Source organism: Trachurus trachurus (assembly GCF_905171665.1).
Source record: "Trachurus trachurus genome assembly, chromosome: 10".
NCBI classification, from domain to species: Eukaryota; Metazoa; Chordata; class Actinopteri; order Carangiformes; family Carangidae; genus Trachurus; species Trachurus trachurus.
This window is the reverse complement of record NC_139894.1, coordinates 36,409,610-36,553,788: the sequence shown is the minus strand read 5'-3', so window position 1 is coordinate 36,553,788 and position 144,179 is coordinate 36,409,610. Positions and strand designations below refer to the sequence as shown.

The 144,179-nt window shown below is 42.4% G+C and overlaps 7 protein-coding genes across 9 annotated transcripts; 4 read left to right on the top strand and 3 right to left on the bottom strand.

Annotated features, from left to right (window-relative positions):
• Nucleotides 1-49,419: 49,419 nt before the first annotated feature.
• setd7 (SET domain containing 7, histone lysine methyltransferase) lies at nt 49,420-62,222 on the top strand. The gene is made up of 8 exons (XM_083980145.1): nt 49,420-49,506; nt 52,257-52,386; nt 53,395-53,596; nt 56,620-56,809; nt 57,906-57,987; nt 58,096-58,213; nt 58,943-59,100; nt 60,996-62,222. The coding sequence occupies exons 1-8, from the start codon at nt 49,467-49,469 to the stop codon at nt 61,192-61,194; spliced, it is 1,119 nt and encodes a 372-aa protein (XP_083836271.1). The 5' UTR covers nt 49,420-49,466; the 3' UTR covers nt 61,195-62,222.
• Nucleotides 62,223-71,117: 8,895 nt separating this feature from the next.
• On the top strand, nt 71,118-79,221 carry LOC310992140 (uncharacterized protein). 2 transcript variants are annotated; one of them, XM_083980151.1, is made up of 6 exons: nt 71,118-71,439; nt 72,091-72,150; nt 73,335-73,466; nt 74,609-74,755; nt 77,260-77,317; nt 78,889-79,221. In XM_083980151.1, the coding sequence occupies exons 1-6, from the start codon at nt 71,275-71,277 to the stop codon at nt 79,014-79,016; spliced, it is 690 nt and encodes a 229-aa protein (XP_083836277.1). In that variant the 5' UTR covers nt 71,118-71,274; the 3' UTR covers nt 79,017-79,221. The 2 variants fall into 2 exon arrangements, with proteins under 2 accessions (XP_083836277.1, XP_083836276.1); XM_083980150.1 differs by having other exon boundaries at nt 78,886-79,221.
• A 3,719-nt stretch (nt 79,222-82,940) lies between these two features.
• rab33ba (RAB33B, member RAS oncogene family a) lies at nt 82,941-86,513 on the bottom strand. The gene is made up of 2 exons (XM_083981328.1): nt 86,123-86,513; nt 82,941-83,902 (listed from the first exon to the last, which is right to left on the bottom strand). Exons 1-2 carry the CDS (start codon nt 86,351-86,353, stop codon nt 83,405-83,407), a joined length of 729 nt encoding a protein of 242 aa, XP_083837454.1. The 5' UTR covers nt 86,354-86,513; the 3' UTR covers nt 82,941-83,404.
• A 12,574-nt stretch (nt 86,514-99,087) lies between these two features.
• On the top strand, nt 99,088-103,515 carry LOC310992301 (fibroblast growth factor 4-like; the record flags this gene model as incomplete). Its single annotated transcript, XM_083980315.1, has 3 exons — nt 99,088-99,394; nt 100,895-100,998; nt 103,339-103,515. The coding sequence occupies 3 exons, from the start codon at nt 99,088-99,090 to the stop codon at nt 103,513-103,515; spliced, it is 588 nt and encodes a 195-aa protein (XP_083836441.1).
• A 3,994-nt stretch (nt 103,516-107,509) lies between these two features.
• Nucleotides 107,510-130,162, bottom strand: immt (inner membrane protein, mitochondrial (mitofilin)). Its single transcript, XM_083981268.1, has 14 exons — nt 130,016-130,162; nt 128,388-128,458; nt 128,098-128,287; nt 124,257-124,389; nt 119,973-120,065; nt 117,608-117,766; nt 117,350-117,483; nt 115,987-116,090; nt 114,403-114,538; nt 113,613-113,742; nt 113,037-113,260; nt 112,343-112,474; nt 111,072-111,201; nt 107,510-109,060 (listed from the first exon to the last, which is right to left on the bottom strand). Exons 1-14 carry the CDS (start codon nt 130,055-130,057, stop codon nt 108,453-108,455), a joined length of 2,286 nt encoding a protein of 761 aa, XP_083837394.1. The 5' UTR covers nt 130,058-130,162; the 3' UTR covers nt 107,510-108,452.
• A 1,390-nt stretch (nt 130,163-131,552) lies between these two features.
• Nucleotides 131,553-138,908, bottom strand: slbp (stem-loop histone mRNA binding protein). Of its 2 annotated transcripts, none has more exons than XM_083980648.1 (8): nt 138,743-138,908; nt 137,380-137,511; nt 136,922-137,035; nt 136,753-136,824; nt 136,456-136,578; nt 134,786-134,941; nt 134,502-134,610; nt 131,553-132,171 (listed from the first exon to the last, which is right to left on the bottom strand). In XM_083980648.1, the coding sequence occupies exons 1-8, from the start codon at nt 138,799-138,801 to the stop codon at nt 132,109-132,111; spliced, it is 828 nt and encodes a 275-aa protein (XP_083836774.1). In that variant the 5' UTR covers nt 138,802-138,908; the 3' UTR covers nt 131,553-132,108. The 2 variants fall into 2 exon arrangements, with proteins under 2 accessions (XP_083836774.1, XP_083836775.1); XM_083980649.1 differs by having other exon boundaries at nt 137,380-137,508.
• Nucleotides 138,909-139,098: 190 nt separating this feature from the next.
• LOC310992733 (THAP domain-containing protein 2-like) lies at nt 139,099-141,682 on the top strand. The gene is made up of 4 exons (XM_083980890.1): nt 139,099-139,459; nt 140,748-140,940; nt 141,054-141,161; nt 141,435-141,682. The coding sequence occupies exons 1-4, from the start codon at nt 139,380-139,382 to the stop codon at nt 141,615-141,617; spliced, it is 564 nt and encodes a 187-aa protein (XP_083837016.1). The 5' UTR covers nt 139,099-139,379; the 3' UTR covers nt 141,618-141,682.
• The last annotated feature ends 2,497 nt before the right edge of the window (nt 141,683-144,179 follow it).

Here is a 144,179-nt window from a genome sequence, read left to right as displayed (position 1 = left end):
GTTCGCTACCTCTGGAGAGTTAATGCTCCACCAGCGCATCCACACCGGAGAGAAGCCGTACAGCTGTGAGCAGTGCGGGAAGCGGTTTACTAACTCCGGAAATTTAACGGCCCATCGGCGCGTCCACACCGGAGAGAAGCCGTACATGTGTGGGCAGTGTGGGAAGCGGTTTATTAACTCCGGAAATTTAACGGCCCATCGGCGCGTCCACACCGGAGAGAAGCCGTACATGTGTGGGCAGTGTGGGAAGGCCTTCAACAGGTCCCAAAACCTGAAGCAACACCAGCAGCTCCACTTCAGAGGACGGGACGCTCCGGTCCTACACCTGAGCAACTAACGATTATTTTATTTATTGATTGATTGATCTGTTCATATGTAAATGATTAATCGATTAGTTCTTTGGTCAATAAAATGTTGAAAAATATCAATCAGTGTGTTTCTCTAACCACCAGAATGATGTCCTCAAATATCTTGTTTTGTCCACAAACCAAAGAGAGACTCATTTCCTGTACACATTATTAATAATTATTAGCTGAATTTATTATTAACATATTCAATTAGATATAATAATAATAAGTAGAGGGATGTATTTAACATTATTCGTAGCGATTATTATCAGTATAGTTTATTAGTCATAAAAATCAGGGCAAAGTCATTAACATCACTAGTTGTAATTATTAACATGGCTCCTAGTAGATCTAACAATTATCAGGATGATAAAACTTTTTAATTGGTACTATCACCATGCTTTTGTAATTATTATAGCCTACTAGAATGTACAGGCGATAAGTCTACTTGCCAACAATGAGTACCCGGAAATGTTGAGCACCCCAAAGTTTTATGTTAGAAATAGATAGTATGGGTCCCCAGTATTCAGAAACTGCCGGATGCTAACTTATATATATTGGGCAATTAGCATAATTGACATAAATAGCATAAATTAGCATAATTGCCTATATGGGCAATGTTTCAACAAAATTGACTTGGCTGATCTGGGCAATATTGGAGTGGTTTTAGGGGTTATTGATGATGCTGAATCCATTTCTGACATTTTCAAAATTCAAAATGGCTGTCTAAACCGGAAGTGACCATATTTTAACTGCCAGTGGGCCGATTTTGATGGATTTTAAGCCAAATCTTAAGTTTTGGAGGATGCTGGTTAGACATATAACTCAAGTATTTGAAGTAATATATAGTATGGGTCCCCAGCATTCAGAAACTGCCGGATGCTAACTTGTATATAGTGAACAATTAGCATAATTGACATAATTAGCATACATTAGCATAATTGCTATGGGCAATATTTCAAAATTCAAAATGGCTGTCTAAACCGGAAGTGACCAGATTTTGAAATCCATCAAAATCGGCCCACTGGCGGTTAAAATCTGGTCACTTCCGGTTTAGACAGTCATTTTGAATTTTGAAAATGTCAGAAATGGATTCAGCATCATCAATAACCCCTAAAACCACTCCAATATTGCCCAGATCAGCCAAGTCAATTTTGTTGAAATATTGCCCATATATAGGCAATTATGCTAATTTATGCTAATTGTGTATGTTGTGCTAATTGCCCAATATATATATGTTAGCATCCGGCTGTTTCTGAATACTGGGGACCCACACTATATATTTCTAACATAAAACTTTGGGGTACTCACCATTTCTGGGTTCACAATGGGGCCCTATGGGCTGGCAAGTAGACTAAATACCGTATTTTCCGGACTATAAGTCGCGGTTTTTTTCTAGTTTGGCTGGCCATGCGACCTATATTCAGAAGCGACTTATATATTTAAAAAAAACCTACGCTATGACCACAAGTGGGAAGCAAGGCTTTTATTTCTAAATCCCTCCTCATTCAGTAGCTCATCTTCATCTTCCTCACGTGCTGTTCTCCTCGCTGCGCTGTCTGACCTGTCTCCGTTGCGCTGTAGCGCTTCACTCCCAGTCAATTCAGAGTATTTTCACAGCGTATTCTGCTGTCCGTCTTCGGTCTCTGCTCCGGTCCCGACTGTGCTCCGGACACGGAGCAGAGAGCCAGGTCCGACAGTGCAAGGCTGTCCCTCTCTGAAGCAGAGGAGAGGTCGGCTTCACTCCCGTCCGTCTTCACAGACAGTCCACAAAGGGTTTCTGATCACAGGGTTTCCCGCAGCGCTTTCCTAAGAAAGAAAGAGCTGCCGCTAATGAAGCAAATAAGTTTATATCTTTTGGGCCTTAAACTTACTTGGCATCACTCTATTGTAATAGGTTTGAAGACTCGAATAAAACGCTGGAAAGGGATGGATCTGAAGCAGGGTTGTCTTTTATTCTTTCTCAGACAAAGTAGATACAAGTTAACGCCCCGAGTCACTCTACAAGATACAAAGTATATGAAAAAGAAAAAGTGTCGACAGGAGCGTAGAAGTGACTGGTTTTCATATCATCTGAATGTGGCTTATATACTGGTGTGTGTGAGTGTGTGTCGGGTACTTTCCCATGGCTCGACCTTATCTTCAGCTAAATCCGTGATTTTTGCTAACATCCTTTCCAAATGAAGCCCTTCTCCCAATGCATTCGGAGAGGCTTCCCATACACATACATGGGATTTTGCAATCCCGTTTAGCATGGTTAGCCTTGCCACGTTAGCATTAGCATAACAACTTTCAGCAAAACACCAGATGGTAGGGTCATACATAGTTCACTCTTGTCTCATGACTTTGCACTTTTGACTTTCACTCCAAAAGGGCATGGTATGATTTTTGTAAGCCAATCGGTGAAGGTAAAGCCATGGTGGGGTGATTTTAGGCCCATCAGTGATGATAAAGCTATGGTGGAGTGAAACAGCATAAAACACAATAAATAAGTATATTCTAACTATTTAAATCAACACATAGTAACATTAAATGGTGATTATTAATGACATGATAACACAGTTCACATTCAGTCTTTAAAGGTGGCATAACTTTCTTTTCATTGGTCTAGTTGTTGTCAGGCTTATATGTCATTTCTCATAAAAAATGCCACCACATTCCCTCCTTTGTGACTGGATAAGTCACATCTAATAATACATGATTGACCAGAGTTGAGTCAGACATGTCAGTCTAAGTGTAGACATGGATTCTTCCCTAAATCAGTAAAATGTAACCATAGCTACTCCTGCTACACATAATCACACAGGTAATACTAAAAGTGCACACTAAAAATTGAAACATAAGGGTGAAATTCTAACACGTCAAACATGCAAAAAATACAAGACTCATCAAAACATGATGCATGATGTCATTTCCATGTTTCTCCTCAGGGCTCTCAAAATTTAGTTACAAGATTATAATCCTTCAATAAAAGCAAGCACAATATAGTAGTTGAAATCTGTATAGAAAAGTATAGAAAAAATAAAAGCATGAGCAACATTACAAAACACGTCTCTAAACATGCCTTGCATTCAATTTTGAGAATATCAACCCTCACTGAAGAACTCTATTGCTTCTTTGGAGCCTGTCGGCCCTCCTTTTTGGTGATGTTAATTTGCTTCTTGATTCTCACTCTCTCAACGATTTGCCTTCTCACAAGCAGTCATCTTCTGAGTTGTAAATTCAGCGACTTCCTCATGAATTGATAGAGTTGATGGGCATGGCCCTTCAGATCCCACACTGCTGTTGTTATCAAACAGTGTGGATGATGTCTCTCCGTAGGCTGCTTCATCCAGTAACCTTTTTCCGTGCATATTTTGGTCCAGCGTTCCCCTGGCATACGTGGTTCTCCTCGGCATGGGAGATTGAAGGTCTCGCTTGATCCCAGCCAGTTGAAGACTCCGGTTGGTCATATGCAGGTGGACCCTTATTGTACATGCATCCGTCTGATGGTAGTTGGCTTGGCCACTCTCATGCATTTGATGGACTGCATCGCACTGGATACTCTATCAGCCACGTCAATCTATATGGATGACACAAAAAGATTGCTTAAGACATCACTCCACCCTCTAGGATTATTTGCATAATCCTCCTTTTTGTACGACATACTTTTTTCCTTCTTGTGTGACATACTTTTTTCCTTCTTATAGAGTCTGATCTTTCTTTATATTCGTCAATATCTTTTAAATGCTTCTGTTCCATGTTTAGACACAACTTTGTGAGTGCTAAATATTGGTGCTTCTTTATAGCGTATTCATATTATTTCTACTTTACCTCTAGTGAACAAAGTCATGCAACGTTTTTTCTCTAGGTTCACAAGATTATATCTAGGCTATATGTCATAACAAGCTGATTATAATGTACAGTAAAGACTTCATTTATTTTATGAATGTTAGTACTCCAATTTTCACATTTCATATCTTTCAGGTAAATTTCATACGACTGTAATATGAAAGGATAGCCTTCAAAATGTACTGATCTACGACTACACTGTATGAGGATTTTTATTCGTTTGTTTACTAGAATCGGTCCTATAGGGGCAATTGATTCAAGATGGGCTACAAATTGTATTATGTTTCTTTTCTGATTTTGTTTTATTTCTTCATCTGGTTCGTTTCATATTTATACATTTTGCAGATTCACTTCCATGTCTTCATAATCTTGATTAACAATTCTTATTAGAAATTTTCTCGTACTTGCCTTAGTTTTCTTATTTACCGTAATGTTGACTATTGGAAGTGCACAACACAGTACAATGGCAGTTATCAACATCAAAATTCCATTTATTATTCCTGATATCTACAAGATCTTTTTCAGGACAATTTGTCTAACAAATCTTCTTCTATAGTGACAGGTTTTGTGTTCCAATTAGAATTTACAACATGTTCGTCTCTAAGTCTTTTCATTATTTTCAATATTCGGGTCAAATTACCATTCTCGCCCAGTGAGTTTTTTCTGTGCCAATCTCTGGGAACTTTCTTTCTGTAGTTTTTCGGGCTGTTTGATGTCCTGCAGGGAGGCGTGGCCTTCCCTTCGATTCCTTTGTGATTGGTTCTGTCCCTGCTGTTTAACAGCAGTTATTAAGGTGGTACCAGACGGTCTTACCTTTCACTTTCAAAGCAGTAGATGTAAATATGGTAACTTTGTAAGGACCCTCCTTTTTTGGCTGATTCCATTTGTGTTTGAAAATTTTCAAATACACCCAGTCTCCTGGTTCAGTGTTTCAAAGCAGTTCTGGAATGACTGCTTCTCTGTTTTCCACTGCGCCTTTGACCTGTTGAGATATAACTTCATAGGTTCGAATTAGTTGTTGTAAGTAACATGTCAATTCTTTTTCACATTGTTCAAATGGGGCGAAGAAGGGGACCGGCATCGGTCTCCCTATGAGCATTCCATGCGGTGTTAAATGCGTTAGTCTGTTAGTCTGCATTCACATAAACATTAGTGCTAGAGACAAAGAGTCCATCCAAGTTAGTTTGTACTGACTGTTTGCTATGATTTTTGCTAATTTTGCTATTTATCCTCTCCCTCCTTGCGCAATGGTCAATCACCATGCGCATCTTGAAATAGCAATTTTCAACAGTGCACTCGGTAACACAAAATGTCTATGAACACTTCTCCACAAACCTTTATCGGGACCGTTATGAGTAATATTAATTGCTCCACGATTAATCTAAATAGACAGTTCATATGGTTCAGCCTTATCCTGTCTGTGAGTTGGTATGTTGATGCTCATACCCATGTGGTTGTCAGAGCTTTAAATTCTGCCAGCTGTGCTGAACAAGGCTGATAATAATAATCATAATAATAATAATAATAATAATAATAATACATTTTATTTGTAATGCATATGCTGCGGTACTTTAACTGAGTATAAAATTTGAGTTCATATCCCGCATAATTTCCCATTGCATCTCTATGACAGAATCCATCCACAAACAGAGCGAGGTCAGCAACAATTAGTTCGTTATATGGGTCATCACGTAGTTTCAAAAATGTGTTACAACGTTGGATTGAAAATTCAGGTGCAAACAAGATAACTTCATATCCTGTCTTTCTAGTTCTGTGTCAAAACAAATCTTGGATTTGTAAGCAGAGCATGTAATTGGTGTGATGTATACAGTGTGACTGGATGATCCAGATCTCTTTGCAACATATGAAATGGTTTTAGAATAGTTTGGGTTTTCCTAATGCTGGAACAGTCTGCAGATCCCTTTTTCAAGGCCTCAAATGCCGCCTCAGCGTCTTCAGTCCATTGTGATTGAGCAGAGCGATCTTTTTTCCCTGCAGCACGAATGAGTGCTTGTAATGGAGCTGCTTTAAGAGCATATTCAAAGATCCAAGGTCTGCCATACCCGTCGTGCCCAGGAATGACAACATTTGCCCCACCGTTTGCGGTTTGGGCGATTTAACTATCACTTGTAATCGGGAAGGAGTAATAAGTCTTTTATTTCCACACAATCTCCTGCCAAGATACTCAACCTCCTCTTTGCAAATTGTAGTTTCTCTTTGCTGACCTTATGACCTCCCTTTGCAAGGGCAGTCAGTACTGCTCTGGAATATTGTATCAAAGTGCTATCAAGATCCAGATGATTTAGATAATTAAACAACACCCTATTAAAATTGTGGGACTATCCACAAACCCTTGGGGTAGTCGTGTGTAGGTGTACTGTTGTCCTTCATACAGTAAGTGAAGGCAAATAGAAACTGAAAGTCAGAATATACTGGAACACTGAAAAATGCAGAACATAAATCAATGACAGTATACCTAGAATCAGCAGGTATGTTAGAGAGTAATATATGTGGGTCAGGAACAACAGGTGTCTCGGCGTTCACAATGGCATTAATTGCTAATCATTTAGAATGTGGCTTTTTGATAAGGAAGATTGGAGTAGTACAGGGACTCTTAGTTATTAGTTATTAATACTCCAGTTTCCATCAGACCTGTAATTGTGGGTCGGATGCCTTCCACTGCCTGGTGCTTAAGAGGATATTGTCGTTTGTATGGCAATACAACATTTTCCTGAGTGTTACATGCGTTGGTTCTGCTGACTTCACTAAACCTACATCAGTTTTGTGTTTTGACTACAATGTTTGTGGAACCTGTGTTAATATTCTTTGTGCTCTGTTGTGAGTATCATTTGTTTAATTGTGTTGTTATGTATCCATATTCTGCGTAAAACTCACATCACAAGAATCTATAGTTATTTTTAGATATTGTTTATTAGGTGTAACATGCATATTTCCTTCCCCAGTCGGCTCGCATTCAGTTAACTGTGATGTGACCTTCACCATCTCTCCCAGCTGATAAGATTCATGGTTTTCTCCCACTAATAGAAATATGTGAGGTGGTGCGTTTGTAACCTGAAACCACTGCAAAAGGTCTGCTGGAAGTTTCACGGCTGCTACTCCCTCCTTTCCCACATGAATAACATGGCTAATGAGACAAAATGTTCTGTTATTAATAATATAATAAAATATTTCCCTTTTTTTTTCTAGATTTGAATCAGAGTCTAATTGCAGCCAATACACAGCAGATGGTTTGTGCAGGGTTTGCAAAGGATTATGTGTTTGTTGAAGTTGCGCAATAATTTTACATGTCATAGTGTCATTTGGAAAGTCCATTCTCAACCCATCAGGGGTTTTTAGACAACATAATATGTCTCTTTCTAATAAATTGATTGGAGTTTGTTTTGATGTTTTTATACAATAATGGTACAAATACTGTTTTTCCTTCTATTGTCATTGGAACTGGCTGAGTTAATGGTATTATCTGATTTTTCCCAGAGAAACCTATAGTTTTAACCGATGAATCCGAGAGAGGAAAGTCTATGCCGGTTTTTCCCACGCACGAAAATCCCGCACCCGTGTCTATCATAAAGGTGTGATCTTCGCCAAATATTTTTACTGTTATGATTGGTTCATCTTGGGATCTTTTTGAAATAATTGGTGTCATTAAGTTCCTCTCTGGTTTCTCTGGGCCCCCCTATTGGTGAATGTCCACAGGCCATGGCTTTATCGGGCAGTTTCTTCTCATATGTTCATTTGAACCACAGCCCCAGCACCTGAAGGAGATTGCTCCTTCATTTTGGCGGGGTTGGTATCGCTGTATTGGGGCCATTTGCCTTCTTCCACGAGAAGGTGGCCCTGTTCTCCGAGCGGGCTGTCTTCTGAGACTATTGTCTTCAGGACAACTCTGTGCTGTGGCTTCCAGTATCTTTGGGCTGTTGGTTCCGTATAATTCTTTACTGGTGGTGTCAGGGTAGTCTTGAGGTGCAGCTGCTTGCAGTTGTTCACAATCCATATCCAAGCATTCTTGTTCAGCGTCGATACAAGTCTGTGGCTCGGCTGTCCAAGGTCGCAGACTGCCGTATCTTAGGGCATTGAGAGTCTCTTGTAATTCATCCATTTGAAGGCTTCTCAAACGTTGAATTTCATTTAATTTAGTTTGTTGAGTTTCTCTCATGATGTTATCTTCTTCTTCTATTCTTTTCCATTGTTCATCAGTTGATCTTATTATTCCATTCAATTGATCAATGTTGTCAACAGCAGCTTCATATGTTTGTAATCTTTGAAGATAATTTCTTTGTTGTGTCACAGGTGACCATTTGACTTCTCTTGCTGCTTGTTTTTGTTCTTGTGGTGTCTTTGCTTGGTGATACATTTTAATGTCCTTTTGAATTTCATCTTCTGAACTTGTATTGAATGCTTGTTGCTTAGGCTTGTCACCTTTCTTCTTCCGTACAGCTGCTTGTGTGGAGAGGCGGTGTTGTTGCATGATGCTTTCGTCATCTGACTCAGTGGCATCCGCCTTTCCTTCGTCAGAGAGTAGCTCCACCCATGACACTGTAAATTTTCCATTACGTCCACTCCTCTCATCTTCCCTTGCTCTTGTTACTGGTAGTTGTCCAGTGGGTGTTTCCTTTGGACTGGTCAGGTAGGGTGGGGGCTCTGAACACAGAGGAGGAGTCGATGGAGCAGAAAGTTCTCCTCTGCATTTCTCATTTTTCCTGTTGGCATCTTTTGTGATAACAGGTAGTTGTGTAGTGTTCAAAACATGTTGTCTGCCCGCTTGTCTAAACCATCGCAAAACCTCTCTTTCTTTCTCCCACTCGCTTTCCCTCTTTTTAATATCGACTTCTACCTCATTGCAACAGGCAGCGTTAAAGGTCCCTTCTTTTGGCCACGGTAATGTCCCGTTAACATGTTTGTGCCATTTTTTCATACAGAGACGTATCTGACCTGCATGATCTGGCTGTTGATTTATTACCAACTGTAGCGGCGTTAACACCTTATCTTCCTTTGCCACTTCATCACCCATGATAACCTGTGATTTAGTTTTTAAATTCAAATCAAGATGCTATGTGTTTTTTAGGTTTTTTATTAAAACAATAATCTTTCCAGCTGTAATGCCGTGTTTTATTCTTTTATCGTCTGTAAATTCAAAATTTAATTCATTTATTTGTTTATCATTGATGGTTGTAGAATCTTTATTAAGAACTCCGAACTGCCCCGTTTCCCACTGAACTTTTCTAGGAACAACAGCTATGTTCAATCTCGGATTTATAGCTCCAATCCTTCTTTATGCCACTATCTGTTAACTCCTCCGGAATACCCAAGCGAGGAGTCAAACACACACATACGCCTTAGATTTAGGATTTCTGCAGAGTTGGTCCAACAAGTAAGAAAAATTCTTACAAGTCCAGATAATAATGTAAGTTTTTAAATGCTGTTAGTTGCCACAGCTTCTGATTTATTGCTTGCTGCTCAGTCTGTCCGTGTATGATCCCGTCTTTATCTTTATAGGTCTCTAGAACAAAAATGAGTTCTTATCCCTCGAGTTTCTATATCATCGCCTCAAATATTTAACGTTTCATTACTGGATTTTTGTTTATTAATCATGGAAACTTTGACTATTTATTATTCACTTCTTCAAAATCAAACCATTAAATACATTACACTTTTTATCTTAATAATCCATATGAATGCCACTAATCAAAATTCAACAAATGCAAATAATTAGTTTACTTTAATTTTGTTATGACTGAGTTTAATCTATTGTTTTTGCATCTCGACTCAACTATTGTGAGTTTTGCCACTTATTTTTCAACAATGACCTTTAAGTAGCCACTACTGGCAGACGGCAGACAGCCTTATCCGCTCAGCAGCCTGTGTACTTTTCTTCACAAAAAACCCAAAAACACCATCCAATCCCCGCCAACAATATCTGAGCTGATGTATCCTCAAAAAAGGAAGTAACAAATTCCCAGAGATTCTCTTTTCATTTATCTTTTCTAAGCCTTTTGAGACAATACACCCATTCATGACACACAGATATCCATGCACTCGCAAGTTCCACACAGCTTCTCGCAGATCCTATAATTATATAATACACCAATTATGCCACATCCAAAGTTATTTATCACATTTGATGTTGCTATTATTTTTCTCAATCGAATTTATACCATAGTCTTATGCTTTATCCTTATCATCCGTCATTCAACTCCTTTCACTCCTCTGTCATCCTCCCAGGTTTCATACACCACACACACTCATGTCGACCATTCGTTCTCACCCAGTAGCGCACACACATTTGCCACACTATATACAGAGATTATTTGAATTCACACAATATACAGTTAACTAATTCTCTACTTTTACATGTATGTACAGTATGGCCACAATTATCACTTGTCATCAACTCAACAAGGATTAGTTTGTTATGTTACTTGTCATCTACTCGACAAAGGCTGCAAATGCATATAGATTTTCACCCATCAACTCAAGTGAAATTTGTATTTAATCGTCTTCTACTCAACGAAGGCTACAAAATGCCTATAGATTTTCACCCATCAATTCAAGTGAAATTTGTATTTAATCGTCTTCTACTCAACGAAGGCTACAAAATGCCTATAGATTTTCACCCATCAACTCAAGTGAAAATTTGTACCAGTTTAATTTACTTGCAAGACTAGTACTTAATAGATTAGAAATAAGAGATTAGTAGGAAAAGAGAGGCGTTAACAAGACACTACATCAGATCCACCTTAACAGCTTCACATCAATCATTTCTAGGTACTTTTGGAAGTGAGGTATAGAGAATTACCTGAGAGCAGGCACGCATTTCTCATGTTTTCAAATATCAATCAAATAAAACAGCCGGCCGGGCTTACCTTTTTGTGTAATTTTGGAGAAAGCGTGGTCCCACTCCCAGTTGTCCTCGTCTCAGATTCCTCCTGGCTGGATTCTCGCCAAATAATGAAGCAAATAAGTTTATATCTTTTGGGCCTTAAACTTACTTGGCATCACTCTATTGTAATAGGTTTGAAGACTCGAATAAAACGCTGGAAAGGGATGGATCTGAAGCAGGGTTGTCTTTTATTCTTTCTCAGACAAAGTAGATACAAGTTAACGCCCCGAGTCACTCTACAAGATACAAAGTATATGAAAAAGAAAAAGTGTCGACAGGAGCGTAGAAGTGACTGGTTTTCATATCATCTGAATGTGGCTTATATACTGGTGTGTGTGAGTGTGTGTCGGGTACTTTCCCATGGCTCGACCTTATCTTCAGCTAAATCCGTGATTTTTGCTAACATCCTTTCCAAATGAAGCCCTTCTCCCAATGCATTCGGAGAGGCTTCCCATACACATACATGGGATTTTGCAATCCCGTTTAGCATGGTTAGCCTTGCCACGTTAGCATTAGCATAACAACTTTCAGCAAAACACCAGATGGTAGGGTCATACATAGTTCACTCTTGTCTCATGACTTTGCACTTTTGACTTTCACTCCAAAAGGGCATGGTATGATTTTTGTAAGCCAATCGGTGAAGGTAAAGCCATGGTGGGGTGATTTTAGGCCCATCAGTGATGATAAAGCTATGGTGGAGTGAAACAGCATAAAACACAATAAATAAGTATATTCTAACTATTTAAATCAACACATAGTAACATTAAATGGTGATTATTAATGACATGATAACACAGTTCACATTCAGTCTTTAAAGGTGGCATAACTTTCTTTTCATTGGTCTAGTTGTTGTCAGGCTTATATGTCATTTCTCATAAAAAATGCCACCACACCGCCTAAACTAACGGGTAAAAAAAAAAAAAAGTAGCGATATTCGCCGCCGCCGCCCCCCGTCGTACGATCGCCTTCATTCATCTCCGCATCCTGTCCGCATCCTCACACACACATAGTACACACCACAGAGAAGCGCGCATGCACGGACGTAATTTTAGGGGGGGACGCAGGGGACATGTCCCCCCCACTTTTTCAAAACGCGGTTTTTGTCCCCCGCTGTTTTTACCGTCCACAAACAATGTTACACTGTATTAACACTAGCACCGCCATTGCACACTATATACCTATAACCGCCATGAGTCGTTCATTGGACGAACTGTAATAAAGCGTTAATTAGAGCTGTATAGGTGTTACATTTGTCGTAGTCTTTTAACAGCTACTCTGGGCCATGAAGTAGGCTGCACCCCGCAGCCTCCGCGAGGCAGGGGGGGCGGGGGGGGGGCATACCGTAGGAACCCCGCCCCCGCCTGTAAAGCCAGGTTTCCACCGTATAAACGACCTTTTTTTTCTCTCTCTCTCTTTTACGGCAACATCCATAGTCCTTAGTGATCTTTGTTTGATATGTCAGGTGGAGCTGCCCATCATACCGACGCAGGATTGCCCCCCCCCCCTCCCGCGTGCGCTCACGTCGGCGCTTTACATGAAGAGCACAGCGACTCTGTTTTTACACTAGTTTGCTCCTAAATACTGGCTTTATAAAACGAATTTCGTTTTCTTTTGATATCATATTGATATTTCCCCCCTGAATGTAGGCTACACCTCTTCTAGCCTACAACCACTCTGTCCAGTCTGGAAAATAATTTCTGCACCGTGCGTGTGTGAAGTGTGGACGTGAGTGTGCATCTGCGCAGCCTGCGCACGTGTACACACAGAGATACACATTAACACGCACGCACGCACGCACACACACACACAATCACACACACAGAGAGAGAGAGGGGGAGAGAGAGCGCATAAGCCCAATAATGCCGGCGCAAATCGGTGAATTCTCTGGTCGTCCAATGAACGAACGTGGCGGTTATAGGTAAAAATGAGAAAACATGATCGATATTTTTTTGTGTGAGTAATATTGATTGTATTTAACAAAACGGGGTGCTGCCCAACATCATTTTAGGAAAAGTCACAGACTGGTGGACTTCAATGTATTTTTTAAATAAAGTTATGCACAAATGAAAATCAAAGTCGTCCAATGAACGGCAGTTGGCGGTTCTAGTGTTCATAGTCACAGCCATAGTCATTGTTCAGTCATTGTTTTATGGTATCTGTGCATCCCTAGTAGAAAACTAAAAGAACTGCTAGAAAACTGTAAGAAACTGAAAGAGTTTGGGTTTTATTAAAAATATGTCCCCCCCACTTCTAAAATCAAAATTTCGTCCATGCGCGCATGCATAACAGCAGCGCGCTATAGGTGCCGGCCTTTCGTGTAAACAAAGCCCCGGCCATTATATGAGACCCAGCTATTAATTAAATGTTTGAAAAATAAATGCGACTTATAGTCTGGTGCGACTTATATATGTTTTTTTCCTCTTCATGACGTATTTTTTGACTGATGCGACTAATACTCAGGTGCGACATATAGTCCGGAAAATACGGTAGGTACTTTAGGCTGTGTGTGTGTTTGTGAAGTTTTTAACACTGCACAATGCAGGCATGATAGACTGGGCTGTAACTTCAGAATCGTGTGACCCTGTAGGCATTTTTGAGGAAAAGTGGGCAACCAGCATTTTTTGAAAGTTCAAGGTGTCCCAAATAAGAATCCACCGGTTGCCCTTCAAATAAGGCCCCTGCTTTTCTATATTTCCTCCTCAAAGTTAACCCCCCTTCCATGGTAAATTGGATGTTAGACGCGGTTGCCTATCCTGGTTTAGGCTCATAGTTAGGGCACTTCTCAATGTTCAATAATATTGTGTTTGGTATCATTTTAAAGGGGACATATGTAGCTTTCATTCAAATCCAATTATGGACCTTTCTGACATACATGGAGGTCACTAGAGCTCCTCAAACCACAAAGAACATATTGTTTTTCACTATTTCCGCCTAAGTTCTTTTTCTTTATTTTAACCCTGTAGTACACAGGAACACCAGGGATACAAATAACAGATACTGAAATACTTACTTGCCAATGGAGTTTCAGAAAATGTATAATATCACCATATTATTACAATCTGGGGGATTACTGTGAGCCTAGAACCTGACTAGGGGAGTTACTGCGGGCAAGAAGCTGTTGTGATATTTACCCCAAAATCGTATATTGCTATGTTTGGGATATTGACATTTGCCTTAGACATATGATAAGGTCGTGACAATCAGATTAATAATGAAGCTTGTAACCAACTTTTCTATAATTGGTGTAATTACTGTGTTTGCTCTTACAGCCCAGAGAATGACATACACATGCCAGGGGAAGTAGCAGATACACACAGGGACTGAGTGTACTGGTTGTTTGATAAACAATTCACTTTATGCACAGCTACACTACTTCCTGAAATAAGCCAGCTCATTTAATTCCTGTCTTACATTATTGGACCAACTGATTAATCCAGGTGTGTCTGACCACTGTGACTACTCAGACACACCTGGATTAATCAGTTGGTCCAATAATGTAAGACAGGAATTAAACGAGCTGGCTTATTTCAGGAAGTAGTGTAGCTGTGCATAAAGTGAATTGGGATATCTGGTCTTCCTACGTAACTGTGATAGTCAGCTGACGCAGGGAAAAGCTGACGAATGCGGGGGGCTGTATTTCTTGTCCTTTTCTCTTTCTCTTGTCCCTTGTTTAATAGGAGCTATCAACAGCTGATTAGCACCAAGCATGAGATTGGGGTCAGACACGAGGTCATGGCGTACGGACTCCAGCCAATGAGGATGCACATTACATCAATTACATCATATCTTGCATTTGTGTAATCAGTAACTATAAAACCGGACAGGGACAGGAGACAGCATCAGACTTGGTGAACTGATGCTGCTGCGGCATGTTGGTCAGGGAAACTTAGTCTGGTCCGGAGCTCTGTACACCATCTCTTTTCCTAGGTGATTCTTTTATAAATACATTTTGGAAAATTTTGTAACTGAACGTCTCCTGCGTACTTCATCAAACGAACACGCGAGTTCAAGTTTTAGAACTCTTCAAATGGTGACCTCGACGTGATGAAGGCAGGACTTTAACAAAAACGGAGAAATTGGACTTATCTCAGCTTTGAGTTCTTTGACTCAGACAACCCAGGCACAAGGACAACTGCGAGGCCTCGACTAAACAAAGGGGAAGCAGATCCCTGTTTGAACAAACATCTGCACATTAGGTTTAAGACAAAATTGACAGTTGGCTTTTGTGTCTGGATCATTGTCTGTAGAGCAAAGGAGAATCTGGGAAAAGAGATCGTGGTGAACCATGGTGGAGGCTAGAATCAGTCTCCGGGAAGGGTCTGGGACCTCCCTGGGTAAGTTTGACATCAATTTCTCACTGTGCAAACGCTCGGGACAGTCGAGGACCATCCGAGGTGATTTTGCTCTCTTATTTGTTTTCTTTTGTTTTATCTCAGTGACGGTCGGGGACCTCCTGAGTTCTTTTGTTTTATCTCAGTGACGGTCGGGGACCTCCTGAGTTCTTTTGTTTTATCTCAGTGACGGTCGGGGACCTCCTGAGTTCTTTTGTTTTATCTCAGTGACGGTCAGGGACCTCCTGAGTTCTCTGGACTGAGCCCGGGACTCTAGGCCTGTCAAGGACGCTCACACGACGTGACACTGTAACTGGTGATCGCAGACCCGTGCGTGAGGAAAGTCCGGGGTTCAGGGAGTCTGGCTGGGTCGTCCGAGAGGGGATCGAGGATCCCAACAAGGGTTGGATACCCAGGGTTTGTAACCCTAAATCTCCCGGGTGTTTGCTATTGACAGAGAGTAGTGGAGCACAGTAGGTCATTTAAAGGATCAGAGGAGCAAGCGGGAAGCGGTAGTCTAGGGCGATTGCTGCAGAGTGTGTTAATTTTTTTTCTCCGTAATGGAAGCTAAGCTTGTGATTCTCAACTCATTGTAAGAAATTCCATATTGGAGGTATCCAGTGAGGATCCGAGAGACTGAAATTGGGTTAGAGTCCCATTGGCCGGGGGCCTAAAATCCCTGGGGAAGGTACACCTCGGTAATGTGAATATGTGGTAATATAATTGTGTGTCAGTAGGAGTGTGTTAATGTGTATATGTGGTAATATAATTGTGTGTCAGTAATACCCCTTTCCCACTGGCCAAAAAACCTGTTTAAACCCGCTAACAATCGGCTTTTGGTGGCAGTGGGAAAGGCGCACCGAGCCGCGTCGACGCAAACGACTCGGCAAGCGACGCGGGTTAAAATCGCCTTTAATCGGCTCGGCTCTGCTCGGCTTGCAGTGGGAACGCCAGACCCGCATCAACCCGCTAATTTACGTGATGACACTGAACGTTACGTGACGCTACGTCATCGCGCCGGTCGCGTCTCATATCACGTACCAAAACAAAGCTCTGCTCTCATCCGAGACTGGGATCAAAAGATCACTGACCAAAAACGATAGAAAAAAAGAAAAGAAAAGACGCGACAGTCTGTTTAACTGACGTGTTGTGCCGCGGACGTCCGTCATCCGGCCGCAGCAGACTCTCTGTCCTCCGCGGTCCTGGTGCTCCAGATCAGCCAGCCAGAGAGTCTGCCTCGGCGGACGGACACTCCGCGGCGGGCGGCTGTGGCATGACTGTGTGTGTCTCTTGCACCGCGGATGAGAGCGGGGCGACTGGTTTGTGCTCTGTCCCTCAGCGGGGGGGTCAGACTCGGCTCATTTTGGTCAATGGGAAAGGGGCCAAATGCCGATTGTTAGCGTTTGAATGTGTTAGAATTATTGGGTGTTAGTAAGAATGGATCAAGTGTTGGAGCGGGTAAAGTACGGCTGCTGAGCCGTCATATCCCAGCTTGCACATATGAATGTGTGTCTGTAACAGTATTTTAGTAATTCCATAGTACGAGTGAAGGTAGTGAAAAAGAAACAAACGAACAAGCAAGGTGTTGGGGAGAATATTGTAATTTTGTACTTTGACAATAATTACAATACCACACCTGTGAAATGAGAAGCCAGAGCAGTTACATACACACACACAGAAACACACACACAGACAGCGCAGAGACACGCACACACACACACAGATTCACTGAAGACAAAACAGTGACACACACACAGAGAGAGACAGAGCAAGGACACACACACACACACAGATTCATTGAAGCCACAACAGTGAGACACACACGCGCATACACAGAGAAACGAAACACAGATGGAAGGGAGGACCCTGTCCTTAAAAGAACAGTGGAGGTTAGTTAAACAACAGGTAGTCAGTGGACATACAAAAAAAAAAAAATTTAAATAAAGAAGCGAACAGTGCGACCTATTGTGGACCGAATTACTGGAAGGAAATTGTGAAGAGAAGACAGGTGGTTTACTTGGTCTGTTTGCTCAGCTCAAGGCAGCAGCAAAGCAGAAGTTAGATGAACACGAGAAGAAGCGGCCGAACATATTTTAAAGGGGACCTATTATGCTCCTTTTTGCACAAACTAAAATAGTTCCTGGGTGTCTTAAAGACATGTCTGTGACGTGCTTCGGTCAAAATACCCCAAAGATCAAACATCACAGCATTCTCAAAAACAGGGCTGTGCAAAAGGGTCTGTTTCAGTGGCCCCTCCCTTTAAATGCAAATGAACCACTCCCTCAGCATTGCGTTACCATGACGATGTCTACTACTAGTAGCCTACCTATACTGATTTGGCCAAAATGTAGTATGCAAACAAAAGCTAAATCTGCAGTGGGCAAATTGCCAGATCTCCAGTCTGCATCTGACCAGTCTACATTGTGTAATGAAATGTGCCCATGACCTAGTCTCACCCTAACCAAAGATGGTATGGAGTAGTCTTTGCCATGTAGGCTACTGTAACCATGTAACATGTAATATAAAAATGCAAAAATAAATATATAAAATAAATTAAAAATATACGCAGACTGGTCAGTTCATTGTAAAACAGTTATTTATTGATGTAAATGTGGTGATTTGTGCACATAGACTACAGCAGCACTGCTCCTCTCTATCCTCCTCCTTCTCACAGCTTCACTTTTCATTCAAACTAATTCAACTGCCACAAGATTTCATCAATGAGACCAACATTCTGCTAAATAGACTAACCACACGGCGGTAAACGTCTAAAAAACCTGCGGGTATGTTTATTAGCGATGGTTTTCTCTACCGCGATGAGCACGGACGTCTGCCCGGCCAAGGAGGCCTGCAGACGGGCTCTGCCTGTGTGAGGAGCCGCTGCAGCTCCAGCGTTACGTCGGTCCGGCGAACAACGTCGCCCCGGCGGTACGTCGCTCCTCACACAGGTACAGCTTCACTTACATGAAACGTCGGCGTAAACTTCTAAATAAAACTCAGTAAAGTGACGCTACAGCGCTAAAACAGGCAGGGAAGAAGCAGGAAGTAGTCCGCTCCGCTCTCCGCTGTGACACCAGGCTCAACAGAGCAGCATGGGAGGAGGCGGGGCCGGCTGGAGCAGATACCTCGGCATGACCATGTAGGGGAGTCCGGCACGCCATGACGTAGACGCGAGCTCATGTAAAAAAAAACTCAGCGCAACCGAGTGTTAACAGGTGTGCAGAGAAATCCCAATTATCTAGCAGGGTTTACCTCCAAATGCATTAACCTCAGGATATGACACTTCCACGGCCTCTAGAACCATTATCCAACATTTTAAACATATATAAAAGTCTGAAAAGCTGGAAAAGCATAATAGGTCCCCTTTAAGGAAGGTGGTCACCTGCAGTTTGGGGGCCTGCTGGGATGGCTGCCACCAGCTGATGTGATACAATACAGAGATATCGTTCCTACCTTATTTTGATTGACAGGATGAAATCATGTCAAAAGGGGGAATTGATAGAATTGGCTGTGTTCTGAGATATTATGTACTGTGTTTGTATACGTGAAGGCACATAGTTTGCTGTATGGTTTAAGATATCATGTGTTCTGTACTTGAACGTACATAACCTAATTCGGTACACACAAAGTCAGATAAGATAGTGTGACTCTAACTTGATAAACAAGAACAAGATGTAACTGCAGAGTCCTTTAATTTGTCACTTACAGATGTTACTGGTTCAAATTTGCGGGGTTTGTCCTGCACTGCAGGATCGCGTGATCGCGTGACTTTTCACCACAACTGTTTTCCTCTAGGTGGCAGCACCGTACTAAATACTGCTCAGACGTTTTGGGGACAATGCTGACAGCCTGATAGCCGCGATTAGGAGTGGCGCTGTTCATGATACAGAATACAAGAGGATGAAAGGAGAACTAGCTGCAGACAGTAAATAATATAGTAGCCTAGTTTTTCAATGACAAAATGTAACGACGGCAGCTACAGTAGACTATAGCCCACGTCTCACTCTCTTTTTTCGGTCATCTGTCTCGTCATCTCCAAAATGTGTTTTTAAAATGAGCCAACTACAGTACTGTGCAGTAGTGCCGCAGATTTCTCACTCCGCACCTTGTTTGAGAGTGCAGCTGGATGATTTCTTGTGAATGAACGGGTCTGTGTCACTTTGGGGCTGGGCGATAAAACATAGGATAAATAACTTTCCCTCGATAGAAGACGCGGCCGATACAAAGTGACACCGTCAGCCATGCAGCCGGCCTGGACTTTTTATTTTTAATTATGAAGGATCATCTGCGCAAGGCAAAGATGATAGCATCAACAAAACACGGCGTAACACACGCGGCTGTATGGGACAGGCTTTTATTTAATTCAGAACAAACCGCTTAGCAAAAATGGAAAATATAGTCTATAATAATTAATTGATCTGTTGTTTGGCCACTGTTTGAAAATAACCCGAATTATGAGCAAATAATCTGATCCAGAACAGCAGTCATAATCAGACTTCTTCTAAATAAACCTAAACATTAAATAACTGGGTCAGGTCGGACCATGGGGTTATTTTTTCTCTTCTTCTTCACAGGAGAAGAGGAGGCTATGTGCAAAGTACCACATTAACATCTCTATTCATATAACGCCCATCGAAACAGCTGATTTACATGTCGGCCGTTAAGGCAAGGCAAGGCAAGGCAATTTTATTTGTATAGCCCGTTTTTACAAACAGTTTGTCTCAAAGGGCTTCACATGGCATCGTAGCAACATCCTCTGTCCTTAGACCCTCACATCGACTGAGGAAAAACTCCATGGAAACCCTTTTAACAGGGAAAAACAGGAGAAACCTCAGGGTGAGCAACAGAGGAGGGATCCCTCACCCAGGACGGACAGACGTGCAATAGATGTTGTTACAGACAAGAAAACAGTTTACAGTTTGTCACAGAATGTGCGGAATATGGAAATGTTAACACATGGCGATTGGCCATTCACGCGGCTTTGTTCTTGGTTTCGGCCAATCAGCTTATAAGCACATGGCTAATTATCAGCTTTCAACCAATCGCACTGTTTTAATGTGTGTGTGTGAAAGTTATTTTCTTTAGTTCATTTTCGTTTCTTTTGGATTTTTTTTACAACAATGTATCAATATAATATTGTTTTCGTTTCATTTCGTTATAAAAATCAATCCCTTTTCTTTGAAACAATGAGATTGAGCAGCTAAAACTCAATAAACTCAACCATGGCTTGTCTTATTGTTAATCTGAACGCACATGTATAAAGGGCAGAGTCAAGGCAGCAGATAAATCACAAAACATCAACGCGTCCGTGAGCGCAGCGCACCTCCTCTTCTCCTGTGAAGAAGAAGAGAAAAAATAACCCCATGGTCCGACCTGACCCAGTTATTTAATGTTTAGGTTTATTTAGAAGAAGTCTGATTATGACTGCTGTTCTGGATCAGATTATTTGCTCATAATTCGGGTTATTTTCAAACAGTGGCCAAACAACAGATCAATTAATTATTATAGACTATATTTTCCATTTTTGCTAAGCGGTTTGTTCTGAATTAAATAAAAGCCTGTCCCATACAGCCGCGTGTGTTACGCCGTGTTTTGTTGATGCTATCATCTTTGCCTTGCGCAGATGATCCTTCATAATTAAAAATAAAAAGTCCAGGCCGGCTGCATGGCTGACGGTGTCACTTTGTATCGGCCGCGTCTTCTATCGAGGGAAAGTTATTTATCCTATGTTTTATCGCCCAGCCCCAAAGTGACACAGACCCGTTCATTCACAAGAAATCATCCAGCTGCACTCTCAAACAAGGTGCGGAGTGAGAAATCTGCGGCACTACTGCACAGTACTGTAGTTGGCTCATTTTAAAAACACATTTTGGAGATGACGAGACAGATGACCGAAAAAAGAGAGTGAGACGTGGGCTATAGTCTACTGTAGCTGCCGTCGTTACATTTTGTCATTGAAAAACTAGGCTACTATATTATTTACTGTCTGCAGCTAGTTCTCCTTTCATCCTCTTGTATTCTGTATCATGAACAGCGCCACTCCTAATCGCGGCGATATGTGATACATAATCATCAAGTCATAAAGCAAGACAGGCTTTATCATATTACAATAGTTTCTGTGATTTAGGCAGTGTATACAGTAGTTAGTTCTAGTTTAATAGCCTAGAGTTTAAGCTGTGGATTACTGCACAGATCACTGAGTCATCCGCCTGTCGTCCTCCGTTCTCACAGATGCCACCTGGCGGTTGTTTTGGCACATTGAGGCTTTTCATTAAAACCTCTTGTCTCGCCAAAGAAAAAAAATGCATGAGTCTTGTGCCGTCTCGCGTGGACCACGCGTGAAGTCCGCAAATTTGAACCAGTAACATCTGTAGGTCTGTTGCATTAGATACACGCCTGACCAATACACACAAACACACATGTGGCTTATCGCAGGTCAGAAAATGGTGATTGATTACACTGACATGGTAGAAAGAGGGAAAGGATATAGGTATCTGTGGGTCGCTGTAGATGCATACACAGGATGGCCTGAAGCCGTACCTATAAGAAACAATGAGGATGCAAAGTCTGGGGTAAAGTTTCTGATCAATTAATATATGTCGTACCATGAATTTCCAACAAAAATCAGATCAACGCCACACACATATTGTGATTAGGAGAGTACTGCGAACAAAATAATGCAGAACAGGAATGGTTTACATGTAGTTTGGCTATATTGGAATGATGTTAAATGTGCTGCCTCACTGACAGTGCCTGCTGAAGCGGCCAATTGAAAAAGAAAAAAAAGAATCTGATCCACAGAGTGTTAAATTGTGATGTTGAATTTTCCCATGCAACAATTTATTTTGAAGAGATCCCGGCATTAAAAGATATCCCCAGTCATCTCTGGGCAAAAGGTAAACAGGATGTAGGCCTGATAAAAACTGTGAGCCCGTCATCATAACACCAAAATCTGACTACAGGCCCTGTCATAACCAAGATCCTCTCAGACATGAAGCTATTGAAGCAATAGGCCGGAGTTTGACACTTTGCTGAAAGCCGGCGTAATTGTACCATGTGCTGGTTCTCCATTGAGAACCCCTGTTTTTCCAGTACAAAAGATTTGACCTGAGGGCGAGCCTGCAGAGTGGAGATTTGTGCAAGACCTGCAAGCTGTAAATGCTGCTGTGCAGGCCAGGGCACCGATGGTACCGAATCCACACACATTCAAACAATCAATTTTGGTTTGCATTTTGTTTTTATGGTTGCATTTTGTTTTGATGATTGTTTTGACCCACCTGGCTGAACAGGGCCACAAAGCCAGCTTGTCCAAATTACAAGTTTGTTACCAAAGAGGTCACGTTTCTGGGCCATGTGATCTCAACAGAGGGCAAAATCCCTCTCAACCAGAAGAATTGAAGCGATACAGAAACCTAAACCAGTGACAAAGAAACAGGTAATGTCATGTTTGGGCATGACAAGCTATTGCAGACAATGGGTTGCTCATTATGCTGAAATAGAGGCACCATCAGCAGCAATTGCTCATGGAGAAGGCCTAGAAACTATCAAAATCTGTCACTTGGACCGCTACAAGATCACGGGGAAAACAACAACCTGTGGCTTATTTTTCATCTGAACTTGATGCTGTGGATGCAGGTCTGCCTCATTGCCTCAGGGTAGTAGCTGCTGCAGAGAAAGCAGTTATGGCATCACGTGACATTGTGGGATACACCGATTTGACCTTGCTAGTCCCACATGCAGTATCTCTGATCCACTCGAGCAGAAAGCTTACACATCTGTCTGCTGCGAGGTGGCTTCATTATAATGCTGTTCTGTTGGAATTGCTTATCGTGAAGGTAAAGTGTTGTACTGTTTTAAACCATGCTACTCTTTTGCCAACAGCTGAGGACGGAGAGCCACGCGACTGCGTGGTGGTTATAACTTCTGTTTGTTCCCCCAGGCTGAATTTGAGAGATGTGCCTATTGAAAATGCTGTTTTGATCTTTTGTTAATGATTCAGCTTCTAGGGATCCAGAGGTGTGTAAACTGGCTGAGGGCAAATCTGTTAAATATTTGCACAGACAGCAGATATGCTTGGGGTGTGGTTCCTGATGTCCACCGTCATGTGCTGGTTGCTGCTCTCTTGGACGCCATGTTGTTACCTAAACAAATTGCTGGGGGTAAATGTGAAGCTCACACTAACAACACTGATCCTATCTCTCTAGGGAATGCTGCAAAAAACAGCCTCACGGCTGCCATTGTCTCATGAGATGTTTGGTGCCCCACTAACCCATGATTCTACTCCCCCAGTTTTGACTACAGAAGAGATAGCAGAGCTGCAGATTAGGGCCTTTCAGGCGGAGAAGGTCACTCGAAGAAAAGCAGGCTGCACTGTAGCCCTGATGGCCTGCCATGTCTCCCCAGGTATTTTTTCACCCCACTTTGCTAAATTGACACATGGGTTGGACCATGTGTCAAGGGGGGGAATGGTGAATGAGATGCTGAGTCACTGGTTCACAAGAGGTTTCACAAATTAGGCCACTGAGTTTTGCAAAAGAGGTGTGATTTGTTCCACAGCAGCCACTCACAATGTTTTTGAACCATAAGGTTTGAGTAATATAGTAGAATGCCTCACATAATTTTGTTGTGTTTACTAAATTGCCAAGAACATTATTATTAGTGTGGACGATCTTCCCTAGATTTTATATAGAGCTTGTGTTTTATAATTGTTGCAATATTACAGAATGTTCCTAACACTTCATTTTCACCCTCAAAGGCCTCCTACAACATCTGAGTGGTTGAAAAAGTTTTGTTTTGTTTTCTTCCTTTTTTCTCTAGGTTTTACTATATTTGGGTTTCACGGGGTTAAATATATCATTACAAGATGGGGACAGAGAAGTGGGATATGTTTTGGGTTTTACATGCATTGCTATTTAATAATTGTACCTTTTTTGTTATGGGAGACGGCGGGACGAAAAGGGGGTGATCACGGAGACCAGGTACAGGTTCGACCAGAACAAGAATTCACCCATCAGAAGGGTAAGAATCTACAGGACACCGGCTTACACTAGTATGGGGGCATCGAACTAAACTACTGACTCACTGTGGGCACGCGGACAAAAATTGGGTGTATTTAGCACTGGGGGTGGATCAATCCGGCACCGACACAGTGGGACTGATCAAAGTTAATATACTGACACCAGAACCAATTGAAATCACAACCACACCTGCACCTCAGTCACCCGGGGCAGAAATAGAAACACACAAGGTTATTGAAATTGACTTGGCCAAATTAACAGGTAAGGATATTGGCTACTGGTTATCCTGAAAAAAAAAAAACACGTGGTTGGATTGGCTAACAACCACGGCCAGGCATTAACAATCCATTCACTGACATAATTTGATAACTGGTTCGGGAAATTATGAAACTTGGTGATCTCCGTTATCCCCTCCCTGATTGCTGTCACAGGTATGTTGATTTTGGGTATTGTTGTGTCCCCGGTATTCGTTTTCTCTGTGTCCGCCTCATCACTGCCACCATGGAGGGGAAACACGTCCCTCCTCCTCCCTACCAGATGCCGCTTCTGGGGGAGGGGGAACGAGAGGAGGAGGATGAGATGGTGATGGTGTTTACAGAGTGACAGGGGATGTTGGTTGATCTCAGAAAAGTCTGAGATCAAAAGGGGGATTGTTGTGATATTTACCCCAAAATCGTATATTGCTATGTTTGGGATATTGACATTTGCCTTAGACATATGATAAGCTCGTGACAATCAGATTAATAATGAAGCATGTAATCAACTTTTCTATAATTGGTGTAATTACTGTGTTTGCTCTTACAGCCCAGAGAATGACATACACATGACAGGGGAAGTAGCAGATACACACAGGGACTGAGTGTAGGCTACTGGTTGTTTGATAAACAATTGGGATATCTGGTCTTCCTACCTAACTGTGATAGTCAGCTGACGCAGGGGAAAGCTGAAGAATGCGGGGGGTTGTGTGTCTTGTCCTTTTCTCTTTCTCTTGTCCCTTGTTTAATAGGAGCTATCAACAGCTGATTAGCACCAAGCATGAGATTGGGGTCAGACACGAGGTCATGGCGTATGGACTCCAGCCAATGAGGATGCACATTACATCAATTACGTCATATCTTGCATTTGTGTAATCAGTAACTATAAAACCGGACAGGGACAGGAGACAGCATCAGACTTGGTGAACTGATGCTGCTGCGGCATGTTGGTCAGGGGAACTTAGTCTGGTCCGGAGCTCTGTACACCATCTCTTTTCCTAGGTGATTCTTTTATAAATACATTTTGGAAAATTCTGTAACTGAACGTCTCCTGCGTACTTCATCAAACGAACATGCGAGTTCAAGTTTTAGAACTCTTCAGAACATAGGCTATTATTTAAGTTCTGACAACAGCACAAATGAGTTCAGTGTTTAAATGAATGGAAGACCTGTAAACACTAATGACAACTATTTTTAGTATTTAGTAGGCCTATTTATAAAATATGACTGAGTTAACTTGGAGGAGGAAATATAGAACACCAGGGGCCTAATTTGGAGGGAAACCGGTGGATACTTGTTTGGGACACCTTGAACTTAAAAAAAAATGCTGGTTTCCCACTCTTCCTCAGACATTTCTACAGAATTCTGAAGTTACAGCCCAGTTCTTCATAGTTGCTCCTCAGCGGGGGCAGGGTCGTCATATCACATCGTCTCTCTCTTGTTTCTCTCCTCTCGTCAGCTCCAGACTCACTCGTCTTCCAGTGACGACGCTCTGGCCAATCAGGGGAAGGCAGGAGAAGTAGGAGGTACCAGGTAGGAGGGGCTGGAGGAAAAGAGGATAAAACCGAGTAGAGCCGTGCTGTACCGTACTGAGCTAGTGGAAAAGCACCATGAGGAGGTCCCGTCTGACCAGGACTAGGATGAAGGAGGAAAACCTGGACCGGGAAATTAGCGACCTGGATCAGAACACGACCGGAATTAAAGAGGAGGACCAGGAACAGGACTACAACATGATTAAGGAGGAGAACCAGGACCAGGACTACAAAATGATAAAGGAGGAGAAGCAGGATCCGGATTTGTTTGGGCAGACTGGGACTACGGGGGAAGAGCAGGACAAGGAGCACTCCGGTCCGTCCGGTTCTGGTCCACAGGTCTGTGTTTCTGTTTTCAGTGGGAGCGAGACAAGAGATAAAGTTAACTGTTAGCTGCTAACTCTATGTTGTGGTTCACTAAAAAGTCTAAACCCTAACCAGCCTACTTTATTTCCTGCTGTAGCGCTGTTATGTCACTTTATTAAAGGTCATATACACGTGTATATAAAAATATTTTTTCATGGGAGAAAGTTTGGATCCCCAATATGCGGTTAGTTTATCCAAACACTGTTTAGAAGTTTGCTCCAACGTTTCAGAGAAGAGAGGCTTCACACTGTGAGCAGCGGCTCTTCTGCAGAGCTGGTCGGTCGGCCAACCTCTGTTGTCATCCCGGGGGAGAAAACGATCGCTAATTAACTTACCCACAGGCTTTTAGAGGGTTTTTAGAGCCGGCTGGTTAAATTCTTTTTGGGAGATAAATGCTGGTCTCATTGATGAAGTCTAACAATTGTGGCCGCCGCATTGTTTGAAGGAAAGGTGAAGCATCATGTGTGTATTGGACAGAAGAGCAGCGTTGCCTCGGGGCTCTGTAGCCTACATACAATAAATACATTTTCCAACTGTAGTTGCATCAACTCCTGAATGAAACTGCGACAGTCCACTGTGAAAATGAAAACTATAATTGCATAGCCAGGGGTGTCAAATTTAAAAACACTGTGGGCCAAAATTAAAAAATTGTTACAAGTCGAGGGCCGGATTGGTTGTTTATTTAGAACTTATTGAAATTAGCTTTTTGAGCATATTGAACCTAAAACTAACATAGCCTGTAAATAATTGAATATTGAACAACATTAATCATTAAATTTGCATTAATTTCGAGTGGCTCTCAAGTAATGGAGCGTTTTATTGTCAGTAAAAATTAAAAAAAATAAAATGAAAAAAGTAACGGTAAAGGGCCTTTCACACCGAACGCGGTATGCGCTGCGCCCACCGCGAGGTACAGCGCAGACAGGCGCAGAGCAGGGCGGCAGCGCGTACACATGTGGCGCGAGTTGCTGAGCAACCGAACAAACAAGACAGGATTTGGGGGGTATATGCAAAGATATGTTCGCCAGGAGCTACAAAACGACCGCTTCCAGGTGAACTTTAGCGTCAGGCTGAGCAGGGAGCAGTTTAACAGCCTGTTAGAGAGAGTTGGTCTGATCCTCAGGAGGATGACAACTCACTTCATGCATCCGTCACTTTAACTGAACGTCTGGCCGTTTGTTTTCTCTCTGCAAGCGGCTGATTTTTTTTCAGACTCCACTACATCCTCTCCTATTGGACGCGCCGAGATGTCGTCACAGCGCGCTGCGCCCAGATTAAACATTTTTTAATTCGGGCGCAGCGTGCCGCCGCGGCATGCGTCCACCTTGCGTGCCGCTCAGCTCAGCGCAGAGCCGTTCGCCCGTGCGCCGCAGTAGCACGTACACAATGAATGGGTTTGCTGCCGCCTTCCGCCGCCTGCCGTGTTCGGTGTGAAAGGCCCTTAACAGAGTTATAACGGGGAAAACAGTAACTTTTTGAGCTGTTACTTCACTGGTTGCCAAATCAACTCAAACGATGACATGTTTTGCTTAGTTAAAGTATAATTTGAACTGGAAATAATAAGATTTATATTAATTAAGAATTTAAAAAGGAAAACAAATGTCCATCCATCATCCATCATTGATTGATTCTCTCTTCCTGTCTGTTGCCATAGAAACAGGACCACACCATGGTGAAACCACACAGCTGTAATGGGTGTGGTAACACGTTCAGGACCTCAGGTCTTCTGAGCGCTCACCGCCGCCGGCGCCAATGTGGACAGACGGTGTACAGGTGTGAGCTGTGCGGCACATCGTGCACCAACTTGTCCAAACTGAAAATTCACCAGCGGATCCACACCGGAGAGAAGCCGTACAGCTGTGAGCAGTGTGGGAAGGGGTTCGCTAGCTCCTCAAAGTTAACAATCCACCGGCGCGTCCACACCAGAGAGAAACCGTACAGCTGTGAGCAGTGTGGGAAGGGGTTCGCTAGCTCCTCAGAGTTAACGGTCCACCGGCGCATCCACACCGGAGAGAAGCCGTACAGCTGTGAGCAGTGTGGGAAGGCGTTCGCTTCCTCCGGAAATTTAACAGTCCACCAACGCGTCCACACCGGAGAGAGGCCGTACAGCTGTGAGCAGTGTGGGAAGGTGTTCGCTAGCTCCTCAGAGTTAACGGTCCACCGGCGCATCCACACCAGAGAGAAGCCGTACAGCTGTGAGCAGTGTGGGAAGGGGTTCACTACCTCCTCAAACTTAACAGTCCACTGGCGCATCCACACTGGAGAGAGGCCGTACAGCTGTGAGCAGTGTGGGAAGACATTCACTACCTCTGGAGAGTTAACGGTCCACTGGCGCATCCACACCGGAGAGAAGCTGTACAGCTGTGAGCAGTGTGGGAAGGCGTTCGCTGCCTCCGGACTGTTAACGGTCCACCAGCGCATCCACACTGGAGAGAGGCCGTACAGCTGTGAGCAGTGTGGGAAGGCGTTTGGTACCTCCGGTGGGTTAACGGTCCACCAGCGCATCCACACCAGAGAGAGGCCGTACAGCTGTGAGCAGTGTGGGAAGGTGTTCGCTACCTCTGGAGAGTTAACGGTCCACCAGCGCATCCACACCGGAGAGAAGCCGTACAGCTGTGAGCAGTGCGGGAAGCGGTTTACTAGCTCCGGAAATTTAACGGTCCACCGGCGCGTCCACACCGGAGAGAAGCCGTACAGCTGTGAGCGGTGCGGGAAGGCGTTCACTACCCCTAGTGGGTTAGCAGTCTACCAGCGCGTCCACACTGGAGAGAGGCCGTACAGCTGCGAGCAGTGTGGGAAGACATTTGTTACCTCCTCAGAGTTAACGGCCCACCAGCGCGTCCACACCGGAGAGAAGCCGTACATGTGTGGGCAGTGTGGGAAGGCTTTCAACAGGTCCCAAAACCTGAAGAAACACCAGCAGCTGCACTGCAGAGGACGAGACGCTCCGGTCCTACACCTGAGCAACTAACGATTATTTTCATCATTGATTGATCTGTTCATATGTAAATGATTAATCGATTAGTTCTTTGGTCAATAAAATCTTGAAAAATATCAGTGTGTTTCTCTAACCACCAGATGACGTCCTCAAATATCTTGTTTTGTCCACAAACCAAAGAGAGACTCATTTCCTGTACACATTATTAATAATTATTAGCTGAATTTATTATTAACATATCCAATTAGATATAATAATAATAAGTAGAGGGGTGTATTTAACATTATTCGTAGCGATTATTATCAGTATAGTTTATTAGTCATAAAAATCAGGGCAAAGTCATTAACATCACTAGTTGTAGTTATCAACATAGCTCCTAGTAGATCTAACAATTATCAGGATGATCAAACTTTTTAATTGGTACTATCACCATGCTTTTGTAATTATTATAGCCTACTAGAATGTACAGGCAATTAGTCTACTTGCCAACAATGAGTACCCGGAAATGTTGAGTACCCCAAAGTTTTATGCTAGAAATAGATAGTATGGGTCTCCAGTATTCAGAAACTGCCGGATGCTAACTTATATTGGGCAATTAGCATAATTGACATAAATAGCATAAATTAGCATAATTGCCTATATGGGCAATGTTTCAACAAAATTGACTTGGCTGATCTGGGCAATATTGGAGTGGTTTTAGGGGTTATTGATGATGCTGAATCCATTTCTGACATTTTCAAAATTCAAAATGGCTGTCTAAACCGGAAGTGACCATATTTTAACTGCCAGTGGGCCGATTTTGATGGATTTTAAGCCAAATCTTAAGTTTTGGAGGATGCTGGTTAGACATATAACTCAAGTATTTGAAGTAATATATAGTATAGACCATTTCTATGTTTATAAACATTGATGACGTATGTTGTGGGCGGGGCTTCACTGGTGGCAGAACGTGACAGCTGATCTGGTGTCAACAGTGGAAAGCCTGCATCAAGAGCGATCAAATCAGAGGAAGATGGATCATACAGAGGCCTTCTCTGATTATTTTAATGCTTTGTCAACAGAAAACAGGTTGTCATACCTGAGTAGGCTAAGTTAACGATTAGCAACGGAGTGTGTTGTGTGTTACGGACCGACGTAGGCTACTGCCTAGGGACACAAAATGCTGCGTGGGCGATCATCAACAAGTCCATCAACTACGGTATGACAGCAAACTGTAGCCTACTTGTATGGCTGTATATTACAGTTTATTTAACGGATCCATGTCTGTTATTTCTGTATTAGTCAGACCGTTGTTAGGCGATATATCACAGACCGTTGCTAGGGACACCGCTCATGACCCGATGTGTGTAAAAATGAATGAATGAATGTCAAAATAAATGAATAAGAGGGTGAACGTGTACACGTGTTAACGTTTACACTGAATGAAACAGTAAATGTTTAATAAAAATCCCTAAATGATGCACGCAATATCTACATATATTTTATACACTGACCCGAATATAAGAGTATTTTTTACGTCGAAAAAAGTTGGAAAGGACGGGTCGTCTTATATTCGGGGTCTAGATATTGTAGCCTACATGTGCAAATCAGCGGGTGACACCAAACAACGTCTGCCCAAGCAAGTCAGAGCTTTTATTTCTCTCACACTCACACACCAGTGACCTAGAGATGCAGCCGCATCTGAGGGGACGCGCGTGTGTTGCCGCTTCTCCACTACACAGTTACAGCTCGGCTCTACTCGACTCGGTTTAGGTCCTAGTTTAAATCACAGCTGAGTTCTTTATAGTTCCTCCTCAGCAGTCGTTGTATCACCCCAATTTCCACCGGGTCCGTCAGCGCGGCGGTCACCGCTGATCGCTCCCTCTCTAATCAGCATTTCATCGGTCTCGCCGCGGCACGACTCTCTTTTTTCTCTCCTTTCGTCAGCTCCAAACTCACTGTTCTGCACCGCGATTACGAAAATTAAATAAAATTCACCCTCTAATGTGGGCTCATCATCACAGCTTAGGGTCGTGCTGCAGCCAAGCAGCTGCGCTGCTTTTTAAAGTTGAGCTGTAGCCTATGTCAGGACCTATGGTCAGGACGTGTATTTGTTGCTTACTTCCGGTATTTTCCTGCCACCAGTACGTCACTGTGACGTCGACGCCGAAGTGGTCTATGGGTCCCCAGCATTCAGAAACTGCCGGATGCTAACTTGTATATAGTGAACAATTAGCATAATTGACATAATTAGCATACATTAGCATAATTGCTATGGGCAATATTTCAACAACTGCTTGGCTGATCTGGGCAATATTAGTGTGGTTTTAGGGGTTATTGATAATGCTGAATCCATTTCTGACATTTTCAAAATTCAAAATGGCTGTCTAAACCGGAAGTGACCAGATTTTGAAATCCATCAAAATCGGCCCACTGGCGGTTAAAATCTGGTCACTTCCGGTTTAGACAGCCATTTTGAATTTTGAAAATGTCAGAAATGGATTCAGCATCATCAATAACCCCTAAAACCACTCCAATATTGCCCAGATCAGCCAAGTCAATTTTGTTTAAATATTGCCCATATAGGCAATTATGCTAATTTATGCTAATTATGTCTGTTGTGCTAATTGCCCAATATATATAAGTTAGCATCCGGCAGTTTCTGAATACTGGGGACCCATACTATATATTTCTAACATAAAACTTTGGGGTACTCAACATTTCCGGGTTCACAATGGGGCCCTATGGGCTGGCAAGTAGACTAAATAGGTACTTTAGGCTGTGTGTGTGTTTGTGAAGTTTTTAACACTGCACAATGCAGGCATGATAGACTGGGCTGTAACTTCAGAATCGTGTGACCCTGTAGGCATTTTTGAGGAAAAGTGGGCAACCAGCATTTTTTGAAAGTTCAAGGTGTCCCAAATAAGAATCCACCGGTTGCCCTTCAAATAAGGCCCCTGGTTTTCTATATTTCCTCCTCAAAGTTAACCCCCCTTCCATGGTAAATTGGATGTTAGACGCGGTTGCCTATCCTGGTTTAGGCTCATAGTTAGGGCACTTCTCAATGTTCAATAATATTGTGTTTGGTATCATTTTAAAGGGGGTATCATTTTAAAGGGGACATGTAGCTTTCATTCAAATCCAATTATGGACCTTTCTGTCATACATGGAGGTCACTAGAGCTCCTCAAACCACAAAGAACATATTGTTTTTCACTATTTCCGCCTAAGTTCTTTTTCTTTATTTTAACCCTGTAGTACATAGGAACACCAGGGATACAAAAAACAGATACTGAAATACTTACTTGCCAATGGAGTTTCAGAAAATGTATAATATCACCATATTATTACAATCTGGGGGATTACTGTGAGCCTAGAACCTGACCAGGGAGTTACTGCGGGCAAGAAAGCCAACACGCATGCTGACAGCTTTCAAAATGTTGTTGGTATCCATCTACTCTAAAGGCAACTAACACTCATTTTGATTTAATTAATGTGTTCATATAAGTCAATGAAGTTATTTGAATCAATTAATTCCATAGATTAAAGATAGCTAGCTAGATTATCCATAGATTTGAGCTATTTTCTACCTACTAGCTAGCTAACGTTAATTTGTGGAATTCATTGATTTCATTACCAGGCTATACTTTACCTATAGGCCTAACCCAAGTTCATTCAACTTTGTTCTCTATGTAACTAATATTGGTAACACTTTACTTGACATGTCACAGTCATGACCATGTCATAAATATTATGTCAATGTCATAACGTTGTTATTAAGTGTCATTCTGTTAACCCTAACCCTACAAACCCGGGTGTTATGACATTGACATAATGTTTATGACATGTTCATGACTGTGACATGTCACTCTTATGACGACCTTTGTGTTTATTGTTGAAAATATAAGTCAATGAGGTAATACTGAAAAGTCCCCCCAAAAAAGGTGGCAGTGGTAGTTATTAATAGGTAGTAATAATAACTATGAACTAGAAAATTTCCTCTCGGGAAATTTTGAATGGGCCACGGCTACTGCCGATTTTGCCATCTCTGTCAACATGGGAATCAAACCCACGATCTTAAGGTCAAGACAGAGCTGATCAGACAGACACATGATCATCTTTCTATAAGCACTGATATGGAGGAGCTGTAACCACCCCACTGAGCATTAGACGTCTATTAGACGTCTAGTCTAAGTTTAGACCAACATTCGCCCGTCTATAATCGGTCTATATTTTAGCCCAAACCTAGACGATAGAATTTAATCCACTAATCATTAAATATTAAATAAAAAAACAACTGTAAGTTGTATAAATGATGGCCAAATGTTGGATTAATACATTTTTAACAGTCATTTATCAATGTACAGTGTAGTTTAGATTTAGACTCGATTTAGACGTCTAAATCAGGACCTCATATCAACGTCTATTTATAGACCAAATCTAGATGATTGCACTAAATGATGAATACCGTCCAAAAAGTAACTGTAAATTGTATTAATGATGGCCAAATGTTGGATTAAAACATTTATAACAGTCATTGATCAAAGTGCAGTGTAGTTTAGATTTAGACTCGATTTAGACGTCTAAATCAAGACCTCATTTAAACGTCTATTTTTAGACCAAATCTAGACAATTGAATTGTATAATGAATACTGACCAAAGAAAACAACTGTAAATTGTATAAATGATGGCCAAATGCTGGATTAAAACATTTTTAACAGTCATTGATCAATGTACAGTGTAGTTTAGATTTAGACTCTATTTAGACGTCTAAATCAAGACCTCATATCAACGTCTATTTTTAGACCAAATCTAGATGATTGCACTAAATGATGAATACCGTCCAAAAAGTAACTGTAACTTGTATAAATGATGGCCAAATGTTGGATTAAAACATTTACAGCAGTCATTGATCAATGTACAGTGTAGTTTAGATTTAGACTCGATTTAGACGTCTAAATCAAGACCTCATATCAACGTCTATTTTTAGACCAAATCTAGACGATTGAATTAAATACATTAAATAATGAATACTGACCAAAGAAATAACTGTAAGTTGCACAATGGTGTCCAGATATTGTACTAAAATCATCTGAATGACCATTGATCAATATACAGTGAAGTTTAGATTTAGCCTTGATTTAGACGTTTAATCAGCATCTAGATTTAGACCAGGTTTAAACTATTAAGTTATCTTTATTTTTTTTATGTTGTTTATGTTATGTTTACATCTTATGCTTTCTTTTTTAAGCATAAGATTATGCCAACCATGTTTAGAAATATTTAGATATCACTATTAACCTATATAGATATAGGCAGTTTGCAATTAAGTTTATTGAGCATTAATGCAAATAATTCCTTTGAAAAAATAATTATTGGTGAACAGTAAAATAAAATGGCAATTTGCACTATAGGCGATCAGGACAGTAGGATATGGATATGGAGATACTGTCAGCAGATCCCTCTATGATCCCTCCCCTCCCCACTAGGAGGCAGCAACACGCTGGAAGTTGTCTTGTGGACCGGAAATCAGTTTCGGGAAGTTCAAAAACGACTTCTGGCCGTCTGTGCTTCTAGCACTACACCACATCCATGCACGACACCGGTCGGGAGCGGAGAAGAGTGTGCGAAAAGAAGAAGAGCTTCCTATAGGTGAGTGGTCAAGGTTGCGTTATTGAAATGCTGTTTTTTCCTGCAATGTTTGTTCATTTAATTGTCATCAATCCGTTTGCAAAATGCCGACGATATGCTTGATATGCTAGCTATGGCTGGCCTGCCCTGCTAGCTCGCTAGCTATGGCTTGCCTGCTAGTACAAGCATCATTGCAAAAACGATTTGTTTGTTTGTGAAATATGGCATGCTCAGCCAAAAGTAAGGTTTAAATGAGACTTTACACAGTAGCACATTAGTAGCACATGCAATAGCAGATTTTCTTGAGTCATATGATGCATAATACTTACTACCTGAAAATATAAGCCCAAAATTGATTAAAATATAGCTAGCAGCACTATTTCCAGTGTCTATTTGATTTCATAAACTCCCAGTTACAGACTTGTAAGGGTCACATTTTCCTTACCTAAAGGAACAGAGTCCCTGAATTCAACTTTGAAAAGCGTTTCCTTAAGTAATTCCATGTGTTTCACAATGTTGATCATTTGTAATATCATACAGATTGCAAAACTGTCTCATATTGGAGGAAAGGATTTGAAGACCTGCATGAACAAAATCATGGACAGGTATGATTACACATAGAAGTTTAATATCTGTAGAACAGACAACATAATAGTGGGTGGTTACAAGTTACAAGTTATATAAGTTTACTGTTAACAATTGTCTTCATTTTTTATCTGTTGCAGACTCTTCATGAACAGCATCATGACACAATTTAATATGTTGGAGGTGGGAAGCAAAAGAAGAGGGCCTTCACACAGACTGCCTTCTACTCTGTGGTCACAGGTAAATAGAAAAACTGTCTGCTAGTTATTTGGAAATTGCTTCATGTTAAACATGTGTGACTGACATGACATTAACAAACAACAATGTGTCTGGACTGTACTAGGTAATCTCTGTAATACTGACAATTATGAAACTTAATTGGTGTTGTTTCATGAAAGGGAACCATAATACAGTTATAGTCAGGCTTTATTTATTAATTTATTAATCTTCACAGACTTACTGCGCAGTGCAAGTTTTGTCCAGCGCAGTGCAGCACGCGCTTAGTTTGCAGTTTGGTAGACAGAGGTGTGCAGAGATGGGTGTGGCGGTGCAGCAGGGGGAGGAGTCACATTCAGCTTGGCGCAGTGACAGTTTCGTGCCAAAGAGCAGCGCCGACGGTGCGCTGAATGTTTGCCAACTAAAACCAGGTCTACTCTCGGCGCAAGGCAGTGCAGTGGTAGTTTGGCTGACAGGCGCAGAGTGCACACGTCACCAAGACCTCACAGGCAGGTTTCCACAGATTCAGGCACATTTTAATGCAATTGCAATTGTCACTATTCAATGCAATCATCTTAATCAGCACATACATCTATATCTATATAGATTGTCCCGTCACATCTGATGTCAGATCAAAGGCAGTTGGCATGTGTAATGGAACTCAACCTGCCTGATTTAACACAGATTAAAACGTGATGCAAAATAACAAGTTAACATCTCTCTCAGCCAACCACAAACAGCATCAGAGAGTGAATATATATTCGGCATTGCTCATCTCCAGAAAAAAAGAGAGAGAGACGCTCTGCGATGCGTCCTTTACGCACAGCTACTTCTGGTTTCATCCCCATTACTATTTTTTTATGTTGATGTGATCTGTGCACAGTGGTTACAGGGGTTTAAAGGAGCATTATCGCAAATACAGCAGTAATAGCATAAAATAAGCTGAAATATGCAAAAGATTGGTCGGGGGAGCCATAAATAAATTTACAAAGAAAATAGCAAACAGTGTAGTGTCCGTGGGGCAAATGCAGAATTTGTCTATGTTATGATCCAAGCCGGCCCGGCGCTTGCTGCGTTTAATTGCACTCGGAACGCGGAAAACCAAACTCCGAATCGCAAAAATTCAATAGAAAATTGTAATGTAGCAGTGTTAGGCTGCTTACAGTCACTGAATCGCTCGGTAGAACACTTCTCTCCACGCCCCTGTGTCTTTCTTCAGCTGTCCTCTCAGCGTTATTAACGTGTTGACACAAAAATGATTTTAACGGCACATTAACGCGGGCCACTCTGTAGTTTTGGAAAACAGAGAGGCTGCTCCTCTCCAGACATGTGTATGCGTCTGTGTGTGTGAGTTACTACAGTTACGGCGACGCTCCCGTCCCCCGGATATTTCTGCAGTTGGATTTACATGATCTGGTCTGAGACATGAAACTCATGGACTGAGGAGTCGTCCACTGCGGTCTGCACGTACTCCGTCGTGCATTTGTAGGAGGAAGTTGTAGCTGTTGTTGTGGTTGTGCGCGACGTAGAGCTGCCGTGTCGACTAGGGAGTTTTTTTTTTCCTTTCCCCAATCGCACGGTGAGGGAAGGGGGGGGGGGGGCATATTTTTTCTCCTCATGTCCTACACTAGAGAACTTGTTCTTCTTATCACCAAACGAGGCTGCTCTCTCTCTGACAACTGATTGCACTTGTTTATATCTGATATGCTCCGCCACTGAAACCATAACCATGTACCTTTTGTTATTGGATAGTATCTCTGTGACATCACGTAAAACAATGGGCAACCACACTTGCAATTTCTCTTCATTTATTTTATTGCTTTGTTTGCAGAAGCTGTACGAAAGTCCTTTAAGGATGCCACAGATGACCTCATTGCCTCAGCAACGGGGCTACATTTTAAGCAGGCCCCAGCTCGCAGCGGTGGACGGGGCTACAAGAGTGTGTAGTTGTTTGTCTTTTTGTTCACAGTTGAAGGGTGTTCTTTTCAAATTTCTAATGTTTTTAACCCTCCATCCTTGGTTCTTTCCTTCCTTCCCTTCATCCTTCCTTCTTCCTTCTTCTTGATCCACTTGTTCCCTCCCTCCATGTTTTGTATTTTCTGTTTTGTAAAGGAATTAAAAATATTTATATTGCACTTTCATATGTTTGTGATGGTTGGAATTTGTTTTAAAAATGTAGGTTGATTGAGATTACAGTAGGATAGTTTGGTTAATATTCCCATCAAGAGATATATTTATATCCAGTGGTAAAATAAGCATGACATTAGTGTTACTGAAACCTATTTAAAAGACCAAAAAAACACATAATGTGAATAGATTGTCATAACATACTGCAACTACATCAAGGTAAGGATCACAGGTTAAATTTGGTCATGATGCATTTTGACAACTTTAATGTCCTTTTTAATATAGGGTTCTTGTTAATAATTTGATAGATTGTAATTACATGACTTAAATATCTAGATTTATTAGAATATCCATATAATAGTATGTTTAATTGATGTCTAGATTTTGTAATGGGCTTTAAATATGGTATAAAAGTAAACGTCTAAAATTAGTCTATAAATAGACGTTCATTAGCAGTTATTTAAACGTCTAAGGTTAGACAAGACGTACACATTTGGTATAAAAATAGACGTCTGGCAAACGTCTAAATTTAGACGTCTAAAAATAGACGTATATTAGCGGTTATTTAAACGTCTAAGATTAGACGAGACGTATACATGTGGTATAAAAATAGACGTCTGGCAAACGTCTAAATTTAGACGTCTATAAATAGACGTCTATTAGCGGTTATTTAAACGTCTATGATTAGACCAGATGTCTAGACGTAGTCGTCTTTTAGACGTCTATTAGACGTCTATTAGACGGCTAGTATAAACTTAGACGTCTAAAAAACTTTCACTTTTATACCAGTGGTAGACCGATTTTAGCCTAGACGTCTAGGGACCATTTAGACGTCTATTAGACGTCTTTTAGACCGGAAAATGCTCGGTGGGACATTAGGTTAACTGTGTGTGTGTGTGTGTGTGTGTGTGTGTGTGTGTGTGTGTGTTTATCTTGTGTAATAGGGCCAGGACTCAATTAAAACAATTAATCTTATTAATTAGAGGCTTTGTAATTAATTAATCGCAATTAATTGCATTTTAATCGCATATAAATATTTGACCTGAGAACAGTGAGAAGCATTTTTTTCACATGGATTTTAGTATACCATTGAATGACTGAATAGCTTAAGCAACAAAACATTGTTTTTTTTTTCAAGGTGGTAACCAAGACCAACATGCAAATTATCGATTAATTCATTAATCGATATTTGATACAGATTTAAATGGTCTTTCCTGCCCATACACTATGATGATTACTGTAGTATTTAACTAGGCTACATAAATCACAGTAGCATAAACTGATTTGTTGAACGGACCTGGGGCCTCATTTATCATACACCTTTTTTTACGCCATTTTCCCCTCGTTTTGTGCGTACGCACTTTTCTCCGCCAAATTTGGGATCTATCAAGCCAAAACCTGACGGGGAAAAGTGCGGACATTTACACCCATTTTGACCCTGGCGTACGCCTTTTTTGAGGAACAGGAGGAATTGGCGACACCGTTGCTGAGTCAGAGAACTGCAGTGTGAGAGGGAGAGAGGAGCGGAGTACATTTAGAAGAGCACAGAGGATTTTTTAAAGTAATTGTGGTAGTGGTGGACCGTTGATGCTGGCAATCCAACCCGCTCTATAATAACACTAGGCTTTATGTTAATTGATAAACAGAGCGGATTGTGGATTTTGCTTTTTTGATTAGGCTATGTGTGACGTCCGACAAGGATCAAACCCTCCAAGTTTAAAAACACATCGGCAGCAGCCCACACTGATCTACAGCCTAGACTGTTATTAATCTGTCACCTGAGTTAACGAGGTGCACGTGTGTTTGGAGCTGACGAGAGGAGAGAATAAAGAGTGAGACAACGCGGCTCTGAGGAGGAACTGTGAAGGACTCAGCTCAGCTGACCTAAACCGAGTCCAGTAGAGCTGTAACTGTGTAGTGGGAAGGCCTGCAAAGTAATGGTAACTATCGTCCTGCTTCCTACATTGTTTTAACATCTAGGTTAAAAAAATAAATAAATAAATAAAAAATATTTTCTGGGATAAACGGGCAGATTACATAAGATTCTTCTTCTTTCTGCTCCCTTTTGTTGAGATTTGGGAGTTTTTTGTTTTTATTGTAGCTTATTAAAATGCAAGATCATTTATTGCCCGTGTATCTGCTTTCGGAGAAGCGGAGAAGTTCCGCTTCTTTCCCCCGTCCTCCGCCGGTTGTCTCCGTTGTCACTTTGTTGTCACAAAAGTTGCTGCGCCACAGAGAGCACATGGCTAATTAAATATGCACGTGCTGACCATATATAGTTGTATATAGGCGTTCCGGGGGTGGAGTAAGAGGTGTGTTCACGTGTGCACCATTCTTGGCTCCGGTGTGATTTATTGCGGAGAGTTGTGCGTACGCACAGTTTGATTGATCTGAAAAAGGTGTAAATATTTAGGGTGTACGCCATTTTCGTCTTTTCGCCGTACGCAAATATTTAGTAGCAGTTTTACACCCTCTTTGATAAATGAGGCCCCTGGTGATGGGCTGACTGGTCCTGTCTAACTTCTGTGTACTGGGTGCCATTGTGCAGGGTGTTAAGGCAGCCTTCCTCCACTGCAGTCCCTATGGTCCTGGACCCTCTGGCTGGTGGGGTGGGCTGCTTTCAGCTGGGGCTGACTCTATCAGCTGCTCCCACGAGAGGCATTTGACGCATTTGACACCAACAAGGTTTAACTTTAAAACCAGATTAAATCATGGTTTAAGTTTAAATTCTGTTGCATGTTAACTGTGTTTTAATCACATGAAGGTGTGTGTGTTTGTGTGTGTGTGTGTGTGACTGTAATCACATGAAGCTGGCTCTAGAGTCTGTGTGTGTGTGTGTGACTGACTTGACACATAGTTAGTTAGTAGCTGCATCCTGTGTCAGTCTGATTTAGCTGTGTCGGTGTTTATAAACATTTAAACGAGCGCCAGGTGGATTGTTTATGAAGTTAACGAGCTCTGGCCTGAGGATCAAAGAGGTTACCACGGCGATAGGGGCCCCCGCAGGCTGAGACAGACAGAAACGTGGAGAAAAAGAGCCATTTTCTGCCTCTGCACCGGCCTCACATTTAGGCTTAGCATTACAAAACGGTAACTCCTATCAGAACAAAACACAGATCAACGTTGCTCTAAGGACTTACTGAAACTTTTGGTACGATTTGGTGTTTCTACAGTAAATATTTTGGCGACGCTGGCAGTTTTAAAACATCAGGCCGTTCTGCTTCTCTCAGAAAATATTTGTATTGGACTCAATGAGGAGCAGAGACAGACGTGGCCGCACTTAGAGGCTCAGAGTTTAAATTCTGTAAGTCTCTCTGATATTTTGAGCAGATGATAAGAGAGATAACAAGTTTGTCTTACAAATTCTGAAAAAATTATGTGTGTAGAGTGTAAATTGTGGCCGGGCCGAGTTTGGAAAGAGAAAATAGAGTTTTTCTGGCATCTCTCCCACTCTAACCGATGATGTCACGCACTCTGACACGAACATTCCGTCCAATACACACCCATTATAATCTCATAATTTCTCCAAAAATGATCATGGTCATTGAACAGGGATTGATCAAAAACTATATGACCTATCAAAACGTGGAGTAATACACCAATACACAAGACTTGTGCCTACTATTTAAAGTTTAAATGGAGTCTCTAGGTGAAAGTATGCCTGAGCAGTAGACGTTTGTTAAACTCCAATGATTGGTCTTTTTCGCTCTTTTTTTTCCGCCCGTCCCATTGACTTACATGCAAAAATTTTGCGCAGTTTTTCGCGAAAAATTCGTAAACTGTTGAGAAAAGTAATACCCCCCGATCCCGATCAAGCCGCACGTTTTGATATATAATATGTCCGACTAGTTGCGAATCGAAAGTCAACCCCAGTGCTGAGAGGTTCAACTCCAACTGTGAAATGGGAGCTTTGCATCTTCTGTCACGATACGAGTCTCTAAGGCTCTAAGGATGATAATATTAAAGCTATGGTCTACGATTTGGAGCATTGGTAATTATTATTAACATCGTTTATACAGCGATTATGGTCCTGTGGTCCGATATACACAATATAAATAGCAAAAAGAACCAAAAAAATCCATTCAGTCTATCAGCCGTGGGCCTGCATAGAAATTGACCAATGGGCACTGTCCGGCTCCCACTGGCTCGTATCCTCCATCCAATCCCCTCGTCTCGCCTGCTCCTCCTCGACCTGCCTCGTCCCCACCCCCTCCGCTTAGAAACTACAAGTGGTTTGTAACCGCTCTGAGCTGCTCAGCCACAGACACATGAACCCACCAACTCAGCGCCTGCTGCCCCCCACCCCCGGTCGGTCTGCCGGAAAAAAAGCCCCACTAGGATTCAGAGAAGCACAGTACAGAAGCACAGAATGTTTTGCTGCCGTTATTACCGGTACCGGTGCCGCGCCGAGTCTCCCTGATCCTCTCCCCGACACACAGCTGCTTCCAGCTGCAGCTGACCGGGGTGCTCTGCACCCTGCACACCGCGGCCCTGCTAAGCTCCTGGTCTTCCTCCTCTCCCCGACACACAGCCGCCGGCGCCGCGGAGCTCCAGGCCCCGGTCTTCCTGCTCCACTCCCCCAGACACAGCACCATGTGGCCGGTCACCCAGCGCGAGGAGTCTCCCTGTAGCATGAGGCTGTGCTAATGGCTGCTAATGGCGGCGCTGCTCGTACCAGCGGTCGCCGCGGTCCCGTTGCCGGGGACGGCGACGACGCTACTGGCACACCGCCTCATCACCGGCAGCTGGTGCACAGCGGCGGCATCGGGTCTGGCGCCGCCGCCATTAGTAGGCTGGCGCCGAGCACAGCCTCATGCTACAGGGAGACTCTTGGCGTTGGGTGACCCAGGACAGGGTCCTGTGTCTGGGGGAGAGGAGCAGGAAGAGTCGGGGCCTGGAGCTCCGCGGTGCAGAGAGACCCGGTCAGGCTGCTGCAGCGGCGGTGCTGAGTTTATGTTGAACAGGTAATCTTTGGTTTTATTGTGGAAGTTGTGACTGTGAATATGACATTTTACTCTGCATTCAAAGCCGCGTTTGGTTTCTGCAGGCAGCAGGCTTGTTGCTTGCTCCGCAGCCTCCGCTCTGCTCTGTGAGGGGGGGGGGGGGGGGGGCGTGTCGCGAGGAGGCTCCGAGGGGCGGGCCATACGAGCTCAGAGGGGAGGGGCGGGGTGTGTGAGAGGTGCTTTTTTCAAATTTTTCTCATCCTCTTTCAAAACGTAGACCATAGCTTTAACCCTTAGATGCATAAGTGGGGTCAAAAATGACCCCATGGCTTGTTATTCTTCAATATCTTTGAAATTAAAAGTAATTATAATTTCATATTCCAGGTATTCCTCATAAAACATGTTTGTGACATGAGGCCATTTGTATTTTAAAAAAATATTTCATTAATTTTAAGAAATTGCAGTTTTTGTATCACTACCCCACTCTTCCATAAGCGGGGTCAAAAATGACCCCAAGCATTTCCTATGGAATTTCCAAGGAACCTTTGATTCTTATCAAAACTTACTGGCAGTATACTGTTACTGTCCTATTTACACATCTGATGTCCGTAGTCTCACCACCCAGGAGGTCATTTTTACACAGCAACATACATGTAAGTATTATCTTCATTCATGAACTTATTTTCCACATCCATTACTTTTCTGTGATAGAGTATAACGTTAGTATTATTGTCATCAAATTAGCCTACTTTGTTGTTACAAAGTAGTTGTTGTTACAAAGTAGGCATTATTTAGCTTAAATGCAAAGTAATGTTAGTACTTTGATGTTAGCTAGTATAGTAAGGTAGCTAACATTACTGCTTTTGTTGTGTAGAGAGTGAGACTCATAATATATCTATAACTTCCCTGTAATAAAAGCTAACCTGTTATAGGGGCCTACGATTATTGACTATTGATGTGATGTATGTATATGGTGTGTGCACGTGCGTGTGCGCATGCATGTCTGTGTATTTACATACATATTACATATTATATTTTACATACTGTATTTATATAAATGCACAGACATTTACTTACATAGCTACATATTATTGGTTTATACAGTAGTTTTGTGTGCCATTCAAACATTGTCCTTTTTATGTTTTCTCATCTAAAGTATCATGGCTGCTATAGGAGGCCAGCTAGGATTACTGAGGACCTTGCCCAACAAATGATCCTACTGCACACAGTGAGAAGAGAGAAGATGTTTGTGTGTTTACATATGTGTGGACAGTGTTATGGTCCCCGGACCTACTGAATGTTCTCTGTTTATCCTCCATAGTCAAACAGACAGACAGACACACAAACAATGGATTTTGACATTTTTGATACCTGATTGATTGTTTTGTGATCAAATGTGAATAAAAAGTGATACATGAACATGTCAAAAATGAAATCACTCTTTTGTTGACCAAAATATAATGAAAACCATCATCTTTAACCAAAATTAAAGACATTCATTGCAAAAACGCATTGATTCTAATTGGGGTCATTTTTGACCCCACTCATGGAAGAGTGTAGGTATTGGTAGCTCATGCATCCAAGGGTTAATTCCCTGTGTGCCCGCACATTTGGCTGAACCTCTGTAGCCACGTGGGACTGACCTGGACTACCATGGCCAGCTGTGGTCACTGTCACAGGAGTTATTACAGTGTTTCATTTTCGTGGTGTCCGCACATCTGTTTTTTTTCTCACTAGTTCTTGTTTTCATGTAACATTCATTTCTATGCGGGCCTTGATGCTCAATTCCGATTTGATGCCTATATCCGATTTTTTTGACTGTCTATATTGTTCAGATCAGAAGTGACCCATATCTGATATCTGCATTTACACCTGCTTTGCTTGTGTTAAACATCCCACTGAAGAGGAAATAAGCCAGTGAACTTTTGTGGTGGCAAAAAATGTTGTTCCTTCTATAAAGTATTTAAAAAAGGATGACCGAACACGTCCGCTGTCTTTCTTGAGTTTTAATAAAAGGCATTCATGAATGGAGTCACACACACAACCAAACAGGAGTACAGTCAGTGAGTGAGTGCCTGAAGACGTTCTCAGGGCGCTATCTTTATAGTTCCCAAAACACATTGAACAGCAGACAAAATATATGGCACTGATAGCTGTGCCTGGCTTCACCGCCAGGACACAACTCCCCTTGTAAATGAACACAGAGCACCGGTCTGACCTTTAACCTGCTCTGTGTGGATGCAGTGATTTGTGTCTGGTGTATGTCATACAGGTATCAGGAAAGTATTAGCTGAATACCACTTTCCACAAGGTGAAAGGAACACATTTGATTAACATGGTTATACAACCCTTGTAAGGCATACAATGGGTTACACCAAAATTTCCCATTACACTTTTTTAAAGATGGGAGATTTATTAGGTCACGTTATAATTCCATAATAATTATAAACGAAGGTGAGTCTGGTGCTCAGAGTTTATATCCAACACATCACTGTGAACATCTACTGTAGTCTGTCCTTACAAAATAAAGTTGAAGTGCCTGAGTGGAGTGGACCTGTTGTGAGATGAGCAGCCCTACCCTAGAGATGAATGTTATATGAAAACAAGAACTAGTGAGGGAAAAAAAACAGATGCGTAGACACTACGAAAATGAAACACTGTAAAAACTCCTGTGACAGTGACCACAGCTGGCCACAGCTGGCCATGGTAGTCCAGGTCAGTCCCACGTGTCAATCACCGGCTACAGAGGTTCAGTGAAACGTGTGGGCACACAAATTAATATTATCATTGATGATGATTGCACATTGCCAGGAAAGATCCGATCTGTCTGTTTAGACTACAGACATATTGGCAGATATTGGGCCTCTTGAACCATGCAGTGTAAAGACAGCCTAAGAGTCTGTGTCATCTGCAGATCCTGGATTTATCCAGGTATGATCAGGAGGTCCATGTGCGCCTGGCACGTGTTAGTGACCTCATAGCAGCAGAAGGAAAGTACCATCCAAACTGCTTCAAAAAGTTCTTAAAACCGTTCTTAAGAGCAAATTTGTTCTTAAGTCCTACTTACGAAGTTTTTACGAAGATTGTGGCATTCATGAATGTTTTCTTATCCAGAATTTGTTCTTAACTAAGAACAAAACCTACGAACAGTCAGGAGTATACTTACGCACTTTTAAGTGCTGAGACTTCTGCAAAAATAACCGATTATAGCGTTTTCTTTTGTTCTGCAGTTTGTATGATATTATATGATTTGAATAAGAATAATTTTCTTATCTTTTATGATGTTTTTAATAATCATATATATTAATAATAATAATTGACAAATCATTGCAGTCTCTTAAAAAACATTATAGACACTTAATTCAAGTGTTCACACTACACACAACTGTTTTTTTTTTTCATATGTGATAATATGATGATATTTATGATGGCACACGTGAGAGTGTGGTCTCTCTGATAACAACCCTGCTGCATCCACTGCTCACGCTACTAAATATAGCCTAAATATAAATACAAAAATATAAACTAAATATAAGCCTTTTGTTTGTTTCTTTGTTTCATTCCTGCCGCAGTAGCGCCACTTCACTACTTAAGTTATTTTTACGTTTGGAGTCTGGTGCTCCCTCCCAGATTTTCATTTGAGCATTTCAACTTTCTTTCTCACTTCACCTTCTCTGCTCAGTGCCTGTGGGTTCTGTGTGCACACGGCCCTGCAGTCTCATGCCCTTTTACGGGCATTGATGGGGCTGTTACCTATGCTAATCCTATGTTAATTAGACTCACCTGGCACACGCCCTCAACTTACGAGGAGATGGCATAAGAACACAGCTGCCAACAATTCTGAGGCTTACGAACGTGTTGATGAATCTGACGTAGGGTTTTCTTAAGGAACCTCTTAAGAACAACTTAAGAAAGAATCTAAGAAGATTCTTAAGAAGATATTGGTGAATGAGGCCCATTGTCTTGCTATGGAGTGGCTTGTCAGTGAAATGAAAGAGTCTAATGCTGACCTGTGGCTGCACAACTGGATGCAAGACAGCCCAATGCGGCTGCAAGCCATATCCATGCACTGCATCTTGTCAGTGCCGAAAGTCAAGTGACCTTTGCATGAATATGTAATGCACTGAAGAAAATAAAAAAAATTTGATCACAAAGAAATTGTAATGCTGTTTTGTTACTCCATATTTGTAATCAGTGGCCCTGTTCGGTGAATTTTACTGATTAATTAAATGGATGAAAAATGTCTTCCTGGCCTTTGATTATTATTGCATTAGTATTAGTAATAATATCCTTATATCTAAACAATTGGTGTGGTAATTATTTTTTTTAATGCTGGTCCAAAGAATGAATGGAGGTGAATGGGCCTGAGCTGATTTCCTGAATCCTCAAAGTCCGTTAAGTATTGGGGTTGGTGGCTTTTGGGTCCTTGATACCCCTTGATCCCACAGGGATATAAGAAACTATCAAATTTAGGCGAAAATTGTGGGAAAATGAGTGTAATGTATGGTATAAATAGGTCATGTGACCTCTGTGTTTGTCAGAAAGATACAAATATGGGCTTAAATGAAAGCCTAGAAGGCCCCCTTTACAATGAGACCAAACAATCATATATAAAATATTAACAAATAGGAAATTGATAGCCATTTCTAATTAATCAATAATTATGTTAATTAATCAATAATTATGAATAAACGGTAACTTTTACAGCTGGGCAACCGGCAATGGATTCAGCACTAAAAAATCATACAGAAACAATGCTTACAGTGCTTTTCCTCAATGCCTACCATGTTGTTTTCCAAGGGGCTTTTCAAATTTTCGGTCCTGACTATGATGTGTCAGCACTTTACGAGACGTTCCTTTGTTTTAAGAATGTGATTACCTGTTTTTATTTGTGTCTCTATTTTACCCAGGGAACATATGGTGAGCTGCACAGTGGAAACTGGTGGCTTGCCTGGTCCTGGCTCAGCTTATGGTTCACGGTTCAGAACCCTAAAATGGTCTAACCCTGACCTCTTGTGGCCAGAAAAACATTGTACAATTGTATTTTTCTATGTAGAGAAGTGTGTTACTGTAGTGCGTTACAGTTAATTGTCAACAGTGATTTGTTAACTGTAGGTACATGATCTCTGTGGTGTGTATGAATGAAAGACATGTTGTGGATGCAGGCAGTATTTGGGAGACAATCAGTCTATTATATTGTGAGCCATTAAGACAAAAAAAAACCAATATCTCCCGTTTAGTTTAACTTTGAGATTGTTCCTATGCTACTGCCAGATCAAATTCTCAGTATGAACACAAGGAATAGACACATCCGCAAAGCACACTGATAAGAGAAGATCAGGATCAGATGGCACAAGTCGATCTACAGAAAGTCAGCTAGTACAACTTCTAAAGAAATTAAAAATATCAATAGCTATTTAAAGCTGAATGAACATAATTTCACAAAGTGTGAACATAAACCTGCTGTGAAGGCACTATGTTTGTCCCCTGGATCTGTTCTCCTACATGGCTGCAGTTATCAGCAGAGCTCTGCAGCTGTGTCTGGACCAAAAACTGGTATTTAGGACAACAAGGGACTGGAGGCATCGTGGCCTTGGTTTGTGCCTCAGGGGAGTGCAGGAGCAGATAGCTGTCTTCTGACCAGATATACATGCGGTTGAACTTTTGACTTCACTTTGCTAAATAAGAAAATGTATAGGCTATGGTTCATTTTCTTGCATATTTTTTTTATTATGCCACATCCTGGGGAAATGGCCCTCATCCTTTTTAAATAAGCACTTTTATGTAAACAGACATAGGCCTACATACTAGCACTTATTATTGGAGAATGTCATTTGTCATCAATGTCAGCAAGTGTTGAACAAAAAGAAAATGTCACAAGGTCATATTTATGTATGGTTATTTACTTACTTTATTATTTGTTGCTCTGTTTCTGTCTTCTGTCTTTGTATGCCTATACATGAGATAAAGATTATTGATAGTATATTAGAATAAATCCAGCTAAATGAACTTATTATAATGACAAGGAATCTTGATAGTTGATTTATGAATAGGGAGTGGGAGTAATTAAGTTTCCCTTCTTCCCACTCCTTTTTGGATTTTCATTGTTCATGTTGTCTTTATGTCTGTCCATTACTGTACTATTTTCTTATTTCTTTTCACATGTCTGAAATAAACTGAAACTAAACTAAACTAAACTAAACCCTATCATATGAACCCTTACCTAAACAGTTGTATTTTGTATGTTTTTACTTTAATGTTTCACATGTCAGTTCAGTGTGTTGTGTGGGTCTGTGCTGCACACATCAGAGCTGTGTGTGTGTGTGTGTGTGTGTGTGTGTGTGTGTGTGTGTGTGTGTGTGTGTGTGTGTGTGTGTGTGTGTGTGTGTGTGTGTGTGTGTGTGTGTGTGTGTGTGTGTGTGTGTCACATGCCGTCAGGCCGCGTGGAGGGGCAGCAGTGTGCTCCAGCAGCATGGACAGCGATGATGAGAACATAGAGGAGGTGGTGGAAGGTGAGCGACGTCTCATTCTGCTTTACATTTAGATTTCTATACAGGCTCGATGTGGTCCGGCTGAGACCAGCGAGACCGTGCTGTTTTAGATCCGGATCACGTCTCTGCATGCAGACCTGCTGTAGTCAGTGTTACTGTGTAGGCCTGCTGGCTGCTGGCTGCTGGCTGGGCTGGGGAGGAGAGCCGAGCCGCGGTCTGGATTTGAGGAGGAAACGCGCCTGACGGTGCGGCAGATCGGGGCGCGGATCATGTCCGAGTCCCGCTGCACAGAGCCGTCAGGACTAAACCAGCAGCACCGGGTCTACTGTTTCCACAGCCCCGCCACGCATGCTGCTTTATGGTAGCAGCAGCAGCAGTGTGATCTGATCAGACAGGGTGTAGGTGTAGGTGTAGGTGTGGTAGTGGAGCTGGTGGAGCTGGTGGAGCGCTGCCGCTGCGTGCTGTGGACGGAGCAGAGCAGCTGCTGCTTCACGTCAAGTCAAACTGTTGAACATGACGCAGCCAGCCGCTCTGTGGAACAAAGCTGAGCAACAGTGGGCCCAGTCACACTGTCCTGGAAGGAACAGTCCACATCCAAATGTCTAATAACAGCCAGTGTTGAGGAGACTTAAACTACATAGTTGAACTTAACTACAATTTGCTGTAACTTGCTGGTAGTTAAACGACATTATTTCATATTTTGTGCTGCATCAAGTAAGGGGAGACCGGGGACAGTTGTAACACTTTTTGCATTTGGCTCTGTTATCCAGAGACGGTTTGGAATAGACAAACCAAATTTGTATACAATAAACTTACATTTGTCTGTTAATAGTCAACACAATTTAAAGATGATTACAGAATCCACATTCTTCACAATTTGCATTTGAGTGTAAGGAGTCAGATGTTGCAACTGGGGGACAGGGGACAGTTGCAACATTGTTTGGGGATGGTTGCAACATGTTACAAATACAATATATTTTATGTCTAGTCAGAGAAGAAATGTAAGTTTTAATAATATTACAGTGTTATTTATTCATCAGCTTTGATCAGATGGCAATTACAGTATAGATTTGTCTAGATGAGGAGGAATTACTGCATGTGCAGATGTCAAATATTCAAATTGGAAGAAAAAAAAAAGACTTTCAGTGACATAGGATGAATGGAACAATTTGTGAGGGAATAACTTTTATTTTGCCATTGTCATTTATTCTCTCATCATTTTTAACATTAGCAATACAACGGTAAAAAAAAAAAAAAAAAGTAATGTCAAAATACTGTTGTGTGGTCTGCTTTTATATTCATATATTGCACGGTCCGTCCCGTCAGCCAGGATTAAACTCCATGTGCTAGCTAAACAAAGTGCTCTTGATACATGCCAATCATATCAGCTTAAAGTTAACATATCACTCCTTTAAACCATATAAGTTTGAGCAGAATCCCAAAAAGAGTGACAACAGTTTTAACAAAAACAAAGCTCAAGAAAAAAAATACCTTCATACCTCAAAAACAGTTTTTTTGCAATAAATCCTGGAGCATCTTTTGAATTCAACTGATTTTTCTCTGCAAGGGCGGGAATCTAACTAAGCATGTGCAGTGTGAGTGTCATCACTCTAGCTTGTTCCTGATTGGAGAAAAATGACATGTTGCAACCATCCCCTGTTGCTACTGTCCCCGGTCTCCCCTACTCAACCTACAGTTTTGAATATTTCCTCTTTGTGTGTTTTATTACATTTTTTGTTGGCTGATTTACATCTCTGATTTACCAGTGGGTATTGGTGTAGGATTTTCATTTTCTCTTTAGGCTATATTAGACTTGTAGTCAAGACCAAGTCAAGACTAAGACCAGTTGAGCTCAAGACCAAGAACGAGACCAAAAAAAACCAACTAGTTACACCATATTTTGCTATTCCACATGAGTTGTGGAACGCGAGAGGACGAGTGCCAACGCGTCTGTGTCACAAAATGCATGTGATTGGTCCCACTTGAAGGGGGCGTATAAATAATGATATCCAAATAAAAAGCATGCCTGCCTGGATATTGTATAGGCTATAAATCCCTTTGAGACCGTTCTGCCAGTCCGAGACATTGTGAGACCGAGAGAAACGAGACCGAGACAAGGCCGAGACCAAACACTGTCGAGACCGTGACAAGACCAAGACCACAGGACACATCACTGCTAGAAGGAGAAGTTTACCAAATAAAGTCAACTGGAGAGGAATAAGACGCAAAGAATGCTGAACCTCAGCAATATTTTTCCAGTACCTGGATATTAAGTGTCACTGTCAAATACAGTGATGTTAGACCCCTACTTATTTTTTACACTTCACATAGGTAAGCTGCACTTGAAAATAAGAATTTTGTTCTTAATTTGCTGGCCTGGGTAAATAAAGGTAAAAAAAAAAAAAAATCTGGGGATTCATTTAATTTAGAAAGTGGGGTGTGCTGCAGTCGGTGTAATATCCTGTACCGTCTATTACATTCAAACAATACACAATGGACTCTTTAATCCTCTCTTCATCTGTTTGTCCTGGAGAGGGAGGGGGGGGGGGGGGCATCTCTGTCAAACACTGACTTCACATGTGAATCTGCTTTATTCAGTGTTTTAATCCTGATTCAGTCAGCTGGTGTGTGTTTTGATGAGGAGAGACAACAGCTCCCATGATGCCTCACTGTTTCATGATGTCCTGAGTTCTGTGGAGTCAGCTGTGAATGCATTCACTGATCTTAACCCTGCAGCTCTTCTCTGTGTGTGTGTGTGTGTGTGTGTCCAGGTCCACTGGATGACGATGAGCAGCCTCATGGTTTCTGCACAGTCACCTACTCCTCCAGTGATCGCTTTGAAGGACACTTCACCCATGGAGAGAAGAACGGGAAGGGCAAGTTCTTCTTCTTTGATGGGAGGTAGGCTGCTAGAATGGAAAAAAGAAAAAGAAAAAGATAAACAGCACGCACATCCAAACCCCCATGTAGGGTGGCTGCTGGACAGACGCCATATTTAAAAGTCACGTCATACTCACACACCTGCTACTGTATGTATCAGCCCCAATCAGTAAACAATCATCCATTAGCACTGATTGTGCAGCAATTACTCATACACATATTAAACATAATACACAAAGTGGTATATACACAAAAATATCATTAAAGGGATAGTTCACCCAAAATTGAAATTTCACTCATTATCTCCTCCCCCTCATGTGGACTAAGGGCTGGGAGAAGTTTCAGAGTCCTCCGTGGCTTCTCTGAGTTACAGGGGGTCTCAGTGTAGCAGTGCATGTCCATATAACGGTTGCAAATGGATACCAACTGTCTTCGTAACAAAAAGACACACCAAAAAACATCCAAATACCTCCATGCTGCTCGTATGTAATGTCCGTCTTGTATTGAAGCCCCGAAATGCAAAATTGTCCTGAAAAAATTAAATAAGTCTATATTTCAAGCTTGTTTGTAGTGGAAGCTCCTCTTCCTGGTTCGTCAAATTTGACGAACCGGGAAGAGGAGCTTCGAGAAGCTTCCGCTACAAAACAATGAGGGTGAGTAGATAATGAGTGAAATTTCAATTTTGGGTGAACTATCCCTTTAATATGAGTGTTATGTTATGAGTTTATGTAGGAGTTCAGGCTGTACAGTATAGGCCGTCATAGCACATAGAACAACAAATTAGAGGCGCTTGTCTTTGATTGATACACATAACATGATCATCAGCAATGGAAAAAAACACCAATATGCTGAGGTCCTGAGACACATCTCAGTCAGTACACACATCATAGGACAACTGGTCCGAGGAGAACACAGCAACAAGACAGACAGACACTCCATAGACATATCTGAAAACATTTCTCACAGAAAAACATATCTGCCATGCTCTCCATGGTTCCTGCAGCTGTCTTCTCTCTCCCCCCTCCACAGCACGCTGGAGGGTTTCTACACAGACGACGCTCTGCAGGGCCAGGGGGTGTACACGTACGAGGAAGGCGGCGTCCTCCACGGCACGTATGTGGACGGAGAGCTGAATGGACACGCTCAGGAGTTTGATGGAGAGGGCCGCCTGGTGTTCAAGGGCCAGTACAAGGACAACAGCCGCTGTGGGGAGTGCTGGGTGTACTACCCTGTGAGTCAGCTCACTGCCAACGGTCACATGTACACACTTCACTCACTCAGACCCCTTTCCCACTGGTCAAAAAACCCGTTTAAACCCGCTAACAATCGGCTTTTGGTGGCAGTGGCAGTGGCAGAGTCGCACCGAGCCGCGTTAAACAACTCGGCAAGCGACGCGGGTTAAAGGACAATTCCGGGCAATACAACTCGAGTTTATTTACTTCAAGCAAGCCGACATGTTTGTAAAACTAGATTTAATTCAAAGTCTCCCGGAGTCTCGTGAGACCCAAGTTGCCGTGCTCGGTGTATTCAGGTGCAGAGTTCCCGTTTGTGTCATAAACACAGGAATATCAACTCTTGACTTGCTTCAAGTGTACATTACAGCGTCAGGTGGCGACTCAAACATGCGGCGAGAAGTTTTTTTTACTTGAAGCAAGTCCGGAGTTGATATTCCTGTGTTTATGACACAAACGGGAGCTTTCCCACTGCACCTGAACACACCGAGCACGGCAACTTGGGTCTCGCGAGACTCTGGGAGACTTTGAATTAGATCTAGTTTTACAAACATGTAGGCTTGCTTGAAGTAAATAAACTTCTGGGTGCATGTTTGAGTCTCCATCTGACGCTGTCTGTGGCTTTGAGGGATGTAAACAGCCTAAGCAGCGGAACTTGCATCCGCTCCCATTCATTGCTGCCGTGGCGATGCGGGGACAGACACAACTACCGCAAAACAGGAGTAATTAAACTGAAAATCTTCAGATTCCTTCTTTTAGACCTAAAATGTTGGGAACATACACCCAGGAGTTGAATTTGCCCGGAATTGTCCTTTAAAATCGGCTTTAATCGGCTCGGCTCTGCTCGGCTTGCAGTGGGAACGCCAGACCCGGGTCAACCCGCTAATTTACGTGATGATGCTGAGCGTTACGTGACGCCACGTCATCGCGCCGGTCGTGTCTCATATCACGTACCAAAACAAAGCTCTGCTCTCATCCGAGACTGGGATCAAAAAATCAAACAACACTGAACAAAAACGATTGAAAAAAAGAAAAGAAGCGACAGTGTGTTTAACTGACGTGTTGTGCCGTCAGCGGTGGGTCAGACTTGACTCATTTTGGTCAATGGGAAAGGGGCCAAATGCCGATTGTTAGTGGGTCGACCCGCGTTTAAAAAACCCGCGTCGACCCACTAATTTTAGTGGGAAAACGGCTTTAGACTTCAAGCACAGATTTAGGAAATGTTCTTTAAGACATGTTACAGTTTTTTACCACCGCTATGACCCGTTTGTCAATACTTTCAACACTTTTTCAAAACTGTTAACGCACATCACACCTAAAACACACAATTCCCCAAACAGTTAATTTCATGCTCAAAATCACACAGTGTAACTAAACACAGACACACATTTCTAAAATACAGTAATACACTAACACAACTCACCAAATCTACCAGAACACTGACACAAGTTTTCTTCAACAGAAACATGTAGTCAGTCACAGCACAGTGTCATAAAAAACACTGACAACTGATGGAACAACACAAACTCAATCACTTTACATGTGTCAGCTCTACTGTTTTACAATAGACAGATTATTGTATTGATCATAAACTGACTTTTGTAGTTTCTTTTGAGCCTCTCTTCGTTTTTCTTTTCTCGAGTTTAGTAGCCTAAATGTGGGAACCCATCTCAGAGCAGCTTTGCAGAATGAACACTTTACTAAAAAAGGAGAATAATTGACTTTCTACAGTAAAGCAACTGAAAATTACTGCAGAAAAAGAAAAATCTGCACCGTAGCTGCTGTTCATTCATAGATGTATGAAAATGCCAATCTGCCAGGTCTTCTGTTTTCCTCTCCCTCATCTTTCTATCTTCTTTTCTCTATTCAAGATCAGCCCAAACAGCTCATGTGACTGACAGAACCTCAACACATGAGTGTGGTTCCTAGATGTTACAGTATATCTGGATGGGAATCAGCTGTGATGATGTATTTACATGAGCTCAATCAACTGTTTTTCAAAAGCAATGAAACAAAATACAGGTCATGAATTAGTTTCAGTCTACAATGTGAACTGCTGTTCACTTCAGCCTTTAGGTTTGGCTTTAGTTTAGTTTAGTTTAAGTTTATTTCGGACATGTTAAAAGAAATAAAACATAATACAGAAATTGACAGACATAACAAATAAAAACTTTGCAAAGACAACATATGAACAAAAAAATAAAATAAATTGAAAATAAAGATAATTTGATTTTTTTTTTTTTCATATCCGAAAAGGAGTGGGAAGAAGTAAACCTTATTTACTCCGACCCCTTATTCATAAATTATCTATCAAGTTATCTAGTCATAAATTACTTTATGAGTTATTTAACTGGATTTATTCTTATATACATATTTATTCTAACATATGATTACTAATCTTTATCTCTCTCATATACATATAAAAACATACAAACACATTCATACATACAAAGACAAACAGAAAGTAACACGAACCGAGCAACAAATAAACAAAAAACAAACTAAATCGGTAAATAATACCCAAATAAATAATAATAATAAGCACCTTGTGGTTGTCAGACACCCTCATTTCTGTACATACTGAAAATCATATCTTTGTATTTCTTTTTGAACTGGATTATGTTTGGACATTCTTTTAACCCCACATTCAAACTGTTCCATAGTTTAGTTCCACAGATAGGAACACATGAGGTTTTCTGATTTGACAAACTGTGTGAAAGAAATTGAAAATGTAGAAGTTAACATCCTCTGTTTCGATCTTAGTTGAGCTTGTGTGTAAGAAGTTAAAACTAATTTTAAATGTGTTAAATGTAGTATGTATTTGTGTCAAATGTACAAGAAATGTGCTAACTGTGTGAAGAGTTTTGAAAAAGTGTTAAAAGTGTTGAAAAACGGCTCATAGCGATTATAAAAAGCTTTACATAAAAGCATACATACATACACAACATAGATGTAAAGTAAGTGAATGACCTTTGTTGACTGTGGTCATTGTGCGTGTTGGTGTGTACTGTGGTGCATCTAGGACGGGGGCTGTGTGTTTGGGGAGGTGAATGAGGATGGAGAGATGACGGGCGACTCTGTGACGTACGTCTACCCAGGCGGACACACGGCTCTGTGTGGAAGCTTTGTGGACGGAGAGCTGATCCAGGCCCAGCTGGCCTCGCTGGTCTGCAACGAGAACGGAAGGCCCCGCTTCCAGCTTACACCGAGCAGTGAGTTCACATGTCGAGTGTCTGTTTTAGCAGAATTGAACCACATACTTTTGGTTTTCTGATGGAGGCTGAATATTCCATCTAAATATTAAAATCACATGAACTTCCTGCTGAACAGTTAAAGCAGAAGTAAGCGTTATTTTTGTGTTAATATAAGTCTTAAATAGTTCTATCTTCCGACAGCAATCACTTACATAGAGTGTTTGGTCTGAAACACGGGTCTGTCAGTCACTCTGCTCTGCTCTGAGCCCAGGAGAAAACTTTTCTTGTATCCTACAACCTTTATCCAATGAGGAGAGAGAACGGCATGAAGGGCTGTGTGTGCAGCCAAGGGATGCGCCTGAATGTGGTGACGTAGGGACGAGGACCAATAGATCCATGACGAGGGCGGGGGCTGCTAACTCGGCTGACAAGAAGTTATGGTGCGTTCAAGGCAACTCGTAACTCGTGTTTTTCCGACCTGTGAAGTCGTACCAGTTCGATCTGGTACGAGTTCACGGGTCGGAAAAACACGAGTGGCCGTTATAGTGACTTTCACAGGTAAAACAGGTCGGAGAAACACGAGTTGCGGGTTGCCTGGAACGCTACAAAGTCGTAAGTCGTGACTTGAAGCTGTAATTTACGGTTTCAAAAGCCTGCCTGGAACGCAGCATTAGCCAAAACGACCGGATCGCTTACTTCTGCTTTAATATCTCTCAGGACAGTGTGTGGTCAACATTCAATGTTCAATATAAAATACATGGAGAACATGATAATTATATGAATTGACACCTCATGCTGATGGTCCTTTTAAAGGGATAGTTCACCGGGAGAAGTTTCAGAGTCCTCCGTGGCTTCTCTGAGTTACAGGGGGTCTCGGCGTAGCAGTGCATGTCCATGTAACGGTTGCAAATGGATACCAACTGTCTTCGTAACAAAAAGACACACCAAAAAACATCCAAATACCTCCATGCTGCTCGTATGTAATGTCCGTCTTGTATTGAAGCCCCGAAATAAGAAATCGCCCTGAAAAAAATTAAATAAGTCTATATTTCAAGCTTGTTTTTTTATGGACTTGTACATTCCCTACTCATTCTAAACTCATTGTGTTTTTAAGGTCCTGTTTACTCCTATGACAAGTCTACATCCACATGTCTGGCCACCCATACCTTGCTTCCTGACCCCTATGAGAGCCAAAGGTGGGTCAACTGTACACATGAGTCCTCTGCTCCTCTGCTCCGTGCTGCTGGAGCCGCTGCAGAGCTGCTCATCACTCTGTCTCTGTCTGCTTTCTGTCTGTTTGTCAGGGTGTTGGTGGCCGACTCTACCATTCAAGGGGCAGGACAGGGCTTGTTCGCCAAGACAGATGCTGAAATCAACACTGTGATGGCTTTTTACAACGGAGTACGCATCACACACTCTGAGGTACGACACGTTTGATCATCTACCTGCAGTTGGCTGGAGGGATGTGGAAACACTGAAGAGTAGCTGAACTAATTACAAAAAAAGGAAATGACAATTTTTATATCTGAATTATAAGGCAAGGCAAGGCTCTGCTTTGCTCAGCACTTATTTTATAAGAGCCTTCTAAATTATATGTACTGATGACTGATCACTTATCAGATGATAATTACAAGCATTGTGTACATCTAACATCATAACAAAAATGACATTAAAATATTATGGAAGAGACATCCAACACATGAGCGTAAAAAAGCAAAAGCAGGTAAAGTGAAGGTCATTTCTTGTATGAAAGGAGTTATACAAATACATTTTATTATTGTTATTATTGATAGCAATAATAAAAATATCCTCACATGATTGGCCTGGAACACCACCTGTTGTAAATGTGCATAACCCAGTTAGAGAGACAGAGAAGGTTAAAGGGATAGTTCACTCAAAATTGAAATTTTACCCATTATCTACTTACCCTCATGTGGACTAAGGGCTGGGAGAAGTGGCAGAGACCCCCTGTAACTCAGAGAAGCCACGGAGGACTCTGAAACTTCTCCCAGCCCTTAGTCCACATGAGGGGGAGTAGATAATGATAATGAGATAATGAAATTTCAATTTTGGATGAACTATCCCTTTAAACAGCAGCTAAATAAATTTGTTCTAAAAAAAATGGTGTGTGTGTCATGGCTCCATCCTCAGGTGGACAGCAGAGACTGGGCCTTGAATGGAAACACAATCTCACTGGACGAGGACACTGTGATTGACGTCCCTCAGCCTTTTGACCAGACTGAGAGATACTGTGCTTCTCTGGCCCACAAGGCCAACCACTCCTTCATCCCCAACTGCAAATACGACCCGTGAGTACAGAGGGAGCAGAGTCCGACAGTTCACAGTGAGAGTCAGAAGTTTCAGATTGACAGTGACAAACGTGATGTAGCTACTGTATTGGACAGACGTCAGTAAACAGGGTACTGATGATGGGACCAGACCAGAATTGTTTTCTAGGTAAATACAGAGTCTGTTTGCTGAAAAATGTCCCTGAAGGCAACGCGCATCAGCTGTTTTGCATGAATTTCCCTCTAAAACAACTCTGTCTGGTAACGTTGTGTTATTATCTCATAGCGTGGTGAATGTGCAGCTCACAACTTGTCCACCAGAGCGTTGTGGAGTTGTTGGATTGTGTACTTGATGAGTTTGATGAGGGAAACCAAGAAATCCCATTAGCCTCCATAGCGTAGCTCTGAGCAGCTCGCCGCTCTGCTCCACCGCTCTAAAAATAGCTTGCACCGACAAATAAAGGTAACGAACCTACTGCTATGACTATAGGGATTTGCGCTTTGGGCCAATCTGCCAAAATGTTTAACTATCCCTTTAAATTAATATGTAGGCTATCATTTCTAATGGATAGTGCGAGGTCTTTTATGCTTAGTCATGTTTCTCTGAATATAAACCCAACAGAGAGAGTTTAGGGTCCAGTAAAATGATTTCTAAATTGTGTTCTTGATTGTAACTCTCACCTCTGCCCCCACCCTTTGCATCTTTCTTTACTACCAAATATAGTAAATACCCAGGGGGCAAAGCAAAAAAACAGACACGGAGCGTTGTAAAAGGTTTGACAGCAGAAATGATATCTAGGAACTTCAAGGATTAAAACCTGGGTGGACAACCCGGTCAACTAGCTGCTGGAAAGCTACAGGGGACAAAACCCCTTTCTTGGGTCATTTGGCTGGCGAAATTATGTAAATGCAAATATTTAGGTACTACAATGGTATAAATAGTCATACAACTATAACATTTGGCAGAGAGTATCTTGACACATAGGGGGAGGCATGAAAAAAAGATTCTGGGGTTTGTTGCAACTCAATTTTAAGATATCACCCTCAACATCCCAAAAAAGACAACAACAAAAAAGTAGGCTACTGTTCGCCTGACAAATTCTCATGAAAATTATTATTTCTCAGCACTTTATGGAGAATATCTATGCCTAACATGTATATAGAAAACGTCCTTAATTCATAAGCTTCCATTTGAGTCCTAGATAGCCTTTCTACTAGCTACTGGAAAGCTACAGGCTGTCTCCAAACAATGCAACACCTATTGTGAAAAACTACATGTTAACTGACATGATCAGAAAACATTCTATTTCTGGTCTCCCCTAAGTGAACAGATAGATAGAGAAGACCGTTGGCCACAGCAAGTGGGGCTTTTGAGATAGAAAAGCTATCTTGGACTCAAATGGAAGCTTATGAATTAAGGAAGTTTTCTATATACATGTTAAGCATAGATATTCTCCATAAAGTGCTGAAAAATAATAATTTTCATGAGAATTTGTCAGGCGAACAGTACTTTTTTGGTCTTTTTTGGGATGTTGAGGGTGATATCTTAAAATCGAGTTGCAACAAACCCCAGAATCTTTTTTTCATGCCTCCCCCTATGTGTCAAGATACTCTCTGCCAAATGTTATAGTTGTATGACTATTTATGCCATTGTAGTACCTAAATATTTGCATTTACATAATTTCACCAGCAAAATGACCCAAGAAAGGGGTTTTGGCCCCTGTAGCTTTCCAGCAGCTAGTTGACCAGGTTGTCCACCCAGGTTTTAATCCTTGAAGGTCCTAGATATCATTTCTGCTGTCAAACCTTTTACAACGCTCCGTGTCTGTTTTCCAAAAAACTGGGATTTTGCCCCCTGGGTAGAAACAATGATCCCTTAGTTCCTTGTATCAGTGTAAATGACTTGTCTTGTGCAGGTATGTCCATCCTCGTTTTGGGCCAATCAAGTGCATCCGGACACTGAGGGCTGTGAAGACGGGGGAGGAGCTCACGGTTGCGTACGGCTACGATCACGGGCTGACGGGGAAGAACGGCCCCGAGGCTCCTGACTGGTACAAGCAGGAGCTGGAGGTGTTCCGGCAGACACAGGAGGCTGAGGCTCCCACCGGCCAATGAGCGTGCAGATGATGAATACCTCTGGACAATGACATAACCCTCTACCTGTGCTACCACCTTACATGACTCCTGGAGCATTGTGGCACTTGATATCCCCTGCAGCTGCAGTCCACTCTAGATATTTCAGAGGTTAACTATGCTTCATCAAGCAGCATAGTTAGTGCTTGAGCAGTTCAGTCAGATTGCAGTCTTTTGGGAGATCCAGGGCCAAAGCAACACAAGAACTATGCAAGAAACCAAACCATCTGAAAGGACATCATGTCCGCAGCTGGAGGAGCTGTCCTCTTCAACACATACTACTCATAGAAACATGATTTACATGCTGATAGATGGTGCTTAGAAATGTAGGAAATTCTTTCTTTCTCTCAGTTTTCATTCTCCACATCTTGACTTGATGCTAACGTCAGTAGGTTCATGCAGCAGCTGCAGCTTCCAGGTGTCTGGTTTAACAGCACTATTTGTATGACGGTGTTTATTTAGTGTAGCTCACACTTACTCTGCCAGCCCCATTCATACAATACTGTGCAAAAGATTTAGGCACTTCAGATGTTCAGACTCCTCTCCATCATCTTCAGGAGGCCTCTGATTGGTCCAGACTTATCCTACAAGTTCCAACAACCACAGTCAGTAGGAGCTGTGGAGAAGCAGCTCCTCCAATCAACATTTGGTGCTGTTTTAATCAAATCATTGATTTGATTCAGGTTTTCATCTGTAGTGCACTTTGTATGAAATGCGTTGATAAGTAGCGTTTCATGGCATCATCTGTACGAAGCATCCACATCATACAGCATCTTTTCACAAGTGCCTGAAACTTTTGCACAGCACTGTACAATTACGGCGTGTAACTTTACAAGCCCTTCTCAGGCTTGCAAATAGCTTACAGTATACACTAATTTATTTATAATATCTGAAATTAGTTAAACACTGCAGTTACTGAGATTTGTAATTGGAGGGGGAAATCATGGATGGTGCTGAGCATGTTGCACTTTTCTAACCTGATGATCTTCAGACACCACATTAAAGTCCACAATGAACAGTCTGTCTGTCTGTCTCATTTATCATATTTCACTGTTTTAAAAGCTGGGGTTTTAAAATGTTGCTGCCAGTATTCAGATATGTAGGACACTATGATTAACAAAAGATCAAAGATAATGAGTTGATTACACCTGAGAAATGATATAAGGGAACACTATCAAATACCCTACTGTTAATGTTAATAAATATTGGGATGCTGAAAAATAATATTGAAATAAAATTTCCTATCTAATATGTGTGTTTAAAACACCAAGTGATGCAGCTTGAATGTAACTACTTAGTATAAATTAAGTCTATGAACTTGTTTCTTTTTTATCCATTATGTAGTTATCAGAGGTAAATAGTTAAATGTCTGGGGTGTGCATCTCTGAGGAAGGCCTAGCTCATGCAATTATTGTAAGATATTTTTTATATAGTATAGTTTAATTCACATTAAAGTAACAATAAGTAAAAGTTAATCTATTCTATATTTATTAGGGGAGACCGGGGACAGTAGCAACAGGGGATGGTTGCAACATGTCATTTTTCTCCAATCATGAACAAGCTAGAGTGATGATACTCACACTGCACGTGCTTAGTTGGATTCCCGCCCTTGCAGAGAAAAATCAGTTGAATTCAAAAGATGCTCCAGGTTTTATTGCAAAAAAACTGTTTTTGAGGTATGAAAGTATTTTTTTCTTGAGCTTTGTTTTTGTTAAAACTGTTGTCACTCTTTTTGTGATTCTGCTCAAACTTATATGGTTTAAAGGAGTGACATGTTAACTTTAAGGTGATATGATTAGCATGTATCAAGAGCACTTTGTTTAGCTAGCACATGGAGTTTAATCCTGGCTGACCGGACGGGCAATATATGAATATAAAAACAGACCAGAAAACAGTATTTTGACATTAATTTTTTTTTTACTGTTGGATTGCTAATATTAAAATGATGAGAGAATAAATGACAATGGCAATATAAAAGTTATTCCCTTACAAATTATTCCATTCATCCTATATACTGAAAGTCTTTTTTTTTCAATTTGAATATTTGACATCTGCACATGCAGTAATTCCTCCTCATCTAGACAAATCTATACTGTAATTGCCATCTGATCAAAGCTGATGAATAAATAACACTATAGAACTTACATTTTTGATAATAATCCCTTTACTAGACATGAAATATATTGTATTTGTAACATGTTGCAACCATCCCCGGGCCCGGGGTCAATTGCAACATCTGACTCCTTACACTCAAATGCAAATTGTGAAGAATGTGGATTCTGTAATCATCTATTAATTGTGTTGACTATTAACAGACAAATGTAAGTTTATTGTATAAACATTTGGTTTGTCTAATCCAAACCGTCTCTGAGTAAGAGAGCCAAATGCAAAAAGTGTTGCAACTGTCCCCGGTCTCCCCTACTTTAAATATTTTAAGCCTTTTTGGAGCTTACAGCTCATGGAAATCAAATAAAAAACAGCTCCTCAAAATATTAGAATATTCCCTAAAATCAAACTCAGAATTCAATATTCTGAGTTTGATTATAGGTTTTTGTGATCATTAATATTACATTTAAAAAAGGCTTAAAATATTTAACTTATGTGAGTCTCTCTTCATGAACTAAATAACCATCTTATGAGAAGATATTCATATGCCTCATACCAAACCTTCCAAAAAAATATTGTAGCTTGATTCCGCCAGTGACAGAAATGAATTATCCCCAATGTAAGACATAATTACATTGGGGAACTTCATTAAACTCAACTGGCAACTTCTGGTCAGCAGTGAGTGAAAATGTTGGTTAAATGCAACTGTGACTGACAGAGAAGGTTTGAGAGAAAAACCATGAGAAAGCTCAGGGTGAGAGACAGAGGAGGGACCCTCACCCAGGACGGACAGATGGACATAGATGTTGTATACAGACAAGGAAATAGTTTTCAACGCAGAATATGGAAAAACATGGGAAAGGTAAAGAGCTGATGAAGGCAGCCTCTGGTGGGCAGGCTGGGCCATATACAGGAACAGCAGAGTGAGCAGGCCAGCTTACACTAATGGGAGGACTGGATGACAGACTGGTTCATAGGAAGGGAGGGCAGGCCGGTTTAACAGCAGGGGAAAGGGGGGGGTAGGGGGGCGATGCAGGTGGCAGCTGGTGCAAAGAGATGGAGCTCTGGTGGATCTGTGGAAACACAGAGAGAGTGAGAGACACCAAGGCCAAACTAAAGGGGGGCAACAGATAATGATAATGACAATTCAAAATGTGCGAGAGGAGAGGAGGGGAGGGGATTTTTATTTTTTTATTTGTATAGCCCCGTTTTTACAAACAGTTTGTCTCAAAGGGCTTTACATGTCATCATAACAACATCCTCTGTCCTTAGACCCTCCACTGAGGAAAAACTCCATGGAAAACCCTTTTACAGTTTTTCTCAATTGCTAAAGCACTAAACCCTGTTGTCTGAACCAAATTCTCAGTTTCCTGAACCACTGATTGAACCAGTCTCTCTTTTGGCAAAACCATCAGCACTTTTCACCTGTTTAGACACAACTTACCAACACATTTTCATTGTGATGCACCTGTGTTGCATAATGCTGAGCACAGGTGGCAAAAGTCAAACACAACTAAAGCACAAGTTTCACCGGTTGAACACAACAACTCAAAATTGATCACACTTGTGTCTAATGAAGTGAGGGAACATATACTGTAAACTAGTTCAGGATGAAGTCCTGTGGCCTGACCAGTACGGAGAAATGATGCTGTGGCTGAGATATGCACTTCTCATTTCTATATTTTTGTACTTTATTTTTACGTAGGCTTACTGCATACAAGTGCTAAATGCACAAGATTTCTGTTTGTTTTTGTACTGTACAAGTGCTACGTGTAAATGTAAATGCACAAGATTTCTGGTTTTTGTACTTCTTTTTTTGTACTATGTACAAGTGCTAAATGCACAGGTTTTTTGTTTTGCAAGAGGAGAAGATGAGAGACGACAGGGTGAAGGAAGAGAGGATGAGGGAGGGAGGGAGGGAGGGAGGGAGGGATGAACTGGGAAGAAAAAAGAAGAAGGAAGGAAAAGGGGATGAAATGGATGTGGGGAGGGAAGGAGGAGGGTGAAAGAAAGGGAAGGAGAGAAGTGCTACAGTGTAAATGCACAGGTTTTTGGTTTTCAACAAGCATTTAGCTACAGTGAACGATAAACATTTATTTCTACAGCTTCATGTGCTGAGCGTTGTGTTTTCTATTTTTCTATGTAGTGTTTAGTGACTGCTCAGTAGTGTTTTTAATTTTGATTGACTTGGGGCACGATTTGACAACATAGTTCAGTTTTGAGCACAGATTGAACTGTTTTGAGGTGAAAGTTTGGTTTTGCAAGAAGAGTCTGAGGTTTTGTGAATGTAGCTTGAAAATTGGGGTTTGTGTTCACAGTTTAGAGAAAATAAGAGAAGCTTTCGAGAAATGTGTCTTAGCAATCAAGAAAAACTGTAACAGGGAAAACCAGGAGAAAGCTCAGGGTGAGCAACAGAGGAGGACGGACAGATGTGCAATAGATGTTGTTACAGACAAGAAAACAGTTGATAGTTTATGACACAGAATGTGGGAAACATGGAAATGTTAACAGGAGTTGATGAAGGCAGCTTCTGGTAGGGGGGGGAGGGGGGGGGCAGGGAGAGCAGGCCAGCTCAATGGGGAGGACTGGATGGCAGACTGGTTCATAGGAAGGGAGGGCAGGCCGGTTTAACAGCAGGGGAAAGGGGAGGGGAGGGGAGGAGAGGAGAGACATTGTCTGTGAAATGGAGACAGTGCTGTCAGAAAGAATTTCCCCAAGGGGACAGATAATCCGAAGTCTAAAATGCTCAGAGCACCAGTGACATGAGTCATAACATCTTGCATGAATTCAACATGATGCACAATCTCATTTCCTAGTGCAACCTCAACTCTCATTCTCTCATGCTTCAGTTCACACTGTAATCTATCTTCCATTTTAGCGCTTTTCCTTTCTAGCTGCATGTATTGATCAAAAAGACAAAGTCCCATCACTCATTTGTGGAGCCACTGGAACCTGACCAGTTGAGGTGTTTAGTAGACACAGCCAGCTCCTTAACAGTGCCCCTGTCAGCCAATCAGAATCACATCGGAGTGTGGCCCAGCCAGATGTGCCTGACTCCAACCTGACCCACTGCAGTCCAGGCTTCATGTGTGTTCTTATCTGGCAGTATCCTGGGTATCCTGCATCTTCAAACTGTCTGTATTGGCAAGGCAAGGCAGTTTTATTTGTATAGCCCATTTTTACAGTTTGTCTCAAAGGTCTTTACATGGCATCACAACAACATCCTCTGTCCTTAGACCCTCACATCCACTGAGGAAAAACTCCATGGAAAACCCTTTTAACAGGGAAAACCAGGAGAAAGCTCAGGGTGAGCAACAGAGGAGGGATCCCTCACCCAGGACGGTCAGATGTGACATAGATATTGCATACAGACAAGAAAACAGTTTATAACATGGAATATGGGAAAACATGGAAATGGAATCAGTCAGTTAACAAAAGCTGATGAAGGCAGCTTCTGGTGGACAGGCTGGGCCAGGTTGGCAGACTGGTTCATGAGCAGGGAGTGCAGGCTGGCAGGCGGTGGTTGATGCTACTAACTGTATAGCTACCGACAACACACAAAAACAACAAACAGCCCAGAAAAACCCCAAAATCAGCCGCCTGTCACTGGGAGGTGAGGGATAGACCACATGGCACTGTTACCGTCAACCCCATCGCAAGCTCAACATTCAGCTTTGGAGGGGTCATTCCTATGTTCCCACAGCCCTATGTTCCCACATTTCTAACATTTTTTTTTCAATGAAAATTAGGCCCTGTGTTCCCACAGCCCTATGTTCCCACAGTATATGTTCCCACATTTTTAACTTTTTTTTTTTTTTCACTGAAAATTAGGCCCTGTGTTCCCAGAGGGGGGCAACCGCCATTCTGGCATCCCACCAGTCCGACATAGGCCTCTAATTGTCTAAATGGCAACACTTAATTCTATCTATCTATCTATCAAACGTCCCATCATTCCAACAATTCCTGCCTCCTATGGTCAGAATGACAGTATTTTTCTCTTTTTTTTTTAAACATCCTGCCTTTCCAACAATTCCTTTAATAGCATATTTTTTCCCCAAAAGATTTTGCGCTGGTTGGGTTTAGGCAATGATGAAAGGAGATGGTTAAGTTTAGTAAAAAGACCAGGTATAGGCTCGACAGGCCAGATAGATAAGAGAGAGTCCAGAGAAGTTGGAGGGAGTCACCTGAGTACAGAATTTCCTTATATAAAGCCTTGTCGGAATGGTGGGATGTCGGAGTGGTGGAATGTCGGAATGACAGCATATAACTGTTGCCACAGCCCTATGTTCCCACATTTCTAACTTTTTTTCCCCACTGAAAATTAGGCCCTATGTTCCCATAACATCACACCCATAGACATCTTTCCACATGTAGCAGAGCATGTGATAAATCTCAAATGTGGGAACAAAGGGCTGTGGGAACATAGGCATGGACCCAGCTTGGACCCACTCATATAGAGACAGAAACAAACCATACTACAACCCCATCTGCTTCAGTTAAAGCACACACACACACACACACACACACACACACACACACACACACACACACACACACACACACACACACACACACACACACACACACATAAGGTCAGTATTCAAACTCAGCCAAAATGTTTGCATGTTCAGAATTGGACGAGCTCTTATTTGTTTAGGAGAAAGAAAACTAAAATGTATTCAGGGTTCACTAAACACCCTGTGACACCATGTGACATCTCTTATTGGTTGTTATATAGAATCATTAGAGAGGTAACTTGGTCTTTACGTAATACAGTTTCCCACTGTGATAGCTAAAGGCATAAACCAGGGACAGCTAAAGCATGTTGTGGAAAGTCAGTTAGATCAATGTCAGAATCATAAATGCTGCAACTTTCCTCCTGTCAAAAACAACAGTCAAGTTTTCTTTGTTACACATCCAGTCTCAATTTTCTCTCATCTTGAGCGTTGTTTGTAGGAGTTTGATGCTCTGTCTCAGACACATGATTCCTCTTTATGTCTGTCATAAATCTTAGACCTGCAACTGTTGGGTTCTTCCTCTTCTTGCCTTCCATCTGCAGTATCCAGACTGTGGATGTGGTTGTTGTCATGTAGTGTTTCTGAGGTGCTGGCTGCTGCTGGCTGTCGCTGGTGGGACATGTCTGGACTTTGAACAGCTTCGTCTTGCTTTTGACACCGAGGTGCTCAAACCAGGAAACAGTGTCAGAGTGAGTTCCAGTCAGTGATTGGTCCACTGTGTGTAATATAGTGCACTGGCTCACATCACACTGCCTCAGTGTGCGCAGCAGGAAAAGCCTTCTGCTGTGCTTATCTTAAGGTGAAGTCAGGTCATATGGGACACTTTTACCACCAGCAAAAGGTGGTTAGCCTACTTCAGATCTCTTCAATATTTCTGTTGTTAAATAATATTGTAAAGTAGCCTATATTTGTTTAGAAACTATAAACTCACCCTTCTGCAAGTTTCAGGTAATATGGTACAGCTTTTACAGTAATATGGGACATTTATTTTTAGCCAAATTTTCTTTTATTTATTTATTTTATAGAAGATGATAATAATTGATAATACAATAGCAGAAATCAATGATCAATCCTCTCAAAAGTTGATTTTGGCACATTCCTGCCCAGGATCCTCAGCCTTGGTTTCTGACCTGCTGCAGTTAGCCATTTAACCTTGGCTAGGCTATATTATTAGCCTAGAGATTATTGTAACTGTGTGAGGCAGAATGTGTACAAGGTTAAACAGAAAAAAACAACAACAACATGCAGGACTGTTCATCATAGCTGCTTAAATCATGATTTTATTGCAACTATTAACAGTTTATAAAGTGTCCCGATACAGCTGAAATCTTTGTCCCATATAACACGTTTTGGTAACGGGAATGGGACAGTGCTAAAAATGCTCATTACCAGTGTGTATTTGACAAATACTTTTATCAAAATACATCATAAAAATACAATTTGCAGATACTTAACCCTCCCGTTGTCCTCCTGGGTCAAGGAAGGAAGGAAGGACGAAGGGAACGAAGAAAGGAGGGAAACGAATGGGAAAGGGAAAGATGAGAGGAAAGAAGGAAGGGAAAAGGGAAGGAAAGATAGAAGGAGGGGGGGAACAGATTGGGTCAAGAAGGAAGGAAGGAAGGAAGGAAGGAAGGAAGGAAGGAAGGAAGGAAGGAAGGAAATGAGGGAAAAAGGATTGTGGAAAGAAGGAAGGGAAAAAGGAAGGAAAGAAAGATGGATGGAGGGAACAGATTCGTTCAAGGAAGGAAGAAGGGAGGAAAGAAGGAAGGGAAAAAGTGTCGAGCCGGATATCTTTGTTTCAGGGGAGAGGTTACAGGTCGTATCTGAATACAAGTATCTTGGTGTTTTGGTTGACTCTAAACTTTCTTTCAAGGCTCAGGTGAAAAAGGTCTGTAACCGGGTCAAATTCAATCTCTCAAACTTTAGGTTCATTCGAGATTATATGTCAACAGAGGCGGCTAAGATGTATATGCATTCCATGGTTTTTTCCCATATCATCTACTGTTTAACTACCTGGTCACTAACACTTCTCTAAAACCAATAGAATCTTTGTATAAACGAACAGTTAAAATCCTTGACAAGAAACCGGTACATTCTCATCATTGTCCAATATTAAGAAAATATAATCTGTTGAGTTGGGACAATTTGATTAAATATGTAAATGCCTGTCTTATGCACAAGATTATATATGGTTCCACCACGCCTCCGCTTAGACAGTTCGTCAACATAAGAACAACTGCATATGGGTTCACAAGAGGTGCAGCAAGAGGAGACTGTATTATTCCATTTAGGAAAAGTTTGTTTAGTCAGTCTGCATTCTCTGTTAGAGCTGCACTAGAGTGGAATTCCATCCCAGCTACTATTAGAGACCTGAATACCTACAGTTTATTCAGAGCTCATTTGAAGAGATGGTTGATTGGTGCTCAGATCTGTCAGCACTAGTTTTTTTTTTACACCTTCCTTCCTCTCTCCGGTCCGTCTGTGCTGAACCTGTAGCCATCTTGTTGTTGTCTGTCTGCCTGTGTCGGCATGCATGTCTTTTTGTGGTGTCGTTATATTGTGTATGCATGCAGTTTGTGTCTGTGCTTCTGCTTTGCATGCTGTGGTGTGATGTGTCTTGCGTCATGTGTCTTTGCTGCATGGGGATGTATTGATTATGTTTTCTGATTGATGTTATATAGCCTACTGTATGTTCTTTTGTCATGTCATGTTGTATGTTCTTTTGTCAAGTTGTTAATTGCTGTGCATGTTTGTAGATTGCCTTGGCTAATAACTTTGTAATTTTAATCATATTCATATTCTGTTTTTAGGGTGACTTTTTAACATCCGTCTGGGGACTACAGATGAAAAATAGCCTCTTGGCTAATTCTGGCGCATTTACAGTGATGTTATTAATGTGCACTGTCCCTGTTTTCAAATAAACTTATAAACTAAAACTAAACTAAAAGGGAAGGAAAGAAAGATGGGGGTATAGGGAACAGATCAGGTCATTTGGATCAAAAGAGGAACGAAGAAGAAAGGATGAAGGGAAGGAAGGAAGGAAAGAAGGAAGGATGGAGGATGGAGGAAGGAAACAGATTGAATTGCAAAATGCCTCAGACTTTATGTCCCATAGCCTATGACCTGACTTCACCTACAGCTCACACACCCAGCAGCAACAGTTAGGGGCTCTCTGTGGCGGGGTGGAGGGGGAGGGGCCATCAGCATGACGTAATCCCAGCGGGCGGGGCCTTCCCGCCCCCTCGGCACCTGCTGCTGGACAGCCAGGTTAATGGATAAGCGGCTACCTGCGGAAGCGGAACACACACACACACACCGCTCTCTGAGATGAGAAGCAGCTCGGTGTGTTGACAGACTCGATCACACTCCAGCTGTGGCCGACCGGGGACGGGACTGTGGATCCTGGACTTAGTGGCCGCTGGAGTCTGGACACGCGGACATGGACCGCTACAGGTACCTGATCCTGAACCAGAGGAGCGTGCTGGTCCTCGGGGTGCTCCAGATCGCCTGTGCCGGTCTCTGTGTGGTCTGTGGCTTCATGGACGCGGTTTTCCGTAAGAACACCCCGCTGAGCGCCAGCAGGACGCCGCTGTGGGGAGGACTGGTGAGACATGAACTCTGGTCCACACACACACACACACACTTCCGGTCTGTCTGACCATGACGTCACGGCCTGGCTGCAGTGATGAATGATCTTAGATGTTATCTGACGAATAGAAATGAACCACTACTACTCACTGTTCTGGATATGGAGTTGTTTAAAATAGATAATTCATTAGAATTGAGTAATCACTTTGTGTTCTTATAAATAAAAAATGCCAAACATACAATTTACTGCCTGTAGTCCCTTAGATGAGCAGTTCTCTCCCCCTGCTGTATGTATATGATTTTAAAAAAAAAGGTGAATGTCAGCTTTATGAACAAATTAGATATCATTGCATTTTCACTATTGCTGCGGATTTTATTGGCAAAATAAACAATTGATCCATGGAGACCATCATTGGCAGATTAATCAATAATGAAAACAATCAGGATAGCAGCTCTGATGTCAATAGTCTCCATAAATAAAACAACAATAGCCTATAGCTATTTAATAATGATAATAGATAAACTAGTGGTGTGTTATTTACTGTTTAAATGTCCTTGTAAAGTGATGTCATGGTGGAGGACAGAATAGAAACATAACTCTGCCCACGTGTTTTTTGACTAAGTCCAGCTGTGGTGTCCCTCACTTCTCCCTGGTCTTGTCCTGCAGGTCATGGCCTGTCCTGGTGTCCTGGCCCTCTTCGCCTCCCAGAGGAAAAACTCAGTGCTGGTAAGTCAGTCAGTAATTTTAGTTAGTCAGTAGTTAGTTTTTCCTGTGTCCTCCAATATAGAACTGCTACAGACACTATGTGATCCTGTCCTGCTCTGATCCTCCATCTGTTTGGGTTTCCTCTTCCACTGACCCACAAGTCCTCCCAGCTGTCAGCACCACACCAACAGGAACAACAAGCAATCACTGGAATTATTATCCAAATCACTGTACAGACAAGTTGAGGTAAAATGTGTCTTAACAGACAATAAATCCAGTGTGAGAGAGTGTTAGGGCCACAGTGAGGGGAAAACATGAAACTACCTGAGAATAAAGTGATACTGATTATGCAAAGAATATGATCATTTTACAAGAATTTAAAGGGATAGTAGCATTTTTTAAAGTGGGGTTGTATGATCTACAAATAGCCCCTAAGTACTTTAATTGCAGTAGAAGACTCTCTGCACTCCTCCCGTTAGCAACGCCAGCCCATAGCCCTGCCCAGAGATTTACAACATACAGTGTTGTGAACAGACCCAAAGAAACGGCCTATTTTCACGGCCTAAAAGAGGTTTTACCTGAAAAAAAAATACACAGTTCCATTGTTCACTATAATATAATTTTTTCCAGCCCCTCAAAGTGCAGGAAAAACACAGTTTTTATTTGGACCTAACCAACTCACGTATCCCTCCGCCCAGGGTTAGCGCCCGCCAATCAGCAGTTGGTTAGGTCCAAATAAAAAACGCGAAAATAGGCCGTTTCTTTGGGTCTGTTCACAACACTGTATGTTGTAAATCTCTGGGCAGGGCTATGGGCTGGCGTTGCTAACGGGAGGAGTGCAGAGAGTCTTCTACTGCAATTAAAGTACTTAGGGGCTATTTGTAGATCATACAACCCCACTTTAAAAAAAATGCTACTATCCCTTTAATGTAAACCATTTTTCAAGTACATTACAAGCAAACCAAAAGAGCAGTCAGCAGAGCCTGAGCTGCTTCAGCTGCTCTTTGTCTCTCTAGCAATAGATAAGACCCAGTTTCTGCAATGTTCTGATGATGCTGATGCTGATGCTGATGGGGAGGAGGAGGAGGAAAATGATGAAGCATTTCCTTATTTGTGAGCTGTGTGACTGGGTGCTCCATGTTTGAAAGCCTTCCAGAGGGAAACAGACTAGACGGTGGTGTTTCCTGTTTCCTGTGTCCCTACAGGTGAGTGTGATGGTGGCGGCAGCAGGCCTCTCCTGTGTGGCTGCTGTCTTCATCGCAGCCTACTCCTGTCTCACTCTCACCTACGGGGAGGAGGACAAGGACGTCTTCCACCACCATGACAGTCCCCAAGTGGTAAGTAAGGCTCTCAAGTTTTATTAAGTGGGCACACACAGTGTAATTACGGTAATACCCAATCAGGAAAACAGTGTCAGTCTTCTTCTTCCTTGGAAATCCTACTTCCCATGGAAAATCACCAACTTTCACCAAAATGTAGCCCCAATACTTATGAAACTTTTGTACATTTAAACTCAGTACCAATTATGAAGTCCATCACTCTGTGTCTTTTTTTTTTCAAAAACTGTAAAACTTATTAAACCTTTCTTGTTCCACAATTTCTGCTCAATGGCCTTTATGCACAGCTCCACTACTTCCTGAAATAAGCCAGCTCGTTTATTTCCAGTCTTACATTATTGGACCAACTGATTAATCCAGGTGTGTCTGACCTCACAACAATGTGTCTGTAAACACATTTTCAATCTTCCTGAAAAAATGACAGTATTTTGGAGTAATGGTTGATGAAGTTTGGCAAATATCGTAATTTTATCTCAAAAACTGAATTTTTGAAAACATTTTAAAGGGACAACGAGGAGTTTTCTCCGTCGGCAGAACGAAAAATTCCGCGACAATAAAAAAGTCTCATATTAATGTGGATGAATCTACGCTACCTACACTTGTTAATGGGCCTATTTTCTATAAATATATCGTTTTGTCTCTATCGTTATTTTGTTATTATTAGTGGTGGTGGAAATGCTGGTCGAGCCGACCGGCGTTTCTTTACTTTCGGTTTCGTGGCGAGTCATGAGAATAACGCCACCGAATCACCGTTTATGGTGGGAACTACGACGGTATGTGATCGTCTTCCAACCTCTGACTTTAATTCTTGATGAATGAAAACATGAGTCTGTCTTGCGCCGGTCAAAGAATTTCACAGTGCGCGGAGGCTCATAAATGTAGTGTGAAAACACTTCACTTTTCCAAAACTCCTCGTTGTCCCTTTAAATTCTGCTCTCACGGGAACAACTGCAGTCAATGTAAGAGTGGCATTTTTAAACATCATAATTTCTCTTATGGAGCAAAACACTTATCATTAAAAACATGTGACCAACATGTCCATGCTGTCAATATGCAATATTAGCTGATCTGGTTCTAGTTTAACAGCAGACAGTACATTAGGGATTTGTTTTGAATTTCACTGTGTGCGTGTCTCTGCTCAGACGTTTGTGCTGCATCGGATGGTGAAGGGAGCCAACGCCACCATCCTGCTGAGCTGCACCGTCAGCCTGCTCCTCTCCTCCCTCATCGCCTACCTGGGCAGCCGCAGTCTGCCGCGCTGTGGCTGCTACGACACCAGGACCGGACTGGTAGGACCTCACATCTGCAGTGAATGAATGGAGCAAAAACATTATGAGAATAACCCTAAACACAGATCAAATGTCACACACCAGGGCCCACGTTTCAGGAAGCAGGCTCAGTCAAATCCCGAGCTCAGGGTTCACTGAGCCTGAGCTGGAAAACTCTGAGTTTTTGGTTTCAGAACAAGTGATCAGAATGAGTTCAATCAACCCTGAGTATGTTGAACCTGGGGAAGGTGTTTTCACTGTGAGCACAAGAAGCCATCATCAGTGGAGCACAGATGACACGATTCACAATGACAGAAAGAAAGAAACAGAGCCGTGAATTTCACTCCAGCCCAACTGGAGAGTTTAATGACGCGCATGTGGAGTATGAACACATTAAAAAACATCAAATTCTGCCGAAACCGACGTAAGAAAAACAGTGCGTTCTTAAAAAACTCTGAAAATGGGAGGAAAGTTTATCAGAAGTCACACTCTATATGTTGTCATATACTGTAGTAGCTCACTTGGTAGCAGTTTTATGCAGTCAGCCCGAAACCAAGAGCTTGATATAGATTTTGGTCGGCAATGCATTTTCTCATGATTATATTAGCCTATGTGGTTGTGTAATCTGAGGCCTCTCAAAAATGCCCATTTTCATTTGATAGTTCTATTGATTTGTTCAGCTGTAATCTACTTCAAATTAAAAAAAATCCACGATGTGTGGTGAAACTGTAGCTAACTTTCATAGAGGTAATAAATACTCCAATGATGTCCTTCCTGCTCCACGCTCAGCGGGCATCCAACCTCAGGCTTAGATCATCACAGCACATGTTGCCATACCGACTGACCCAGCTCAAACTTTGAGTTTCTCTCATCTCAGGCTCAACATACTCAGAGTTTCCACTAATCTTGCTTTCTGAGACGGGGCCCAGAGGTTTGTACTAGGGCAGGGGTTCACAAACAGGCAGGCAGGGCACACACACTAATAGGCGTATCCAAACACAGGTATAAAAACAACACAAACATACAGAAGAGACTTACAACGTGGAGCTGTGCGCCGTGGACGTGCACGGTTCCCTACGTTGTTGAGTCAGGCAGGTGTTTCCCACCGAGCTCTGCCCCGTTTGAAAAGTGAAGAAAGCCCTAAGTGTAAAGATGTCGCCTCCGAGATGTAGAATGTGTGTTATAGAAGAGAAACACACATTTCAGGACCACTAACTTATATCATCAGAACAGACATGTCTGTTGTGATGATACAAGTCAGCAGTGTAAAGTAGAGCGTTGTGTTGTATGCAGTGATTAATTATTGCATATAGCCTACTCTACCTGTCACTCCTATTACTTCCAATGTACAGGTGCATTAGAATATCATGGAAAAGCTTAAAAAAAAAAAGCCTATGTCAGTAATTCAATTCAAAAAGTGAAACTAATACATACAGTGTATATATATATCTCTGCCTCCTGCTGTGATTTAAGAAGCTTCTGACATGACGTGTCATTTCCTCATAAACACGGTCAAAGTACAGGTCAGAGACATTTCATCAAATGAAGATATGTTGCAAGACGATTGAAGTTCTGAAGGGTGTTAAACTCATTTTAGTTCAGGGGCCACATACAGTACAGCGCAATTTGGAGTGGAGCAGTAAAATAACTGCATAATAACCTTTAAATGACATGACATGGTTTTGCTTTTATTCTTGTTTTGCTTGGTCGGTGTTGGTGTTGTGTTGTTCTATCTCTGTAATCAGGGCGTCATTGTAAAAGAGAGCCTGCTCTCAATTGGCTTCCCTTAATAGATAAAGGTTTGAAATTAAATAAAATAAAATAATGAGAACTCTAAATGTTCCCTTTGTTTTAGTGCAAAGAGGTATTGGCAGTAAATAAAATAACCTCTAACAAAACACATCATGACCTGAAATTTCTTGAGAAAAATATGTGCAGTTTCAACAATATATCTGTTCTGTCTCTGAGATCTCATGAAAACAGTTAGCTGTCTGTCACATATTTTCTAAACCAGGTCTCGTTTTATCAGAACTCTACACAAAACCAAAAATGACACAATGTCACACAACATATCTAAATCTGTGAATGCTTTTTTCATCCTAGTCATTTTTTGGATTAACCATGTTCTAAATCTAAAGCTCATCTGTCTTCTATTGATATGTCTTTACATATACAGTGTTGTAAACACAGAATGTACTGAAACAGTCTGTGTTTGAGAACATCTTACTTTGTATTTTCTGCAGCTCTCCTATCTGAAAGTCAGTCAGGGTTTTGATCAGAATGTCAAATCATTCAGTGTCTGATTCCTGAAGCTCTGTGTAAGAGATTGAGTTGACTGCTGAGCAGACAGTGTTGACCGGTCGGCTCAGTACTGGATGTGTAACCTGCTGTCCACTGTGTGTGTGTGTGTGTGTGTGTGTGTGTGTGTGTGTGTGTGTGTGTGTGTGTGTGTGTGTGTGTGTGTGTGTGTGTGTGTGTGTGTGTGTGTGTGTGTGTGTGTGTGTGTGTGTGTGTGTGTGTTGTAGGAAACACTTGTTCCTCAGTCTGACCCTGGAGACACAGAGATGGTCTGCACCTGGCGAGGTGAGTAACCTTTTTACTTGACCTTCCTGTTGACTCACACATTTAAAATCATAGTACTCCAACCGTGTACTTGGTTGTGAGTCAAATAAAAAGTGAAAGTGAAAGTAAACATGCTTTTTTTATTTACCAGAAAAAGAAAATCACTGTTCATGTTTGTCTTTCGAGGTTGGTTTCTACCATGGAGTATTAGGACCAGATTTGACAACAAAAAAAATTATTATGTTACACAATATTACATTAATGAAAGTTAGAATTTAAAGGGACATTGTGTAAGTTCTCCTGTTATCTATTCAGGAAAATCGATTATTTTGTTCAGAAGTCTGTTTTTCATGAATCTCCCCCATCAACAAAGTGAAGTGTTCCTTTCAGCTCTGAATTAGCCGTTCATATCATTCATATCTCCATGGAGCGGGTAAGCTCGGTGCTGGCTGCCATGTGGTGTGTCCATGTTTTTACGTTACACTGATGCTGCATTCACCTGCAGTCGGGCAGACGGCCGTCGCTAACAAACCAGATGTCATTTTAGTCACAGAAGTCCAGAGAAAGCCGGTAAAACGTGGGTCAGATAAACAATACCACATCGCCATGACAACATATTGTCACGTGTATTGTTTTGCCTCGTGCTGACGGAACCACTTGTTTACATAGAGGCTTGTTTATGCCGTTACCTGCAGCAGCTGTTGTCCGTCTGCCGTCTGCCCAATTTCACGTGAATGCAGCATGAAAAATACGACTGAGTTACGTGCGATATACAACCACACCGCTAGATGGGAGTAATTCCTACACAATGTACCTTTAAAGGGACAACGAGGAGTTTCTCCGTCGGCAGAATGAAAAATTCTGCGACAATAAAAAAGTCTCACGTTAATGTGGATGAATCTACGTTACCACTTGTTAATGGGCCCATTTTTGATAAATATATCGTTTTGTCTCTATGGTTATTTTGTTATTATTAGTGGTGGTGGAAATGCTGGTCGAGCCGACCAGCGTTTCTTTACTTTCGGTTTTGCGGTGAGTCATGAGAATAACGCCGCCGAATCGCCGTTTATGGTGGGAACTACGACGGTATGTGATCGTCTTTGAACCTCTGACTTTAATTCTTGATGAATGAAAACATGAGTCTGTCTTGCGCCGGTCAAAGAATTTCACGGTGCGCGGAGGCTCATAAATGTAGTGTGAAAACACTTCGCTTTTCCAAAACTCCTCGTTGTCCCTTTAAAAAAAAAAAAAGATTATATAAATATTTTATTTCAAGAAGAATTGTCAATATAATGACTCCATTTTAGGAGTAAAATCACTTCTATGGCATTATTTTTTATTTTTGGGAGCTTAGTCATCACTGAAAATGTATCAATCCAAAATTCAGTCAAAATTTTGAGATGTCAAATGTATCATGGGTGCTGGTCCTGCTTTATCACTTTATTTTGGAATGTTGTGTTGTTGTTTTTTTGTTCCTCAGTGTTTATTTTGTGCACATGAAGAAAACAAACCAAACCTGTTACCTGAGTGATCCAGGCAGACAGAGGCTGTAACAGACGGTCTGTGATGCAGCTCTCCTCTGTGTCCAGCAGGTGGCGATGACAGGCTGTTCAACTCTCCAGCCCAGCCCACTGAGCAGGGCCTCCCCGGCCCCGCTGGGCAGGACCAGGACCAGGACCAGGGCCCCTCCAACCCACCTCCATACACCCGGCTGACCTGACACAGCCAATTCAAGATGTCCCTCCACATTTCTTACCTCCTGTGGACTGACGGTCTCTGCTGAGCCACGGGAGTATCCATGGAGACGTAGTTTATAGAAGCACAAGATCTGAATACGACGAGCCCCATCAGGACTGATTTAGTTTGTTCTTATTCATAAAACTTTGTACATTTTTAAGTGTTTAATAAATGAAAGAATCAACGTGGCTGAAGTGATTTCTAAAGAGAGACGACTCCTTAGTGTGAAATGTTGAGAGAAGTTTATTGCAAGGTTACACATGACCAAACCGTTGCAGGCCTCCCTCGCTCCCAATTCATTTATAGTCGCGTTGTGAATCAATACCGTTCTGTCTTCATGTCCCTTTGTGAGCGTTTGCAATGACAGGTACAGAACCAGTGTTTGTAGTTCATGGCTGCAGCGACAGACAGGACATGACAGGACCCAGTCCAGTGTGCAGCACGTATCAAAATCAAAGGACACTTCAAAGAACAAGACACAGAAAGCAGATGTACGACATGTCACGATGTCTTTTCAACAGTGAGTCCTGAATGAAGGCCGTTTGGTTTGATGGACAGTCCAGATCCTTCAGGAGGATGTTTATGTACAGCAGAGGAAGAGGAAGCCACGAGACCAGCTGTGGCTACGTCATGGCAACAATGTTCATTGATCATACAACAACACACATGCAAAATATATCAGCAGCTCAGAGTGAGGATGGGCATCATGTACATGGAGCAATGTGCTGCACAAAGCCTCACACACACACACACACACACGTCTTCTACTGTCTAATATCTACCAGCCTGTTCCTGAGCAGGCTGTTAGATACTCTACATGTTGACATGTCCATCATAGTGTGTGTGTGTGTGTGTGTGTGTGTGTGTGTGTGTGTGTGTGTGTGTGTGTGTGTGTGTGTGTGTGTGGATGTGGCCTACAGTGTAAAGTGATTGAGTGATGTACCGGCGCCAGATAAGTGCGGTCCACTTTACACTGTCTCCATGGAGAGCAGACTCACAGGGGGGAGGGGCCTGATTGGCAGATGTTATTTCAAGGAGTACAATAATTCAGAAGTGTTTGATGACATCAAACACTGTCGGCTGCGGTGCTGGATGCGTGTGTGTTATAGAAGAGAAACACACATTTCAGGACCACTGACTTATATCATCATACAAGTCAGGTACGGTACATTCAGACTAGAGCTGCAACAATTAATCGATTAATCAAACAATAATCGATTATTAAATTAATCGTCAACTATTTTGATAATCGAATAATCGGTTTAGGTAGTTTTTTTTAAGAAAAAAGTCAAAATTCTCTGATTTCAGCTTCAATAAATGACAATATGACAATAAACTGAATATCTCTTTGGTTTGTGGACAAAACAAGAGATTTGAGGACGTCATTTTGTGGTTTCGGAAACATATTTTACCATTTTATTGACCAAACAACTAATCAATTAATCATTTAAATAATCCACAGATTAATTGACAATAAAAATAATCGTTAGTTGCAGGCCTAATTCAGACCTACAATGAGTGACTTCAGCAGTGAGCACAAGCAATAGCAAAACTAGCCTACAGCTCCTTAATGTGTGAGACCCTACCCCACAATAATGACCCAACCCCCCCACCCCATGTCTCAGGTTCACTGACTCACCTCATCTGGTTGCTGTTAATATGAAAGTTAAGCACTTAAAGACAGTGAGGGTTGTACATTAGCTGCTTTTTTCAAAATCTCTTTTTTCATCCTTAAGCATGACATATATCTACATACAGTAAATCTGTCTGAGCCCCCCCCCCCCCCCCCCAGTGAGACGGAGCTCTGCCTGACATCCATAACCAGCCCAGACTATAGTCAGAGCCTCAAGCTGGCACAAGTGGAGAACTGCACTAACCAAAACCTACAGAAGACTGTAAAAAAACAAAAAAAAACAAATGTGAGTTCGGACTTTTTTCCTCAAAGTCATAATTCTCAGAATTTGTTTGTTATTTGTTCTTGTCTTTTTTCTCTGTTATTTAATAATTTGTTTTCTACTCTATATTTAATTACTGTTAACTTTGTTGGTTATGGTCTTTTTCTGGTTTAGTTTCGCTTTCATGTTTGTTTGTTTTTTCCTATATTGTAAGAATGCTGCGTAGCTTCATTTGCTATGCAGGACAGTAAATCTAAGCATTATGCTTCTGCCTGTGCCTTTTCACTCACTACTTTGTTGATAATGTCTGTAGTGTTGATAGTTGTTGTATTATGTGATGACTGGATAAAGCGTTTCATCATCATCATCAAAGTCAGCAATCTGTCAGAATTCTCTCTTTTTTTACAGATCCGTAAATACCATCTCAGTCAGTACACACTAGTCTTGTCCCCCCTCAGGCTCCATCTTGGTAAAACTCATCATTACATGCAACTGGTGACAGTACAGAGTGTTCTGACACAGGTTTCACACTTACCCCTCCTGTTGTCCTCCTGGGTCAAGGAAGAAAGAAAGGAAGGAAGGAAGGAAGGAAGGACAAGGGGAAAGATGCAAGAAGGAAGGGAAAAAGGAAGGAAAGATAGAAGGAGGGAGGGAACAGATCGAGTCAAAAAGGAAGGAAGAAGGAAGGAAGGGAGGGAGGGAAAAAGGATTGTGGAAAGAAGGAAGGGAAAAGGAAGGAAAGAAAGATGGAGGGAGGGAACAGATTCATTCAAGGAAGGAAGAAGAAGGATGAAGGAAGGGAGGGAGGAAGGAAGGGAGGGAAAAGGAAGGAAAGAAAGATGGAGGGAGGGAACAGATTCATTCAAGGAAGGAAGAAGAAGGATGAAGGAAGGAAGGAAGGAAGGGAGGGGAAAAGGAAGGAAAGAAAGATGGAGGTATAGGGAACAGATCAGATCAATTGGGTCAAAAGAGGAAGGAAGAAGAAGTAAGGATGAAGCGAAGGAAAGAAGGAAGGGAAAAAGGATTGAAGAAAGAAGGAAGGGAGAAAGGAAGGAAAGAAGGAAGGATGGAGGAAGGAAACAGATTTGACCCAGAAGGACAACAGGAGGGTTAATACAGCGTGGTTTTAAAGGGAAACCTGAACACAGCCAGAGCACTGAGCATGGTGTTCTGAAGGCTGGGCCACAAACACCTGCACAGATACAGTAATGCACTAAAGCTCTGACTGTTGCTGTGATTCTGTCTGCATGGTCACGCTGCAGTAAAGCTGCTCTGCTTCACTGCTTATCTGGATATCTGCTTTTTGAGGTCACGTGACAGTGAAAGCTGTTCAGCTCCTTGTTCTCACAAGAGGACCGAACTGAAAACTCTTATTTAAAGGAATAGTTCACTCAAAATTGAAATTGCACTCATTATCTACTCCCCCTCATGTGGACTAAGGGCTGGGAGAAGTGTCAGAGTCCTCCGTGGCTTCTCTGAGTTACAGGGGGTCTCGGCGTAGCAGTGCATGTCCATATAACGGTTGCAAATGGATACCAACTGTCTTCGTAACAAAAAGACACACCAAAAAACATCCAAATACCTCCATGCTGCTCGTATGTAATGTCCGTCTTGTATTGAAGCCCCGAAAAGCGAAATTGTCCCGAAAAAAATTAAATAAGTCTATATTTCAAGCTTGTTTGCAGCGGAAGCTCCTCCTACTGGTCCAAGTCTCGCGCGATTTGCGCCGGCATCAGTAATCGCACTGACTCCGGCGCAAATCTCGCCGAAATACAGACTTATTTAATTTTTTCGGAACAATTTCGCATTTCGGGGCTTCAATACAAGACGGACATTACATACGAGCAGCATGGAGGTATTTGGATGTTTTTTGGTGTGTCTTTTTGTTACGAAGACAGTTGGTATCCATTTGCAACCGTTATATGGACATGCACTGCTACACCGAGACCCCCTGTAACTCAGAGAAGCCACGGAGGACTCTGAAACTTCTCCCAGCCCTTAGTCCACATGAGGGTGAGCAGATAATGAGTGCAATTTGAATTTTGGGTGAACTATTCTTTTAACATTCTGACACCCTGCCCTCAAAATAAAATAAAATAAAATAAAAAAGCAAAAAAAAGATATTTTATAACGCCACTGTGTTTCCATGAGCACGTGAAGATAACTGCCCTGACACTTGGAGGGTGCAGGCTTGGGACTGACAGACTGTTGGATCATCTCCATGAACCAACAGAGTTTGTCTCTCCAAAAACAACATTCACACTATGAACTGCCCAGAATCACCAATTAAGTCATTTATAAAAATCAAGCACAAGCACAGGAAATATGGGTCACGTTCAAATGAAGGCATCGGTCGATTGTGAAGCCGTTTCCCTCTGATTCATCTGCTCTATCCAACTTGAGTTGGACTGGCCTGGTCCTGTTCAACAGCCTGGAGCCTTGTTCTCCTCCTGCTCCTTGTTCTCCTGCTCCTCCCTCAGCAGCTGCTGCAGCCCCAGCCCCTGCTCCCCTCCCCCCCGTCCTGCCCGGCCCTGCTCAGGTTGACGGTGCCCCCCGATCCGCAGGGCGGCTGACTCAGCACCAGAGGCTTCTGCGACTTCAGCTTGTGCGCCACCGTCATGAAGATGGCCTCCACGTGGTCGCTGTTTCCGCCGCCACCACCGTCTCCTTGGCTGTTTGGGTTTTTGGCGGACGTCTCGAACACGGGCATGGAGTGAGCATCTGCAAACTGCTGCGCCACATCCGTGCCCACCTGGACTGAGTCTTGGAGGTCGCATTTGTTTCCCACCAGGATCCGGGGGACTTCCGTGCCCAGAGCGTGCTGCTTGCACTCCTCGATCCAGGCCGGGAGGCTGCGGAAGCTGGCCGCGTTGGTGACGTCGTAGACGAAGACGACGGCGTGCACGTTGCGGTAGTAGTGCTGCACCATGGACTTCCTGAAGCGCTCCTGGCCTGCAGTGTCCCACAGCTGGATCTGTGGACGACAAGAGTGGAAATGGATCAAACCCTACAAGAAGTACAGGTGATCTTTCTTGTTCCTTTGTCACAACCTGCTGGAAGGAGATGGATGTGAAAATCTGTGGTGTCAGCACTGAATGGGAGTGAGAGGTGTAGTGTGTGAAAGTAGAAAAGATCCACACTGGGAGACAGTTCAGGGCAAAGTTTAGGGAGATGATTCAATTCCTGGTTTCTGTTTAGAATCACTTCAACAGAAAACTGTTATTTTTAATATGTATAAAAAACTAAAATGGTTCAATTTCCATTTTCAGTTTAAAGGGATAGTTCAACATTTTGGCAAATTGGCCCATTGCCGTAATCCCTATAGTCATAGCAGTAGGTTCGTTACTTTTATTTGTCGGTGCAAGCTATTTTTAGAACGGCGGAGCAGAGCGGCGAGCTGCTCAGAGCTACGCTACGGAGGCTAAAGGAATTTCTTGGTTTCCCTCATCAAACTCATCAAATACACAATCCAACAACTCCAAAACGCTCTGGTGGACAAGTTGTGACCTGCACATTCACCACGATATGAGATAATAACGAAACAGAGCCGTTTTCGAGGTAAATACAGAGACTGCTTGCTGAAAAACTGTCCCCTAACGCAACGCGCATCAGCGGTTTTGCATGAATTTACCTCTTAAACAACTCTGTCTGGTGACGTTCCGTTATTATCTCATAACGTGGTGAATGTGCAGGTCACAACTTGTCCACCAGAGCGTTGTGGAGTTGTTGGATTGTGTATTTGATGAGTTTGATGAGGGAAACCAAGAAATTCCATTAGCCTCCGTAGCGTAGCTCTGAGCAGCTCGCGGCTCTGCTCCGCCGTTCTAAAAATAGCTTACACCGACAATTAAAGGTAACGAACCTACTGCTATGACTGTTATGGCAATGGGCCAATTTGCCAAAATGTTGAACTATCCCTTTAATTCAACACAACAATGAGCTGGCTGCTGCTCTGTGTTCCCTCTATGTATGCACCAAAGCTGAAATCAGACCAGGCTGTGGATGGGACCAACACAGCTCTTCTGCAGGCTCTGGTGGTTTTGAAGCTTGATCCAAGCGAAGGCCTGGAGTCAGACCTGGAGTCAGACCTGAGTGCAGCTGCTGTGATGTGGATCAGATCAGAACTGAACGGGCCTCTTTTGGTCTGTGACTCTGTGGAGAGGCCCTGCCAATTTGGCTTTATTTGCTTTCTGCTAGTTTACAATTCACTGCTCATCTTGATGAGATAGTTCAACATTTTCACAAATTTGCCTATTGCCATAATCCCTATAGTCATAGCAGTAGGTTCATTATTACCTTTAATTATCAGTGCATGTTTTTTTGAGATCAGCGGGGCAGAGACGTGAGCTGCTCAGTGAACACAATGGAGGTGAACGGTACAGGTCCCCTGTCCCTCATCAAACTTATACACAATCCAACAACTCCACAACGCTCTGGTGGACAAGTTGTGACCTGCACATTCACCACGCTATGAAATAATAACGTATGATTATGTAACATTACGACATATGAAGCAAATACTCAGAACTACTTGCGCTTTTGAAATCACAGCAGCCATGTCTGGAATGTAGTTCCGGCTGCATTTCCCTCTAAAACAACTGTCTCCTAACGCTGTTATTATTTCATAGTGTGGCAAATGTGCAGGTCACAACTTGTCCACCAGAGCGTTGTGGAGTTGTTGGATTGTGTATTTGATGAGGGACAGGGGATCTGTACCATTCACCTCCATTGTGTTCACTGAGCAGCTCACGTCTCTGCCCCGCTGATCTCAAAACAACATGCACCGATAATTAAAAATAATGAACCTACTGCTATGACTATAGGGATTATGGTGATAGGCGTCTTTGCCAAGATGTTGAACTATCCCTTTAATAGTCTGAATAGAGGACAAGGAGCAGTAAACTGACACCCCCGTGACCTTTGACATGCCCTTGAGCAAGGCACTGGAGCCTGGTGAGAGTGACGCTGGACGCTGCCTCTCCTCCTCCTCCTCCTCCTCCTCCTCCTCCTCCTCCTCCTCCTCTTCTTCCTCCTCCTCTTCCTCCTCCTCCTCTCTAAACGCTGTGACACGTCTGTACCACAGCTTCTTTATTATACAACCGGAAACCACAGACACAACATCTGCACGTGCATCTGGACCGGTTGTCTACACAGGTGTTCCCTCCACACAGTGAGCAGTGACGTCAGTGCGCACCTTGATTTTCTCGCCGTCAATCTCGACCAGCCTCTCCCTGAAGTCCACCCCGATCGTCGCCTCGGTCTTCTCGGGGAACTTGCCGGCGCAGAAGCGGTAGGTGAGGCAGGTCTTCCCCACGCCGGAGTCTCCGATCACGATGATTTTGAAGATGCGGGTCCGTGGCGGCGGGAGAGTGGAGCCGCCGGTCAGAGACCCGGAGAACTCCACCGCCGAGCCGCTCTCCGCCATATCACACCGACTGATCAGCGGCCGCAGCTTCCTTCAGCAGCGGCCCCTCGAGCCGCCGTGTGCCGGGGAGTGAGGCTGCAGGCCTGCGGGGAGCAGCGGCTGCTGAGCGGATGGATCCAGAGGCGTGTCCGGGGCTCCGCTGCGTTTAACGGGCGTTGAGGAGCTCGGTGTGTCGGTCGCTACTCGCTGCTGCTGCTGCAGACCACGGCGTCCCAGTAAACACTCCCAGTTGCTCAGCTGCCTGTCAGCCACGTACTGTTGTCAAGCAAAGTCTCGTCTCGCGAGATGCGTCTATGAAGCGTTCACTTCCCCCGGAGTAAAAACCGTAAAATGGAGCTTCCTCCTCGAAGCCCATCTGTGACACGTCTACCCAGGGGGCAAAGCAAAAAAACAGACACGGAGCGTTGTAAAAGGTTTGACAGCAGAAATGATATCTAGGAACTTCAAGGATTAAAACCTGGGTGGACAACCCGGTCAACTAGCTGCTGGAAAGCTACAGGGGACAAAACCCCTTTCTTGGGTCATTTTGCTGGCGAAATGATGTAAATGCAAATATTTAGGTACTACAATGGCATAAATAGTCATACAACTAGGCCTATAAGATTTGGCAGAGAGTATCTTGACACATAGGGGGAGGCATGAAAAAAAGATTCTGGGGGTTGTTGCAACTCAATTTTAAGATATCACCCTCAACATCCCAAAAAAGACCAAAAAAAAGTACTGTTCGCCTGACAAATTCTCATGAAAATTATTATTTTTCAGCACTTTATGGAGAACATCTATGCTTATCATTTCTGGTGTCATACAACGCTCCGTGTCTGTTTTCCAAAAAACTGGGATTTTGCCCCCTGGGTAGTCGGTAGGCTACAGTTGACAGCAGGACTCAGGCCTCAGGGCGTGGACACTATGTCCACACACACATTACAGAGGACGTGTCCTCCACTTTAACTCATCTACAAGGCCAGAGCCCCCCGACAGACCGACCCCCATCAATTGTAGGCTATCTGTCCTGTTCTTCCCTCTCCCTCCACATATTATTTATTTCAATCCTGTCCTTTATTTTTGTTTTTAATCTTTAGGCTATAGGCTAATCTTTTTATAATCTATGTAGATATTTTGTCCTCCTGCTTTGTTCTACTGTTTTACTGTTGTGCACCAAACACCAAAACAAACTCATTGCATGTGGAAAAGAGTGAAATATGAACATAGCATGGATATTTAATATTCTGCTTCATATCTACAACTGTCTAGAGTCAGTCTTTGTCCACACGTCTCCACGTCCACTCCACAATTTTAATGTGACAGACTGAGATTCAAATGAATGAATTCATTTTTTTTCTAAAGGGGGTGAGGTAGGCTACAACTCCGCACAAAATAACTTTTTATAGTTATAAAAGTTATAAACATTCTCTTGTTGTTTGAGCCGAACAATCTTCAGATGAGAAACAACGCACAAGGTTGTGGAGGTGCTGGCGATGGATAAAATTGAAGAAAGAAAAAGAGGAAAGCCGCACACTCAGCTCCAGTTGCAGAGAGTTTTATTAGACAACGTTTCGGCCTGTTCAGCCTTTGTCAAGTCTAGTGTGGAGTGGCAAAGTGAGTGGCTAATGAAGCCTTCTGTGAGCAGGTGCCTGCTGTGAATCTGCCACTAATCATGCAAGTCTGTGTTGAAAAAAAAGGAAAGAAAAACAGGAAAAAACTGCTTTTCATAAGAGAAATATTCTAAATACAAGAGAAAATATATAAATCCAAGTGAAAATAAGGAAAAAACAAGAAATACATTACTGAAGAAACATTTTTCTGTTAGTGAAACACAATCAAGAGATATATATACACACATACAGAATAAAGATAAATACATCCCATTAAGAAAAACAATATGTTGGGACATTCTGAACAGATCATATCCAAATGTACTTTTTCACTTAAACACATCAGATATGAGACGTTCAAGAAAAACACACAATAGGCAATACATATTCCCAAAAATGAGATCAGATCAGTTGCACATAGGCCAATAGAGGCATCATTAGCAAAAACTGAATCTGATCTACATTTCAACCTGCTTTTTTTGGGGGTTCAAAGTAAACAAATCACAGAAAGCACTTCAGATCATAATCAATGTTGAGACCGTTGGGTGATAGTGTGTTTAGATAATGTATGTAGAAGTGTTCTCTCCTCAACAAGAGATTTTCTAAATTTCCACCTCTTCGGGGGAGAGAGACCTTCTCAATACCTATATATTTCAGTGAGGAAATAGGATGGTTTGCTTCGGCAAAGTGAGCCGAACATGTCACACATGAACATCAAGAATCATTACTTAGCTACTACATGACAAGGCCAGGCTGCAGGAGGAAAGGTCGGAAGATCTTTAAGGAAATAACTTTATTGCTGAACATGGGAAATCACTCAAAACATTTCATTAACATTTAATATTAACAAAACCTATTTTTTAAGAAAAGTTGTTGTTTTTATTTCAGCCATATTGGTCAAAACACAAAGATGTTTTGTCACTATGATTGACAAAATTACAACCATATATTTCCTGTAGTAGCCTATTTATTATTGTATATAGACTATTTATAAAAGAAATCCCATAACACAAAAAACCTGTGGCAGTTTAGTACAAACAAAAACCTTTGTCCCTCTTCACAGTGGGCTACAAAACACTACAGGTTCTCATCTACATGGACCTCCTGCTGGTCTTGTTGGTCTGGCCAGAGATTCTTGTCAGCATCACATCTGATGTTCTATACTCCAGTGCATGTTTGCAAACGGCAGTGAGTCACCCAAAATATTTCATTTCTGTCTCTACAGCTGATTGTCCAGAGACAGAAAAATGAAATCACTCATTGGTGGACAATGAAGGCAAAAAGCTTCATACATGAACATGGACAGTGAAGGACTGGAGATAAGAGACAGGGACAGAACTAATGAAATCCCTTTAAAGGGATAGTAGCATTTTTTAAAAGTGGGGTTGTATGATCTACAAATATCCCCTAAGTACTTTAATTGCAGTAGAAGACTCTCTGCACTCCTCCCGTTAGCAACGCCAGCCCATAGCCCTGCCCAGAGATTTACAACATACATTGTTGTAAACAGACCCAAAAAAACGGCCTATTTTCGCGGCCTAAAAGAGGTTTTACCTGAAAAAAAAATACACAGTTCCATTGTTCGCTATAATATATATTTTTCCAGCCCTTCAAAGTGCAGGAAAAACACAGTTTTTATTTGGACCTAACCAACTCACGTATCCCTCCGCCCAGGGTTAGCACCCGACGATCAGCAGTTGGTTAGGTCCAAATAAAAACTGTGTGTTTCCTGCACTTTGAGGGGCTGGAAAAAATTATATTATAGTGAACAATGGAACTGTGTAAAACCTATTTTAGGCCGTGAAAATAGGCCGTTTCTTTGGGTCTGTTCTCAACACTGTATGTTGTAAATCTCTGGGCAGGGCTATGGGCTGGCGTTGCTAACGGGAGGAGTGCAGAGAGTCTTCTACTGCAATTAAAGTACTCAGGGGCTATTTGTAGATCATACAACCCCACTTTTTTTTTTTAATGCTACTATCCCTTTAACTTGCACTGAAGAACTTGGAATCACTCCATATTCAACCATCCTAACCATGTCACACATCAGGATCATTAGTGCCAACATCATCAAACTCCATAAGCTGCATCACCAACATTCAAAATGCATGACGGAAATCTACCCTCACATACCAACTGGTCTGTAATTAAAAGGGAAGAGCATCTGTTAGTGTGCATGTCAATACACGGTGTGCTCCAGCTCTGCCCTCTGACCCTAACGTAGGCTGTGCTGCTTAAAGGGATAGTTCACCCAAAATTCAAATTTCACTCATTATCTACTCACCCTCATGTCGACTAAGAGCTGTGAGAATTTTCAGAGTCCTCCGTTCCTTCTCTGAGTTACGGGGGGGTCCGCGCAGCAGAATTTGTCCATATAATGGTTGTGAATGGATACCAACTTTCTTCGTCCAAAAAGACACACCAAAAAACATCCAAATACCTCCATACTGCTCGTCTGTAATGCCCCTCTTGTATTGAAGCCCCGACATGAGAAATTAAAATTAAAAAATTAAATAAGTCTATATTTTAAACTTGTTTGTAGCGGAAGCTCCCAGTGTCTCGGTTCACTGCTCTTCCTGTGTCAGTGCAAATCTCGCGTGATTTGCACTGACTGGCGGAACAATTTCTCATGTCGGGGCTTCAATACAAGAGGGACATTACAGACGAGCACTATGGAGGTATTTGGATGTTTTTTGGTGTGTCTTTTTGGACAAAGAAAGTTGGTATCCATTGACAACCATTATATGGACAAATACTGCTGCGCGGACCCCCCCCGTAACTCAGAGAAGGCACGGAGGACTCTGAAAATTCTCACAGCTCTTAGTCGACATGAGGGTGAGTAGATAATGAGTGAAATTTGAATTTTGGGTGAACTATCCCTTTAAGTAATGGTGAGCCATGGTGCTGCCAACTGAGATTAGGGCCAGTGAGCTGGTTGCAGCCTTGTTCAGAGGGAGACACAGGAGGAGAGAATGAGAGCATCTACTCATGTACGGCTCTCCAGCGTTTCCTCCATGACCCAGGTTCCCAGGACTGTTTTTGGGGCCAGTCAGTGTCAGCGCTTCGCTTCGCCCACACAGCTCAGGGGAAACTGTGTTGACGAGGTCTGATGTCAGAGCAACTGTTGGTAAACGGTTGCTCACGTCACAACGACTGTGGGGTCTTCTCCCGGTGGGCTGACTAGTCCTTCACATGTGGACACACACTATCATCGCCTGTGTCTCTCCTCCTCTTTGTGCGCTCTCCATGAGCGGCTCGCTGACGCACCACATGTCACATGATATCAGCGCTCCGCGGCTGCTGTGTACGCTGCCGTATGTGGAGAGCAGATAGACCAACATTTGTTGGTATGAATCATATTGTTGTTATTTGTATGATGGCCGGCAGCAGCGGAGGAATGAAAGGCTGTCTACTGGAGTAAACACTGCACCTCACTGAGGACGCTATATTTTAACACGTCCTTTGTTCTAAATGATATTTATAGCACAGAAATCCTTCCCCTCTTCATATTAAAATCAGACATCAGACATCTTCACCTCTCATCTAATTATGTCTCACATTGTTTCTCACGCCATGAAAATATCAGAACATTTAGATTCTGAGAAGTAACAATGACTTTGTGTTCACAGCAGTTTATTCTCTTCCAGTATTAGAATCTGTAAATGGAACATGAAACATTAACTTCATAAACACTGAATTACATTTTCATTTGTTATGTCCAGAGAATGTGTGACTGGGAGCAACACTGTAGCTACTCTGTGTAAATAGCCTAGTCCAGTAATTTTAGGCAATGTTGAACAAATTGCAACAGAAGCAAACTCAACTGATTTTGTATCCTCAACATGTCCTGAGTGAGGGGAAAAAAAGCCCAGAAGAATCCCATTAGGGGAAAGTTTAGAAAAAGCCCAAATATAGCCCATTCATACGCCTATTCATTATTTTTCTCATGTGAATAGGGTAAAATTTTTAACCTTTAGATATCTCCATGAAAATTACTGAGTTGATTATTTACATTAAGACAAACAAAAAATGTATTACAAGTTTTTTGAAATTCTTTGTTACTAACATGAGCAAATTTGCATACATTTGCATAAATTCCACCGTTTTGACGGCACATGTATGTATATATAAAGGTGCTGTGGTGGTACCAGCTTGAAAATTGGAATGAGTTGACTCCATCGGTCAACCGACAAGAAATCACTTTAAATTTCAAGATGACTGCGATTTTTCAAGATAGCCACATCCTTAGCAGAGCAGCAGGTATGAGCAAACAGTGCATAATCCAATTACGTATGACTAATTTGCATACATACAACACCTGATAGCCTAAATGGGTTCCATTCAGACCTTAATATTAAGTTTTTTAACTGTAATATGTTAACAAGACTGAACAAGACATTTTCACCTGCTATACCCAACGTTTAGATCATGAATGCAAATTAGCCATACGCAATGTCATACCTGCTCTACTAAGGATGTGGCTATCTTGAAAAATTTGTCTTAATGTAAGTAATCAACTCAGTAATTTTCATGGAGATATCTAAAGGTTACAAATTTTACCCTATTCACATGAGAAAAATAATGAATAGGCGTATGAATGGGCTATATTTGGGTCTTTTTCTAAACTTTCCCCTAATGGGATTCTTCTGGGCTTTTTTCCCTCACTCAGGACATGTTGAGGATACAAAATCAGTTGAGTTTGCTTCTGTTGCAATTTGTTCAACCTTTTTTCATAAAATGACTGGACTAAAACTGCAACAGCACTGTCAGCCAAAATGTCTTCAGTCACTCAATAGATGAAGTATTATGTTTTCCTTTCTTCCCTATCACTCATTACTTAGGCCTATATCATATCATATTATATCGTATCTTATTGATATGAACAACTTGTTTTGAGTGAAATCAGACATTATGATGTGTTAAGTTTTTATAGATATTTATATAGTACACTGTTGCCCATGAAGTTGGACTATTTTTTTAAATTATTATTTTCGTGTCATGCCACTGTGGCCCATTCCATTGGGATTACAAGATTTGATGACAAATACAAGAAAAAGGATTAGACAGTCCTTCCTGTTGGTGTTACCTGCCACAGGTGTGACATAAATAAACAATAAGATTACTTTCAGTACTCAACTACATATCGCTCTTCTTCTCATTGCCCAAGCCTTTTCAAGAAATAAAGAAAATGCAAATATATTCAACTGAAAAAGAAGTTTTAGCTTCTCAGCATCGTCTAACCACACAAATTTGTTATTTGGATCTACCTTACTAAACAGTTTTTGTCTTATAGAGTCATAGAAAGGACAGAAGAATTTCATTCTCCACCTCTTGAATGCAGGGCCGGTTTTAGCTATGGGCAATATGGGCGACCGCCCAGGGCGCAATCTTTATGAGGGCGCACGAGCGCTCTCCAAAAAAAAAAAAAAAAGACAAAACAAAACTCGCCGTCACGTTAGTGGAGTGGTCGCTGGGGCGCCCCTATGTCACGTCAACTTGCTGCTGAGAGTCATAGGCCTACTACAGGTTGTGTGTGTGTCAGGAGAGGAGAGGAGAGGCGAGGCGAGGCGAGGCGAGGCGAGGCGAGGGGGGGGGGCGTGGGGGTCAACTCGCGACTGCTGAGGTCTCACGTCGGATGCTCCGCCGACCCAGAGGGCTCTCATGCTGGGAAAGAAAGGAGGGTTAAGCGCTAAACTCCTCGCCCTGAAGTTGGCTTCATGTTGGTAATGTTGCTATGGGATGCCCAGCAGCAATATTCCTCTTCTTCCTCTTCAATGTCCGATCTCTGGTAAACAACATGAATGAACTGCGACAGGATCATGTCTTTAAATGTCATGATGTTTCTAATGAGCGTAGTTTAACAGCAACGTCACGCTGTTTCCAAAACCACACCGACTTCAGCAGAGACGTGAGTTTATGCACATTTGTAGTTTAGCCTACAGATGGAACAGTGGTTCCTGTCATTACTTTATATTCAAAATATCATCATGTTGCTGGCCCTACACTCACAAACAAAAACTATTTTAAATTGTGTATTTTTTTTAGAGGTTCAGAGGCTGTAGTCAAGCTGCTCAGTTTTAATATAGCCTAAGCCTGATAATTTTATGTGATTGGCTATTTTAAAAAATCATTTAAATATGGCTGGATGATCAATAACAAATTAAACTGTGGTTTGACAAATTCAAACACATTTATTGATGATTTAATTTAAAGGAACCACGGTAGCCTATAAGATCATGTGTAAGATCAAATTCAGTGTTAAAGGCGCTCAGGCAGGTGATTTTGAAATACGCTAAAAGTAATCCAGAAAGTACTATTAGTATTACTTTACTTGAGTAATCGAAATGCATTACAGATTACAGATTTTGGGACATGTAATCAGTAATCTGTAGGGGAATACATTTTAAAAGAACCCCCCCAACACTGATTATAATATATTCTTGTGTTTGTTCGTTGGTGTTTTTTTTTTTTTTTTTGGGGGGGGGGGCACCAAGGGATGGTTTCGCCCAGGGCGTAAAACTAGCCAGGACCGCCTCTGCTTGAATGTCACATAAATTACAAATTCTATCGTCGACATATCTGCCTGTCTCCATATGAAGACCAAACCAGCTCTCAGGGATCTTTTCTTTTTAGACATATTATACAAAACAAACAAATACCAGTTTTATTTCACAGTAAGTACGCAGCTTTGATGTACCCCAAATATCTAATGTCCATATAGCCTATCTTTACTTTGTTGGAAAATAATTTACGTTAATCTCCACTTTCTCTTTGTTATAACAACGGTCTTCATATCCAGCTATTATTATTTTTACTTCTTCTCATGAAATGATTGACAATGTGGTTTATTCTTGATAGATAAAGTGTATCTTCTGAAGACTTTATTAATCAAATATATCACTGTGGAAATTTAACCTTTGCAAACTGTGTATTCAGGTAGATAAATGCAGTAAGACATCATTGTATAACTGGGTCTCTTTATGGGTAACAGTATATCTGCATATGTCTCTTTATGAATGAATAATCTTATTAAATATGTTTATTGTAAATTCTAACTTCATAGACTGGTGCTGGTCCTACACAGGGTTTCTGTCATACGTCCTTTTAGTGACTCTTTACTTCCTGTCTAGTTTTTCTGTCAGTTCCACTTTGTGTATTTAACCTGATTCATATTAGACCTGTTTCCATGGTGTATCTATCTAGTCTCTTCTCACTTGTTTTCCACAGTTTCTTAACATCAATTTGACAACACAGGCCTGATCATTCCAGGGGAAACTAAAATGTGAGTTTGCAGGGAGGACTTGCTGTTCAATGCCCAAACGTGACATCTGCAGGTAAAAGGTCAGTGTATCTTTTGGTCATTGGATTTACTTTTGATGAATGGGAATTAAAAAAAAATAAAAAATGATTGGTTTATTGGATGTTCATTTTGAAATACACAAAATAAAATTGAAACACAAAGCGTTCTTCTTTTTGAGCATCTAAGAACAATTCACTAAAATGTAAAAACAGTTTGATTTTCATGTTATATTTCATATAACAAAAATAAAATCACTAGACAACAGAAGAAAAAAACAACAACTTTTTTTTCATATTCCGGCACTGGAAGTTGTAATTTACAAGGCAAGACTGCTGGCCGGACGGGTCTATATCAGGCCAGTTGATAGTCTTTCCTGGGCCCGGGATGGGACGAGATAATCGTAGGACCCCCCCCCCCCCCCCCCCAACTCAAATATTACATAGCTATTTATTTTCCACAAATAGGCCTATTTTGAAACAGTATTCCATAATTTAATGAGGGCCCCCTCCTGCCCTGGGCCTGTTTCTGTCGACTGCTGACTTTATTTTTTGTTATGTGACATATAACATGAAAATCAAACTGTTTTTACATTTTAGTTAAAGGATAATTTCCATTTTTTACAACCTGGACCTTATTTCTAGCATAAAATACGATCATTTACTCACCCAGATAACTTTGGTGTTATTTGGAGTTGTTTTGACGAAATTAGCCCCAGTGGAGCGGCGCGTATATCCGCATAATGCGAGAACACGGGGCAGCGCAATGCAGCCTCTAAACAACACATTATCCGCCGCAAAACTCGTTCATTTCGCCAATATTTAGTTCTGATAGGCTAGTGCTATTCCCCTCTGAGTCCGGGGTTAGCTGTTATCAACATCCGGGGTCTGTAGGTTGACCTACTGACCTCTGACCTGGATGATGTCATCTCTGAGCGCCGCCCGGCTCATTCTGATAATAATGATTCCACTTCAGCATTCGGGTCCATTTTTATCTCAACTAGCCGGAGCTTTAGTGAGTCCAGGTTGAGGAGAGGAAGCCTGTGGAAGCTGAACTTCATCCAGCTGCTCATTTTGTTCTGACAAGTCAGAAACAGGCAGAAACGAACCGTAGCATTAGTGGTAGCAAGTTAGCCGCGCCGCACCGCGGTCGGAGATGACATCATCCAGGTCAGAGGTCAGTAGGTCAACCTACAGACCCCGGATGTTGATAACAGCTAACCCCGGACTCGGAGGGGAATAGCACTAGCCTATCAGAACTAAATATTGGTGAAATGAAGGAGTTTTGCGGCGGATAATGTGTTATTTAGAGGCTGCATTGCGCTGCCCCGTGTTCTCGCATTATACGGATATATGCGCCGCTCCACTGGGGCTAATTTCGTCAAAACGACTCCAAATGACACCAAAGTTGTCTGGGTAAGTAAATGATCGTATTTTATGCTAGAAATAAGGTCCAGGTTGTAAAAAACGGAAATGATCCTTTAATTGTTCTTTGACACTCAAAAACAAGAACACTTTGTGTTTCAATTTTGTTTGTTGTATTCCAAAACTAAAATTGAATAAACCAATGATTTTTGCTTTTTAATTCCCATTCATCAAAAGAAAATCCAATGACCAAAAGATACAGACCGTAAAATAATAAAAACATGACTTGAAGTGTTTCTGTGACATTCAGTGGCAACCTCCTGCTACCAAAGCCACATCTGTGTGTTTAGGTCCAGTTGTGAAGCTCCAGAGAGACGGCTGAGGGCCGATGGGGCCCTGAACGACTGCGTCACCAGCGCGGACGCAGGTGACTGTGGAGCGTTGGCCGCGGGGGGAGGACGGACATCAGTCCAGCCTCAGCACCGTGAGAGGGATGTCCAGTCTAAGCTGTGGAGATGGTAGTGGGAGTGGGCGGAGGATTTCCCTCTGTCTTCCCCGCTCACCCCTGTCGTCCTCTGTTTTCCAGCCTGCTGAGCGCCCTGCAGCCGGAGCTGCAGCTGGAGCAGCGTGGTGGGGGGGCGCTGGTGGGAGACTCCAGTGTTCCCACACATGGAAAGTTGCATTTGACACAGCTTCATGTGCAAATCAATTAGCTGCTGCTGCTGTGCTTCTGTTTCAGTTGTGCCTCAGATTCAGTTAAAGCAGAAGTAAGCGATATATTTGTGTTAATATAAGTCTTAAATAGTTATATCTTCCGACAGCAATCACTTACATAGAGTGTTTGGTCTGAAACACGGGTCTGTCAGTCACTCTGCTCTGCTGTAAGCCGAGGAATAAACTTTCCTTGTATCCTACAAGTTTTATCCAATGAGGAGAGAGAACGGCATAAAGGGCTGTGTGTGCAGCCAAGGGATGCGCCTGAATGTGGTGACGTAGGGACGAGGACCAATAGATCCATGACGAGGGCAGGGGTTGCTAACTCCATCGGCTGACAAGAAGTTGTGGTGCGTTCAAGGCAACCCGTAACTCGTGTTTTTCCGACCTATGAAATTGTACCAGTTCGATCTGGTACGAGTTCACAGGTCGGAAGTTACGAGTGGCCGTTATAGTGACTTTCACAGGTAAAGCAGGTGCAACAGGAAGGAAAAACACGAGTTATGGGTTGCCTGGAACGCTACAAAGTCGTAAGTCGTGACTTGAAGCTGTAACTTACGGTTTCAAAAGCCTGCCTGGAACGCAGCATTAGCCCAAACGACCGGATCGCTTAATTCTGCTTTAACCCACCACTAATAGTTCAACATTTTGGCAAATTGGCCCATTGCCATAATCCCTATAGTCATAGCAGTAGGTTCGTTACCTTTAATTGTCGGTGCAAGCTATTTTTAGAACGGCGGAGCAGAGCCGCGAGCTGCTCAGAGCTACACTACGGAGGCTCATGGGATTTCTTGGTTTCCCTCATCAAACTCATCGAATACACAATCCAACAACTCCACAACGCTCTGGTGGACAAGTTGTGAGCTGCACATTCACCACGCTATGAGATAATAACACAACGTTATGAGACAGAGTTGTTTTAGAGGGAAATTCATGCAAAACTGCTGATGCGCGTTGCCTTCAGGGACAGTTTTTCATCAAGCAGTCTCTGTATTTCCCTCTAAAACAACTCTGTGTGGTAACGTTGTGTTATTATCTCATAGCGTGGTGAATGTGCAGGTCACAACTTGTCCACCAGAGATTTTGCCAAAATCCCTATCCCTTTAAAACATGTCACCAAGTTTGAGTGTCTGGGCCTCTCCATCCTCTCAGAAAGCTCCACAGGAAGTTCTCTCTCTGTCTGTCTGTCTCCAGGGCACAGCAGCAACAGGTTGTCGTTTCATGTGAACAGAACGGCTCAGTTCACATGAAATGACATGAAATAAACCAGATCAAATCCCGATAAAACAGTGAGGTTGCAGGGTGAAAACAGAGCAGTGAGGATGTGAGGAGGAGGGTGGCCGCGCTGATGTGAAGGCTGACTTACTGACACATTTGTTAAGTTTGATGAAGTGATTTGTTGGTGTCTGTGCGCGCTGCATGTCCTTCTTTGTTTTCCGTCACTGTGTGTTTTGTGTGTTTCCAGATTTGTGTGCTTCTACAGCATCTGTGACTCACAGACAAACAACACAGCAGGTGGCGTGTGATGTAATATGGGCCATATATAAGTGTGCTGTCTGTCTGTAGGATCTACCTGAGCAAGGAAACCAAACCACTGGTCAGCTGCTGGACCCTGGTGGGTTCAGAGTCTAGAGATGTCTCACTATGCAGACTGAAACTTCTCTCTGGGCTGTGTTCAGGACTCTTCCTCCTGGTGTTTCATGGAAAGATTTGTTCTCTGTTGATACTAAGTGAATATTTAACACAGTTCAGTATAGCTGTGAGTTGAGGATGTCATCGCCGCGGTCCAAGCTGCTCCCCTTGCTCCTGTATGGGATCCTCCTGTGCAGCTCCGTGGCTCCTCTGCCAGTCTTCAGCAGTAAGACTCAGACCCTGCAGAGCGCCGTGAAGAGCGCCGTGCCGCTGGTCCGCGCGGCCGCCGCCTCCTGGGACAAGAGGGAGGCGGAGGCCAGCGATGGAGAATACCTGCTGGGGATCAAGAGACTGAGAAGACTTTATTGTAACGTGGGCATCGGCTTCCACATCCAAGTCCTGCCCAATGGGAAGATCACAGGTGTGCACAATGAGAACAGATACAGTAAGTAACCTTTATACCGGTCCTCACTGCTCGGATGTTAGGAACAGCCAGAAGCAGACAAACAGTGACTTATCACTTTGTTTAAATTATTCATTCATTCATTTTCAGTAGTTTAAACAAAGAAATATTAAGTGTATAACACACTGGCACTGTTGCAGTGTGTATTCAATGTTAAATGTGGAAAATGTGGAAGTAAAAAAGCTGCAGTGATTCTACTGTACCACTTTATTTTATTTTTTTTATACTTTATTGCAGGATTGCACAAGTTCATATTCCAGCTCATATCTTATCAGTCACTGGAGCATTCCTGCAACATTTATGACATTTTTTAGTGAAAGGAAAAAATAATAATAATAATAATAATAAATTAATAATAATAATAATAATAATAATAATAATAATAATAATAATAATAATAGTAAAGGGAGGGAAAAAAAGGTGGGACAAAGACAGTTGGAGAAAAAAAAAGCATAAAATACTGTGCCACTTTAGATAATGATCCACTGCTTCTTTGTACACTTCTCACATGTAAAGTTATAAATATATAGATTATTATCATTCATATGCATATAGCTTGATTATCGTTTTGAAAAAGTTTTGAATAAGGGCCATCGTATTCAAAATCAACCTCCTGTGCTCACAGTTAGATGTCTGTTTGACTCATGACCTGCTGTGATGTCACTGCTGTGATGACATCAGCAGTGAGATCAAGGCAGCTGCACAAATGTCTAGATTTGTTCTGATTTTCACTGGCTCAGACGTTTGACCAGAAAATATACAATAGATATAAAATAGTGATGTTTTTTAATGATAAAGATTTTATACCAGGATGTTTACCCAGGGTGTCAGAAGCTGATTAAAGGCAGATCTCATCTACACCACCGGAAGTGAAAGATAAGATAAGATAAGATAAGATAAGAATTACTTCATTACTGTAATCCCCAAAGGGAAAGTCATTTATTTCATTATTTGAAGCATTAGAGGAAACAGAGCTCTGTATCAGTCATACACTATCAGAAATACATAATGTAACATAATCAAATGATAATAGATATTGTAAAAATAAATAAATAAAATTAAAAAATCATATATTGACATATATATCCAACCCAAACAAATACATATATATATGTGTGTGTGTGTGTGTGTTTGCTTACACTAGACATGTGTTTTGTAAATATATATCCATCCCAAAGCCAGGCAGTGTACAGTGAGTTGAGGTTAAAAAAATAATGGGGAATTTAGGTTAGGTTTTTATATGTATGTTGTTTTGATAAATTTGCATATCTATCATAAAATATAGGGTTGCAACATGTTCTACCATATAGAAATGAATCATGTATCGTGTATTAGGTCATACCTGTTGTCACTAGATAGATAGATAGATAGATAGATAGATAGATAGATAGATAGATAGATAGATAGATAGATAGATAGATAGATAGATAGATAGATAGATAGATAGATAGATAGATGCTGACCAGTCTCGTCTCACCCCAGCCCTTCTAGAGATTTCCCCGGTGGAGAGAGGAGTGGTGACTCTGTTTGGGCTGAGGAGCGGCCTCTTCATCGCCATGAGCGACAAAGGGAAACTCTACGGCTCGGTAAGAACCGATCAAGTTCTGATCACTGAACGGTGTTTTCCTTGATGCTAATGTCAAATTGTATCATCTCCATGCTGGAATGTGACAATGACACTATCACATGTACACAATGTGGTGAACTTGAGAACATAGAGTATGGTATTCAAAAGTGCAGATACAAGTTAGCATTTACAGAGCCTAATCCCTGACTGACTGATCTGTATCTAACAGAGCAAAAACTCAACATCTTTCCAAGAATATTTGTCTTATTTCTTGTCCAAATGTCTCATTTCTAGTCAAAACTAATCTCTTTCCACTTAAAATAAGACTCATTACCTAAAAATTAACTTGTTTTTAGCTCCACTATCATATTTTGTCTACTTATTCCAAGTGAAAATCTGCTTGAAAGAAGTAAAAAGTGTCTAAAAACAAGCTACTTTTAATATGATGTGTCTTATTTTAAGTAGAATGAGATTTGTTTTGACTAGAAATGACATTTTGACTAGAAATAAGACAAATATTCTTGCTAAGATACTAGAGTTTTTGCAGTGTAATGCTGCATTAGCATCAAAACAAAGAAGGCTGAATAAAAAACGATAATACATACGTAGTCTAAGGGAAAAAAAAGGAAAAGTTAGGGGGGGGGGCCCACTTTAGTATTCTTTAAGGGGGCCCAGAATTCCTAGCAACGGCCCTGCTCCTGTGATGAACACAGAGTATGGTCCATCCCAATAAAAAAGAAAAGAAATTCATTCCACGGAATAGCTCTGCTTCAAAGTAACAGCTCTTTCCACCAGCCTGCAGTCTCCAGCTGCAGTAATAGAAGCAGAGTGCTCTACAGCTGCCAGTATGACAAACATCATTTAATGTCATTTTGAATGTCATGAAATATTTTCCTCCAGTGTAAAGAAGGCATTGATTTTCTGATGTATAGACCAACATGGACAAACATCAAACACACATACAGCTCTGGAAAACAAAATAAAGAGACCACTCCAAAATGTTGTTAATAAATCAGCTTCTCTACATGTATGGCAGCCATGGATTCCAGTGTCTATTGAACTCCAACACCAGCACACCTCACTCTACTGAGCTGATCACCTGAACCAAATCATATTTAATGATGAAGAAAGATTATAAATAAATAAAAACACTGCTGCGATTAAAATTTGCGATTATTTCATCAATGTTGATTTCTAAACTCTTCCTAAGTTTAAAAAGTAGTGTTGTGTTGTTTTAAAATGAATATGAATTTGTTTTTGTTGCATTATACAAGGTCTGAAAACGCCAGAATTTCTTTTGTTATTTTGACCTGTTGCCATTTTTTGCAAATACATGCTCTAAATGACAATATTTGTATTTCCAATTTGGGAGAAATTTTGTCAGTAGGTTATAGAATGAAACAAAAGTGTTCATTTTACTCAAACACATAGCTATGAATAGTAAAACCAGAGGAACTGATTATTTTGAAGTGGTCTCTTAATTCCAGAGCTGTATATACACTATATATATTCAGCACAGTTCTCTTTCTGACTGTTATTTTCTTCTATAAATGGAAGTAGGTAGCCTATCCACTTTCCTAACTCAGAGCATCACAACATAACACTGTCAGAACCACATCAAATACACTGAAGAAAAGGTTACAATAAAGGTTTAAAGGGATAGTTCACCCAAAATTCAAATTTCACTCATTATCTACTCACCCTCATGTCGACTAACAGCTGTGAGAATTTTCAGAGTCCTCCGTTCCTTCTCTGAGTTACAGGGGGGTCCGCGCAGCAGTATTTGTCCATATAATGGTTGTCAATGGATACCAACTTTCTTCGTCCAAAAAGACACACCAAAAAACATCCAAATACCTCCATGCTGCTCGTCTGTAATGTCCTTCTTGTATTGAAGCCCCGACATGAGAAATTGTTCTGAAAAAAATTAAACAAGTCTATGTTTTAAGCTTGTTTGTAGCGGAAGCTCCCAGTGTCTCAGCTCACTGCTCTTCCTTTGTCAGTACAAATCTCGCGTGATTTGCACTGACCAGCAGAACAATTTCTCATGTCGGGGCTTCAATACAAGAGGGACATTACAGACTGATGTATTTGGATGTTTTTTGGTGTGTCTTTTTGGACGAAGAAAAGTGGTATCCATTCACAACCATTATATGGACAAATACTGCTGCCCGGACCCCCCCGTAACTCAGAGAAGGGACGGAGGACTCTGAAAATTCTCACAGCTGTTAGTCAACATGAGGGTGAGTAGATAATGAGTGAAATTTGAATTTTGGGTGAACTATCCCTTTAAAAACAGAGCACATGCGAGAAGCTAAAACAACGACTGACTTCAACCTCCTCCTCTTCCTCTCCTCAGGGCCACTACAATGATGAATGCAAGTTCAAGGAGAAGCTCCTGGCCAACAACTACAATGCCTACGAATCGGCCGCCTACCCCGGCATGTACATCGGCCTCGGCAAGACCGGCAAAACCAAGAGAGGCAACCGGGTCACGCCCACCATGACCATGACGCACTTCCTGCCCAGGATATGAGGTCATGAGACTGAGGTGGAGAACAAGCTTCACCTTCTCCTCCTCCAAACACTCACTCAGCAAGGCAGGGAGAAAAGTGTGCTGCTGCAAACACTGACTGACCAGAGAACATCAACATGTCTGTGAATGAAACATAAAACACAGTCAGTAAAACTGGGCTCTTCACTATTATTGACGGACAGCACCAGGACAATCAGGCTTTAACAGATAAGTCTTTCACCACCGCTCCCTCTGTTTCTCTTTGATTCCTGTTGCACATGGAGCTTGCATCAACACAATACATGGGTTAAAGCTGCAGGTGTTGAAGCACACACACACACACACACACACACACACACACACACACACACACACACACACACACACACACACACACACACACACACACACACACACACACACACACACACACACACACACACACACACACACACACAGGTTTTAGCTGTCCATTTCCCCTCAGTTGATCTGATGTTACTGTATCACCACATGTCTCACACATATGTGTAAACTCCAAATCACCATGCCATGAATCTCCTGCCATGTTTCCTGTGTGAGGAGCTGAGTCAGAGTGAGGGTGCAAGACCAAAGACATGGTTAGATGTATGTAAATAAGCAATATTTGCACAAATCATTTACAACTAATAGTAGGACTTTCCTTCCTTCAGCAGCACTTTATGAAACACAGGACACACATACATCATCTCCCATGCTCCTGTAGTTATGTGTGAAGCTATCTTCTGTCTACGTGCAGTCATCACACACTGAGCTCCACAGCTCCACTGTAGCTCAGTGCATCTCGAGTGGGCACAGATGGACTCCCAAATTCCACTGAAGGACAGAGCTCTGATTGGCTGTGCAGTTAAAATGTAGATTAGTCATTTTACATTTGCTGATTTTGTTTGTCCATGCTGGTCTACATCAGAAAATGAGCAAATCAATTTCTCATCTTCTCTGTGGACAAGCAACAAGATGCATTAGAATTACAAAATAAAACCAGGAGGAGAGAGACCTTTCTACTGCATCTAGTGTACTTAATGAGCATTTTTAGCTCATGCAACCCCAATTAAAAAAGCTGAACTATCCCTTTAATGTCATCATTTGCCAGGAAATGTCTTAAAGCAGAAGTAAGCGCAATGTTTGTGTTAATATAAGTCTTAAATAGTTGTATCTTCCGACAGCAATCACTTCTATAGAGTGTTTGGTCTGAAACACGGGTCTGTCAGTCACTCTGCTCTGCTGTAAGCCGAGGAGAAAACTTTCCTTGTATCCTACAACCTTTATCCAATGAGGAGAGAGAACGGCATAAAGGGGCGGTCCTCTCTGTGTGTGCAGCCGAGGGATGCGCGTGAATGTGGTGACGTAGGGGCGAGGGCGGGGACTGCTAACTCCATCTGCTGACAGGAAGTTAGCCAAAACCACCGGATCGCTTACTTCTGCTTTAATGAGCATTTTTAGCTCATGCAACCCCAATTTTAAAAAAAAGCTGAACTATCCCTTTAATGCCATAATTTGCCAGGAAATGTCTTAAATAAAGCAATTTCTCAAATTAAGAACATATTTGGAGGTGCATGAGGCACCATAGGGCACAGCCGGGTCAGTGTGACTAAACATGAGACAGTCAGTGTCTCCTGCTGCCCTCATGACTACAAACTACTGCAGTCTAAAACATCAAGAGGTAAACTGAAGAACTGACCTCAGAACAACCATGAAGAACCAGTCAGGTTCCACCAGCGTTGAACACTAACGGCCCAACAGTCAAATGAACGGAGTGGTGGCGACTGCGAGGCAACCCTGGCTGTTGTCTTTGAATTAAACAGATAAAAACCTGTTGTTTATTCTGACTACAGAGTTTGTTTCCTGAATGCTAACAGAAACCTCTGTTACAACAAAACTCATTTAGCAATATGAGTGATACAAATGTATGAGATGCTTTGTGTTGAACCATGAGACTTGAAATGTAATTTATGGATGACCCACAATAAACACTGACCTATACACCAAGAGAAGCAAAGTACTGCTGTTATTGTTGCTTTAGATGGATGCTGAGTGATGATCAGGCATCAAGCATCAACCTCTGGAGCTGAGAAAGAAGCTCATGTGCCAAAAGCTGCAGACTCTTTAGTGACCACCAGAGTGAGTCAGTTACCATGACTGCCAAGTTCAAATGACCAACTTAATAGCCTGAGTAACTGAGGCCTTTAATATTTACCTTTCATTATGTTTAAAATGAGCCTATATCAAATTGAGTGTTTGAGTGGCAGGTCGGTGCTGTTTTGTGTGTTTGCACTCTCAAGCAGGAATGTCTGTGCTCACCTGATAACCAGCTTGTTAACTAACCAACCCTCCTGAATGAATGAGCGTTGTTAGCCTCCAAGCAGGATAGCACGATGCTAACAGGCCCATTTGCTTTCCACTGTTACTAAACCATCATACATCAAAGCGTCATCTCCACACACACAGTTTAGTCTATGACCACAACTACTGTAGGCTACCTTGCATTCATCATTTATTTTTCTGATTGCAGTCGATGAATTGTTTCATCCATAATCAGATATCTTGTTGTTTTCTTGGGGCTGTGACTGACAAGGACTATTAGTTCTATTCACATGGCAATGATAAAACTTATTTCTTGTTTTTGGCACAAAAGTAAGCGATATTATGTGTTATGTGTTAATATAAGTCTTAAATAGTTCTATCTTCCGACAGCAATCACTTCTATAGAGTGTTTGGACCGAAACACGGGTCTGTCAGTCACTCTGCTCTGCTCTGAGCTGAGGAGAAAACTTTTCTCGTATCCTACAAGTTTTATCCAATGAGGAGAGAGAACAGCATGAAGGGCTGTGTGTGCAGCCAAGGGATGCACGTGAATGTGGTGACGTAGGGACGAGGACCAATAGATCCATGACGAGGGCGGGGGCTGCTAACTCCATCGGCTGACAAGACGTTATGGTGCGTTCAAGGCAACTCGTAACTCGTGTTTTTTCGACCTGTGAAGTCGTACCAGTTCGATCTGGTGCGAGTTCACGGGTCGGAAGTTACGAGTGGCCGTTATAGTGACTTTCACAGGCAACAGGTCGGAGAAACGCGAGTTGCGGGTTGCCTGGAACGCTACAAAGTCGTAAGTTGTGACTTGAAGCTGTAACTTACCGTTTCAAAAGCCTGCCTGGAATGCAGCATTAGCCAAACGACCGGATCGCTTACTTCTGCTTTAACACCTGGCAGTCAAACCTTTTGCAGCTGCAGCTGCCCCCTAGTACCAATGTAGGCCTACCATTCCAAACCCAGCTTCAAAAACAAAGTCTGTGGGAATTATTATTATTTTATTATTAAATGAAAGACAAAAATATGAAATATTCAATCCATTTCCTCTGTGATCAGTGTTTTGTTTGTCTGACAGAGGCTCAGCATGAACTTTTCTTTGGTTTTAAGGCTCAGACTTTTTACACCTTGGTGGTTTGAACTAGATGGAGGAGTTTAGTTTGGACATCTTATCTCAAAGTTGGCAGGGATGCTGGACACTGACGAGCAGTGGTCAGCCACTGATTTTCAAAGTTTGTTTAAATACTAGTTTTACTCCCCTGCTCTGTTTGTAATGAAGAGCTCCAGATAACCTCCTGAACCACAGACACTGAAGGACTGACAGTAATGGTGGTGATGACAACAACTCCCATGATCCCTGACTATTTCCTGTTGTTTTGACTGATGGAGCCCTAAAGGCACAAGTTGGACCGTGCCGTTCACTCACCAGTCTACAAGGAGCCAGGGTTCAGCTTCAAACTTGATCTCATTCCCTCACTCTTCACTCTGTTACCTGTACTGAAGCTAGCAGCTAACTGGCTAGCCCTGGTCCCTTCCTGCCGCTGAGTCACTGGAGCCTCCAGTCTGTCCTGAACAAGTAGCTGCTAAGAGGATATAAGGATGGATTCCAACCTTTTGTCATAGAAACAGTGACATCTGAAGTTGTCTGTAAATAAAGCTAACACATAGCACCTTTAATTATTCCACCTTTATTCTGCGGTGTCAGTTTAGCATATGTACATGCAGTGATAGTAGAGGCTCTTTAGTGATGTACATGACACTGGAACATTTAATGGATGAGCAGCAACACAACTGTGAGGGAAGAATGAGGAGGTTTAACAGAATAGTTGTTCATGGTTTATTTTAACAGGTGCAGGACTGACAAAAATAAAATGCAGCATGACACTTCTGTGATCAATGTCGGGACTAATTTCCATAACACACACAAAAATAAGAAATTATCCAGAAATAAATACCTGGACCAAACCTTTGGGCCTGAATTGACGAGACTAGATTGAGAGGGTGCGTCGGTTATTGTACAAAGAGTCATCCACAGTGACTTAGTGCTTTAAAACAAATTAACTTCTGCTGAATCTTCAGTCACCTTGAAAGGAGCGCGCCTGTGAAAATCTGCCCCTGCAGCTGCTCTCCTCCATCCACCCTGATGCTCACACTGCAAAAACTCAAACTCTTACTGTAACAAGAACATGTGTCTTATTTCTAGTCGAAACAATCTCATTATACTTAAAATAAGACTCATCACATTAGAAGTAGCTTATTTTTAGACACTTTTTACTTCTTTCAAGCAGATTTTCATTTGAAATAAGTAGAAAATTCTGATAGTGGAGCAAGTTTTTCTTTCTTATTACAAGCACAAAAAACCTCTTTCACTGGCAGATTTTTCTACTTATTTTAAGTGAAAATTTGTTTGAAACAAGTGAAAATGATCTAAAAACAAGATCATTTTTAGGTGATGAGTCTTATTTTAAGTGGAAAGAGGTTAGTATCGAGTAGAAATGAGACATTTTGACAAGAAATAAGACAAATATTCTTGGAAAGATTTGGGGTTTTTGCAGTGCAATAGTCAGGTTTCCACTGGGCTGCTCCTTTAAGGGTTGCCGGGGGTGACAGGCATCCTATGGAGCCTGGGTGGTTCCTAAGCCCACAGCGTTTGCATAAGCAGAAAGCAAACTGACAACCTGCCTGGTCTCCAGAGTGAGTCTGGCTTCGTTCAGCCAGTCCTCCGCCACTCTCCTAGCCTCTCCTCTCAGCTGGTTCACCAGTTTGGCTGCCAGCTCCAGATCCCCGTGCTCTAAGCAGTAACTAGCGTATGACATGAGCTTGAAGGGGTCTAAGTCCTCGTTGCTCAGCTGGGTGGGCGGGGCCTCCTGCTGAGCCTCGAACAGCAGCGCGGCTTGAAGGTAGGACAGGAAGTACTGGTACAGGGAGTTGTGAGACTCGTCGACGAGGGCGACGCGGCGGGCCAGCGATCGCAGGGAGTTGAAGCGAGCGCGCAGCGAGGCTTCGCTGTACACGCCGCGCCGCAGGGATTCTTCCGGGAGGGCCGTCGCCAGGGCCGACGCAAAGTCACTGTCCTGGCAGTTGTCTCGCACCACCTGAGCCGCTCCCTCCAGAGGCGCCGTGGGCGAGCCCGCCTCGGCCGTCTTCAGAGCGTAGTTGAGAGCCTCCACAGAGAGCCAGAGCTGGTGAGCTTTACGGGCCTCCTCCTCCGCCACCACGTGGCCTGTAGTCAAGAGACACATCAACTCAACACTCAACATTCTGTCTAGAACTTTATGCATTTGTGTCCAGATTATTATGCAGCAAGATTTTTCTCTTTTATTCTCTTTTTACTCTCTTGTTCTACAAAACAAAAGGGGCAGAGAGCTCCACATGTCCTTACATGTATTCACATTAGGGCTGTCAGTTTTTAGAAAAATGAGGTTCGAACCCCCCCCCCCCCCCCCGCGCCGCGGCACACACAGTCGCGGTGTTTTATTTTGAAAATTGACCGGATACTCTCGTTGTTTCATGTTTGACTTCCTGCCCAGCTTGACGCGATTGCTCGCGGCTCTCACACAAAATAGACCAGACGCTGCACGGCGCGAGTCGGCCGCGGAGGTGCACTCCGCGACACCACACCAGCGGTTAATATGGGCACAGAAAGTAAACTGGCTCCGCTTCTCGGCTGTTCGCGGCCCTTCCGTGTCCGGTGGACGTTCCGCGGCGCTATGCAGGCACTGGGCACTGCAGCCAAGACGGTAAATAGAGTATCTTTGCTGCAGCCTGCATATCGAGCAGGTCATTACTGCTCGAATACGAACTTTCCCCCCCACATTCGAACGAATATTCGAATGTCGAATAAAAAGTGACAGCCCTAATTCACATCGTATCATATAACTCTAACTGATCCTCCAAACCAACTCAGACTCAGTCAGTTCATCAAACAGGAAATCTAATAAATGAATCAGGTGGTGGATTGATTCCTGCCTCCTCCAGTCCATGTGTCCCAGTGTCTTAAAGGGATAGCTCAACATTTTGGCAAATTTGCCTATTGCCGTAATCCCTATAGTCATGGCAGTAGGTTCGTTACCTTTAATTATCGGTGCATGTTGTTTTGAGATCAGCGGGGCAGAGACGTGAGCTGCTCAGTGAGTGGTACAGGTCCCCTGTCCCTCATCAAACTCATCAAATACACAATCCAACAACTCAGAACTACTAGCACTGTGAAATCACTCCGCCCAGCAGCCGTGTCTGTAGTTCCGGCTGCATTTGCCTCGAAAACAACTCTGTCTGGTAACATTACGAGACAGAGTTGTTTTCGAGGTAAATTAATGCAAAACCGCTGATGCACGTTGCCTTCAGGGACAGTTTTTCAGCAAGCAGACTCAGTATTTCCCTCTAAAACAACTCTGTCTGGTAACGTTCTGTTATTATCTCATAGTGTGGTGAATGTGCAGGTCACAACTTGTCCACCCGAGCGTTGTGGAGTTGTTGGATTGTGTATTTTGAAGTTTGAAGAGGGACAGGGGACCTGTACCATTCACCTCCATTGTGTTCACTGAGTAGCTCACGTCTCTGCCCCGCTGATCTCAAAACAACATGCACCGATAATTAAAAATAATGAACCTACTGCTATGACTATAGGGATTATAGCAATTGGCAAATTTGCCAAAATGTTGAACTATTCCTTTAAATTGACTCAAATCATCCTGTATGAGTAAGGGCCTCGATATACTTGCTGTAAAGTACGCGTACGCGAGCTGCCGCGCGTATCCTGCGTCCGTTTGATGCGTATCCTGCGACCGAACGCACATATCGACGCGAGGTGACGCGACGCAGGATACGCGCGGCAGCTCGCGTACGCGTAGTTTACAGCAAGTATATCTCGGCCCTAAGTGTGTGAAAGAGATGCACTGTACGAATGTGTGTGAATGGGTCAATGTGTCTAATTGAGACTAGAAAAGCTCCATATAAAAACATCCCATTCACCATTTACTTCATGATGCAAAGTTTCAACAGAAAAAATCGGGGCTCAGGTCGAAGCCCACAGCTGAATGCGCTGTATCCATGGCAACATACTTCCTGTTTGTTGGAAGAGTTTGGTTTCTATCTGTTGTGTCTTTCAGAGCCTTTGGGTGAGCTACCGGCAGCTCTCCAGCCTCATGTTGTCACCTTCTGTATGAGCTGATGAGTGCAGAGGATCAAATCACAAAACTCAGACAGTGGTGTGTGTGTGTGTTTGTGTATCTTACTGTCGATGGCCTCCTCAACCCCCTTCAGTCTTGCATAGGCCGTGTTCATATCCAGAGTGAAGTTGTCCAGCTGCTCCTGGCTCAGCTGGCGGTAGCGGGTCTCCTGCTCCAGCATCTTACTGCTCAGCACCTGAACAAAGCCACAGCAGAGCAGTGACGGAGACGTCCACACACAGCTGGAGGCTGCTTAGCTGCTAGTGTTTGTTACTCTGTGTGTTGGGATGTGTGTTTCCACTACTTGTGTAAAGAAAACTAAACTACTTGGTGTAATATTGGATGAACAAGTTTTGTGGTCTAATCACGTTGATGGCATTGTGTCCAAAATGGGAAATTAAGAAAGTGTTCCACTTATCTAACACCCTCCATTACCAATGAAGTGATACCGTCTTTGATCTTTTGTCACATGTAATATTGTGCAGTCATATGGTCAGTGGCAGCAAAAAAAGGGGCAGCAACTGCAGGAGAAGTAGGAAAGCAGGCATCACTCTGCAGAGTAAGACTCCTACTTGTTGTTGCCTATTTTAGTTTGTTTTTTTTGTACAATGAAAAAACATGTGAAATGAAATTTTCAGATGTCTTACATGTTTTTGAAGCCAAAATTAAAACGGATAAATCACTGTTTTTCTTGAGAGACTCTCTTTCACAAAAATGCATTTTTCTCAGCTTTCTAGAAAAAAAGTGGTCTTTTTGGTGCAACCAGGCTCTATTCAACTTAAGATAAATCAAGAATGGAACAAGGTACAAACAAATGGTTTTTCCCCTAGTTAAATAGAGAGTCTCTTCTTTTCTTGGAACTGTTTGGTATTTTCACAGTCATAATACAAAATATTTGTTGGGTCTTGAAATATTACTCAAAATGCCCCAAAACGCTGGCACATGGCACTGACTATTTTATAAAAGGGCTGGCACTCAATGAGTTAATACAGGCAATGCCACAACTCTAGTCACTTGCACATCAATATTTCTCCAACCCACTCACTAAACATATTGTTATCTATAAAAAAACATCTCAGCCACTGACCATGTGATGGAACAATACGGGTACAATGTGCCGTCATTCTTTTTTCTTTTCTCCTCTTTTTTATTACATGAATATTTGGTGTTCGAATACCTTGCAATTTAATCTTATTATATTTATGATGTCTGTCTTGTGTGTTTATGTGCTGGACCACAGGAAGACTAGCTGACACCGAGGCATCGACTAACAGGGAATGTGTGTAAAGTGTGTGTAAAGTGTGTGTAGAAAGGAGGACAGTGTGTGTTGTGTGGACCTGCTCCGCCTCAGACTTCAGCTCCTGTTCCTGGACTTTCAGGACGTCTTGGACGTGGTCTGTGTGAGCAGCCGCCTGGCGCCGCAGCTGAGTCCTCATCTCTGCTTCCATCACCTCCCTCAACTCCGACAGCTACACACACACACACACACACACACACAAGGACAACACAATTTTGTTAAATGAAATAAAAATCTAAATGGATACGACTACGTGGTAGCGCGAGTGTCTTTTTATTTAAACATTTCAGTCATTTCATTTTACAGAACATTTCCTGACATATGGCTTCATATAATAAATGAGTGACAGGGCGTATAGCAATATAAGTTATAGAAAATACATAATTAAATAAATAAATAACAAAACAAAATAGAGAAAAAATAAAAAGGCAATTAAATACTAAGAGTAGAAATAAATAGATAAAATAAATAAATGAATTAGTTATTTAAATAATAAGTAAAAAAAAAAAAAAAAGGTAATAAAACACACATTTATCCATAAATAAACATACACAAACATGCATACACATACCTTCATCCACATATACATACAGTTTAAGATAAGGATACAAGTGTCTTTTTAATCATTACTGGAGCTGGTTGCAGCTGCAGGCCTGTGTGTGTGTGTGTGTGTGTGTGTGTGTGTGTGTGTGTGTGTGTGTGTGTGTGTGTGTGTGTGTGTGTGTGTCCTCTACCTTCCTCTCCTGCTCCAGACGGCTGTCCTCCTTGTAGTGCTGCAGGGCCGTGGTGACAGCTTTCTCCTGGGCCTTCTGGTCCTCCAGCTTCTGCTGCTCCAGAGCCGAGTCCATGTGGATCTGCTCCCTGACCCTCTGCTCGGCCAGCTCTCTGTTCAGCTGGTCGATGCGGCGGTGAGCGTGAGCGATGAGGGCGTTCAGGTCGTCTGGCGACAGTTTACCAGCTGAAACACACACACACACACACACTAACATCAGGCTCTTGTGCAGAGAAACTCAGTTATGTAAAGAACTCAGGTGTTTTATCTGAACATTTTTTTTCATTAAAAAAGTGCAACACACGCATTTTGTGATAATTATGTAACAACTTATTACAAAATGCAGCAAAGTTTATTACATATTGCATTTAAGAATTGTATTACAAAATGCTGCGTTACTACATAATGAGGTGAAAATGTATTACATTATTACATAATGCAGCGCTGTATGTGTGTTATTAAAATGTGAACACAGGTGAACGTCCAGACGAACAGTGTGTGTGTGTGTGTGTGTGTGTGTGTGTGTGTGTTCTCTTACTGAGTCCCTTCCAGTTGGCCTGGATCTCTGGAGTCAGACTGCTCACTTCCCTTTGGAACTGTAGTTTGGCCTCGTTGACCAGTTCACTGTACTGGGAGACGATCTTAGATTCTGACTCTGCAGACTGCACCTACACACACACACACAGGGTTTAACATGCAGTTTGACACAGGTGCAGTCGTCTTGTTTTCCATCTCATGCCATCAGGAAACAACTCTTGTTAATGTAGACAATGTGTAAGTGTTTGTGTTAACCCTGTGAGGACGGACCTGTCAGTGTCAGTCCTACTTTGACACTGGGCACAATGTGGAAATTTGAGTTGACGTTTCATTTCCATAAAAATAATTGCAATTTACAATTGAATTGTCTTTTTTTTTTATCATTAAGCCACTATTAGGATAAGCCTAAACATAGTTCAATAATACACATACACCTTATGAAGAAGAGGAGCCATTTATTGGCTTTGCAACTAAATCCATGATGCTGATCAATAGATCAATAGATGCTCATCGAAATGTGATTGTTTATCTGGAGGAGCTTCTTTATAATATTTGACACAGTCGTGTCATTATACCACAGCAGAAGAAGGGGACACCATGAGGATGGTGGCATTAAAAGAGGAGCAGTCAAACGGTGGAAACAGTGAGGAAATATGACATTTCTACAGATGAATGGAAACCATTTGAACCATCACACAAAATAACTGATTATGTAATAACTGTGACAGGACAGGTCAGTCTGTACCCTCCTGCAGACTGGAAGGGGAGTTTCCATTTCAATGTGTCCTCACCTTAGTGATGACTTTATCCAAGTCCACCACCATGTTGTGAAGATTCTCCTCTGCTGCTAGGACCAGGGGGCGAACAGCAGACACCTTCAGACCTTTAGACTTGTCAATCACTGATTTCAGACTGTCCAATGCTTCACTACAGGGGGAGAGACAGGGGGGGGGGGACAATGCATTCAAACACTATACTATACACTAGTCCCATACATGGTGACAGATTACACTTAGCATGTGTATTCAGGGTATATACACAAATCTTTGAGTCAATTTACTACCATTTAATACCTTTTTTCACTACCTTCAGATTTTTTTTAATACCACCACGACATCGAGTTGCACCAAGTATCAATCAGAAAGATTTCAACAGGGCATCATCCATAAGTCATCAGGAACATTTGATCAAAAATAAAATATCTTATCATGCCTTTCTCAATCACCAGCCTCTCTCCCCTGATCCCACCCTCACCTGCCCCCCCCCCCCCCCCCCCCCCCCTCACTCACTCACCTCACTCCACCTCCCTCCCTCCCTCCCTCACCCAGTTTGCCTCGCTCCGTCTTCCTTCCTCACCTCCCTCCCTCACCCAACTCACCTCACTAACTCTTTAAATAAATACCTGGTTCTGTCTCTACCGTCACAGAACACAGTGGTAGGCCATATATATGTTTTTTTTTTACATCAGTGTGAAAAGTTTCAACAATGTCCGCACATCTGCACCGTCGGTCTGTGTCTCACGTGCGTTCCATCTGACCTCAGCTCTCAGTAGAAGCTGCAGCTGCTGCAGGTGTCTGTATCTGTAGCGCTTCGGGGCTTCCTGCCCTTTCAAACGGAGCAGACCCGGACCCGGTCCGACTAAACACCGGGCTGGCGGTAGAAGGTTCATGGAGCTGTGAGCCGCGAATGCATGAAAAAAGAGCACATCGGATGTGCGGCGCGTGACGTGCATCTACATTGACACACACATAGGCTACATCAAGGCGCCTGTCATCTCAATTTAAGTCTTCTGCAAACTTGCATTTTCCCATATTCGAAACGTTTTGCCACACGCTAAAATCCGAAGAGATTCACTAGCACTTCTATCCGCCTGACAACTATGCGCGCGAAGACGATTTTAGATTTCTAGCGGCCAATGAATACAATGAATTGATATGACGTCAATATCATTCCTTTTTTTTTTGAAGTAGCGGCGCAAGCAAGTAATGCTTTATTTATTTTATTACGCCTATTTCATCAAAATAAAACCAGTCATTGTCCAAAAGAAAAAAAATAATACCTATTCTTTAAAATCAATACCTTTGGACCAAATTTATCACTTTTTAAGGCCATTAAATTTTGCTTTTTTGATTTATCACTTTTTAATACTTTTTAAAACCCCGCGGACACCCTGGTATTTAGTCTAAAACTGGACTAAATGGATAACCTCCATCGCCACATAGTAAAGTTACAGGACAGAGATGTGTTTGTGTCACCAGGTGTGTGTGTGTGTGTGTGTGTGTGTGTGTGTGTGTGTGTGTGTGTGTGTGTGTGTGTGTGTGTGTGTGTGTGTGTGTGTGTGTGTGTGTGTGTGTGTGTGTGTGTAGAGTTCCTACTTGGCTTTGGTCAGGGCAGATTGAGCATCATTGACAGCAGAGGTTCTGTCAGTGAGAGCAGCTTCCAGATCCTTCCACTGGTCAGACTTCTCCTGAGGTGGAACCTGAATGAGAGAGTAGCTGTAGTCACTCTGGTGTTACACAGTTGTGTTGGGATCATTCACCAACCCTTCTTAAGAACTCATTTGTTCTTAGGTCCTACTCACCAAGTTTTAGCATTTATGAATGTTTTCTTATCCAGGATTTGGTCTTAGCTAAGAACAAAATCTACGCACACTCAGGAGCATACTTGTACACATTTGAGAGCTGACACTTGTGCAAAATGACTGAGTCAAGGGATAGTTTTGGCAAATTGGCCCATTGCCATAATCCCTATAGTCATAGCAGTAGGTTTGTTACCTTTAATTGTCGGTGCAAGCTATTTTTAGAACGGTGGAGCAGAGCGGCGAGTTGCTCAGAGCTACGCTACGGAGGCTCATGGGATTTCCCTCATCAAACTCATCAAATACACAATCCAACAACTCCACAACGCTCTGGTGGACAAGTTGTGACCTGCACATTCACCACGCTATGAGATAATAACACAACGTTACCAGACAGAGTTGTTTTAGAGGGAAATACAGAGACTGCTTGATGAAAAACTGAAAAACACACATCAGCGGTTTTGCATGAATTTACCTCTAAAACAACTCTGTCTGGTAACGTTGTGTTATTATCTCATAGTGTGGTGAATGTGCAGCTCACAACTTGTCCACCAGAGTGTTGTGGAGTTGTTGGATTGTGTATTTGATGAGTTTGATGAGGGAAACCAAGAAATACCATGAGCCTCCGTAGCGTAGCTCTGAGCAGCTCGCCGCTCTGCTCCGCCGTTCTAAAAATAGCTTGCACCGACAATTAAAGGTAACGAGCCTACTGCTATGACTATAGGGATTATGGTAATGGGCAAATTTGCCAAAATGTTGAACTATCCCTTTAATCTAAATCCTGATTTTAGTGTGTGTGCACGCACTCAATTATGCCTCGTTCTTTGTTTTTGCCATTATCCTTCATATATGATATGTGAAAGGTAATATTTGTTTATTTCACACAAATGTATCAATTTCACTTATTTTCTTTGATTTCATCCTTCTGCTGTTGAGGTCAGTTTCCCGTTTCTGCAGGTTTTGTGTGAACAGCAGGGTCAGAGCTGCTGTGGAGCTGGGCTGGGTTTTCTATAAATCCACGAACGTTGCTTACGAGTTTATAGCGTTTATAAATGAGGACCCGGGTGTTTACACCTGTTGGCTTCAACACTGAGACCAAGCAGCTGCTCTACCATCAACCAGTGAAGTGAGACGTCCCACAGTGGAGCTGGGCTCTGTACCTCTGCCTCCATGGCCTCCTTCAGCTTGAGTGTGTGTCGTGTGATGGCCTGCAGCGCTGCCTCCTGGGCTCCGATGGCCTGCAGCGTGGCTTTAGCTGAACTGGACAGAGAGTCTTCAAGACCTTCTGATACAGCTGCAGGACAGAGACAGACAGACAGACGGTCAGAGACAGGGAGTTTGACAGGGCCAGTGTGTGTGTGTGTGTGTGTGTGTGTGTGTGTGTGTGTGTGTGTGTGTGTGTGTGTGTGTGTGCCTACCTGCCACCACGTCCTGCTCCTCCAGGTCTTGCTGAGCCAGTCTGGCTGTCACCTCCTCTACTGGACGCTCCCTCAGTGGTTCTGCAGCTGACTCTGGGTCAGGCTGAACGGCTGCTGACACTGGAGCTTCCGTGTGGTCATGGCACTCTTTACACTCCTCTGAAGGGAACACACACACATTTACTCAGACCTGAACCCCTGTCAGTGTGTAGTGACAGTACAGTATATGCATGGCCTGCATTGCTGAACATACAGACTTCTACACCTCACGGCTCATTGGTCTTATTTTCAAATTGTTAATCTTTCATATGACTTTGAATGTGACATGAGGTGAGCCCATGCACTGAGCCAGTCTGTGGAGGTGAACAAGTGGAAGGAGCTTTGATGATGTGTGCTGTGTGACCTGCATTGGACTGCAGCATTCATTCAAATAGTCCTCGCATTGTTTTGTTTTTTTCATATCTGCATGGACTATTGGGAACTGAAACTCAACCTGATAATTCCACTTTTAATACATTTATTAATATCATTATAGTGCATTACTAAATTATTGCCATCCAAGCTGAGGTTTTTTGAGATTTCATTGGCACTTTAACATTTAGACCTGGGTTTTGTTATTGCTGCTGTTAGTTAAGAAATAAGTCTTTCATACTGAGTTTTGATGGTCTTCATGGTTTCAGTAGAAATCTGTAGTTCACAGGTGTGTGTGTATTCAAAGTTTAAAAAGGCTGAAACAATATTAAAGGGATAGTTCAACATTTTGGCAAATTGGCCCATTGCCATAATCCCTATAGTCATAGCAGTAGGTTTGTTACCTTTATTTGTCGGTGCAAGATATTTTTAGAACGGTGGAGCAGAGTGGCGAGCTGCTCAGAGCTACACTACGGAGGCTAATGGGATTTCTTGGTTTCCCTCATCAAACTCATCAAATACACAATCCAACAACTCCACAACGCTCTGGTGGACAAGTTGTGACCTGCACATTCACCACGCTATGAGATAATAACACAACGTTACCAGACAGAGTTGTTTTAGAGGGAAATTCATGCAAAACTGCTGATGTGTGTTGCCTTCAGGGACAGTTTTTCAGTAAACAGTCTCTGAATTTCCCTCTAAAACAACTCTGTCTGGTAACGTTCTGTTCAGGGATGCAAACGGGTCAGGACCAAAAAAGAGAGGAATTTCCCGGGGGGGGGGGGGGCTCACCATTAACAAATAAGTACATTACAATATCACGGAAAAGTCCATTTCCAGTAGTTCAACCCCAACCAAGTATTGAGTGCATATAGATGGACATAGTTTTCAGAAGGTCAACATTTCTATATTAAAAATGCTTTTAAAAAAAATTCCTTTGCAATATTTCCATTTTGGAGATACTGATTTTTAGGTCTTCACTGAATGTTAGTCATAATTATTACTATTAAAATAAACGGAATAAATAAAGACATGGGATGTTTCATTTAGTGTAATGGACATATAGGCCTATGTTAGTTTCACTTTTTGAATTGAACACATTCTACATCGCGGAGGGCTTCCTTCACATCTGAAACGGGGCAGAGCTCCGTGGGAGACACCTGCCTGACACAGCAACGTAGGGAACCGTGCATGTTCGCGGTGCACAGCTCCACGGACATGCACGGGGGGGAAAAACGGCGTCGCCGTCGCACCGAATGCACGCGGATACGCGCCGTCTACATTGGAGGTCGGCTGTCATCAGTGTAATCAGAGGCAACCATGAATGAGTTCGCCTCAGTTTCACGTGATTGTCACTGTCAGCCTGTTAGAAAAACATTTTACTGACCTGAGATGAGACCCCCCCCCCAAAAAAAAAAAAAAAAACTCTTCGGATCTGAACGATTCACACAAGTCACCTAATTGGTCATGAAAAAAGCGAGTTTCGCTTTTCGGCGCGCTGTTTGCATCCCTGTCTGTTATTATCTCATAGCGTGGTGATTGAATGTGCAGGTCACAACTTGTCCACCAGAGCGTTGTGGAGTTGTTGGATTGTGTATTTGATGAGGGAAACCAGGAAATCCCATTAGCCTCCATAGCATAGCTCTGAGCAGCTCACGGCTCTGCTCCGCCGTTCTAAAAATAGCTTGCACCGACAAATAAAGGTAACACCTACTTCTAACTATAGGGATTATGGCAATGGGCCAGTTTGCCAAAAATGTTGAACTATCCCTTTAAATAATTGTATTGGAATTTCAATATAATAACTTGCATTCATTCTGTGTTTTTATCTTGAGAAGAAAGAGTGTTTAATCATGATTTATGACAAAGACACATTAACCAATGCTTCCACTGATGGAAATATCAGAGGGGAAAGTTTGGGTCTGTTTGACTGATTGTGGAGAGACGTTACCTTTGACTGCTGCTGCCTCTGTGTCACATGGAGCAGGGATTGTTGGGACCTCACTGATGGCTGAGATAATATGAGTCGCCTCTGTCGAAGCCTCTGGATGGGACACACACACACACACACAATTAAGTTTCAACAGGCAGTTTGAAACTAAATCCACGACTCACCAACAGCTTCAGTTGTAGTGTGGCAGATGTTCTCACAGAGATAAATGGACTGGACTGAGCTGTTCACGGAGTCTAAGCTACAAAGAGAGGGAGTGGGGCTGAGACTAGTCACTGATCACTGGTACTTATTTCTATTTCATCACTCAGAGAAAAGGGAAGAACAGTCAATGTTCACATCTAAGAAGTGCAGCCTAGCAATTTTGGTTGTGTTTGTTTGTTTCAGTTGAAGGACAACACACAGCAGACACACAGACATGTCAGAACCAGCTTTTCTATACAGAGTCCCACAGGTCAGGACTGAGGGAGCAGGACAGTGGTGGACTCTGTCTCATGTCCACTCCTATAGGACAGTGTGATCATCCCAGACAGGTGCACCGACATCTGTGTTTTCAATACTACAGGCAGAACTAATCTTGTTCATAAATTACGGTGTCTTGGTCTGTGTGAAGAAATATGTAAATGCTTCCAAAACGAAGGAAATTATAATTGACTTTCACAGGAATAAACCACCCCGTCTCCCTCTCATTGTAAATAACACAGAGGTTGAGATGGTTGAAAGTTTCACATTCCTTGGTGTCACTATTACAAACAAACAATCTCAGCTGGCACCTTAACACCAGTATTATTGTCAAAAGATCCATGCAACGACTTTTCTTCCTTCATAAGATGAAAAATTTGACTTCTAACTGTCAGATCTTGATTCTTACTTTTTCGTCCACAGTTTGGTTCAGTAACCTCACTGTTTGATGAACTTTACAACTCAAGGCTCCTGGCTCGGGCTTTAAAACTAGTGAGCGACACCAGTCACCCTGCCTCTAGTCTTTTTGTTCCTCTCCCTTCCGGTAGACGGTACCGCTCGATTAAATGCTCTACCTCCTGGTTCACATGCAGTTTCTTTCCCTGTGCTGTGCGCAGCCTAACAACCTCTAGCCTCAATCAGGGCCAAATAGAAGGTTTTAACTATTTATTATTATCTTTATCATTACTATTATTATTTTATTTTTATTCTTCTATTGAAAGAGGCGCTGAGACACGGATACCTCCACTGTACACTCTAAAAAGCTTGTTGTCTTTTTTTTTTTTTTATTGTTAGGACAAATGTTTCCTGATTATTTTTACTTAGATGATGTCTATGGTGCCTATACAGTATCTGGGGGCAGTGTCCTTCTATCTTAACCTACCTTCTTATGTTTCATGTAATTTACTGTGTTTTTCTTCTTTTATGTATGTATGTTTTCATAGTCCTGTCCTCTCGCAAGTGCTTTCCAATGCAGATTTTCTGCAAATGGCAAATAAATGACTCTGACTCTGACATTCAGCTGAAGAGATGAAGATGCTCCTTTTGTTGACGTCCTGGTGGACTGACCTAGAGCAGGCTTTTATTAAATACATTTAGATGCTTTTTGCTTTTTGTTGTCCGTTTACTTTCTCTGAATGTGTCTGCTCTGCTCCACAGGAGGAAGCTAGTAGCAAGGATCAGGGTCTGGGCTGCTCCTACCATGTGTCTTCTCTTCAGACCATCAGGATTTCATCCCACCTGACTGCAGTGGTTTTTCATTCATTATCAATGAATCCATAAAGACACTAACTATGTATTGTATTATTTGGCATTAAAATGCAGAAGTCAAAAGCCCATATAAACACTTTACATTCATCTCTGAATAAATGATTAAAATTCAAATAATTCATTTAAAAACAGATTAATAAACACTAAATCTGAAGTGAATGTAAAAACACAGTGTCCACCACCAGGCCTGTTTATCACCATGTGTGTGTGTGTTGCCCTTCACTGTCCTGTCTACAGTCTAACCACAGCAGAGATCGACAGGAAGCTACAGCAGGTCAGAGGCCAGCTTACCCTCAGACATCTCTGTGGATGGATGCACAGAACAACAGATGCAGATCAAACACACAGTTCAACAACACACATCAATATTATCATTAGTTTGCTGATCATGTTACTGACTATGATGTTGTATAAAGCCATTTGTACGGAAGAGTATTAGGGCCACTGTGAAAAAGAAAAAGTCAGAATTCTGACTTTAATCTCACACCGTGTCCTCACTGAATGCGACGCGCGCGAGCGTCCGACAATCGCGTCACATCTGACGCTCTCTGTCCACATTGAATCTGTTGACTATGTGTGTCTGTTGTCATGGAAACACATCAGCTGTGCGCTCGTCCGCTCGACATCATATTGGAGACGTAACTGGGTTAAAAGATGGGTGAATACTTGCTTCTTACGTTTGTACCTTTTAAACAGAAAACAAGTTTCTTGAAACTTCTGTAACATTATAAGACGGCGCACCGCCCCCAGCTCAAGATGAATGAAGAGGCTATTTTAAAAAAAAAGTCTGCTAGTCTCCTTGAAGCGGCCGTTATGTGTCGCACAAGACGACCATCATTCAAGAAATGAATCAGCTGCTCCTCATCCATGGCGCCGTCGACGCGACGCCAGCGACAGAAATAGAAAACCGGGCGTCCGGCTCTAAACGGTGCACCACGTTGCGCTGTGTCGCTCGCGGCCAGTTAGGACACTCCAATAGAAAACAACTGATTTTGTAGCTATCGCTCGCTCGCGTTGCATTCAGTTAAGACACCAGGGTTTCCCGCAGCGCTTTCCTGTTAAGGCGGCTGCCTTAACAACAAAGAGCTGCCGCCTAAACTAACTTCTTAAAAAAATTAAAATGTAGCGATATTCGCCGCCGCCGCGACCCCCCCCACCCCCCCGTCGGACGAGCGCCTTCATTCATCTCCGCATCTTCTCACACACATACACACCACAGAGAAGCGCGCATGCATAACAGCAGCGCATGGTGAAAGCGAAACTTAATACGGCGCGCCGACCGCCCCCCCCCCCCCCCCCCCCCCCCCCCCACAGTGGACACAGTGTTAGAATTCTGAAACTCAGAATTCTGAGTTAAAGGGATAGTAACATTTTTTTTAAAGTGGGGTTGTATGATCTACAAATAGCCCCTAAGTACTTTAATTGCAGTAGAAGACTCTCTGCACTCCTCCCGTTAGCAACGCCAGCCCATAGCCCTGCCCAGAGATTTACAACATACAGTGTTGTGAACAGACCCAAAGAAACGGCCTATTTTCACGGCCTAAAAGAGGTTTTACCTGAAAAAAAATACACAGTTCCATTGTTCGCTGTAATATAAAAACCTCTTTTAGACTACGAAAATAGTCAGTTTCTTTGGGTCTGTTCACAACACTGTATGTTGTAAATCTCTGGGCAGGGCTATGGGCTGGCGTTGCTAACGGGAGGAGTGCAAAGAGTCTTCTTTTTAAAGTATTTTTTTGGGGGCTTTTTCATGCCTTTATTTGACAGTACAGTCGAGAGAGACAGGAAATGGGAAGGCAGAGAGAGGGGGAATGACACGCAGGAAAGGGCGGTCCGATGCGGGATTCGAACCGGGGCCGCCTGCACGAGGACCATAGCCTCAACACATGGGGCCCACTGTGCCACTCGGCGCCCCTGCAGAGAGTCTTCTACTGCAATTAAAGTACTTAGGGGCTACCCCACTTTAAAAAAAATGCTACTATCCCTTTAAAGTCAGAAGTCTTTTCTTTCCCCACAGTGGCCATAAAAATCTTCCGCAGCTTTGAGACAAATTGTTTGAAAAAAAGAACTAAACTTGCCTTGCTTCTCTCGCTTGTAGCAGGACAACAATTAAACAAGCTCAGTACTGTTCCAGGATCAGAGTATCGTTTTGTCTTTCCGTGTACTGGAGAAATGTTTCTGCATTATTTTTTAAATTCAATGTCATTCTATGGACACTGAACATGCAGTTAGATATGATCACTTTGTTTTCTCTATCACACACTAAGATAGTTGTCCAGGGATGACCAACAGATTCCCTGCAGTGACTCCTCCCACCAGCAGCTTCAGCTGTCTCATTGACTGTATGTGGAGCCTGGTTGGATCACTACCAGCAGAGAGGCCTGAGCCTCAGCAACGTTAATGTTTTACAATATCACAAACTGGGCTGAATGAGGTCAAGTCGCTCGTCTGTAGTGCGGTCTGAGATGATGTCATCGCACCGCGGTGCCGTGCTGACACGCCGAGCATCTGACTCGAGAGCAGCGGGGAGCAGAGTGACATCAGCGGACCTACCCTCCAGGCTCTGTGCAGGCTGCGTGGGGACAGGACTTGTCTCTGTGGCTGGACCTTCTGCTGCCTTCTTCTCTGCCTTGGCTTTGGCCTTCATCTGTTTCTCCAACATGGAGGGAGGCTGGGCCTTCTCCAGCTGCACAGCACAAACAGCAGTCATTCTGACAGCGTCCAGCCACATTCAGTATGTACAACGGCACATTTTAAAGGTACATTGTGTAAGAATTACTCCCATCTAGTGGTGCGGTTGTAGATCGCAAGCAACTCAGTCGTATTTTTCATGCTGCATTCACGTGAAATCGGTTAGACGGCAGACGGACGACAGCCGCTGCAAGTAACGGCTTAAACAAGCCTCTATGTAAACAAGTGGTCCGTCAGCACGAGGCAAAACAATACACATGACAATATGTTGTCATGGCGATGTCGTATTGTTGACCTGACCCACGTTTTACCAGCTTTCTCTGGACTTCTGTGACTATATTAAATAAATAATAATCAATTTTCGTGAATAGATAACAGGAGAAGTTACACAATGTACCTTTAAAGGGATAGTTCAACATTTTGGCAAATTGGCCCCCTGCCATAATCCCTATAGTCATAGCAGTAGGTTTTTTACCTTTATTTGTCGGTGCAAGCTATTTTTAGAACAGCGGAGCAGAGCCGTGAGCTGCTCAGAGCTACGCTACGGAGGCTCATGGGATTTCTTGGTTTCCCTCATCAAACTCATCAAATACACAATCCAAAAACTCCACAACGCTCTGGTGGACAAGTTGTGACCTGCACATTCACCACGCTATGAGATAATAATGGAGCGTTACGAGCCTTCATAGCGTAGCTCTGAGCAGCTCGCCGCTCTGCTCCGCCATTCTAAAAATAGCTTGCACCGACAAATAAAGGTAACAAACCTACTGCTATGACTATAGGGATTATGGCAATGGGCCAATTTACCAAAATGTTGAACTATCCCTATAAATATATACAGTACAGGCCAAAAGTTTGGACACACCTTCTCATTCAATGTGTTTCCTTTATTCTCACGGAAGGCACCAAAACTATGAATGAACACATGTGGAATTAACAAAAAAGTGTGAAATAACTGAAAACACGTCTTTTCTTCTTTGTCTTCTCTTTCTTCTTTTCTTCTTCCTCTCCTTCTTCCTCCTCCTCCTCTATCTCTGCCCCCACCAATTCTAGTTTCTTCAAAGTAGCCACCCTTTGCTCTGATTACTGCTTTGCACACTCTTGGCATTGTCTTGATGAGCTTCAAGAGGTGAACCTGACCTGAAATGGTTTTCACTTCACAGGTGTGCCTTGTCAGGGTTCATTAGTGGAATTTCAGTGAGAATCTACAATGTAAATAGTCATGAAAATAAAGGAAATGCATTGAGTGTGTCCAGACTTTTGGCCTGTACTGTAAATCTAAACTGTTAAACATGTCTTATTCATACAGTTCATAATAAGAATCAAGTGTTGAGTGTTTCTTAGTGCTGACAATCTTCCATATATTCTATGTGGCAGAATAAATAACAACTGAAACTTCTAAATATGGGACACTACTACTGAAGTTCCTGTTGGGCAGTCTGTCTCTCACAGATGCAAAATAGTATCTCACATTCTCACACTTTTCACCTAAAATGCAGTAAGAGCGTAGAGCCAGCGGTCATAACACAGCACTGAAGTCAAGTTCTATCTTTGTATTTGTTTGCAATAAACACACATACAGTATGTGCTCCATGCTGCGTGGAGCACGCTGCAGTTTATAGGACTGTCAGGATAGAGCGCAGAGAGCAAAACTGAACTCAGTTTGCGTTTTTTACAGAAACAGTCAGTACGTTTATATGACACTTGAGAAAACCGAATTATTGCCTTAATCCGACTATAACTGCACAACTGAAGTGCATGTAAACGCATTAGACCGACTAATATAGGACTTCTCCAAGTCCAATCAAGACACCCAGATAATGCGATTGGAAATCGATTTTCTCCAGCATGTATACGCCTTAATTGGAGTTTAACTGTCAATGCATGTGCGCATGAGCCACACCCCCCTGCTGCCGTATGACCCCGACCCTCGCCAAATCACCATGACCACAATGGATAGCGTGCACCTTATCTGCACAGTAAGTAACACGTACATTACGTATGAGATGAACAAAGCTGTACTATTAACCATCTTGCTGTTTGAAAATGCCGGTCAGCCGCCTGGCTCCAGTTGTTTATTATGTGACGTAATAGGTCAACCGGAAAGAGGCCGTATTAACCTGCTGAAACGATGCATATCGCCACCTGGTGTTGAGGAGGAGGACACGTTCCCGTCAGTTATTGGATTTTCTCAGTTGCATGTAAACTGAGACAAGGAGAGAAGTCCGATTAGACGCCAAAATCAAATTTTGAGCATAGCTCGATTAAGCTGTGCATGTAAACGTACTGAATGATGGGACTGATTAGACAGAGGGTGTCAGTAGAGCAGGTGGTTCTTCACTGTGGTCAGGTCAGCAGTGATGGATGGTAACAGTGTTACTAACAGCATTACTTTTTTTCAGTAATGAGTAATTAAAAAGCTACTGTACGTTAGTCCCAGATAAACAGGAGGTTAGGTTTATGGTTAGAGGGTTAGGGGGGTGAGTCCAAGTAATTGTATTACTTTTTTACTAATAACATTTTATAAAAAAGTAACACCACTTTTCCTGGTTACTTTTATAATGTAGCAATTCATATACTAACTCAGTTACTTTTTGGAGAAATTACTAGTAACTATACTAATTACTTTTTTAAAGTAACCTGCCGAACACTGCAGGTCATACTGATAAAGACTGTGGCTGGCCACGTTTAGCCCAGACCACCTCTGAATGACCGGATCTCCAACTGGTCCTGAATGTGTTCACATCAGCTGCTACAGATATTAATACCAGGCCTGGACGGGTCTGAACCGAGGGGGGGTCGGGGGGTAGAGTATGTCAGGTGTTTACTGCAGTGTGGTGTCTGCAGGGGTCAGACTGATGCCAACACAAACACTGACCGACTCTCTGTCTATGGTTCAGTCATTTGACATCCCAGTTAGCATACAGTATGTTCCTGCTCTTCAGTCTGAAACCAGGAGATGAAGTTCACAGTTTATCTGGTAATGTGCCTTCACACATGTTAAGATTTAAAGCCCCAGTATCTTATTTGGCTTTTTATTCGCAAAAATCAAATATGTCTTTCATAAATCCGTATTTCACTGAAGTGGAATCACAGCCGCATACAAATGAAAGCTTTCTGGTACCTTAGAATGAGTTGTTACAAGTCGTTACAAATACATAAGTGGGCGACGCACCGAACCGAGGCGGCCATGTTGCATCGCCATTTTTTACGTTGAGTGGCAGTGTGACCGTAGGTAACCACGGAAACTGAGCGGAGCTGTGGGCTCGGCCTGTTAAAACTGTCACCACTGTGTAGTGTGAGGAAGGACGGAGGTACTGATGTTGCATTCAGGTGCAGTCAGGCAGACGGCCGTCGGCAAACCAACCGGATGTCATTTTACTCCACCAAAGAAAGACGGTAAAACAATACCACATCACCATGACAACATATTGTGACGCTTGTTTATCCTGTTGCATGCAGCGTCTGTTGTCTGTCTGACGTCTGCCCGATTTCACGTGAATGCAACATCAAGAATACGTTCAGATATGCAACTGCACCACTAGATGAGGGGAATTCCTACATATTATACCTTTAAGTCAATAACAGACACACTCTCCTGTTGACACAACACTAAATTTTATTTGATATGTACCTTCATCATGATTATGCTGATTTCTGCCCTGAAGCAGTTTTAACTAACAAAGAAAGAGATTCCAGTTACCTGTTTCTTAAATGGGAGACCAGCATCTTGAGAAGGGGGTCCCAGGGCCAGACCCAGCACCCAGTCAGAATATGGAACATTGCTCTCCACAGCTGCTCGGAATTTGTGGTCCCATTTGGCGTAGATTATTGTGCCTCCGACGCCACCACCTACTGTCAATAGGCCAGCGACCACCACTTTAGCAGCTCCACTGTGGTGGGAAAGGATCAGACAGAAATCTGAGCTCAGTATATGATGTGAACATGTCTCACTTTCCTCAACAGAGGTGTGTGTGTGTGTTGGTGTTTTACCCAGACGATCCTCCTGTCGTGTAGTGCCGGGAGTGTTGCAGATTGTTCAGAGGAACCCTCCCACAGTGCTTCTAAGGACAAACCAGGAGAGAGACAGAAAGAGAGGATGAAATGTTACAGCCTGACCTCAAATGTCTGAAAAAACAGACATACACACACAGACCATATTTCCAGACTAACTGAGCATTATTCTTATCCCACAGCAAATCCCTTTCTCAAGTAGGATGGGATGTGTCAGAAAGAAGTCCACTATCATAACCCAGTTATCAACAGACCCAAACATCCTCTACTAATTCTAGGGTGGCACGGTGATGTGGTGGTTGGAACTGTTGCCTCCCAGCAAGAAGGTTCTGGCTCCCTTTCTAGATGGAGTTTCATGTTCTCCCTGTGTCCGCCTGGGCTCTCAATGGAAATGAAACATTCTTATCAAGTGTGAAGTAATGAATCGATATGTGCGAGGACAATTTACATAATGACAGTAACTGCAGAGCCAACACTTTATTTGTTATGGAAACAGTCTTGGTGATAGGCTACTTATGTTCTTGTGTTGTCTAACTGCCCTGTAGAAGCAGCTTGTTGTGAGAGCGGCGTTGCTCATCAGGCCGATCGGTTTAAAGGACCTCCTGCAGAGGCTAATGTTCAGCAGTCAGGCTCCACAGGTACAACTACAAACTTCAAGATTACAAATGCTGTCTGAGGAGACTGATGTCAGGTGATGCAGGGGAGAGACGTTCAACTCACATCTCTACCCTCTGGAGATGCCACAGCCCAGACTGAGGACACTAGTGATGGAAAGTAGCTGCATCACACCTGGATGATAAGCCACACCCCTAGTGCGTCACTCCGGGACAGAGTGAAGTATTTCAGTGTGGATGTGATGTGACCCACTTTTATGCAAAGATGATGCAAAGTGTCCAAACACAATCCCTTCAAATCTGTCTATTACTAGAAGATATGTCAGGTTATCACACCAAAACAAACCTAAAATCACATTAAAACTACATTAAACATTAAGATGTGAGGCATATTAATTATATATTACATTTAAGAAACGTCACAATCCAAAGCTATATCATTCTCGATTTTGAACGCAAGGTGGCGGCAGCTGCCCGCAGTGACTGGGCTCAGACCTGGGCCGTGTCCCGGTCCCGGTTCTGACTGACAGCACTTGACGTCATTATTGAATGTCACGGTATCTGTCACACGTGAAGCCGGTGTGTGGCGACAGACCTGCGGGAGTGAGGAACCGGACCTCCCGGCTTTAATAAAAAATCTAGATACGTGCAAAAAAAAAAAAATGTCGTCACCTAAACACACCACAACAGTTAGCTGGACTCGTTAGCTTTGGTCAGCTGTCAGTGGACGTTAGCTAGCAGCGAGCTAACTAACGGCCGCCTCTGAATTGCGCCCGCGCCACCCCGGCTCTTCCCGGTGACAGCGTCGCCTCAGAGTCGTGTTACCGGTACCGTGTCAGGTTAGCGCGTGTTTTTAAGGTCAACAGCCCGCCCCTGCTCACAGTGGAGCCGCCGTGACACCTTGAGCCGGGCTGTGGGTCACTGAATGACAACACGCTAATGTTAGCATAGCAGCCGGGGGGCGTCTCGCGGGAGGCTGGCTGCGGCTCTTACCCGGGCTGTGGCGTTAGCTCCTCTCAGACAAGCCCTCAGCATGGTCCTCGGTCACTGGGGGTTTCAAACACTGGTCACTTTAGCCTGCACAGAGCACTGACTTCTTTCTCCTCTCGTCTTCCTTTTCCTGCCCTCACTTCCTCTTCCTCGCCTTCGTAATTTGGATCGTTTGAATGCTCGTGTGCGCCACTGCGCCCCCTTCAGACTCGTGAATCCTGCGCTCCTGCAAAACCACAACTGCTCAATACGTTACAGGTAGATGTTTGTAGACCATACCGGTACATTAGGTATATGTTTGTATTAAAGCTCCATAAAGGTAGATGTTTGTATTAAAGCTCCATAGATGTTTGTGTTAAAGCTCCATACAGTATAAACGTAGATGTTTTTAATAAAGCTCCATAAAGGCAGATGTTTGTGTTAAAGCTCCATACATTATAAAGGTAGATGTTTGTGTTAAAGCTTCATAGTATAAAGGTAGATGTTTGTATTAAAGCTCCATACGGTATAAAGGTAGATGTTTGTGTTAAAGCTCCATACAGTATAAAGGTAGATGTTTGTATTAAAGCTCCATACAGTATAAAGGTAGATGTTTGTGTTAAAGCTCCATATGGTATAAAGGTAGATGTTTGTGTTAAAGCTCCATACGGTATAAAGGTAGATGTTTGTGTTAAAGCTCCATACAGTATAAAGGTAGATGTTTGTATTAAAGCTCCATACAGTATAAAGGTAGATGTTTGTATTAAAGCTCCATACAGTATAAAGGTAGATGTTTGTGTTAAAGCTAAAGGTAGATGTTTGTGTTAAAGCTCCATACGGTATAAAGGTAGATGTTTGTATTAAAGCTCCATATGGTATAAAGGTAGATGTTTGTGTTAAAGCTCCATACAGTATAAAGGTAGATGTTTGTATTAAAGCTCCATACAGTATAAAGGTAGATCTCCATGTGTAGTGTGATTATAAAGCAGCTCTAGGTTTTATATTAAAACCCCAGAGTAGTCATCTGAGTTGTGTGCCTCAAATTAGCCATATATGAAATCCTTTGTTTTTGCTCGGTGCTGCTTGCATTTATCATCTCACCATGGTACCATGTCCTGCCGTCTTATGGTTTTACTGGCACTGATCAGGTGAAGATGTTTATCACACTCACTCTACAATTTTCCCAAATAGCTTTTCCCCTCTGAGCTTTGCTGTGATGCTGTATTTATTAACTAAATATTGGATTGTGTTGATGTACATGCGGAGCTGCTGCAATTTGAACTTGTGGACAAAATCACTCCTTTAATCAGTGCCTCCTCACCAGCTTCATTGTGACAGCATTAGGTCCATTGCTTGGGTCAAGAACATAGAGAACAGCTCTTGGACAGCACAGCACAGGAACTGTTGTGGCTCATTTCCTGTTCCCTTTATACTTCAGTTTACACTCAAGGAGACTGGACAAGCCAGCTGGACACATGTGGATCAGTTTGACAGCACAAAGACCAACATCCATGCAGCAGTAACAACCCAAAGACTCACGAAAGTTTCAAGTTCTTTTTTATTTGAAAGTCTTCACCATGAAGCAAACAGCAATAAGAAACACAGCAACATTATTATTAAAAAAACAACCCATGTAAAAGCTAATCACAGCCCAGTATCACCGAAGTCCTGCTCCTCTGTTTAAAACTAAGTCTTGTCCATATGAATCATGAAAAGGAAAATAGCTTTGTCTGCCTGTCTCACTGGAGTCCAGCCTGTCTTTATGAATGTCACACTCAGGCATGTTTAAACATCATCACCTGGTTCTCTGCTGCTACAGATCAGAGGTCAGATTAGACATGCAGATGAAGAGAGACTCCCTGAGCAGATTAATAATCTGGAAGATGCCTCAACATGTGGGTCAACAACGGCAAGGATTAAAGAAAACTAAACATGTTACGGAGCTGAACTAACAATCATCCCAGACACATGCAGCACCGTGAACAGTCCCCTCGAATCCATCAAGTAGCTGGTACCTGGAACAGAGGCATTCTGGGAAACAGCTGAACCACTTGAGATGTGTGTGAGGTTTTTATGTTTGTTTTTTGATTTTTGTTTTGGAGAGGGTCAGTCAGGAGCTACACCGAGTCAGGATCTTCTGTCTTCTGTAGTTTGTTTGGAGTTCCCATACAGTCCTCAGCCTGAGCAGGAGACACACACACACACAAGTTCAGTAAAGGCCTCATCTCTGTTACAGTTGTTATACCTAAACGGATAGTCCAACATTTTGGCAAATTGGCCCATTGCCATATGTGCAGGTCACAACTTGTCCACCAGAGCGTTGTGGAGTTTTGGACTGTGTATTTGATGAGTTTGATGAGGGACAGGGGACCTGTACCGTTCACTGAGCAGCTCCGTAGCGTAGCTCTGAACAGCTCCCCACTCTGCTCAGCCGTTCTAAAAATAGCTTGCATCAACAATTAAAGCAACGAACCTACTCCTAAAACTATAGGGATTGTGGCAATGGGCCAATTTGCCCAAAATGTTGAACCATTCCTTTAAAAACAAACATATAAACACAAAATAGATAGCAAGTTTGTTTGTTGTGTCCTATTTTTTTCATTTAGTGGAATCAGGAGAACAGGAAATGTCAGTGATATTGAAACATTTCAAGTCTGTGACTACATCATTAGCCAGCTGCCAATCAAAGAAGTTACTGTCAAATTTAACATCTACTATAGGCGACATGCAGACAGATCTGCTATGACCTCTTGCATTGACCTGCAATGCTCTGACAGAAAGACTGGGGGTTGTCATGGCGATTCATTTGAACTGAGCACTGGACCAAACAGCTTTAACCCCGACATGTCAAATAAAGAGGAAGCACAACGTTCCTGCAATACTCAGCACTCAGCTGTCATCATGTATCATGCATCGATGTACATCGTCTGTAACAGACTGAGACTGGTTTAAATTGTGACGCAGCAGGATGAATGCACCGTCCAGGCTCCAAGCTACTGGTTCGCAGCTGAACCAATCAGCACTCTCCGAGGGCGGACTACTGACAGCTACCTGAGTTGTGATGACAGCTAGAAGTGACTTCTTGTATACTGACAGCTGGCTACTTACTTAGTGAGGATGCTTATGTATTATCTTATGAAGAATTTCTTGATAAACCATATAAAACCAAACTATTAGGGGTGTAACGGTACATGTATTTGTATTAAACCGATTCGGTACGGGGCGTTCGGTTCAGTACAGCGCTGAGAACGAGTGCGTTTCGGTACAGGTGTTGTGTGTGTTTACAGTCCGCCTGCAGCTACACGTGCAGCCCGTTTACGTCGTGGCTATCGCTATGCTACAACTAATGCTACCACTAGCGAGAAAACAGAGGCTTGAAGACCCTTCCTGCTTGTAGGAGGAGTGGAGGTGGGGGCCGTGGCTCCTATCTCCTCTCTGTCTGTCTCTATCGCTCTCTCTCTCTCTTCTCTCTGTGTGTGTCTGTGTTGCGCACTAGCTCCAGCAGCTGTGAATCTGCTGCAGATGCGCCCAGAGAAGGCGCACGTCGCTGCTGTGTTGACACTACGCACTGTGCCGATCGTGATGATCCGCGTTATTCATTCATTTATTTATTTGCGGCCGAGCGGTTGCATCGTCAGGCAGCCGTTGTGGCATTTGCCCACATTGCCCTGTGATCAGTCCGTCACTTGCATGTAAAAAAAAAAAGTTGTGTTGAGAATTTTTTTTTTAATCATATTTTATGTTTTGTTTATTTGTGAATATTTTATTCATTGTAAGGCTTATTTTATACGTTTAGTTAATTTGAGAGTAATTTGTTGAACTTATTAGGCAACAGTATTATATTTTTTTTCATATTTTGTATAATGGTTTAGTTTAGCTTAATAAGTTTATTTGTATCAGGGACAGAATGTACCTATAACATAACATTAGTAGGTGAGTAAAATAATTACATTTGACTAAAACATGTACATTTGGTTTAGAAAAATTCCTAATAAACAACAAGCAAATTTATGTTTTGCATTTGGTTCTCTTACTGTACCGAAAATGAACCGAACCGAGACCTCAAAACCGAGGTACGTACCGAACCGTGACTTTTGTGTATCGTTACACCCCTACAAACTATACTATTTTTTTCAATGCTATTACAACCTGTTTCATTATTGGTCTATAAATGTACCCATTAATTTCAAAGACTGCTGGGAGGTATTTATAGTGGTGAAACTAATATCCTGGGGCTATATTGGGAATACTTGTAGTTATGTTACTGCCCCATCATCTCAATGTTTTTGGGAGGGGGGATTAAGTGATATACAGCAGGGACAAACATTGTGGATATGTGATCAACACTATATCTATAACAAGAAAACGTGGTCCCATTTAAGATGTTAGCCTGAGACCGACGATGACAGACATGGTTCCTCCAATTAAGCGACATGTCGGGTCAGGAGTCTGTACAGCCATTTAGATCCTCTACATCTCCACTCCACTCATGTGACTTGGTTCAACTCACCTCTAGTGAAATGCTGTGAGTGGCGACAGAGGCTGGGGCATTCTGGGTGTCTGAGAGCGTGGGGAAGTCCAGCTCAATGTCCATTACATCATCAAGATCCAACTCCTCACTGGAGGAACAGGGGACAGACAGACAGCACATGAACATGACAAACTGACTCTGGACACAGCGTGGTCTTTTTGGCTCCACAAATCGTCTTCGCAGCTGCAAGAATTTATCAATTAGCTGGTCCACTTGAAAAATAATCAAGCAGAAATGATTCAATTTAACTCTCATTCACGTACATGTTATCCAGCACTTTGTCCTGGCCTTCCTCGGTGGGGGGGTCCCAGGCGTGCAGTTTGACCTTCCACAGTTTGATTTGCTGATCCCATGAGCGGCGGCTGTACTTCCTGAACTTATTGGGAGTCTTTGGGTGAATGCCTGGCTGACGCATGTGTCTGGAGAAATGACAGGAGAGAAACAAGGAAAAAAAGAGTGGTTGAGAGTTTTACTCATGCACTGACTGCACGCAACATGTGAATGGAAATGTGTGGCAGTACAAGGACAGAGACCTTCATTTCATTCTACAGTTGTCTTCCTCTGGTCAACAGTGTCTTTCTATTATAGTGCTTCATGTTGCACGTAGCTTGTTTTAAAAATACATTTTTAGCAATACTGACAGTTGTTGTTGAGGTTGCAAGACCACAGGAGCTGCACTCTGTGACTCTGCAGTAAAGGCAAGAGCAGCTGGTGACACACAGCCACACATCACAGCTTGTGAAAGATGAAGCTCCTGAAGTGAAACACAGCTTCTGACTTGATTATGGTTTTTAGTCTTTGCTGCACTTCGGCTGAAGGTCATGGCTCCATTTAAAAAACGTTTGAATGAAAGAAAACAGTCACACATTAAGATGTGTTATTCAACTAAATACAGACTATATGAAACAATATACGTATATATAAAACAAATCACCAGAAACCGGCTTAAGAAAACCCATCCCTCAATCGAAAAATTGAGGGATACCATTCTAGTTAGATCAGATGGAGTACATCATACAGCTCTGGAAAAAAATAAGAGACCACTTTCACAATTGTTTCTTAAAAGCATCTCTACATGTATGACAGTCATTCTTCTCTTTTCTTTTTTAAACACCAACACAAACACAACTCATTTTACTTAATGAGACTCTGATGAGGTCATCACCTGAACCACATCTGGTTTTATAGGAAGATTATAAAAACCACTACTGGGATTAAACATTGACATTATCACACTAAAACTGATTTATAAACTCTTCCTGAGTTTAAATATTCTTGCTCTGTTCTTTAGGAATAAATATCAACATGTTTTCATTGCATTATTATTATTCAAGGTCTGAAAAGACTTGATATTTCTGTTATTTAGACTAGTTTAGTCATTGGCCAATAAAAGCTCTAAATGACAATTTTTTTTTTTTTCAATTTTGGGAGAAATGTTGTCGGTAGTTGATAGAATAAAACAAAAAAAAATTAATTTAATTTTACTCAAACACATACCTATAAATAGTAAAACTGGAGACACTGGTCAATTTGGGAGTGGTCTCTTAATTTTTTCCAGAGCTATATATAAAACGAGGGGCAACCCCAAACTATATGATAAAAGATGGTCTACATGGTCAACCTACTATGATGCAGAAATGAATTAAAATGTGGTTGTTGCAGCCGTGGTTATCCTGTTTTTGTTTTTTTTTTCTTTTCTTTTCCCTTTGTCCATTTGCTTGTTTGTTGGTTTGAAGTGTCGATGTGTATAATTGCTTTGTTTTTCCTTTTTTTGTTGTTGTGTTTGTTTTCTCTCCTTTTTTTGTGAATGTACAAACATGAGGTGACTTTGATAATAAAGTATTTAAAAAAAAAACAATAAAAACATTTGAATAGTCCTGTATGTGATGATAACAGCTCTAGGCCTGTATGCGTCAGGTGTGTGAGAACCTACTTAGGGACCTCCTTGATGTATCGGTCATAGGCCAGTGTGTTTTTGCCATAGTTGATCTGTTTCTGTCGTCGTAGCAGCACGGCCTCATCGGTCTCCATGTTGTCTCCCTCTCTGGAGTCACAGCTGCAGCAGACACATATTCACCATCATTTATACACCGTTCAGAAAAGAACTGCATTTAGTGTCTAAAATAAGGAAGTTCTGGATTTACAATGAGAGTAAAGGGTAGTGTACAGCATGCTGGCCTGTGTTCACAACAGTAATATAAGTTCAACAGTCAGGGACAATGAGACATACCTCCCCGAGGAGCCAGAGGAGGTCTTGCGCTCTCTCTGGGTGCCCTCTGCACCCAGTATCCTCCTCCTGTAACTGAACACAATGTGCACAACACAGTTAATAAAACCTTGGAGGATGAGCTTTAAATAAGTCAAAAGAGTAGCCCAGTCAACGGGAGAAACGTGCTTACCGCTGCATGTCTCTGTGAACGTCCCTCCTCAGCTCTTCGTCTTCCACCTGGCTGCCCCAGTCCGTATCCCGACCCAGGCGAGACACCGGGCCTGCGCTCTCTGGAGTGGTGAAACTGTGGGGGACACACAAGGATAAACACCTGCTGGTCACCATCTTGTTGACCCACTGACACACAATTTGTGAGGACATTTGTTAGAGTAGAGTAGACTTAGAGTATAGTAGAGAATACTTTATTCATCCCTAGGAGGGAAATTCAAATTAGTCCAGTAGCTCACACGACAATGACACAAAAAATAAAGAAAGATGGAGCAGGGCCGCCGGGTGGAGCAGGACCGCCGGGTGGAGCAGGACCACCGGGTGGAGCAGGACCGCGCGATGGAGCAGGACCACCTGCTTATGTCATAGACTTGTAGATCTATAACCTCCACATGTATGCAGATCTGCTTCTGTTCTTACCTGGCGTGTCTGTCGTCAGAGTGTCTGTGGCTGCCGTTTTCCCTGTGGCCACTCTCTGACTCCCTGTTAGCCCTCAGGCTTCCATCCACCCCTCTCTTCCTGCAGTGGGACCACCGAGACGGGCCAGAACTGCTACAGGGAGGAGACAGGAGAGAATGGGATTCAAACACACAAGCGCTCCATTACAACAGTAAACCAACTACGTTCTGGGGCACTTTCTACATCTTACATGTAAATTAGTAGCAAAAGTATGTCAAAGATCCACAATTCCATAAAAGAAACCTTTCACTCTCAGAGTGAAGTAGCCTGAGGTTGTTTTTGTAGTGGCGGGAACAGAGGAAGAAGAAAGGGAGGGGCAACAGGTTTATACAGTCACTAACCAGTGGCTCAGACTAGATAAGCAGTGATGCTGGTGTAAGACTGTTGACACCTCCCTGATAATTACAGCTCTGTCGTAAAAACCTACCCAACTAAAACCAAAACCTCTTTAAACATGTCCTGAACAGTTTATCAACAAATTATTTTAGGAAGGACAAAGTTTAACAATTTAAGTCTTTTTGTTCATAATATCTCTAACTACATTTTGAGTGGTCCTTTTTAATGTACTAAACTTTCATAATGATCAAGAGCTGCTCATTGTATCTATTCAACTGACAGAGTGATGTCCCTCTCTCAGTTCTCTCATTTGGGTTCATTATGATGTAAATCCTCTCTGTGTCCTGCCAGTGAGCTGCACTGTTCCAGGTTCGAGCCGAGGACTTGTTGCACAAGACCTCAACACACAAGTGGACAAGGCGGTTTAGACTCAGGGACTGTCTGGGTCCAGCTCAGCCAAACTTCTATCAGCTGTCTATTGTTTCACACAACAGAGATTCTCCCGCCATGACCTACTTCCGATGGCTCTGAGCGGCTGTGTCTCTCCGTTATCCACCTGTTTAGATGTGCTGACTGCTGACTGCCTGACTGTTACATTGATTCATTTAACAGGCTCGCTGCAGATTTAAGCAAGCATCTGGCCTTCTGTACATGATGACAAAGCACAAAGCGAGCCGACCCCCGAACAATGCCCGCCTCAGAGCTGCCGCCGACAGCCCGGGACCAGAGTCCTGCTAGGCTACAGGGGAAGCTAACGCTAACCGCGCAGGCTAACGCAGCAGCACACAACTTCAAAGTAGTTTTGCAAACAGTCTCTCGTGAATAGCTGAGAAATAAGTTAGTAACAAACACATGCAAGTGATAACAGTTTAGAAACAAGACTCTGACCGGAGCTACCAAATCTCCGGGACGCCGGACACAGACAAAACAGCAGCCGGTCAGTCAGCAGGGTGACTGATAGCAGCAGGGTCAGACTGCAGGCGCCTACCTGTCGTGGTGTCGGCCACTGTGAGCGTCGCGTCGTCTGCCTCCGGTCCACTCAGACATTTTCAACAGTGCTTTGCGGAGTATGTAGGACGGTGCTGCTTGTCTGAGGTCAGCCGTGGGGATCTACTGTCGCTCTCTGCCTACGAACACCCGCCAAGACTGAAAGACGCGCGGCTCCGAACAATCCAGCGGGTCAGGTGACCGGAGGAGGCGGATACACCGCATGCAAATCAATCAGAGCCCGCTGGAGGAGGAGGCGGGCGGCGGAGGTTGACGCAAAGACGTCGCATCGAGCGCTCGTCGTGATCGTACGTCAACGTCGCCGCAGCCGCCATGTTGAATATGGCAAACTGGACAGGTCGGTGAGATGCCACATTCATGTGCTGCGTGGAAATGTTCCAACCATAGACTGTGTGGTGGTTCCAACCGGCCTGCAGTCGAAACCAGATCCCAAGGAATGACCTTTCACAGGCAAGACTGAACAGTTACTTTTGAGTGGGCATTATCATAGATATATACACGTAGATGCCGCATTCGGGCTGGTCAGGCACGTCATCACGGCCGCCATCTTGAGAAGGAGTTCCTCCTGACAAGCAGTCAACTGTCAGACCGGGTTTGACAGCTGTGAATCTGGCAAAATGCCAGCCGTGTGTGCCGCTTACAGATGTTCCCATGAAAGAAACGCCAAAACGAAGAAATATGGAATAACATTTCACAAGTAAGAGGTTGTTTTATATTATATAACTGTTATGAACTTGTTGAATTTGATGTAACGTTATCTCTTAAGCTGACATAAATGAAACTTTAACGTTACTAGTGTAAAGGTGGGATCATAGGGTGGGATATGTTTGGGTGTTACATTAATAGTTTGTTATTTTGTAGCCTGTATTTGTATGTCATCAGCTGTGGTAGTTGTGAGTCTGTGGTTGCCATGGTGATGAGGCCGGCGAGCAGCGGCGTAGCCATCATTTTAAAAGTGAGGGGGACAAATTCTTCAAAGGCCTATTGAGTGATTTAATCATCCTCTCCCATTCAATTGCACCTCTCCTTAGCAGCTAAAGAACCACACAAACAAACAGAACAGCACCAGGAAACCAACTTTAGCTCTTTAAAAATGATATACAAAGTCCAAATCTAAACTAAAGTTGCCAAACTCTGGTTGAGTTGACATAGAATGACCGTGAAGTGCGGGGGACATGTCCCCCGTGTACCCCGCGTCCGCTACGCCCATGCCGGCGAGTGAGTGTACACAAAAGTCCGTCTCCGTTTCTCCGTTCCTGTTTGTTTGCCTGTTTTCTGAGCATCAAGACTCATACAATATTGTGTATGTTTTATCACAAATATGACATTTACATTAAAACAAACGGCTTGAAAATCGGTTGAAAATTCAGTGATAGACCTCTGCCTCTGTAGACTACAGTAAGTAGACACCATAGGCTTCCTCCTTCTCAAGATGGCGGCGGCGGCGACGTTCCGTTCCAATGGGCAGCAGCGTCAGAGGCGGCATCTATATCTATAACTTAAAGCAGAAGTAAGCGATCCGGTGGTTTTGGCTAACTTCCTGTCAGCCGATGGAGTTAGCAGTCCCCGCCCTCGTCCCTACGTCACCACATTCACGCGCATCCCTTGGCTGCACACACAGAGAGGACCGCCCCTTTATGCCGTTCTCTCTCCTCATTGGATAAAGGTTGTAGGATACAAGGAAAGTTTTCTCCTCGGCTTACAGCAGAGCAGAGTGACTGACAGACCCGTGTTTCAGACCAAACACTCTATAGAAGTGATTGCTGTCGGAAGATTTAACTATTTAAGACTTATATTAACACAAACATTCTGCTTACTTCTGCTTTAATAGTACTATATATATGAATTCCCGCGGTGAAACCAGCCTCCAAACAAGTCAATCTTATTAAACTAAATTTCCCCGAACTAACTACTCTGATTGTTGTTAGTTAGGGTAGCTCACTTAGGCTATCTAACTTTTTGACACTTTTTTTAACACTGTGTAGGTTTCCCAAAAATAAAGGGCGGAGAAAGCAGTGGGAAACTGCTCTCAGGAGGGAGAAGTTTTCTGCTGGTGCTTCATCTATGCTCTGCAGTGAGCATTTCAGACCGGAGGACTTTGACAGGACAGGTCAGACAGTCAGGCTCAGGGATGGAGTTGTTCCTTCTGTCTTCTGTTTCCCTGCTCATCTCCAAAGGGTAGGTGTCACGAGGCTGTAAGTTAAGTCAGTGCAACATCATGCAGAAAATGCTTTTTCTGGCTGAATGTGAAGGAATCAATTATGATTTCAGTATTTTACCCTTCACTCCAGCCTGTGGCTACCAGGACGACTCAGACCTCAAAGAAGGCTCAAGAGAGCCTGTCAGTGGACCGCCCACAGCCCGTCCAAAAGACCATACCCCTGCCTGTGCCCACTGTTGTGAGTACTAAGTACTAGCTATACCTCAAATAGCTGTAATAGCGGGTATATTAAAACCTCTTTTCACCCCCATCCCCTTCCACCACCCCCCTCTCTCTGTCACTCTTTCAGAGAGACTCACATTCACACCTGTGCATACATTGAAACATGTCCTTGAGACACACACAAAGCGGTCATACAATTGTGATGAGATTAAGAATGTGGGAGAGTTGACAGCACATTGTACAAGCAAATATATATAAACATGACTTTCTATCCTTGGTTTTCTATTAGGACCACTCCTATGCACTGCCTTCATCACCGGATGAGCTGAAGGCCAGACTCAGTGAAGCCTTAGCTAGGGTGGAGAGTCTGGAAAGAGAGAAGAGGAATGCAAAGGACAGAGAAAGGAGGGCAAAGAACACTGTGTGTGGTCTTATGGAGGATCTCAGAGCAAAGAAAGTTGTAAAGATATAAGTATGTATATATGTTCTTTAGTGTGATTCTTTGCACATACAGCTGTATAGATTTAAAGGGATAGTTCACCCAAAATTGAAATTTCACTCATTATCTACTCACCCTCATGTCGACTAAGGGCTGGGAGAAGTTTCAGAGTTATCCGTGAAGCCCCGAAATGGGAAATTGTCCCGAAAAAAATTTAATTTGTCTATATTTCAAGCTTGTTTATAGCAGAAGCTTCTCGAAGCTCCTCTTCCTGGTTCGTCAAATTTGGACAAACTGGGAAGAGGACAGACGCTACAAAACAAGCTTGAAAAATAGACTTGTTAAATTTTATATGGGGACAATTTCGCATTTCGGGGCTTCAATACAAGAGGGACATTACATACGAGCAGCATGGAGGTTATTTGGATGTTTTTTGGTGTGTCTTTTTGTTAGGAAGACAGTTGGTATCCATTTGCAACCGTTATATGGACATGCACTGCTACGCCGAGACCCCCTGTAACTCAGAGAAGCCACGGAGGACTTCTCCCAGCCCTTAGTCCACATGAGGGGGAGGAGATAATGAGTGAAATTTCAATTTTGGGTGAACTATCCCTTTAAGTATGTATATATATATATATATATATATATAGTGTGATTATTTGTACATACACCTGTGTACATATGTATAGGCTATAGTATGTTCTATCCATCCCCCTCAGCCTGTCGAGGCAGGTAGCCTCCCAGTCCCACAGCCTTGTTCTGCCTGAGGTTTCCTCCTGTTGAAGTGGAGTTTATCCTTGTCACTGTTGTGCTCATATGTTCCTGCTCATGTGGGAATGTTGGGTCTCTTAAAACTAAATAAACCAGTACTGCGACCTGCAATTTGTAAAAGCCAGCCAGCCAATTGCAGTGTCTTATTTTGATTTGGATACTTTGTTCAGTTTTTTTTTAACAAAGCTGCTCGAAACGATGCTCCAATAAATACATTAGAAATTGTTTACAAATGACAACTCTGCCACCAGGGCAATTCTTCTGAAATTCTTTCTACGGTGACATTGACTGGAGCAAAGCGTGGTCAGTTGGTGAAGGGTTTTGTATTGGCAACAAGGTAAAAGAAGTGTCCTGTAAAATAATGCATAATATTTATCCAGCAAAAAAGACTTTGGAAAGATTTAAAATTGATATGGACTTTCTTTGTGTTTTTTGTGGACGAGAAAACGAAACAATACAGCACCTTCTCTACAAATGTATGTACTCTAAAATATTCTGGACTGATATTCAACACCTCATAAGAAGAATAACCGGACAAACAATCATTCTACAGGAAAAGGACATTTTCATTTCAAAGATACAACATTTTTTATACAACTGGGACTGCTTATGGCCAAATTTCATATCCACAAAAAAATGGACAGAATCTAAACCCAGCCTGGAACAGTTTACCCAAGAAATTCACCAATATGCAACAACAATAAAGGACATTAAAAATAAAAATAAAAAGCCATGAAAACGAACTGTATTCTTGAGAGATTCAATATAGCCCATCTTTAAGAACGATCTATTTGAGCGATGGAAATAATTTATATTAATTTTCTGGCAATGTTTATGTTCTTTAATATGTTTTTTTCTCTCTCTCTTTTCCATTTATTTTATTTCCCCCATCATCTTTTATGTCTACCTATGTTTCCCCTAGTTTGTTGTGTATGTGATGTATGTCTATGGTATAATTTTTTGTTCTAAGTGCTTAAATGATGCTGTCATGCCTACTTCATCTAAATAAAGCACAAAAAAAAGAAAAAAAGATTTGAAGTAGGCAGCACCAGCTCACCTGTGTCATAGCAGGCGCTGTCCAATCAGCTCACTGCAGACAAACTGCCCAGCTGATCTGTCCTTTATTTGAAAATGATGCGTATTTTTTTTGTAATCAACGTGACTATGACAGACATGAACACTGTTTACTCACACAAACTTCTGTTGTTCCAAGATCATGTTCAGCCAAACACAAGCTGACAGTGTTGACACTTGAAATAAATCTCAGTAATGTGTAAACATGGAGGGTGTCAGGGTTATGGCGGCCAGCTGCTTCCTAGTTTAGTTAGAAGTTGTATCTCTTTCTTTTATTTAGAACCACAGACCTGACCATAAGAGAGTATTCTGACTCAGAAACTTTGTAAGATTAGGACGTATAGGCTACAAGATATTACCATGTGGTATAACAATAGTCTATGTAAAGTCTCCTGTGGTTTTCCTTTATCTGCTGGTTTCCCAGCCTCACAGTGAAAGATAAAAACAGCTTGTACAGCATTATAAAAACCTGTTCCAAGATCACAGGAGTGAAACTCAGGGACCGAACAGTTTTTGTGACCAACAAACTTTGAGGAAAGTAAATAATATTTTGTCTTCTCCTGGTCACGTGCTGGCAAGTGAATTCTCTCTGTTGCCCTCAGGTCAGTTCAGTTCAGTTCAGTTTTACTTTATTAGTACCCGTAGGTAGATTTGTTGTGCAGTAGGAGAGAGGGCATCTCACAGGTCGTCGCTATGTCTCACCTGTCTGCAAGACAAACCCTTTTTTTTTTTTTTAACTTTTATCCCCTC

Coding starts and splice junctions, on each gene's coding strand:
- rab33ba (XM_083981328.1), bottom strand. CDS start 86,353: ATGGCGGAGAGCGGCTCGGCGGTGGAGTTCTCCGGGTCTCTGACCGGC. Junction 83,903..86,122: donor TTGACGGCGAGAAAATCAAG/GTGCGCACTGAC, acceptor TGTCGTCCACAG/ATCCAGCTGTGGGACACTGC.
- setd7 (XM_083980145.1), top strand. CDS start 49,467: ATGGACAGCGATGATGAGAACATAGAGGAGGTGGTGGAAG. Junction 49,507..52,256: donor CATAGAGGAGGTGGTGGAAG/GTGAGCGACGTC, acceptor GTGTGTGTCCAG/GTCCACTGGATGACGATGAG. Junction 56,810..57,905: donor CTTCCAGCTTACACCGAGCA/GTGAGTTCACAT, acceptor TGTGTTTTTAAG/GTCCTGTTTACTCCTATGAC.
- immt (XM_083981268.1), bottom strand. CDS start 130,057: ATGCTGAGGGCTTGTCTGAGAGGAGCTAACGCCACAGCCCGG. Junction 114,539..115,986: donor TCTGCCCTGACCAAAGCCAA/GTAGGAACTCTA, acceptor CTCCCCCTGTAG/TGAAGCATTGGACAGTCTGA. Junction 113,261..113,612: donor GGCCAACTGGAAGGGACTCA/GTAAGAGAACAC, acceptor TGTGTGTTTCAG/CTGGTAAACTGTCGCCAGAC.
- slbp (XM_083980648.1), bottom strand. CDS start 138,801: ATGTCTGAGTGGACCGGAGGCAGACGACGCGACGCTCACAGTGGCCGA. Junction 137,512..138,742: donor AGTGGCCGACACCACGACAG/GTAGGCGCCTGC, acceptor TCCTCCCTGTAG/CAGTTCTGGCCCGTCTCGGT. Junction 132,172..134,501: donor CTCACAGCATTTCACTAGAG/GTGAGTTGAACC, acceptor TCTCCTGCTCAG/GCTGAGGACTGTATGGGAAC.
- LOC310992140 (XM_083980150.1), top strand. CDS start 71,275: ATGGACCGCTACAGGTACCTGATCCTGAACCAGAGGAGCGTGCTGGTC. Junction 71,440..72,090: donor CGCCGCTGTGGGGAGGACTG/GTGAGACATGAA, acceptor CTTGTCCTGCAG/GTCATGGCCTGTCCTGGTGT. Junction 73,467..74,608: donor ACCATGACAGTCCCCAAGTG/GTAAGTAAGGCT, acceptor GTCTCTGCTCAG/ACGTTTGTGCTGCATCGGAT.
- LOC310992733 (XM_083980890.1), top strand. CDS start 139,380: ATGCCAGCCGTGTGTGCCGCTTACAGATGTTCCCATGAAAGAAACGCC. Junction 140,941..141,053: donor TCCCTGCTCATCTCCAAAGG/GTAGGTGTCACG, acceptor CCTTCACTCCAG/CCTGTGGCTACCAGGACGAC. Junction 141,162..141,434: donor CCCTGCCTGTGCCCACTGTT/GTGAGTACTAAG, acceptor GTTTTCTATTAG/GACCACTCCTATGCACTGCC.